Source organism: Panthera tigris, chromosome C1, assembly GCF_018350195.1.
Source record: "Panthera tigris isolate Pti1 chromosome C1, P.tigris_Pti1_mat1.1, whole genome shotgun sequence".
Lineage (NCBI taxonomy): Eukaryota > Metazoa > Chordata > Mammalia > Carnivora > Felidae > Panthera > Panthera tigris.
In genome coordinates this window covers 201215822-201323702 of record NC_056667.1, presented here as the reverse complement: position 1 = coordinate 201323702, position 107881 = coordinate 201215822, and the positions used below count along the sequence as shown (strand labels likewise).

Here is a 107881-nt window from a genome sequence, read left to right as displayed (position 1 = left end):
GTCCGACTTTGGGTCAGGTCATGATCTCACAGTTCGTGAGTTCGAGCCCCACATCAGGCTCTGTGCTGACAGCTCGGAGCCTGGAGCCTGCTTTGGACTCTGTGTCTCCCTCTCTCTCTGCCCCTCCCCTGCTAACACTATATTTCTGTCTCTCAAAAATAAATAAATATTGAAAAAAACATTAAAAAAAAAGAAAACTCAGAGGAAAGTGACCAGGCAGATGATAGGGAATGGGTGTGTTTTGGGGAGTGGTTGGGAGTGTAAGGGTAGAAAGTTTACTTGAGGAGAGGCTTCTTGGTTTTTGAACTCTTAATCCTAGCGATGGACATGACCAAAATCTAATAAATAGAGAAAAATAGCAAGTTGACAGTGAACAATCCCGACACTACTTTTGTCAAGTAATCAAAGTTACCATCACCAATAATGTATATTGACACCATGTGCCCTCTGATATGATGCACTGAGAAGGGCATATCACCTCTGTATTAGGCTTCCCTATAATACATACCTTATTTGAATCACAAGAAACAAACCCAAGATTGAGAAACAGTCTACAAAACAATTGGCAGTACTCTTTAAGAGAGTCAAGGTCATGAAAGACAAGGAAAGACTCAGAAATGCCCCAGGTAAGATCCTGGATTGCATATTAAAATAAGAAAAGGACATTAGTGGACAAACTTATGAAATTAAATAAATAAATTCTCTACTTTCATGAATGCTGTGTGTTGTTCCAAGGCTAATTTCTTAGTTTTGGTAAGTGTTCTACAGTCATGTGAGATGTTAACCTAAGGGGAGGTTGGTTGAAGGGTTTATGAGAACTCTGTACTATTTTTGTGATGCTTCTATACATCTAAAATTAACTCAAAAATTTAAACATACAAAAAAGTCTAACAAAGTCATAACATCATGGATCAGTCAAAGATGGGCTCCCTTACCATCCTTGAAGTCCCAGGGAGGCCAGCTGTACTGAGCCAGTGATCACGTTATGGCACTTGCACTTGAGAGTGAACCCTGGTCAGAAATGGATTGGAAAAGGGTTTGAGGAATTAAATAGAATGGAAGTCACAAAATAATGTGCTTCCCTTATTTAGAACATATAATAAGGCAAGCACTGTGCTAAGTTCTTTAAATCTTCTATCACACTTATACCTCACAACCTTTCAGGTAGCTGTTAGTTTTCCCTGTTTACAGATGAGCAGACTGGGTTTTGCAGAAGCAAAAGAACAAGATCATACAGCTGAGAGTTGGTGGAGTTGGGATTCAAAGCCAAACTTCTTTACTCCAGAGTTTGTTTTTAATCACTGCACTGTACTGTCTCCTCAGGGATGACCCACTGGGGTGGGGCAGAGAAGCGGGCATAGAAGGCAGGAGGAAGGGGATGGGCTGGTCAGCCAGAGCTGTCCATGGTGCTGGCCAGACAGGCATGTAGCTGGAGAGTAGGAGATGGTCTAGGGGAAGACAGGTGGGAAAGCTAACAGAGAAGGAACACTGCTCAGACTAGAAAGAAAGAGCAGTTAGATGTGGTGACAGATCCTTCACCAATGAGGAGGAACCAGAGGGGGAGACACTTCAAGTTTTGGCTTGAAATAAATAACTGTGTGTACAGTATCCAGTGAGGTAGGATTTTTCCTCAGGTCTCATTTGCAACCAGCGCTATCCAGTATAGTTATACTGGCTGTTAAAATCTGGAAATACTTTTGTACCAGTTGGGAAATAGTCACTGACTGAGTCCTCCACTGCTGTGGCTGCTTTCCCTGTCCCCTCGCCATGTTTCCCCATGACCCAACAACTAAAGGGTTAAAGCCTGGCACAATGTGAGCCATCAGGACCTGTTCAGCTCTAAGGTCAGCTGGTATCCATTCTCATATGTCGGCATCCATACCTTTCCAATTGTTAAGAATTTGAATACTATCCCTGTTTGCCCCCATTTTGCAGATGAGGAAAGTGAGCATCTGGAATATTTAATAATTTGCCTGAAATCACTCAGCTATCAAATGGTAGAGCCCAAGCTTGAACTTGAGTCTTCTGGAATTAAGCCTCATGTCCTTTTCCCTCCATCCCCCTAATGCTGACTTTTATGTCTATCTACCATTTGGTAGGGACAACAAATAGAGGGAGGAAGTTATCTAGGGAGTTTGGGTTGGCACAAAAGAATTAGAAAACCCTATGTGGGAAGTGGGGAGGGGTCCTAGGCAAAATGGAACTCTTTCATTTGAATTCTTTTGTGATATGATAGTCTTCTCCCAAGTCCCTGCCAGTTTTGTGCTCTGGCAGCTCTTTCAGGCTGGAGGTGCCATCAACCTCTTGACACATACTCCCCACCCCTAGCAGCTTCAGAGGACCATGGCACTCTAATACAGAGAGAGCTCCATGCCTGCTCATAGATCCAGCCCCCAAACTACCCCCAATGACCCTCTTAGTTACAGCTTTCTCTCACTCTTCACCCATCAGGCTGGGATTGGAAGACTTACCTCACTAATTTCAGAAGTCAGAAATTTCTGTGGGGGGGACTAACCTCCTCCTCTCCCTCCATAAGTTAAGTATATCTTGGATTCAGACCTTATTTCAGAACCAACACTGGAAGTGGAATCAGAGTTGCAGGAAAGGAAGGTGGAGAGGACTTTGCATGTGCTGGAGTTGGGCTGACTTGCCAGCTGGACAGGAAATCACCCTGGAACCTCCTTTTGTTTTTCTCCATCCCAGGGCACCAGGGCAGCCTTCTTCTGTAGAAAAAAATGAGGGAGATGTGGAGAGGAGAAAAACTTTCTGCCTCTCCAGTATGTAGCAGAGAGGCTGGGAAGTGGTAGGAGGGGAGGGTGCACAGAAAACCAAGTGGCTTAATTATACGGGCCTTCCACTTAGTGTCAGTGACCAACCTCTGTGCATGCATGCACATTTTTTTGTTGATTGCCTACCATCTGTCAAATACTTCTTACATGCCAGATCATTCAATCACTACACCAGCCTTTTGATCATTATCGCCAGGTAACAGTTGAGGAAACAGAGGCTCGGAAAGGTTATGTGACTTGTTCAAAGTCACACAGTCACAGTCAGGATTGATCTCAGCCTGACATTTCTCGGCCCAGAATCTCCTCTATTCTATTCAGCTAGGGAGGGGGTGGTGCTTAGAAAAAATATTTTTCAGTGTGCTAAAGCCAAAATTACTGAGTTTGTGCTTTATCTTTATTACCCCCAACCACAGTTTCCAAACAAAAGGATGCAAGTTTGTCTACTATCCATCCTCCTTCCTCCTTTTCACCTTCATCCTGGTCTTCATCAATTTCCTGAATCATCACTCACCCCCTGTTCAAAGTCTTGAACCAAACAACACCCACCCTGTTGTCTTTCTTGGGTCCCTGGAAGATACAGTAACCAGGACCTAGCACCCATTTTTTCCCATGGGTTCTGAGCTCCTGAAAAGTGGGACTTCCAAAGCAAACCCAGCTTCCTCTTTCCTCCTGAGACTCAATCATTTGTCACACCCCTTTCCATGTTGTTTGCCTCTTGGAGTAAAGTCTGGCTTGGATCCCTCCCTGGGAGTCCACTATGTCAGTCAAGGTCACTCTCCAGCAGAGCTCTCAGGAGGCAGCCACAGCTCCACAGAAGAGGAACCCACAGGAGCCCTACTAAGAATATCCTTTCATTATCCCAAACCCAGAATCTACCAAGGTTTGGGCACACCAGAGCTCTGGAGGGACACTCCTTCAGTGAAGAAGCATAAGGACACATGGCTCCTAGCGTGAGCTTTCCCACCTTCTTGAGGTTTTATTGCTGGGATTCCTGAGGTCACTACCAAGCCTTGCCCCCAGAGTCACTGCTCCCATTTCTTTTTGGCCTAAGAGTGGAAAAACAGGTCCCTTTCCCTGTCCTTAAGGTCCAGCTGAGTCAGGTTGACCATTTCAAAAAGTGTTTAGAGGAAAACAAAAAGGAAATCATTACAGAAACTACAAATAGCATAGAAGTGGTCATGTCCAAAGTGCAGGTTTCAGATTCTGAGAATAATGTTAAAACTGTTGAGGGGCGCCTGGGTGGCGCAGTCGGTTAAGCGTCCGACTTCAGCCAGGTCACGATCTCGCGGTCCGTGAGTTCGAGCCCCGCGTCAGGCTCTGGGCTGATGGCTCGGAGCCTGGAGCCTGTTTCCGATTCTGTGTCTCCCTCTCTCTCTGCCCCTCCCCCGTTCATGCTCTGTCTCTCTCTGTCCCAAAAATAAATTAAAAACGCTGAAAAAAAAAAAAACTGTTGAAAAACTCACTGAGTTCCACATTCCTTGATCCCAAGAAAATTCCAAATCTAATGGTGCTGACATAAGTTAATGAGCCCTGTGGCCTGCCCCTTCCCTCCAGTTCAGCCAGCTTCTGGCCATGTGATCTCCCAGGCCAACTGGGGCCACATTGTAATCTTAGTCCATTGTTTACTTTCACAAGCAAATGCCAACGTTCCCAAATGAGAATTTATTTTCTGGGTTCCCCCCCCCCCCCAGACTCACTAAAGTCTCTCCCTCTAACACCGCACCCCCCATCACTGTCCTGGATAGTGAAACATCTTTAATTGTCCATGAATGAACTTTGAGGCTTTCAGCTCACCCACCTAAGAAGTCTTCAGCAAATGAGTTCTGTGAAAAAGAAAACCGCAGGACCAAAATGGGTGTCACTTAGGCCAAGTTTCAACCTCCCCCTGAAATGTAGTTCTAACATGTAAGACAGGAACTTTCTGGTCAGCACCAATGAGGTAATATGTCATGCCACATGTGCCTTCCTCAACCCCCAAAGGAAGATGAAGTGATTTGCAATAAGACCCCTTGTCCTTCCCCATAAGGGAAGGTGATCTTGCCTGAAACAGTCCTTTTTTTTTTTTTTTTTTTTTTTTGCTAATAACATCTTGTCCCACCCTCCTGTCTTTAAAAACCTTCCATTTTGCACAACTCCTCAGAGCTCCTCTCTATTTGGTCTATGGGATGCTGCCCACTTCTTGAATCGATTAAAAAAGCCAAGTGGATCTTTAAAGTTTACTCCCGGGGCACCTGGGTGGCTCAGTTGGTTATGCGGCCGACTTCGTCTCAGGTCATGATCTCACGGTTCGTGAGTTCAAGCCCCACATCGAGCTCTGTGCTGACAGCTCAGAGCCTGGAGCCTGCTTTAATTCTGTGTCTCCTTCTCTCTCTGCCCCTCTGCCTCTGGAGCTCCGTCTCTGTCTCTGTCTCTCTCAAAAATAAATAAACATTTTAAAAATTAAAAAAAAAATAAAGTTTACTCCCTTGGCTTTTTGTTATTTAACAGACACTTTCCCCAAAGCAAATGCAGACAAATCAACAAATGGGCTTCCAAAAATCACTTTAGTACAACAATGCTTTCTTCATACATTAACTTCCAGACCCCTAGAAAAGAGTTAGCTTGGTGTTTGGGAGGAGGAAAAACCGGCAGGAAATGGATAGGACACATTCTCTCCCACTGGCAAGAAGAATCCAGTTGGAAAGCAATAGACAAATGAGAAATAACTACGGGGTGTTTTTAAGTTAATAATCGCAATCACAGACTGAAGTTCCGGTTGAGATTCTGACCCTATGTCACCATCGCGCGTCCGGAAAGAACTGGAATTGCTCCTACTCCAGGGAGGAGCCAATGGAGTTACCTCCTATGAATTTGGTCGTCGACTAAATCAGGATTGCAGGGATGTCACGACAATTGGAGACTATACATTACATGCTGCGATTGGTAGAAGCGCGGTGACTACTATGCAGGGAAAGTCAGAGAATAAAAAATAAGGTAAACATTAAAATTGGACTGCGCTTTCGCCTTCTTTGAGCCTTGACTCATTCGGCTTGCCGTCGTTGTCCTGGGATACCAAGAAACGCTGTGCCTTGAGCGTCCTGTATCTAGGGAGACGACAACATGGAGGCGGAGTGAGTTCTGAGAGTTGGTCCCAGGACCAGGGGAACAGCGCGAGCGGCCAAAGAAGGTATCTGTCCTGGAAGGCCGCCTCCTTTGGGAAGTTGTGGCCAGGGGTCCCCTCCATGTCCCTTAGAGACCCCCTGTGGGACCGAGACTGAGGCGAGATCAGCCTGGGATCTCTTAGAGAAAGGAGGAACAGCTTTAAGTATTTTGATCATTTTACCAATTTCTTTCCCACTCCACACTACACGACGACCCACCACTTTTCCCACTGATCATATTAAGATTGTTTAGGTTGGAAATGAAGCAGATAAAGGAAGCTGAGATTATATATATATATATATATATATATATATATATGGGTATATATATATATATACATACATATACATATATATATATACATATATATGTATGTATGTAGTTTATGTATATATAGTTTTTAAGTCCTCAAGTTTCAAAAATTGGATTTAAAAACAACCCCTAGCTTGGCCTGTGTCTTCACGATGATTGCAGATGTGTGTCTTTTGAAAGAGTAGCTCAAGCTAGTATGGAAGTTATGATTGTTAATTACGATTGTAATTATGATTGTAACATCGGTTTGTCTAGGGCTTTTTCAAATTCCCTATTTCATTCCAGGTTCACATCAACTTTATGAAATAAGATAATCCCCATTAGGTGAGACGACTGAGACTCAAGGAGATTGAGAAACTTGCCCATCTCAACAAAGCTGAGCAGGTGCTGGAACCCAGCTCTCCTTGCTTCAAAATCAGCGTTCACTTCCCTAAGCCCTAAGACCTGATCTGGACCAGATTTCTACCCCATTGTCTCTAATTTCTTCTGTATGTGATGATTAGAGACTTTTTTCAGAGCCCCAAGGCAGTGACTATCTATAGAATCCCCTGAGGTCACAGACATTAATGAGTCTGGCAGGACTACAAAGCCATCCAGTAGGAGAAAAGTAATGGGACTCTCCTCCCTGTCTCCCCAGCTTGCATTTCTTTGATTCCACCTGAACCGTCCTCCTTACAATTGAAGGTAAGGGTCTTGCCTGTCCATTGCCTAGCACTGGTACATAACAGGCACTCAGTAAATGTTTTGTGAGTGAATGAATGAATGAGTGAGTGAGTGAGAGAATGAGATATTCTCCTGCAGAGGTTTGGAGGTGTTGCTGGTTAGGAAAAACTGAGTCAACAGAATCTTTTGCTTTGGATGGTGGTGGGGAGAGTATGGAGAGTGTCTGATGAAATTGTATAAATGTCTAAAGGGTGACCATAACATTGTTTACTAAAGTGTAATATGTTATAATAAGGAGTTGAACCCCCACCTTGAAAAGAAGTAATTTTAGGCCAAATAAAAGACAGTTTACATTTACTCATAAATGACGTAAAGATTAAAATTCATGAGAAGGCCTTACAACACTGCTTGGCGCATAAGTTCTCAGTGAATGTCAGTAGAAGTTGTTACCATTTTTGAGATTGTTATTCAAAGAAGTGGGGAAGGACACTGTGGAGTCTGAAAAAAATATATATATATGCTCAAAAAGATATTAAATTGATGCTGTCCAATATGGGAGCCACACCTGGGTGTGTATGCTGAAGGAGGTCTGCTAAAGGAAGAGGGGATTTGGAGTTTAGGCTCCATATGTGTCTCCTAGAGCAGGGCCAAACACCCTCTGAGTATTCCGTGAAAGCTGTGGATTCTCTCCCTGGAAAAGAGCACTTCTCCAGATACATGACATTTTGCATGTGATTTGCATATAACACTCACATATATTTGCATATAATTTCCAGCTGCAGTCTATCCAGGGATCCCTCTGCTCTAGAGGTTGATTCACTTATCCTTGGATTGAGTGATTATTTCAGTGAATGCTTACTTTAAACTTGGACTACAGGTTGCACACTGATGGAGGAAACCCCAAAGACCAAGAACCATCCAGTCTCATTTACCTCTTCTTTGCCCCTCCTCACAGGAGGCAAGTCACGTTCAGAAGCAACAAGCAGAGAGCAAAATCCAGGTAAAGGTAATGCGAATGCTTTAGTCACACTCACTGGGGACTGACTGAGAAATGCCAAGTGTGGCCATGGCAGGCAGAGCTGCACGGGCCTCATCCCCAAGTCCCTTTCCTGCATGATGAATTTCTAGGCTCCTGGGCAAAGCGCTGGATCTTGTGTTCAGGCTCATTCCTCATGGTGTCACTCATACCTTGGTTCCAAAGCCGGCAAGCCGGCCCTTCTTCATGATAATGATGGCCACGGCAAGTCTACTCCATCAGCCTCTTTTTGATGTCCCTCCTGTCTCCCCTGTGGTCTTTTCCTAGCTCCAAATTGGCAAGAACTCCTGGTTTAGCCAGAGTGCTCCCCTTGGACTTGTGTTCCAGGTGTGTGATGCTCATCCAGGCAGCCCCAAGCCCCCTGACGAGGACCAGGGACAGTGGTGACTACACCATGAACTCCGGGTCCTGCCTGAGTACCAGCACCATGGCCATCCCCACCATCACTGGCAGCAGCGCGGCCCTGAGTGCCTGCAGTAGCAGCAACACCAGTGCCCACGTGAGGACATGTTCCGGGTGGGCGGGGCAGGGGCAGCAGGGCCGGGGAGAGGTGGCAGGGCAGGGGGGTAGGAATCTGCAAGGACCTGACTCTCCTGCATAGATTGGGCACCAAGCCGACTGGAGTGGCGGCTGTGGGGAATGGGAGTGTGTGTGTGAAGAACTCTAGGGAGGTGCCCATCAGAGCTGAGAGAGTAGCCAGCGGTTTTCTCTTCCCTCAGAAAGTTCTTCTGGTCCTGATCCCTAGGACCAAGTGTTTGGCCAATATGTGGATGTGGCTGACTTTTTGCAGCTCTCAGGACTGTCTCTGTGTGACATGGCAGGGGTAGGGGGCAGTTGTCCCACAGGGTGCCTATGGGGTAGGAGTGTGTTTGGTGCAGCGTGTGTCTGTGTTATGTGTGGATTCTCATGCCTCCTTAGGTGAGATGGTGCTTGCATTTGCCTTCCCGAGGACTGGGAGTCACCTCACCCCTCCACCTGTGCCATTCTGGGCCTATTTGCCCCAAATTCACTCACTGCCCTTCCCCACTCTGCTCTGTGTGGGCAGGAGATTGGAAATGGGGAGGAAGGGAGAAGCCAGGGTATTTCTTTCCCTCCATCTCTACTTTTCCGACAGTATTTCCATCAGAAGCTGCACTTCCCCATGACTCCAGCCCCCACCAGACAGGCCTCAGGGCTCTGAGAAGCCCACCACCTCCCCTAACCTAGTGTGGCAGCGACTTCCTGATGCTGCCAGCCTCTGAGTGACTTCACTATGCCTTGGCTGTGCATTAAATTCCTTGTTTCAAACACCCAAAGTGGCTTCTGTTTCCCTGACCCTGACTCATGCACCAACCAATATTTATAATAAATTGCCCTTGCCCACCCATGTCACCTTTCCCCTATGGGCGAACCAGGAAAGGAAATACTATATTGGCCATGTGACACTCTCCGTACCTACTTAAACCGAGAGTGTAAGCTCCAACAGAGAAGAGATGTATCCGTCTTGTTCGCTCTTGTCTTGGCACCTAGCATAGTGTCTGGCACATAATATGTTGTCGATAAATATTTGTCAAATGGATGAATATATCTCTACCTTAAGTAACAACATAGAAGCAATGCTTGGCCAAACATAAAATAAAATGGCCATGAGTGGAGTGTTCATAGCCATGGCTGGGGTAGGAAGAGATACTGGTTCATCTTCCCTTCTCCTTGCCTTTCCCCCTGCATCCTCCTCCACCCTCCTAGGGATCAGGTCATGAAGGATTTTCCATTATAGATGGGAAGTGTTGGCACACTGCACCTCTAGCATCATCAGGAGCTGTGCTTGGAGTGGCCCCCACATCAGGGTAGGGGGTGAGGGCTTGTTTCCCCTGCTCCATCAGCCAGTTGAGGGACAGGAAGAGGGAGTGGCGTATCCTTGTGGTCTCAAAAAGTGCCTGGGATAGACCACCCCAGCTAGGAGAGGCTTCCATAGTGAAAGGGCAGGATGGGAAGGAAGGAAAGGAAAAGGCAGTACCCGAAGGGCGTGGTATCTTTGGGTGCATGGAGGAACAGAACAGACCAGCCAAGATCGCTCAGTGCTGGATGGAATGGTCCAGGGAAGGCTTCAGGGGCAGGGTCACAGAGAATCTAGTTGAAAAAGCATTGTAGTGATTTCAGAAATGGTAATACCTCACTCCAAGGCCTGCCTGCCCCTCACCTTCTATCTCCAGACCATCCCCCAAGAGCCAGCAGTGGTGTAAGTCCTCACTTTCCAGATATGGGAAATCTTTATCTGTTCTCTGGGTATTTGAATCTTACCTGGTTAATGCATCCTTTTTCTCCCCCTTTTCCCTGCCAACTGCACAGCCTGCCAGCTTCATGGGCACCCAAATATGCATCCCAAAGAAGCAAGACAAAGTGAAGAAGAGGGTCATCTGGGGCATCGAGGTGGCTGAGGAGCTGCAATGGAAAGGCTGGGCACTGGGGAAGGAGGTTACCAAGAACCTGACTCTGAAAAATCTATCCTTGAAAATCCAGAAGATGAAGTACAGGTATCAGAATGAGGGATCAGAGACCCAGCCCCTGAGTCCTCAAGCCCCTCAAACAGTCGCTCTTTTGAAAACAAAAACAAAAACAAAAACCTTTAAAACTATCATATAAAATTAGAAAAGGGTATATAAAACATGCACAGTTTGAATAATTATTGAAAGGGGAACCCATGGGACCAAATCAATAAGAGTAATGTGTCTGAAGCTCACTTGCCATGTCGTGTCACATCCGTACTGGAACACCTTCCCTACCCATAAAGGTGACCATGATTGGACTTAGTGATAATGATTTTCTTGCTTTTCTCAAATGGATTTACCACCTACATTTCCATCCCTAAATGATATCATTTAATTTTGCCTTCTTATGAACTTGACATAAGTGGAATAATAGGGTATATATCTGTCTTTTATATATGTCTTTTATTTTTGTTCTGTTATGTTTTTAAGACTCATGTGCATGCAACTATAGTTCATCTTTTTCACTGCAGGATAATATCCCAATAGATGCTTATATTGTAGTATATTCATCCATTCTTCTGTTTTTTTAAAAAAATTTTTTTCAAACCTTCATTTATTTTTGAGAGACAGAGACAGAGCATGAGCAGGGGTGGGGGAGAGAGAGAGAGGGAGACAGAATCTGAAGCAGCCTCCAGGCTCTGAGCTGTTTGTTAGCATAGAGCCTGACGTGGGGCTCGAACTCATGAACCGCGAGACCATAACCTGAGCTGAAGTTGGATGCTCAACCAACTGAGCCACCCAGGTGCCCCTGGGTTGTATTTTTTTTTATGTTTATTTATTTATTTTTGAGAGAGAGAGCATGTGACCAGGAAAGGGACAGAGAGAGACACACGTAGAATCTGAAGCAGGCTCCAGGCTCTGAGCTGTCAGCACAGAGGCCGATTTGGGGCTGGAACCCACAAACTGTGAGATCATGACCTGAGCCCAAGTTGGATGCTCAACTGACTGAGCCGCCCAGATGCCCTCATCCGTTCTTCTGTTGAGGGATGTTTGGGTTGTTTTGGTTTGAGACTGTTGTCAACATTCATGTATAGATCTTCACTTGCAAGAGTTTTTTCTAGGGTAGATACACAGAAGTAGAATTGCTGTGATCTAGGACATGTACATGTTTGCTTTTATAGATAAGCCAAACTATTCTCCAAAATATATGTTTCTATTTATATCCATGCCAACCATGCATGAATTCCCATTCCTCCACTTTTCTTACCAACAATTGTTATTGCCAGAGTTTAAAAGTTTTGCTAATAACAGTAATTTTTTGTCGTTCTAATTTGCATGTTCCAGCTTACTGATACAGCTGAGTGTCTTTCATATGCTACCAACCATTTCATTTTTGGAATTCCTGTCAAAGTCTGCGCCTATTTTTCTATCAGATTGCCTTTTTTTTTTTTTTTTAGGTAAACTCCACCCCCAGTGTGGAGCTCGAACTTGCAACCCTGAGATCAAGAGTCACATGCTCTATGGACTGAGCCAGCCAGGCACCTCTTTTTTTTTTTTTTTTAATGTTTTTTAAAATGTTTTTTTATTTATTTTTGAGACAGAGAGAGACAGAGCATGAGCAGGAGAGGGGCAGAGAGAGAGGGAGACATAGAATCTGAAGCAGGCTCCAGGCTCTGAGCTGTCAGCACAGAGCCTGACGTGGGGCTCGAACTCATGGACTATGAGATCATGAACTGAGCCAAAGTCGAACGCTTAACCAACTGAGCCACCCAGGCGACCCCCCCTTTTTTTTTTAAGTTCTTATGGTGGCTACCAATCCTTTGTCAGGTGTTATAGATATCTTTTCCCACCTTGTGACTTGTCTCTTCCTCTTTACCATGGCATTCAAAGAATAGAATTACTTCATTTCAAAGGAATCAAAAGAATCAATCTTTTTCTTTTATGGTTTGTGCTTTTTTTGTATCTTGCTTAAGAAGTCCTTCTCTCCACCTACCTAGGTCATGAAGACAGTCTTCTATAGTATCTTCTAAAGACTATAGCTTTGCCTTTCACATTTGCCTTTTAGCTATACAGAATTAATTTTTGTGAATGGTTGTATGATAACACTTTCCCTCAAACGGCCAAGTATCTCCAAGCCATTTAGTGAAAAGTTCACACTTTCCCTGATGATCTCTTCCACCACTGATGTTTATCCTTGTTTCGTTTGTGATCTCAAAGTGAAAAATTCCAGTGTGTCACTATTTGTTTGGATGTTTCCTGTAGTTTTTTGTTTTGTTTTGGTTTTTGTTTTTTATTTTTTAAGATTTCATCAGGTTAAGGGCGTTCCCTTCTATTCCTAAGTTGCTAAGAGTTTCTCTCATAACACCTTGAAGGCTGTCTATTATTTTCCTTTATTGAAATTATCTTTTTATTTTTTCTCTCTTAATTTGTTAACCTGGTGGGTTACATTAATTGATTTTCTCTGTTAAACCAACTGTGTGTTCCTGGTGTAAGCTCACCTTTGTCATACTTGAGTATTCTTTCTAAACGTTGCTGAATTCGTTTGGTTCTCTCCTTTTGTTTTGGGATAGGCCTGTAATTTTCCATTCTTCTCTTGCCTTTGCCAGGTTTGGGTAATAAAGTTACCAACATACCAAAGTTACATCAAGTCAGATTCATAGACTATGTAGGGGAGTGTGTTGCCACATTTCATATTACTGGGAAGATAAGGCTGGGATTATTTTTTTTAATTTTTTTTTAATTTTTTTTAACATTTATTTATTTTTGAGCGGAGAGAGACAGAGCATGAACGGGGGAGGGGCAGAGAGAGAGGGAGACACAGAATCGGAAGCAGGCTCCAGGCTCTGAGCCATCAGCCCAGAGCCTGACGCGGGGCTCGAACTCACGGACCGCAAGATCGTGACCTGAGCCGAAGTCGGACACTCAACCGACTGAGCCACCCAGGCGCCCCATTTTTTTAAATTTTTTGATGTTTATTTATTTTCAAGAGAGACAGACAGAGCATGAGCAGGGGAGGGGCAGAGAGAGAGGGAGGCACAGAATTCAAAGCAGGCTCAAGGCTCTGAGCTGTCAGCACAGAGCCCAACACGGAGCTCGAACCCATGAACCGTGAGATCATGACCTGAGCCAAAGTCGGACATTCAACCTACTGAGTCACCCAAGCGTCCCAAAGGCTGGGATTTTTTTTAATCAGATGTTTGGTAGGACTTGCTGTGAAGCCATCCAGCCTAGTGTTTTCTCTGTGGGAAGATTTTTTGCTACTTATTCACTGGTTTTGATGATTTTAGGTAGGGTGGCCATAAAATTTATTGTCTAATTCTTGAGTCAGTTTTGGTAATTTATACTTCCCTAGAAATGGGCTTATTGGCTCTAAACTTTAACATTTATTGGTATAGAGTTATTGGCAGTGTCATCTTCCTATGAATAGTTTTGAAGTTTGCAATGTCTGTGGTTTTGCCCCACACTGGAACTCTCCGGCCTTGCCTAGGTCTGTTTGAAAGGCATCCTGATAGGTCTGTTCTCAGCCTTGGTTTCCCCCAGCTCGGTGCTCATGGATTTTTCTTGTTTTCTGGGCCTTGATCCCGAAGTGCTTAAGCCCTGGCTCTCTCCTGCAGGTCCCCCAAGACCAAGTTCTTCTTCACAGTCATCCCCCAGCCCATCTTGCTGAGCCCGGGCATAACCTTCACGCTCCCCATTATTTTTCGGCCTCTGGAGGAGGTAAGGTTTGCCACTTGGAGGGCACTGGCAGGGAGGGACACAGGCACGATGACCTTGGAAGAGGGAGCAGGGCAGAGCAGCAAGGAGCACCCCGCCCCCCTTGCACCTGTGCGTGTGTGCGTGCATGTGCGCATACACACACACACACACACACACACACACATCCTGCCAGCTATAGCAAAAACTCCAGCTAGTGAAGCCCTGGAGAGGCTCAGACTATAAACTCACTAAACTGAGGGGGGTTCCCAGTTGGATGTTGGGGGCTAAAATTTGTGCTACTGTATTAGCCACAAGAAAGCCCTAGATTCCTTAGCCCAAAACACTCCCCCAAATACTTTGTTCCTCACCAAAAAGGCCCCATATCTCTGAGACTAGGGCAGTGTTGAAGGACAGGCAACCGGCTTTCCTTCAAGACAAAAAGCGAGGGTCATGGCCCAGCCCACCCCTCAGTGACTGTGTTGGGGGCATGGCCAAGAGCTGGGGCGGGATGTGTGGTCCCTGAATACCATGTAGGTACCACCGATCAGTGACTGCCTGCTCCCCCCACCTCCTCCCACCCCACCTGCAGAAGGAGTACGTGGACCAGCTGTGGTTTGAGAAAGCAGAGGGGATGTTCTGTGTGGACCTGAGGGCCACCCTGCCTTGCCACAGTCTGACCTGCCCACGATCCTTGCAGTTGCCCACTTGTGCCGTGGGGGACATGACTGAGGCCTGGTTCTGCCTGGAAAATGTGGGGTAAGGGGAGCGGCTGAGGCTCCGAGGCAGGGAGTGTGAGTGTTGTGAGGAGGGTCCCAGGGAGCTGATGGGGGAAGGGGGAGGGGAAGAGACGGTGGGGCCCAGCATCACCACCTTTCTGAAGTAGGGGCAGCAGACAGAATGAGCTCAGTGACCCTGATCTACACCCCCTCCAGGGACTTGCCCACCTTCTTCACCTGGGAGTTCCCCAGCCCGTTCCAGATACTGCCCACCACGGGGCTGCTGGAGCCAGGCCAGGCCTCTTGCATCAAGGTGACCTTTCATCCCCTTATGGCCACCATCTATGAAGTTCAGGCCACATGCTGGTATGGAGAAGGCAGCAAGCAGAAAAGAAGCATCCAGCTGCAGGCCGTGGGTGAGGCCCGACTTCCCACCTGTCCCCAGAGCCCACCTGCTGCCCGTCCTGGTTCTCAAAGCCTCAGTGTGCCCCCTCCACCTCCCCTGCCGGCCTGTCCTCCACCAGTTTCCCACTCTCCCCCAGCCCTGCAGGCTCTGTCTTTGCTTTGCCTTCCTTGGTGTGGCAGACCAGTGTTTCCCTGGGCACACCTACCTTCTTCGAGGGGCTGTTCAGGTGGGGCCACAGAGGCCCCAGGTGGATTTCTTCCCAAGACTGTCTCATCTCCGTCCCAGCCAAATGTGCCCAGCTGCTGGTGAGCATAAAGCAGAAGCGACCAGAGGACCGGGATGCTGAAGGTTTCCAGAAAGTGCTGCACTTCGGCTCTGTTGCTGTGGGTTGCACTGCTGAGAGACAGATCAAGCTCTATAACCCTTCCATGGTACGCGTGGTAGGCGTCCTGTGTATAAGGGGGAGGAGGGGGCATCCCGTGTATAAGGGACTGGAGGGGGTGTCCTGTGTATAAGGGGCAGAGGGGGTGTCCTGTGTATAAGGGGGGGAGGGAACGTCCTGTGTATAAGGAGGGGGCAGACCACAGGGCTGGCTGCTCCTAAAACCCACCCCCTTTACAAAATGCCCTCTTCCTGTCCATACCTTTGGCCCCAAGCCTCGCGTGAACCACGTCTGTTGATACACACATGTGTCAACAGGTGTCAGCTGGTGTCCTCCTCCCTTCTCAGCTGGGGGTTGGGCTGGAGTATCCCTTGACCACCCCCAGAGCAACTCTAAGAGCAGCCCTAAGATTGTCCTAACCCCAGGACCACAGCCAGCCTTTATGATACCTTTGGGAAAGAAAAGAGTGTCCCCAGGCAGTCCCGGTGCAGGGCACACAGCTTGGTCTCCTCCTTCCTCCTGATGGAGGTGGCTTCATGCTCAAACTGACAAGAGGGGCATAGGCTGGACTTCAACTGCCCTCACCCCCTCAGCTGGGCACCTCGGCAAGGACAACTGCCTCACTCTGTGACCTCACCCTTCCTGCCCCCTCCTGGCCCCACAGGTGAGCGCCCCCTTCAGGATCGAAGTGGCCCCAGACATGCTGGCCAAAGATCACACCTTCTCCTGCCCCACTACCAATGGCATTGTGCCTCCGGGAGAGAAGAAATTCGTGTCGGTGTTCTTTCACCCCGAGACCTTGGACATCAGAACTATTGACTACTTGTCCATCATGCCCTCTGGCTGTGCCTCCCACACATTGCTCAAAGTCGTCGGTTTCTGTAGAGGTACTGGCAACCCTAGAATGCTGCCCGGCCTCTGGGGACCGGAGCAGCCAGCCTTTAGGGCAGAGCAGGGCTCTTTGCCAGCTTTTAAGGGTGTGACGCCTCCTTGCCCTTCAGCCTGGGTGTCTGGTGCCCCCTGGTGGGCTCCATGCGGAATCAGTTTTGGACACCTGGAGATCAGGTTCCCCCTGTCATCCCTGGTGACTTGGAGGTCAGCTCAGGTTGCTGGGGTTCTGGGCCTTTCCAGCCCAGCCTTCTGTCTCCAGGCAGCACTGCCTTCCACCAGAGGGACCCTTTCTGAGACATCCTCCAGGAGGCTGATGCCCCAGCCCCACACAGGTGGCAGGGCCTGCTCACAAGAGCCCCATCTCCTATGCCCAGGCCCTGAGGTGTCCCTGCAGCACCGCTGCGTCAACTTCGGCTGGGTCAACCTCGGGGAGACCTTGGAGCAGACCCTGTGGGTTGAGAACAAGTCAGACTGCACAGCCTACTTCCAGTTTGCCATTGACTGCCAAGAGAGTGTCTTCGACATCAGACCTGCCTTTGGGACCCTGGTGGGCAAGGCCCGCATGACCTTGCACTGTAGCTTCCAGCCCACTCACCCCACCATCTACTCTCGGCGAGTGGCCTGTCTCATCCACCACCAGGTGAGCGGTGGGGGAGGGAGGGAGGAGGGGCTCTGCTGGGAGCTGGAGGAGGCAACCTGAGGCCCAGTGATGAAGACAATGCTTGGTGATCACGGCCCTGTATTCCGGAACTTCTGCTTGGATCATCTCTCCAGGGCCTCAGCCTGGCTTTTGGAGCCAGAGCTTGGCCAGGGGCACACGAAGGCTCACTCAGAGCCAGGCAGGTATGCCAGTCTCGCCCTGACGACTGCCAGGCCCAAGGCTTTGCTGCTGCTGCTAATAGGCTGGGAAGAGAGAGGGGAGACTGGATTCACCCCTCAGAGCATGTGCGGGGCAGAGAGCCTTGAAGTGAGGACCCAACTCAGGGCCCTGGGGAAAGTCATACAAATTGTGCCCTGACCAGCTGACTCCTGGCCAAGGTGGTGAGTGGGGGCTGAAATCCAGCCTCACCCAGACACATGTCTCAGGACCCACTGTTCCTGGACCTGATTGGGACCTGCCACTCGGACAGCACCAAGCCAGCCATCCTGAGACCTCAGCACCTTGCTTGGTACCGCACACACCTGGCGCGGGGCCTGACGCTCTACCCTCCGGACATCCTGGGCACCATGCTGAGGGAGAAGAAGCTGGAGCAGGATAAGAATGGGGCCCTCCTGATTCCTACTGAGGTTTGATGGACCCTTTGGGGCTCCCCACAGACAGGCTACCCTCCCCAGGTTCATGCCCCCTTCTCTAGAAACTCTTGGGAAACCCTGTGCCCCCAGAGCCCTGTGGGTGCCATCAGTAGTTGGGGATTGTTTGTGTGGAGCCCTTGTAGCCTTTTCCAGGAAGGGGCGTGTGGATGAGGAGCAGTGGCGAGAGGAGTGGCAGTTGGGCCCCTGCTCACCTGTCTCTCCACACACAGGCCCCAGAGAACGTGTCAGCCCCACAGTATCCTCTGATCTCCCCCATGAATGAGTACTTCTTCGATGGTACCAGCGACATAGCCATCTTCCCTCCACCTGTCAGCATAGAGCCCACTGATGTGGATTTCGGTGCCTGCCCTGGGCCCAGGGACCCCAACCCTGTCCCCCTGTGCCTGATGAACCACACCAAAGGCAAGATCACAGTGGTCTGGACACGGAGGTCTGACTGCCCCTTCTGGGTGACCCCAGACACCTGTGATGTGCCCCCACTCAAGTCCATGGCCATGCGCCTGCACTTCCATCCGCCTTACCCTAACTGCCTGTACGCTGTGGAGCTGGAGGCCTTCGCTGTCTATAAGGTGTGTGCAGGGAGACGAGATGGGGGTGGGGAGGGCTGCCTCTCTTCCCTGGAACCTGAACAGCAGGGTGGGGTTGGAGGGGGAGGTGCTGCTGTGAGATCCATCCTCTCTGTGCCAAGCTCCTCCTTGGCTGGATAGTGGTCCTTACTGGTTTGCCTTCTCCCAGGCTCATGGGCTTGCCTTGGCCAAGGGGCTTCTTAGCCCATCTGATTATGTCTCACTTATATGTGGCCTCTCACTCACTCCAGAGGGAGCACCCAGCTGGGGTCAAGCCTCTTGGGAAAATTTGGCATACAAGGAGCATCTCCCTAGGGCTCGTTAGGAGGTGGTCCATCCAAAGACCCATGGGCAGGAGGAACCAGGGTCTGGGGCACTGAGTCAGGGGTGCTGGGTAATTAGGTGTGTGTCAGGGGGAGGGGCTTCTAGCACAACTTCCTTTGGCTGGGGAACTCAGACCACAGGCTGTGCCCAGCCCAGCCTCTTGGTCCCAGATGCTGGTCGCACCCTCTTCATCTCTGGTCCTGCTTTTTCCTTTCCTTGTTGGCTCTGCCCACCCTGCTGTTCTTTCCCAGAGGCCAGGTGCTGGGGCCGAGAGAAAAGTAGAGTCCCTTACCAGCTATGTGACCCTGGGCAAGTCCTTTAATGTCCCCGAGCCCTGGTCTTTTCATCTAAAAATTTGGGGCCATATCCGAACTTTTGAGAAGGACTTCCAAAGCTTAGTCTTTAATTGCCTCCATTCTAATATCTTGGCAGTGGGAAAATGCAGAGTTTTGTAGGCATAAGGCTGTGGACACCTGGCTTTGCCAAGGCTGAGCCCTCCAGATTTTTAGGCTGCTGGCTTTATAGTCTGCACTGTCTGATAGGGCAACCACCAGCCACATGTGGCTACCGAACACCTGAAGTGTGACTAGTCCAAACTGACATGTGTCGTAAGACAGGCCTTCAAAGACTTAGCACGAAAAGAGTGTGAAGTAGCTCACGCGTCACTTAGATATTGACTATATGTTGAAATGATAAGATTTTGGATCTATTAGGGTAAATAAAACATATCCCTGAAATTAATTTCCCGTGTTTCACTTTGTTAACGTGGCTGCTAGAACATGTAACATTACGTTTGCGGCTTGCATTTGTGGCTCATGTTCTATTTTGATTGGCCAGCGCTTCTCCAGGCACATTCCTGCAGGATGAATGCTGTTCTCACATCCCAGCCCCAGCCTTGTCCTTGTGCTGTTGTGGTTATTAAAGAGCATATTTGCTGAGTGCTCAGCGTGGGCCTGGCACGCTGCAGTTGGAACTGTCAGGATGGTTGTTCTCTGCACTGCCTTCCCAGGGAACCCCTCTCTCTGTGCCCAATGTGGGACTCCTGCAGTGCAGAGGAGGAGCTAGGGGACCCCACAGGGTCAGACACAGGAATTCTGAGCTTATCCTTGGGTCCGCCCCCCTGCAGGTCCTCCAGAACTACCATAACATCGAGGAGGACTGTACCGTGTGCCCCTCCTGGTGCCTGACCCTCCGCACACGAGGCCATAGCTATTTTGCTGCCTTGGAGCCCCACATCCCTCAATATTCTCTGGACGCCCCCAAGGTGAGCGTGGCCCCAGTAGCAGTGGGAGGTGGGACAGGGGAGCTCGGCTTCTGCTTTGGCCATCTCTGCACTCTGATGCCCTGAGAAACATCCCAGCACCCTCCGGGGCCATCTCAACCTCCCCCACCACTAGCCCCTGGGGCTCTGGGCATGGAGGACTGGGGCTTGGACCACTGGTCCCCTCCCTGATCCATCTGAGATACTCCCTGGGCCTCTCATGCTGAGGTTTAAAATTCTCTAGCTCTTTCATTTGTCTGTGCTTGTTTACTGAGCACCTGCTAGGGGTATGGCCACTCACACCATGAGCCCCTGCCCTTGGACATTGGGCAGGCCAGTGAGGGTCACAGAGTTGGTCCCTCAGCTTCCTGAGTCATAATTCCCAGGCCTCTCTGAAGGGCTCTTGGAGGCCCTGTATGACCTGGCCAGCCAGATGACAGATTGTTTAAAAGCACAGACCTTGGAGCCAGACGGCCAAGTTCCTTCGACACCTCTTCCCAGCTTCCCTTACCTTTGTTGCCCTTTTCATCTGTCTCCCCTACCCTCTCACACCTCATATTGTTGGAAAGGTGCTGCTTTGGGGCACTGTGCTAGGGGGTGATCCTGGCCCCCCTCCCCAGCTGCACATTTGCTCTCCAGTCCCCCGACTGACTTCACCTCCGAGGTTCAGCTCAAATCCCTCCCTGACTGCATGAGGTTCCCCTCCCTGACCCCTGTCCCTTTCCCTTGGCCAGTTCATCCCAGCAGTTTGTGGCCTTTACTGCCATCCACCAGATTTTGGGCCTGTGTCACCCCTGCACTGCCTCACATAGGTGCACTTTTGCCCCAGCTGGATGGGCCACCCTGGCCAGCAATTTCAGGCCTTGTGTTTTATGTAGCCTGGAGCTGGCCACACCCTATGTGCTTAAGAGATGTTTGGAAGCCAGGATTTCTGGGGCCTTCCCTTTCTCAAAGTGGGGTTCCCCTCAGCCACCTAGATGAGAATCATCTATAAAAGCCTATTTAAGTGTGGAGGTTCCTCAAAAAATTAAAAATAGACCTACCCTATGACCCAGCAATAGCACTGCTAGGAATTTACCCAAGGGATACAGGAGTACTGACGCATAGGGGCACTTGTACCCCAATGTTTATAGCAGCACTCTCAACAATGGCCAAATTATGGAAAGAGCCTAAATGTCCATCAACTGATGAATGAATAAAGAAATTGTGGTTTATATACACAATGGAGTACTACGTGCCAATGAGAAAGAATGAAATATGGCCCTTTGTAGCAACATGGATGGAACTGGAGAGTGTTATGCTAAGTGAAATAAGCCATACAGAGAAAGACAGATACCATATGGTTTCACTCTTATGTGGATCCTGAGAAACTTAACAGAATCTCATGGGGGAGGGGAAGGAAAAAAAAAAAAGAGGTTAGTTAGAGTGGAAGAGAACCAAAGCATAAAAGACTCTTAAAAACTGAGAACAAACTGAGGGTTGATGGGGGATGGGAGGGAGGGGAGGGTGGGTGATGGGTATTGAGGAGGGCACCTTTTGGGATGAGCACTGGGTATTGTATGGAAACCAATTTGACAATAAACTTCATATATTGAAAAGAAAGAAAGAAAGAAAGAAAAGGCTCTTTATCCCACAGTTTCTGGACCAGGATCTCTGAAAGTGAGTTCTCCAAAGGATGATTTGAGGGCATCTGGGTGGCTCAGTTACTTGAGTGTCCAGTTCTTGATTTTGGCTCAGGTCATGATCTCACAGTTCATGGGATCGAGCCCCACATCAGGCTTGGGATTCTCTCTCTTTCAAAAATAAGTAAATAAACATGAAGAAAAAAAAGTGATTTGAAGGCACCCTAAAATGAAAGACCTACTTAACTTTGAGGAGATCTCAAGCCTGTGTTTCCTGGGCCCACTTCCTACGGCCATTCTATCTCACTGTCCAGAGGTTTCTGGAGGACAGAAGCATTTTTTGGTGCCAAGCTGTGTCCCTCCATTCCCTGCTCCCAGGGTAGTGATTGGGATGTGTGGAGGTGCCTTGGATCTCCTTGGAGACAGGCCCACATAGACTTCCCTGAGTGTGTATATCGGTGGGGTAAGAGAGGCGGGTGCGTAGATCTGAGTGTGGGTCCCTCTTGTCTCGCACCCCAGCTCTTTCCTGCAGTGTCCCCCAGCGAACCCTCCTACCGCAGCCTGCTCTTGATCAACAAAGGCTCCATGCTGTTGACCTTCAACCTGGCCCCCCAAAGCAGCTCAGACATCTCCTTGCGGCCCAGTTCAGGCCTTGTGGCCCCGGGAGCCCACCAGATCTTTCTCATCTGTACCTACCCGAAGGGCAACGCTTGGAAGCAACACATTTTCTACTTGCAGTTCAACTTTTGTCCCCAGTATCTCAAGGTAAAAGGCAGAGCTAGGGGACTGGGTCCTGAGGAGCGAGCCATAGTCTGGGGCTTCCCTTTTCAAAGCCAAATTCTGGGGTTGACCTCTAAAGCTCCCCTAAAGTAGTCAGGGGGCTGCTCCTCTCCCAGGAAGTGCCATAGCAGGGAGAGGGCACCTTGGCCACATCTGTGAACACCTCTCCTAACCCCAGGGCCCAGCATATCCACCTCAAGGTGTCTGGAACAAGAAAAGGGGTGCAGATGTCCCAAAGGAATAAGTGGGGGCAATACAAGACTCATATCTGCAGATAGTAGAAGGGTGTTTGGGGCGGGGCCAGGGAAAGGGGTCAGGGTGGTGGCCCCATCTGGCCCATGGAATGGTCTGCACATCCTCTCTTGGTCTCCGAATTCTTTTTAAGAGCCATCTCCTGGGTCAGACACTGCCTACTCGGCTTTGACAGAAGCTGTCTATGCCCAGACTGGAGGAGGGCCTTTTGCTGCCCTCTCCAAGGGGGAAAAGCTGCCCACCCTGGCTTCTTGGACATTTGGGGGAGCCAGGTGAGGTCAGAGCTCTTCTCTCCCTCCTCCGGCCCCAGGAGGTAAGCATGCAGAGCCGGGAGGAGCCCCTACATCTGAAGCTGGACACCTGTAAGAGCGTGTTCTTCAAGCCCACCTGGGTGGGCTCCTCCTCCAGCAGCCTCTTCACCTTCCGCAACCCCTCGCGTCTGCCGCTGGAGTTTGAATGGAGGGTTTCCCAGCAACACCGGAAGATGCTGGCCGTCCATCCCACTAGGGGACTTATCCAGCCCAGTGAGAGCCTTGTGAGTGCCCTGCCCCACTGCTGGGGGCCCGAGGGAAGGAAATAGCTGGGATTCAAGGGAAGAGGGACCCATGCTCCTATCTACATGCTCCTCCCACCCCCAGCTAATAAACACACTGGGGGAAGTCTATGTGGACTATGGTGGGCCATCTCCAAGGACATCCAAGGTCATCCTTGCTTTCACCACCGTCTGTTACTCTTGCCTGTGAGGGGCCAGGCTTACCGTGTGCACCCTCCCATTCAATCTGTAGTCACCTCCCCTGCCTTCTAAGTAGGTGTGACAGTTACCCCCGTCATAACTCCCATTTTACAAAGAAGAATTGAGACTTAGAGCAGAAAAAGTCATTTACTAAGATTGTAAATTAGGAGGTGCAGAGCTGGAACTTGAACCAGAGTTTCAAGGGGCAAGTCCACTCTCCCTCCACGGTCCCCAAAGCCGTGAGATGGCTGGGAGGTGGTTTGGAGCAGCTGTATTTGGGGCCGAATGGGTGGGGTGTCATTAAGGCATGAAGAAGGGTACTCCTTGAGATCTGAGCAGCAGTCTGGAGGGGGACACAGGCTGGGGCCCAAACTAGCAGAGCCTCATTCCCTGGTCTAGGGCCTTATAGACCATTTGTGGGACCAAATTTGGGCCAAGGCCACCAGCACACAGTGTCTGGAAGAACCCAGGTAGTAGTGAGGTGAGAGACCACACAGGCCCTGGAGTCAGCTTTGAGAGTTCACACCCCAGCTCCCACCAAGCACTCTCACCAGCTGTGTGAGCAAGTTCCCTGCGCCTGGGTGGCTCAGTCAGTTGAGCATCTGACTCTTGATTTAAGCTCAGGTCATGATTTCAGGATCATGAGAAAGGAGCTCTGAGTCAGGCTCCGAGCTGGGCATGGTTGAGATTTTCTCCCCCTGCCTCCCTCTCCCTTTCCTTTTGCCCCTCCCCCCCTGATGTGCCAGAGTGCTTTCTGTCTCTCTCTCTCAAAAAGAAAGAAAGAAAGAAAGAAAGGAAAGGAAAGGACAGGAAGGAAGGAAGGAAAGAAGGAAGAAAATGAGGCACTAAAATAATACCACTTAGCTGGTGGGGATAAAGGATTGAGGGACTGAGGCAGATAACATAACATATGATGTGTGACAAGTGCCTGACATGGGGTAAACACTCAGAAAGGGGTACCGTAGCTTGATATTCTCAGATGCCAGGGGCCTGGGCAGGGGGTTCTGGAGAGCCCCATGCAGGGATGATCTTTCTGACCCCAGACGGTGACGTGGACCTTCAGCCCGCTGAAGGAGACCAAGTACCTGTTCCGAGTGGGGATGTGGGTCTGGGAAGCCGGTCTGCCCCCAGACACCAAGCCCCCCGCTACCACCCACTACATGCTCCGGCTGGTGGGCATGGGCATCACCAGCAGGCTCTCTGTGAGTAGGGGAACTCTGGCAGGTGGGGCTGGGAGCTGGGGCTCTGGGGGCCAGGGCATAGGTGGCGGGGTGCGGGGGGAAGGCCCCAGGGTGCCCGACTCCAAGAGGGCAGGGGATGGGAGCCCTCTGGCCCTGCCCTGCCTTGGAGATTCCCTGAAGCCAGGGGTGGGAGAGCCAGGGCTGTGGCTGGCTGACTCGGGCCCTCAGGCAAAGGAAAAGGAGCTGGATTTCGGGAACCTGCTGGTGAACAGCAAGCAGTCCAGGCTGCTGGTGCTTCTGAACGACGGCAACTGCACCCTATATTATCGCCTGTTCCTGGAGCAGTGTAGCCCTGAGGTCATGGACGACAGCCCACTTGGTACTCAGGCCTGGGCTTGGACAGACTGGGGCAAGGGAGGCAGGCAGTGAGACTGGTTAAGACTGGTTAGGGGCGCCTGGGGGGCTCAGTCAGTTGAGCATCTGACTCCTGATTTTGGCTCAGGTCATGATCCCAGGGTTGTGCATCGAGCACCCCCCCACACACACACACACATCAGGCTCCACAATGAGCAGGGAACCTGCTTAAGATTCTGTCTCTCTCCTTCTGCCCCTCCCCTGTTCGCTCTCGTGCATGCACTTGCTCTCTCAAATTTAAAAAAAAAAAAAAGGTTAACCAGATCATGGTTTGGGGGCAGGCAGAGCAGGGCTTAAAACTTGGTGTTTCTACCTTTCGATGTGTGGTATTGGGCAGTTCACTCTCTGAGCCTCAGCTTCCTCATCTGTAAAATGGGACTATTGTTGGCACCTACCTCACAGGGCTGCTGAGTGGAGCAAAGTGCTTAGCAGGTGCCCATGACATGAACACTGGTTGCCTCTGTCTGGTCTGGGAGGAGGGACTCTGCTCCCCGCTTCCCAGCTCTGGGCCTGCTCTCTAGCCGGTTCTCTGCTGGTCCGGGAGAGGGTATCTGGGAAGGAGCAGGAGGAGAGACCGGGACTCTCTGGCCTGCACTGAGGGCCTCTTCTACCCTTGACCCCACCTGGGTCATCCCTGAGCAGCTTTGCAAATGGACCGTACAGAGGGCAGAATGCCACCCCGGTCCCAGGACACCATCTGCTTGTCAGCATGTCCCAACCGCCGGTCCCAGTACTCCTGGATTATCAGCTACTCCCTCCTCTCACACAGAGGTACCTGGGCCATCTGGCAGAATCAGGGTCAGGGAGGAAAGGGGGAGGGCTGTGTGAGCAGGACTTGGGGCGGAAGGGTGCTGAGGTTCCGGACAGGGAAAGCAGAGTGAGTGTTAGCGTGCAAGGGTGTGCCTTTGGGTGAATGGCATGTATGTCTCGTGCCAACCACATGCATCTGTGTATATGTGTGCCTGTGTATGCCTGAGCCGTGAGGGGTTCAGTGTGAAGGGTTTGGAGCTGTGCCTATTTACTGTGGGATCTTAAGACAAATCCCCAACCACGTGGGGGCCTCAGCTTCCTCCTCTACAAAATGGAGCTGTTACCAGCTTGCTCCGGGGCCCACTGGGAGGAGTCTGGGGCAGCACAGAAGAGTGGCTAAGAACCTAGATCCGAGCCAGACTGCCTGGGATTGGATCCTGGTCCGAGCATTCACTAGCTGTGTAATTTAGCAAATTGTTTAACCACCCTCTGCCTCAGTTTCCGCATAGTAAAATGGGAATAATAATGGTGCACAAGCAAAAAAAAAAAAAAAAAAAAGTACTGATACATGTTACCACATCGATGAACCTTGAAAACATTAGGCCAAGCAAAAGAAGCCAGTCACAAAAAAAGCCACATATTGTATGATTCCATTGATAAGAAATGTCCAGAATAGGCAAATCTGTAGAGACAGAAAGCAGATCAGTGGTTGCCAGGGACGGGAGGAGGGGAGAATGGGGACTGACAGCTACTTGGTACCAGGTTTCTTTCTGGGGTGATGAACATGCTCTAATATGGACAGTGGTAATGGTTGCACGACTCTAATATACGAAAAATCTGAATTGTGTGTGTTTAAAGGGTTAATTTTATGGCATATAAATTACATCTCTTTTTTTTATAAATTATTTTAAGTTTATTTATGTTGAGACAGAGAAAGTATGAGCAGGGGAGGGGCAGAGAGAGAGTCCCAAGCAGGCTCTACAAGGTCAGCGCAGAAAGCCAAAATCAAGAGTCAGATGTTTAACCGACTCAGCCACCCAGGGGCCCCTAAATTATATCTCAATAAAGCTGTTAGTGAAAGTTAGTTTGAAAACAGTAATGAACGGTGCACATTAGATACAGTGATGCATGAAGAGCACTTAAGACAATGCCTGACATGGAGTGCCTGGGTGGCTCAGTGGGTGAAGCCTCCGACTTTGGCTGAGGTCATGATCTCACAGCTCGTGGGTTCGAGCCCCACGTCAGAGCCTGGAACCTGCTTCGAATTCTGTGTCTCCCTCTCTCTCTGCCCCTCCCCTGCTTGAGCTCTGTCTCTCTCAAAGATAAATAAACATTAAAAAAAAAAAAAAAGACAATGCTTGACACATAGAAAGTATCTGACAAGGCTTCACTGTTGGCTGGAAACGCCCCAGAGCCTGGGAGACACCTGCTGTTCCTGACAAGGGTCCCAGGCAGGTTGTCCTACACCCTCAGCCTGTGTGCTCTGCTCTGCCCCAGGGCAGCTGGGCGGTGAGGCCACTCCTCTCTCCCACATGTCTTCCGCCTAGATAACAAGGCTGGGGAGAAGCAGGAGCTGTGTCACGTCTTCTTGACGGCTGTGTACCCCTTACTCTCCATCCTGGACGTCTGCTCCATGGGCAGCGCTGAGGGCATCACCCGGAAGCACCTGTGGCGCCTCTTCTCCCTGGACAGGCTCAACAGTTACTTGGAGCGCGACCCTACCCCCGAGGAGCTCACCTATAAGGTGCCTACCCGGCACAGGTGAGGTGGGCGGACAGAAGGGGCAGGGCCCATCTAGGGATGTTCTTGGAGCTTTCTGACCACACTCCCAGCACCTGGCCCTGCCCATGAATACTCTCATCTCCCCCTGAATTCTTGCCCATCCCAGGAGGGGCCAGGAGAAGTCAGGGCTTGGCTCAAGGTCCGAAGCACTAGCCCACCCCTGCCCCTGAGTCCCAGATTCTCCAATTCCCACCTGCAGAAAGAGGAGTGCTGAGCTAGCCACCGCCCCACCCCCCACCCCCCGGGAGGGCCCTATACTGTTCCCACCTGTCTCTGAGTCTGTTTCTCTGTTCCACACAGCACAAGCCAGATCCCCACCGTCTTCACCCCTCTGAAGCTCGACTTCAATTTTGGAGCAGCACCGATAGAGGCCCGGCCCTCTGTGGTGCTCCTGGCCCTGAAGAACATTGGAGCAGTACCCCTGGACTGGTATGGTGGGCTTGGAGGGGGCTTCTGAAGGGCTTGGGAGACAGGTGTTGGAGGCCTTCTCTTGGTGGTGGTAGTCCTGGCTGCCTGATCTCTGTGAACAGTGGATCCCCTCATTGATGGGATGGGGAGGCCAGGGTGGGACAGAGCCTCAGTCCAGGGATGCCAGGCCTGCATGGGGGCGAGTGAAGATCTCTGGTAGGGAAGGACAGGGACAGGCTGTCGCCGAGCCAGTGTCTGGGAGGATGACGTGGCTGAGCCAAAACACCTGGGCTGCAGGAAGGCTTGAGGCTGGCCGCGGGGCAGGCTGAACTTCTCCAGGTCACATGGGCACCGGCCTGGGGCCCTGAGCCTGCCAAGCTTGGCCCTTGCTGTGCTCAACTTTCTTCCCACTGGGGGCCCGAACTTGGGTCCAGTAAACATCCTGTGTCCATGCCAAGGCTGTTTCTTGTTCTTCCCCCCTGTCTCTGCCACGCGTCTTGATTTCCTAGTAAACTTCCTTTTGATGACTTCTAACTTTTCTTGGCTAAGCGGAGGTGAGAAAGAAGTGTACCCATCTGGGTCAGGCTTGGGAGAGACAGTCAGGGGCCCAGCCTGGGAAAATATGTTGGGGGGGGGGTCCTCTGTGATCTCGGGAAACTTCCTGCCTGAGCAGAGTCTTGGGGTGTGTGGGGGCAAAGTTGGGGTGGGGTCTGCATCATCAGGGGTGCACTGGCCGTCCTTACTCTCTGGATCATGCTGCCCCTCCCTGTGGTGGGAGCAGCTGGGGAAGATGGCTCCCTAGGTGGCTCCTGTCTGAGAAGGGCCAGGACTATGAGTGGCTGAGGGTTCCTGGCCCTGGTGACTTGAGGAAGCTTGGCAGGCAGGACTGCTGGCCTGGTGGGGAAGGCCCGGGGCCCGCCTGAGCTCCAGATCTGCCATTCACTGGGCTCTTCGAGTGGCCAGAAGCCAGGCCCTACAGGAAAAGTGGCGTTAGTCTGTCCTGGCATGGCACAGGGTATTTTGGTGGGGATTATGCATGCAAGTGTGTTTGTGCAGGAGCAAGCCAGCTCATACTCTCTGTGGAGAGAGTCCAGGTTGCTGGAAACCGAGGTGGGAGGAAATCCAGGCAAGGTGCCCGCTGAGCTGGGCCCATCCGTCAGGAGATCATTTGAGGTCCAGGAAGGCAGTCCGTGCTTCTTCCAGGATTCCAAGCACAGCGGACTTTCCTTGGAAGGCTTGACTCTCCTAGGCTTTTTGTGTTGTTGTGTTTCCTTTCAGTTTCTTAGAAGGCTATTTTTGAAAATTCTAGCTGGTCTCTGCTGAGCTCATAAAGAACAGACTGAAGGTTTTATTCTTGCCAGGACCAGTGAGAAATGGGGAGTGTGGAGTTAGCCTAGAGGTGGCAGCAGGCAGGACAGGGTGAGAACCCCAAGTGGGAGGGGGAGCATCAGAAGAAATAGAAACCCCATAGCAGCCATTCTCCCTCCGGGTCATCTCCTCTGGTGCCTTTGCTCCTGGCCAGGGAGACGGAAGGCCTTAGGGACAGCAGATATGCTGGTTAACATCTTCTGTTCTCTCGTGCACTCATTAAGTCCTGGCTAAATGTTTACGGGGGGCTTCCTAGGTCCAGGCTCCAGACCTGGCCCTCAGAATCCAGGTGCCAACAATTCCAAGCCTGGCCCTCTGGGTGCCATAGGGGTCTGGGGCAGGCCAACTTTTTGATGCAGGGTGATGTGTGCTAAAGAAAGCTATAACTAAGCTAGACCTGCAGCCTAGGGAGGTGAGGCAGAGAGACTGCAAAGAACCTTCCAGACAGAGGGCCTGGAACGTACGTGGCTAAAAGGTCTCAGAGTGGCTGGAGGATTCATAGGGAGGAAGGGGCCCGGGATGTGGCTTGGGAGGCAGGCAAGGGCCAAGGCATCTTTTTTTTTTTTTTTTTTTCAACGTTTTTTTGTTTTTTGTTTTTTTTTTTTAATTTTTGGGACAGAGAGAGACAGAGCATGAACGGGGGAGGGTCAGAGAGAGAGGGAGACACAGAATCGGAAACAGGCTCCAGGCTCCGAGCCATCAGCCCAGAGCCCGACGCGGGGCTCGAACTCACGGACCGCGAGATCGTGACCTGGCTGAAGTCGGACGCTTAACCGACTGCGCCACCCAGGCGCCCCCCATGGCATCTTTTTAAGAGTTTGAACTTCTTCCTGAGGGCATTGATGGTGATGTAAGCAGGGATGGGGGACAAAGACATGATCTACGTCCATGACCTATCACTCCGGTCTGGGGTGCAGGGTGCAGGGAGAAAAAGGGACTAGCAGCTTGAGGTGGGGGAACAGGAAGGGAGACCCACACTAGAAGACTGGCAGGGAAAGGGGGGTGGGATTATTGGGATGGGAACTGGGTGCAGGCAGCGAGGGAAACGGAAGTGTCAGAACTATCGAGAGAACCCTAAAGTAGCAAGATCTCCAGTTTTGCAGCTGATCAGTATCCCCCCCCCCACTAATGAAATGACAAAAACAGTTTATTCACCTGTCAAAAATCACAAAGGTGATGGAAGAAAAGTGAGAAACTCCCCAGGTCCCATTCCACGTCCACTGTGCTGGGGTGATGAGGGGTGTGGAGTGGGCTTTCACACTCAGCGCTTGGACAACGTACACACAAACACAGTCCAGGAGTTATTATATTTCTCTTGCTTTTTTTTCACAGTAATGGCACAATACTATACATAATGATTTCTGCTCAGCATTACACCAATAACATTTTCACTCAACATGATGCCAGTAACATTCTGTTCAGCTCAATACAGATCGATGCATACAATTCTAACTCATTCTTTTTAATATATTGCATAATACTCCCCAATATGAATGGCCCTTAAGTTATTAAGCTAATCTCACACTGGATGACATTAGTTGTTCCCAGTGCCTTTTTTTTTTTGCCACTACAAAGAAAGTTGTAATAAACATCTGTGTATGCGTGCACACGCGTGCACAAGCATGCATTTATTCCTACAGGTTAGTTTCCCAGGAGGGAATTTCTGAGTCAAAGGGCATGAGCTGCTACAATTCTAGTCGGCCCTGTCAAAATCCCTACAACAAAAGTGGTAGCGGTTCCTTCCCTCCCAATGTTTGAAGGTGTCTGTTCTTTCTAAACTTACACAGCATTGAGTGGAACTGGTTTTTTTGTTTGTTTGTTTGTTTGTTTGTTTTTGTGTGTATGTGTTTGGTTTTTTAGTTTTATTCATTTATTTTGAGAGAGACAGAACGAGCAGGGAAGGGGCAGAGAGAGAGGGGTGGAGAGAGAGCATCCCAAGAAGGCTTCGTGCTGAACAACCTCAGCCTGGAGCCCAAGGGTGAGCTCAAATTCACCAAACCACGAGATCATGACCTGAGCTGAAGCCAAGAGTTGGATGCTTAACCGACTGAGCCACCCGGATGCCCCGAGTGGAACTGTTTATCATGTTTCTGATGTGAAAATATTTCAGGTTGATTCAAGGGAGTCTTGATTTGCATTTCCTCCACTCTTTGTTGAGCATTTCCCCATCTGGCTGCTCCCTGTCCGTGCCCTCCCTGTCATGGCCCAGGTTGAGCCCAGTTCTGTGCTGTGCCTTTGTGAGTGAAGGGGTCCGTCTTTTCAGATTGTAACCTGGGGACCCATTTGCCACTTGTTTTGTCAGCTAGTGAGAGTGCAATATCTACTTTACCACAATGTGAGGCATTTGGGGAGGCATCAATTCTATGCCCAGAACTGCTCCAGATTCAAGAGAGCCAGCCCTGCTGGGCCATCGGTTCTCTGTCCCTGTGCCCATGCCATCCTGGACACCCTACCTCTTAGGGGCCTCTGGTTGGTCCTGCCAGCATTTTTAGGTGCTTCAAATGGCCCTTCCTAAGAGCTGTGTCACACCAACCCCTCCAGGGTTAATGGCTAACTAACTCAAAGTTACCTACACAAAGTTACCTACACAGGCACTCCCCCTGGGCCCCTGTCACCCACAATGGAAGCCCTGACCTGACACTTTGTGTCACCAGGGACCTGCTGCTGTTCCCAAGTTTGGGGGCTATTATGAAATGAGAATCAACCGTAGCCACGTTTGCTCAGCTGTGCATGGGATGGCTTACCAAATTGGGGGAGGGAGTGGGGGAGACCTCCATCCATCCCATCTGGAGCTCAGAGGTCCCACCTCTCTGTTCTAAGAGGCTTCAGTCCTGCTCTGTACCCCTCTCTCAGGGCGTTCCTCTTTCCAAGTGACCAGCAGATTGACCTGGAGCTGTGGGCAGAGCAAGCAGAGTTTGACTGCACTGAGCTGCACCAAATGCGTGTACAGGACAACTGCATATTCTCCATCAGCCCCAAGGCTGGGAGCCTAGGTCCTGGGCAAGAGCAGATGGTGGAGTTCAAATACAGGTGCTCCTCCCATGCCAGTCCTTACACTTCTTGTCCTGGAGATCCCCCTTTCCCTTGGTTCCTGGAAGAGCTTGGCCTTGCACTCTGTGATTCCAGGGTACCCTAAGTGGCTGCTACCCTGGGAGGACCCTGCCCACCCACCTGGTGGGGAGGTTTGATTTTCCTCTTGCCCCATCACAACTCAGGGGTTTCCACATGTTCCCAGGGGCTGGCTGCCTCAAAGTCACAGGTACTTTGCTCTTCCACTTGTACCAGGGCTCAATAACTCATCCCAGATTTGTCTCCTCCCTTCCAGCCACCTGTTCATCGGCACTGATCGCCTCCCAGTGCTCTTCAAGGTGTCCTATGGCCGTGAGATCCTGGTGAGACCCTAGAGCTCCTCTTGCCCTGGACACCGGAGAGAGGAGCAGGAAACCGTGCTCCCCCCTGGGGAGCTAGGGTCCAGATCTCTCTGTTGGGTGCTTCACTTCCTCCCAGGGAAGGATGCTACTCATGGGCTTTCTATTTCCAGCTAAATTTCATAGGTGTGACAGTGAAGCTGGAGCAAAAGTACGTGCACTTCACCTCCACTAGCCACCTGTTCATCCCTGTCCCCATCGACGACACACTGCCCCCAAGGCAGGTCAGTAGTCTACATTGTCCTGGTTACCAAGAAGCCTAAGCATTGATCTCTATACATCAGCATGTATAGAGGTGACAAAGACCCTACCTTCCGGAACTCCTCACTCTACCAGGTGGGGCTACAAGTTTGAACCCTGAGATTGGGCAATTGGGAGAGAGCCAAATCGAGACGTTTCTGCTTCCTGGTGCCTAGTGCTAAGCCCTTTGCCAGACCTCGTTCCCCTGCAAAAGCAGACGGTTCTCTCCTCTAGCAGAGGATTTTTCAAACTTCTTTGACCATGAATCACATTAACGTGTTTTGGATAATAACCCAGTAAGTACATACATCACATACCAATTGAAACATAGTATCACAAATCCATATGTACCCTACTACATGCAAAGTGTTCTGATGTCTTCCGTTTTTATTTTATTGCATTCCATTTCTTACACACTGGACATGACCTGCTAAATTAGTTTCCTGACCTGCTCACTAATAGGTCTCAGCCCCAGTTTGAAAATCACTGCTCCCAAGAAGGACCTCTTTCTGTTAATCCTCAAATAAGTTTTCTAGGTGTGCAGGATGGTTTAGCGTTGGTCTGACTGTATTTCATGGACGTGAGACACACAAAAAACTTCCATGCTGTTCCGCCATCTTGGCTCCCTCTCCTTGAAGGACCTCTTTCTGGAGTGTGAAAAACAAATGTGAATCCTTGCAAAGCTATAGAATTTTCTGTCTTAATTGGAAGGAATTGAGTTCCTTTGCTCTGAAAATGTACATTGGAAGTCTCCCAGAGCAGGACATAGTGTTTTCTCAAACATGCCACAGCTGAGAAATTTCTAACCTTTTAGAAGTCCTTGTATTTCTGAGCAGAGGCCTCTGGTCATCCATCCTAGAGTCAGAGGAATGGGCTTTCTGGACCTAAGAGGGGGGCACCCCAAGCCCCAAGCTCTGTTTGATTTCCTATACCACCCTCTACTCTACTGGCTTCCTGGGAGGCAAAGACTCTTGTGCCCCCTGGAGATCTTTCCAGAGAGACTAGACCACTCCCCCATGGCCTTCAACATAGATGATGGAGAATGCTCCCAGATCTGGAGCCAGGAGACCCAATTGTGCCTTCAGCCAATCTCCACAACCATGGCCAAACTTCCTCTGTCATTCATGAGATGGTGACAGATGGTTGTCTGGACCTGCAAGAGGGCAGCGGAGATAGAAATGAACAGATTTAATTTACATTATGGAGGCAGAATCTTTGGGACTTGCTGGGGCCAGACTTGGAAAGTAGGAGAAAGGGAGGGATTGGGATGTATTGAATTCCTAGTTTGAGCATTTACTGAAAGGAGACACACTGCATATAGAAATAGGCTTTGTAGTGAAGACTTTGGTTTTTTACCAAATTGTAGATGCCTATGAGACAATGCGGGGGGAGGGGGCTTGTCTGGAAGAGGTTGGATACCAGGTCTGGAGCTCAGAGGGTGACCCAAGCAAGAAAAATAAAATCAGCATATTCAGGAGCAGTTGCTGATAAAGATGAGGGGGCAAGACCTAGATCCAAATGAACTGTTTATTCTCTCTGGCTTCCATTTTCTTAAAATGAAGGATTGGACCAGAAGATGTCTGGTTTCTTCCAGGACATTCTGTGATTCCCACACTTCGGAGTTAGCCTTGAGGAACCTTATACCTTCCTTACACTCCCTTATCTGCCTTTAAGCAGGACTGCCTCTTATGGTGGACATGAAAAGTGTTAGGTGGTCAGAAAGAGAGCCTAGAAAATTCTAAAGAGTGAAGGGTGCATGCGTGGCCAGTTCTATAAATTTTAACACTAGAGACACAAGCATTAGTGTCCCCTTATGCCTTGACAAAGGTAAATTTAGAGGGGAAAAAAGGATTACAGAGTATCCTAAAGTGTCACAGTCTGAAAATACAGTTACATACTTCTTGGGTGATCAAGCCACAAGGGAAACCCAAGGTAGTTAGGGAGCTCTGGGGCTGTAAGGGTGACATCATGGAGATCAACCTGCCCTCCTATAGCGGACACAGAATCCCAGGCTGTCTGCATTGCAGCCCTGAGCTGATGTGTGGAGACTTCACTCTTCCTGCCCCTCCCCTTACAGATTTATGAGCTGTATAACGGTGGCTCAGTGCCTGTGACATATGAGATCCAGACCAACATCCTGTCACAGGTTCAGGAAAAGAATTTTGATCACCCTATCTTCAGCTGCCTCAACCCCCAAGGGGAGATCCAGCCAGGCTCAACGGCTCAGGTCTTGTGGATCTTCTCACCGATTGAGGCCAAGACCTACACAGTGAGCAGCAGCCTGGGCTAATTGAGGGTGGATGTTGGAGTTGGCCTCTTCGGCAAGCCTTGCTCTGACCAGTCCCTTCCCCACCCTCCTAACTTCCCAGGTGGATGTGCCCATACATATCCTAGGATGGAACTCAGCCATCATCCGCTTCCAGGGAGTGGGCTATGACCCCCATGTCATGGGGGACACAGCCCCCTTCCACAACATCTCCTCTTGGGACAACAACTCCATACATTCTAGGCTGATGGTTCCTGGACAGGTAGGGGGAAGGGAGGTAGGAAGGCCTGAGGCCTAGGAGGAGCCTGAGGGCCCTGGGGTGGCCAGTGGAGGGATAGGGAAGCTAGGAAGGAAATGCGATGGAGGTGAGAGGGAGGGTTGCAGAGGTAAAGCCTGGAACCAGCCCTCCTCCAGATTTAGGAGGCAGCACTGGTTCAAAGAGAGGCTTACCCTGCCATCTAGTGCCCATAGGAGTTCCTGCTCAAGCCACTCCACCTGCTGCAGGGCCCTGCATCCTGCCCTCTTCTCTGGACATGGGGATGGGGATTCTGGAAGGGGTTGAAGGAAGCTCTCCCATTTTAGGGCTGTGAGGTGTTATCTTCATACAGAACAGTTCCTCCCCTCGACCTAGATGAATTTTGCTATAAGACATCTAGGGTCAGTAACACCATCTTTAGTTCAAACACATCTCACTGTTGGGAGGTCTGACCCATTCATTCATCCACCCATCCATCCATCTCCTTCCATTGACCCACATGCCCATTTACCCATCCATGTAACCATCCATACTTCCATGCAGCCACCCAGTCATTATCCACCCATACATCTGCCTGTTCACCCTTCCACTTTTTGGACTCTAACTGCATGAGAAGCACTATGAAGGCCCTGAGGACACAAAGAAGAACCAGGCAAAGTCCTAGCCCTGGAGGCACTCAGGCTCCAGACAGAGAAAGTGCCCCTTCCATGTGGCCTCAGTTTTTCCAGATACTCTGTTTTGTTCCCAGTGAAGAAGCCAACAGATTGAAGGATTGAAGATCCCCCAATTAATTTACAGCCATCCTTTCTCAGCCCTTCCAAGCCTATTTTAATGGTCAAAATCATAGGCTTTAGAGTGAGACTGGGTTTCTCCCAGCCTGTAAGAGATCTTTGGAAAAATTATTTATGTTTTCTAAACCTTAGCAGGACATCAGTAAAATGGGTACAATAATAATACCTATATCACAGGACCATGGTGAGGATCAGATGCATGTGAACTGCCTACCATGGTACCTGGCCTGTTGAAAGCACTCACTAACTGGTAGTGGTTGCTATGGTTATTATTCCTTCACCTTCCAAGGTGGCTGTTGTGTTGTCTCCACCAACAGAATGTCTTCCTGTCCCGGTCTCATATCTCTCTGGGAAACATTCCTGTGCAGAGCAAGTGCCGCCGCCTTCTGTTCCTCAACAACATCTCTAAGAATGAGACCATTGTCTTTGAGTGGCAGCTGAAGCCTCTAGACTTTGGGGAGGTGAGAGTCCCCTGTTTCCACAGAATCAGAGCCTCTAGCAGGGCTCCAGACCCACCCTATTCTACCTCATCCTATCCCGTCTTGTTTCATCTTACCCCATCCCACTCAACTTCCCCTCACCATCCCACCCCAGGCCACCCCACCATCCCATCCCATCCCATCCCATCCTATTCCATCCCACCCCATCCCATCCCATCTTATCCTGTCCCACCATCTCACTCCGTCCAACCTGCTCCACCCCACCTCATCCTACCCACCCCATCCCATCCCTGAAAATCTCCAGAGACCTCCCTTCCCCAAACAAACAGGTGTCTGTGAGTCCCATGAGAGGGAAGGTGGCTCCTGAAGAGACAATCCCATTTGTGGTGACCCTGCAGACCTCAGTGCATGCCAGCTTCTACAGCATAGACCTAGTGTGCAAGGTAGGACTGGCACCAGAGAGAAGCTGGGATGGCAGAGCTCCCAGTCCTCGGGTGTGGGGTGAGCTATGAGATCCCCAGACTTCCAGAGAGAGGCAGAGGCCAGCCCCTGGATGAGGGGGGCCCAAAGCACATAGACCCTCCAGACCTTGGCCTTCACTGTCCTCATCCTGGGCTACAGGTGCACCAGCAGGAGCTCCTGAATCAGTACCATAAGGAGCTACAAGAGTGGAAGATTGAGGAGGTGCGGCAGAAAGTGGAATTCACCATCACAGATAAGAAAGTAAAGGTGAGGAGGCCAGAGTGGGCCTTGAACACCACAGATCTTCTGACCGCCTTACCAGAGGGGTCAGAGGTAGTGATCTGAGGTAGTCTTACATGCAAAACTGGCCAGCCTGCCCTAGATTAGCTTTCTTTCATTAGATGAAACATAGCATCTCCCCAGGAGACTCTCTTCTGGGTACAAAAACCTGGCTGACCATTCCCTGCCTCGTGTAGCCCCAGTATTTAATGGGTGCCTGCTAAATGCTGGGACCCAGGGGAAACAAGACAGAGCTCACCCTCTGCTGGAAGACAGTGTGGTATAGTGGGTTCAGGTGCAGACTCTGGAGACAATTTGCTGAGTTTTGATGCTTGGCTTTGATGATTTCTAGCTCTGGCATCTTGGTCAAGCTATTTAATTATCTTAGTTCTCTCAACTGTAAAATGGGGATAATATGACATCTGGGATTGGCTTCAAGACAGCCCAGAGGTGGGGCCCAGATGAGACAAGATTGGCCATGAGCTACTGATTTTTGAAGGTGGGTGGTGGATAATGGAAGACTCTTTGTACATTCTCTCCACTTTCCTGTACATTCGAAAATTTCCATATTAAGAAGGTTAAAAATAAAAGTTTAAAAAATATTTTTGGATGCAAGAAAAATAGTGCCTGCTTTGCAGCATTGTTGTAAGGATTAAATGAGGTCATACAAGAAAAGTGCCTCCAACAGTGCCGGGCACCAGGTAAGCATGTGCTAAACATGGCTATTAGTATTTGTAGGAAGAGACTGATAATAAGCATGAGACTAAACATCCATCTTAGTTCTTCCTCTGGTTTCACAGCCCCCCTGTGCTAGTATTTGTGCACCTTGATCACCTCTGTCCTCACCACACTGAACCCCCAGGGAAGCACTGCTCCTCTCTGAAACTGTGGCCCAACTGTGAACGCAAATCATGTCTTGAGGGTATGGGAGAAGGGATTTCTGAATTACATCTTAATGAGGGAGGGTATTTTCTTACCACACCAAACCACAAAGCTCCAAGGCACAAGGACACGCTCCCTTGGGACAGCCTGCACATGTTTGGTGGCATGTTCTTTCTCTTTCCTTCAGTTGGGTTATCTGGTTTTCCTTGTCTGCAGGCAGACCTTCCTTAGGGAAGGTCCTGGAAAAGGGTGTGACTGGGAGTTGGGTGGGATCAAGAGGGCGGCAGATCCTGGCATTGGCTTTAGGCCCTCCATGGGTCAGCAGGAAGGGTAAGAAGAGGGGAGTCCCTCTAGGCGTCTTATATCCTAAGCACAGGTCTCTTTGCTTCCACAGAGAAGGGCATATTGTACAGCCTGTGAACCTGTGAGGAAGTACAAGGTGAGGTCCTAAACCCATCTCCTTGGGATAAATTGAAAGATCCTTCTTTGCTTCCAGAGATACCTCCAACTGCTGGCCCAGCTTCCTGAAAGGAAGGGGTCACAGCCCTATTTGGCCCTAAAGGCCTGGTTGGGAGCTAAGGACCCATCAGTGATGGGAATGGAGTCCCCAAACCCCTGTCATCCACATCTCCCCCTTTTCAAAGACGCTGCCCCCCATCAAGAATCAGCAGCCTCTCAACCGACCTGCCAGCTGGAACCTTAAGATCTCAAAGGAGGAGCCATCCTGGCTGTGTCCCCAGCTGCCCTCGCCAGGCATACTGTGCTTGGGCCTCACTGCCCGTGCACACGCCACCGACTACTTCCTGGCCAACTTCTTCTCCGACTTTCCCCGCCACTTCTTACACCGGTGAACTCTCAGGGAGGGAGGGGTCTCTGCCCCCTGGGGAACCTCACTAGGCTTCCTGCCCCACCACCTTCTTTCCCTTGCCAACTTGGAGCCTCTTCAGATCCTGTGCCGACTGAGGTTTGGGCTTGGTTCCCCAAATGCAGTAGCACTATATTTGGGCCAAAGCCAGGGCCTGCCCCAAGGTCATCTATGTTCTCATGACTGCATCACCACCACCATTGCTCATGACCCCACCCCCAGCATGGTGGCTTGCCCAGACCACTCAGAATGTCACGGCCTGTTCCAGGGAGCTGCCAAAGAGAAAATGCCCCAGGAAGGAGTTGGCAGCTTCTGAGGAAGAATCCCCTGACAAGTGGGCCCCTGTCTCCAAGCAGGAGAAGCAACTCCTGGTTGACTGTCTCACCGCCATCATCAGGTGACAACCCCTGCCCCCAGACCCTCATCACCCCCCTCATCTCTCTGCACTCATTCAGCCAACTCTGGGTTCCCCCCATGGGCCCTGAAGTCCCTTCCTTTCTTGAAAACTAGAACTTCCTTACAAGGTCCTTCCACTGGTGGCCCCAGGATAGGGCAGCTCTAATGGAGCTGGCTAGAGGAATCCTCACGGCTGGATCCTAAGTTTTGTCCTGTCCATGGCTGGTAGATAAGGCCCAAGTCAGTTCACTGTTTACCCAGGACTCCTGTCCCTTGTTTGTGTGACTCTGACCTCCTGGCTCTGTCTCTAAGAACCCACGGGGCCCAGAGGTGCCTTCCTCCAAAGAAGGGATAGAGGGGGCAACTAAGAGGTCTCCTTCCCTGCTTAGCACCCATTTGTAGACATAGTAGGCAGGCACTGCCCCTTGGGGAACACGGAAGTCAGAGACCCACAGGGGGCTGCAAGGCCTCTCAGCAAGGACCTTCTCTTCCTCCCTGCCATGCAGGGGTCTGCTAGAAGACAAGATCTTCCATGAGGCCGTGGACCAAAACCTGGTGGAGAAGATACCTTACTTCTGCCAGTTCTGGAGTGAGCAGTCAGCCAAGTTCATGGCCAAGAACAACAGCCTACACTTAGCGCCAGTCCTGTGTCCATCCTCCAGCAGCTGGGAGGAAGACAAAGGCAAGGAGCAGGAGGAGGACGAACTGAGCCTGGGGAAGAAAGAAATGGAAGAAGAGGGGGAGAAGAGCGAAGAGGAGGAGGAAGAGCTGGAGGAGGAAGAAGAGGAACAAGAGGAGCTGGAAGAGGTGAAGGAGACAGGCAAGAAGGAGCTGGAGGCAGAGGAGCTAGAGAAGGAAGAGAAGTTGCCCTGGATGGCGATTGAGCCCACACGGCAGCGCATGTCCCAGGAATCCCTGAAATGGCGGTGGCAGCAGCAGCTGAAGGTCATAGTGAAGGAGGAGCAAGAAAAGGATGAGAAGGAGGCGATCAGCCGGTGAGGAACCAGAGCCAGGCGAGGGTTTGGAGGGCAGCTGTGCACAAAAGGATCCTGGGAGGCAATGGTGTGCTGGGGCCAGCCTCTATCTGCGTGCAAGGCTCTTCCCAGCTCAGCGTGCACTCCCATCTCTCTGAGCTGAAGGCCTTCAGGGGGTATTTACAGAATGGCGATCTGAGATTTACTTTTTCCCTCCAAGACCTGGCTATTAACATTCACTAGCACATCATCTCCAGGGGGTAGTTCTAGTCTCTGAAGTCTCTTAAATGGGTTTCTAGAGGCCAGAGAGAAGCACCACCTCTTCTGGTAGGTCCTTCCCCTGGGGCTGCTCTGGGGGCAGCTTTCTGTCTTTGTTGGGATTCCTTAGGCCCCACCTGGTCCCTTCGGGACCCTCCCACCGCTGGGTGCCTTTTCCCAAGCCTGGCCCTGAGATGAGATGGGGCCTACAGTTGCCTGGGTTTGGATTTCACCACTGGCACCAGCCAGTGTAACGTTTGGCAACTTGGTCCCTTTTAAGCCCCAATTTGGGGGTCTGTAAAATTGGGACAAGGATGCCTTATAGTGTTGGAAGGGCAGGAAGTTAAATGAGAATCCACGTAGAGCACAGGGCACACAGTATACAGCACAGAGGAAGCGGAGAACGCGAGCGCTGTAGAAGGCGGTGCTGACACCCATGTCCCCGCCACTCGCAGTCTCCCGGCGTTCGCCAACCTGCAGGAGGCGCTGCTGGAGAACATGATCCAGAACATCCTGGTGGAAGCGAGCCGCGGGGAGGTGGTGCTCACCTCCCGGCCACGCGTCATCGCCCTGCCCCCGTTCAGCGTTTCCAGGTGGGGGCGCCGACTGCGCCCGAAGGGCGCGAGGGACGGCAGGGGCGGGCAGGCTCGGGCCCGAAGCCTCTCTCCAACGCCTTACTGGGGCTCTCTGCCTTCCAGGATTGTGACTCCAGACTTGCTGGCAGAGCCGCCCCTCGGGCTGCATCAAGCAGAGGTGCCCCGCCCGGTGGCGCCGCCCCCTACCAACACTCTGCAGATGTCAGCGCCTCGCCCCACGGACTTGCTGCTTTAAGGACCCCCATCTCCACCGCCCCGCCAGTAAAGCATATAGCCTTTTTTTTTTCCCCCCGTATCTGCCTTGACTTTATTTCCCCGACCTAGGAGGAATTCTCGCACGCGTTCTGGGAGGGACAGATGGTTGGAGTGGCTGAGGTGGACTGCAGCGACTCATTGCAGATTTGGATGCTGGAAAGTTGCGCCTCTCCGCTCCACAGCGCAGCTGGGCGAGAGTTCCCGCCGCTCTCTGCCGGGCGCTAGACCTGGTTTGGCCAGTGGAGGGCGCTTCGGGCGGGGCCTAGCTGGCCTTTGCCTGGTGGACAGGAAAGCGCCCGGCCTAGTCCGAGCAGCAGGTGGCCGCGCGGCGAGGTGACCACCCCTCCCCTTTCCCTGTTGCGCCTGCTCCGAGGCTGGGTCCTTCCATCGCCAGCCCTTTATCAGCATCTGCCGGGCTCCTGGGGCTCTGCTAAGAGCTGAGAAAGAAAGGAAACCAAGGCACGTCGCGGAGGGCTGTGCTAGACGCTGGGACGCGGGTGGAGGTCACAGCTAGCGGGCCACAGACCCTACTAAGCGATTCCCATCGTGAATCTGAATCACCAGCCTAGGGAGTGTCCTCGTCCCCCAGGATACCCACCTCCCCTCCCACTCCCCCTAACCTCCTCCCGGCAGCCTCTATCCTCTGCTCCTCCCACCCCCCCCCCAGAGGCAGGTGGGTGGAAAAGTGACATCTGGTGTTGTTCCAGAGGCGCCCAGGTCCCCGACACCCCCCCTCCACCCCCGCGGCCAAGGCCTCCAAAGAGCTCAGGCCCCAGAGCCCTGGCAGGGGTGGGGAGGGGGTGGGGGCGCTCCGCCTCCTCTGAGTCAATATTTGCTTGGAGCAAACGGGCGCCCGGACAGGTGTGTGTGTGTGTGTGTGTGTGTGTGTGTGTGTGTGACTAGGGGCGGGGACTGAGCAGGCCGTATAAGGGCGCGCTGAGCCCAGAATCCCGCACAAGCTCGGGGGAGTGGGCTGGGGACCAAGCCAAGCACGGCCCGGCCAGGTGAAGGGTGGCCAGGAAGGGAGGGGCGGACCAGGTGCACACCTGCGGTGGCCGCCCCGGCGGGCGACGTGTCAGCCGCAGATGCGCGCAGGTGAGGGCGGCGGCTAGCGGAGCGCTGTGTGGCACTGTGCTCTCGGAAGACCAGGACAGGAGATCACCAAGGGCCACAGCCAGGCCCCGGGCCTTCCGCTCCCGCCCCGCGACGAGCCCCTCGCACAAACCGGACCTGAGCGTTTTGTTCGTTCGGCTCGCGTGAGGCAGGGGTGGCCTCTCAGCACCTGCCCCGGGGCCGGGCCCGACCGCCACGCAGGCACCTGCCGTCGCCGCCGCCGCTGCCGCCATACGGGTCGGAGAGGCTGCGAGCCGCTCCCGGGGAAGATCCGGCTCCCATCCGGCCCCGCCCGCCCTGCCTTATCCTGCCCGCAACTCCGGGGCTGCCCGGCTCGATTCCGGGTAATATGGGCTGGCTGAGCTGGCTCCACCGGGTGGCATAGGGGGCTGTGGCCGAAACAGGAGCCCTTCTGGAGGTGGAAACCCAGCTTCTAGTCCCTCTCTGTCCCAGCGACCTCTCTGGCCTTGGGCAAGTCATTTCCCAGCCTTTCCTCGGTTTTCCTGTATGTTCAGAGGGGTTGGTCTGGCCTTGGGCAAGGGCCTCACCAGTCCCCAGATCCTGGTTTCGGGGCTTCTAGCAATAATGCTGAGCCACTTACCTGGGAAGTTGGAGGCCTTAGAGGGATTCGATCGTTAGCTGTGAGGAGGTGTGGAAAATCAGGGTGGGGGAGCTAGAACCAGATGAAGATCAAGTCTGCTCCTTCACATCTGTTTGGTGCTGACATCCTGAGGGTTCGCCCCCTGCCATCTCCCTGGCCCTTCTTTCAGTCTTCCCATGTCTGAGACAGACAGACAGACAGATGGAAAAGGACAAATGGGGCCTGGTAGCCCTTGCCAGGGGGGGTCCCCAGGCACCACAGCCAACCACCTTTCTTAAACTTCATAATCCCAAGTCTTCCTGTTATATGCAGCTGGGGGTGAGGGTGGGTCTCAGTGTCCCTCATCTTAGGTGGGAGTCCACGGGTCATTAGCCACAACCAAACCTGAGACAGCCGGCCCCTCTTCTGCAGGGAGTCAAAGTGTTAAGATCTGACATGAGGGAGGGGGGTGGAGATTGCCTTAGACCCCTGGCCTCCTGCCCCGGAGAGTCTAGAACTGAGGGTTCCACACACAGCCTGAGGTCAGTGTGAGCCCTTAGCTGAGTCTCTGTCCTTTCACTCCAGGTGTCCGTCATTCCTCCTCTCTCAAAATTGATGGTGATGCTGGTCTAGCCCCAGAGAGAGGGTCGTAGGTGGAGGGAAGCCTCCTTGGATAGCAGTAAGGAGCTACAGTTTCCCCTTAGGGTGAGGAAGCATCATGGGGTAGGAACTGTACTCCCAGACAGAGGTAGCCCCCAGTGAAAGAGGAGAGTGAGGAGTCACTGGTCCCTTCCAGCTCCATTTTGGATGCTTCTGGAGGTGCTGGCTTGTCCCCTCCACTTGTTCCCCCCCCCCGTCACCCCCACCCAACTACCCGCAGGGCCTCGGGATCTGCTGAGTCCTCTGCACAGAGAAAGGGAGGGGGAGGGGGAGGGGATGAGATGGCTCTGACAGATTCCAGGCAGTTCTGGGAGGGGGTGGACTGCAGCAGCCCCAGGGAGGGGGCATCCATGGGTCCCCATGCTGGGATATGTGCAGTCCCCACCCTGGCCCCCCGACCAGGCTTCTGTCCTGGGCCCAGCCCTCTGCTCCTTGCCTGGCACTGAATGATTTGCCTGTTAGGGGCCTGACCCGGCACTGGCACATCTTCCCTGTGTCGTTGAGGGCTTCCTCTTCCCCTCCTTAATCATGGAAGGGGGTGAAAACTCCCCACCTTTGGCTGGGATTCCAAATCTTGGGGCTGCACAATGAAGAGCTCTCCCCCTGAAATGACTGCCCCACAGTTAAGGGGGGGTGGGGTGGGAAGAATTAGGCCAGCAGCGGGCAGGCCACCGGAGGCCGTTGTGACTGAGAGCCACTGCCTTTCCCCCCCCAGGGCCTAATTTCCCTCAGAACTCCACTCCCAGTCCCCAAGACCCGCATTTCCAGACCAGGGCCAGGGAACAGGCGTCTCGTCCAGGTCCCTCCTCCCTGCCTGGCCAGGGGCGGAGACTCCAGGCGCCAGGCTGGCCTGCAGGTGCGGGGCTTGGGAGGGGGGGGGTGCTCAGCAGCTGGCGTTCGAGGGGCCCCCTTACCCCTCCCCCTTCCTGTTCCTAGCCAGAGCCTGCTTCCTGTCATCCCTGTCAGCACCCCAGGCGGGGGAGGGGACAGGTAGTGGAGGAAGCGGAAAGAGGGACTGAGCAGTGGGAGTGCGGGTGGCGGTGGGATGGGAAAAGCGTGCAGGAGAAATGTGGAAGGGAGGAGGAGAGCAGAAAACACAAGCAGGACAGAAGGATAGACAGAGGGTACAGCCCAAAGGGATGGGAGACACAGGGAAGATTTCAGGACGGGGAGGGGGGGAGCTGCAGCCCTCCCATCATCCCCCTGTGAAAGCCAGAGCTAGAGAGAGGGCAGAGACAACCGGAGAGAAACCAGAGAAAATGGACGGAGGCAGAGACACAGAGGCAACGTGACGTAACAAGAGATGCACAATTCAGAGAGATGGAGAGATTCCAAGGTGCCAGGTCAAAGGTCAGGGTATCGAGAGGTGGAAGGCACAGTGTCTGTGGAGGTAGGGGTACACCATGTGAAAACAGCTTCCAACCCCACATTGCGGGAAATTACCCCCAAGAGAGGAGAGACAAGTGGCTTCTATAGCCAGGGCTGGGGGTGGGGCTGATACCCCTCTCTTGAGAAACCCATCTTTCCCCATTAAAGGGCAAAAGATGAAGAGGGGCAAGGCTCTGGCCCTACTGGGCACTGAGCAGCAAGGGGCTTGGGTCTGACTCCGTCTCTGCCCTTTTCTGTCTTGGCCACAGCTGGAGAAACAGACAGCTGTGGCAGCTGACCGGCCCCCTGCCCACCTGCTGGTTGTGACTCAGCCTTGGAACCTCTGGACGCAGAGGGTACCCAGGGTCTATGTGAGAGTCAGGGGACCTGGGAGTGGAGGCACCAGTGGGGGGGGGAGGGGGCCTCATACCCAGGTGCTAATCCCCATCCGGCCAAGGCAGAACCAGAGCCTCACTGACCTTCTTAGAGATTAGTCCCCATGGCGACCTTGGCAACTCGCCCCCTCACTCTGGCTAAGTGTGGGGGGTGGTGTGCAGAGGCTGGGTGGGGCGGGGAGAGAGCCTTCCTGAGGCATCACAGGATCACAGCAGTCAGGGTTGGGAGGGCCCTTCCAGGGTCAGCAGTTAGTACAAAACTGGGGCCTCAAGAGAGGGAATGACCTGCCCAAGGGCACCTATAGAGCCAGAAAAGCCTCAGACCCGAAGTCAGGTCCCCAGTTCCACTCTCAAGTGTTCTTTCCAGAAGAGCAGAGGCCTGAACAAGAACAAAGGACATTAAGATACACCCCCTTGGACCCTCCCCACTCATGATCTCCTAAACTGAGATCAAGGGCAGAGCAACTTGAATGGGGTGAGGCAGGAAGGCTCTCCCTCCTGAGTACTAGGCTGGCTTCCACAAGGCCAATGTGGAAAAGGGGATGCAGATCCCAGAGCTCTGCCTGCTGCCCTGACTCCTCCCTCCAGCCCAGCCCAGCCTGCGGGTGTGGGGGGCGGGGGAAACCATGCCGCAAAGCCAGTTATAACCACAACCATAATGACAGAGCAGCTAACATTTATTGGGTGCATATGGCACGCCAGTTCTGTGCTTTACATGCACCTAAATCTTCACCACATTTTTTAAGACTATTGTCCCCATTTTACAGAGGGAAAAACTGAGAAGTAGAGTGCAGCTTATACGCAGGGGAGCTTGGATTTGAACCCAGGCTTTAGCGCAAGACTCCAGAGCACTCTTAACCCTTCAGTGTCTGTATGATCAGGGGCGGGTGACTGAGACACCTTCTCTCCTCCTCTCCGTGGCTGTGGAATGGGATACGTGCATGTGTAAGCGAAGGGCGTACTTGTACTCCAACACCCAGCACAGAGTGGCACACAGCACATTGTATTAAACGTTTGAGGAATAAGTGAGTGAACAAGTGTCTGCCCATAAATGAGTGTGATTTGGAGGGGTCTACTGAATCCTAGGAGAGTGTTCACATGTGATGCCTGCCGGATCTGTCTGCGTGCCTGCAACTGTGTGAATGCATGTATGCGCGTGCCCTCTCCCTGCCGCCCTATGTGAGCCCCATCGCTTTGCGTCTGGTGAGTGGGTGGTAGTGGGCGGGGCCTCCCAATTCCCCGGATGGTAGCCAGCTCTTCACCCTACTGAGGGGCAGAGAAGAGGGGCTCTGTTTCTAGCAGGGTAAGACAATGAGTATGTGGGTGGGGCTCCCGCCCCGACAGGACCCCCCCCCCACTCTTTTGGGGCCGGCTGTTGGACCCTGCCTGAGTTGAACTGATCTCTCACTCAGTTATCTCTGTCTCCCAGGAGACCAGATCTCACAGCCCCAGGGAAAGTGCCCTTCTGCCAGTTCCAGGCTCTAGAAGGGGGAGTGGGGGGGGGAGGGGGAGGCGAGGCAGAGGGTGGGGGAGTGGGGCTACAAAGAAGAGGCTGGTGGTGGGACCAGGGGAGGGAGGGCCCCCCAGTCACAGAATTTGCATCTTCAGTCACCAAAGCCCTGACTGATTTCCCAGTGAAATGAGGTGGGAGCAGGCCAACTTGAGGAGAGGACATTGGCCACTGGGTGCTTGCTCTAAGCTGCCCGGCCATACGGAGAAGTCAGGCTGTTCAGGGATGGATGAGGGAGATGTCCCTGGGGATTCTCAGGGCCTTTACATGGAGGGAATAGAGACCTGGGTGGGAGCCCAGGATCAGGTTAAGTGTTTCCTTGTCAGATCTGCATGCACGTCCCCTATGGTATGGGTATCTGACTGGGGTCTGAGGGCCTCACAGGTCCTTAGAACACAGGACTGAGTCTGCTGGTTTCTCTTTGGGATCTTCAGGTGCCTTGTGAGATTTTGAAGAATCGTGAGGAAGGTGACTGAAGATTTCTCTATGGGACTGAAAGTCCTCATAAGAGAGGCAGGGCTGGATAGGGTGCGGGTAGTTCTTTGAGGCTGATGAGATCCCTATGAGATCTTGAGGTCTCCTGGCAGTGTAGATCTGGGGACACCATTTTCTTTTTGTCTAACTTCCCCCTCCATGCCCAAAGGCTGAGGCTGTGGATGCAGAGGAGGTAGGGGTGAGGGTGCTGAGCTGGCAAACAAAGCCACCTGTGCATCCATCCTTCAGGAAGCTCTGAGCGCAACTGAGCTGGGAAAACAAACAGGACCAGCTGCTGGGGGGTGAGAGGGGGCTAGGAAGGGATTGGGACGGGGTGGGGGGAAGCTGGGGGGCTGGAGCTGGACCAGAGAAAGGAGAAAGGAGGCTGGGACAGGGGTCCATAGCACAGAAAAGGGACAGGGATCCCAGAGTCCCATTCCAGCACACGAGGCAGGGCCACCTGACAGCCCCTTCCCCTCAGTAGGTCATTCTTCCCTTTCTCCATGACTTTGAGGCCCAGAGCCAGGGAGGGGTCTGGGGGATGTGGGGACCCTGAGAGAGGACTAGGCAACTGCCTATCGGTGGTCTTGGTGGGTGTGCCCATTTCTGAGAGAGCCGGGCACAGACATCTACAACTAGGGGGAGCAATGAATGGGCCCTACACACCATTTTCCTGATGAGGAAACTGAGGTATGCAGGAGGGAAGAGGCTGGCTAGTGCCTCACAGCTTCTTAGAGCAGAGCCAAAAGCCGAATTTAGGACTAGAAAAGGGGCGGTGTCCTTTTTCACCCAAAGGGTCTCCACCCCCAAATCCCAGCCCGATTCCTAATTCTAATTTGGATCTCAGCTGTTATTCCTCCCCACTACTTCCCTGGCCTGTGAACACACACCCCGCGCGCGCGCGCCCCTCCTGTAGAATGTGGTTGGCCAGCTGAGAAACTGGAAACTGCCCACCTAGGTGGAGCCCCAATCTCGGGGCCGCGCCCAGGACCCCCGCCCCAGCTCCCGCAAACACACTGTCCATCTAAGAGACACCAGCGCACCTTCGAGGCTGACACCCAGCGCCAGCGTCACGGAACAGCGCAGACGCACAGCCTGACGCACTCGCCACCCGCGCGCACCGCCCTTCCGACCTCAGCCCCCGACCAACTCCCTCATCCACCTCACCCCTCTTCGCCCGCTTCCTCCGGCGAGTCCCGCCCGCGCCTCCTGGTGGCCGAATCCAAAATTTCTGATAGAGATGGAGGAAGAGGGAGGGAAAGGGAGGGAAGGAGAGATTCAGGTTCTCACCTCCCACCATGTCCAGGCAAAGTCCAAGGGCCAGGACACGAAGAATCCAGGACTGGCTCTTGCCTCCCTCGATAGTTTGTACTTCTTTATGGATTTGGGGAAAGTATACCCTATTTGTGTTTCTCCAACCACCGCCCACCAAGGGTAGGGAATCAGGGAATTGGCATGGTTCTGACCCCGTCTCCAGTCAACCCCATATGGTCGTCCTTGCTGTGACTCAAATATTACTAACTGTGCTTTACTTGTCAGTTTTAGGGCACTTTATTCTTCGCATTCACCTTCATGCACCTTATGATCCTCAACAGCTATTCCTTACCAATGAAAAGAGAGACCCAAGGGAGGCTCCAGTGGCTCCCAGAGCTTGTTCTCAGCACTCCAGAATTTGTGTGTGTGTGTGGGGGGGGGAGTTGGTGGAGTGCGCAAACCATTACCCTAGCTCTCTCACTGGGTAATTTCCTCTACTCCTCTTCCCCTCCCCCCAGACATATGGCCCAGCCTGACCACTTTGTTGCCTCACTCACTCATGTTTTATTGAGCACCTACTATGTGTCCAGCACCATGCTGGGTTTGAGGATAACAACAGGACTGACACAGCCCCTGCCTCCTTAAACAGAGCTTACACTCTAGCAAGGGAGACACTCCGTACAGCCATAAACACACATAAACAAAAGAGGAAGACAACTTTAGAGTGACAAACACTGTAAAGAAAATAGGGTGAGGGGTGCTTGGGTTACTCTGTCGGTTAAGCCTAGGGCTTCAGACGTCGGCTCAGGTCATCATCTCACGGGTTTGTGGGTTTGAGCCCCACAACAGGCTCTGTGCTGACAGCTCAGAGCCTGAAGCCTGCTTCAGATTCTGTATCTCCCTTTCTCTCTGCCCCTCTCCCATTCCTGCTCTGTCTCTCTCTGAAAATTAAATAAAACATTTTAAAAAACAGAAGAAGAAAAGAAAACAGGGTGGTATGATGAATAGTAAATGCCAGGAACAGCATCACTCAGGAGGTAATAAGGAAGCCAGCATGCCAAAGTCTTTGACTAAGACACTCCAGGCAACAGGAACAGCAAATGGAAAGGCCCTGAGGTGGAAGTGAGCTTTTGGCAGTTGGGGGAAAAGATGGACGGTCAGCATGGCTAGCCTGCCAGGAGCTGGAGGTGGCTGCATCTGGCCTATGAGTCCTTTTAGTCACAGGGGGCTGAGTGGCAAGAGGACTGGCTTTGGAGTCAAAAGGTTTAAATTCTAATCTTGCTTCGACACCGGTTTTGTGAATCTGGCCAAAGGTCGGCGCACCCCTGACCCTCAGTTCCCACATCTGTATATCCAAGCCTACCGCTCTCCACTGTTGTTGAGTCTATAAAGAAAGCACTTGGCTCATAGGAGCAACAAAATATTATTAGTTCCCTTCTCACTCACCCCTCCACTTCTGCTGGAATAGCCCCTCCATTAAGGAAAACTCACAATTTTGCCAGAAGTCTTTGTGCCTCATTGAGAGCTACGATGGTTGGGACATTCCGCGGTCAATTGTGAGGAAATGTCCTCCTTGGAGCCTCCTTTGGGTCGTCAAGCCTTTCCTCCTCCTTCTCTCCCTCCCACACTTCTCCCCCACACACAGGGCGCTGGGAATGAGGGTAAGAGCCTTGGCCCTTCACTCCCAACCAGAGCTCTCAGACCCTGGAGCTCGGTGTGGCGATTGGGAGAGTCGCGCTGAGGTTGAAATATTCTTTCTACCTACCACAGCGAGCCACTTCCTTAGCTACTATTATTTCTAAGCGCTTCGTAAATCCGCGCCCTCCCTTGGGCGGTTCACTCTCCCTGAGTTCAGCGCCGCCTCGCGGCGAGTCCTGCGGGTGAAAACTCCGGGACCGCAGAGCCGGTTCTGGGAACTCAAGCTTGGGTGGAAAGGAGCCACAACGGGCCGATCCTCCGGGGAAAAGAGGACTGAGGGGCGTGAGGGAAAGTCTCTTGCGGAAAGTCGCGTCTACCCTCCCTGCCCAGCGTGGCCCCAAAGAGAGGCCTTGACCTAGGCCTGAGGAAGAGGCGGAGTTTAGACGTTGGGAAGAACTCCCCGCGCCCTCCAGTCAAGAATTGGCGGTCTTAGCCGGGCGGCCCCAGGGTGACCTGGTATCTCCATCCCTAAGTGTCCGGGCCAGGGAGGGCGCGTTCTGCCCAGAGCTCGGGTGCGCCTTGCCTGGCTCAGGCCCCCAATAAAGAAAAAGCGGAGTCAGCCTCAGCTGTGGCGGGCGCGGGACGTGTGCCTCAGCACTTTCTATTGTAATCCCGGAGGGCTGGGGCCAGATTGGTGGCTTTGGGAAAGGCCTCGGCTCCCCAGAGGACACCAGAACTGACCGCAGCCTGCCCGCTGACTCAGCTCCCCCCACCCCAGCGGGAGGGAATGCGGGGAGGGGAAGCGAGGCCGGGTATAAAGCCCCGCACGCCCGGCCCGCGCGCAGCCTCTCCATTTTTCCGTCAGTACCGCGCTCACCCACCCGGTGAATACTCGGTGCTGGGGCAGAGTTTCTCCGGGGCGGGGGAGGGCGAGGTGAGGGAGAGCCTCTAGCGGCCCTGGTCCAGCCCCGCGTTCTTCACCCCCAACCCGGGTTGGCGAGCCTGGGCCCCGGATGGGGGCTGAGGGACGCTGAGCCTTTGGTCCCACCCTTCTCTCCTCAGCGGCATGAGCAGCGCCCCCGCGCCGGGCCCGCCGCCCGCCAGCCTCACGCTCTGGGACGAGGAGGACTTCCAGGGTCGCCGCTGCAGGCTGCTGAGCGACTGCGCAAACATCGCCGAGCGCGGAGGCCTGCGCAGGGTGCGCTCCGTCAAGGTGGAAAATGGCGCGTGAGTGATGGTACAGGCGCGGCCGGGCTGGGTTGGGGGCCGCCGGGCTCCCCTGGCCTAAGCTCCGAGCCTGGGACCTCAGCTCTCAGCCCTCCGTTCCCCAGACTGTTAGCCTTGCCTGTGACTGACCAACATGGGAAACCCCTTGGCCTCCCAGAACTCCCCCATGTGCCACAAGACAAATCATGTGAACTAAAAGGATAAAGGCGAGAGGCAACCCTTTGTGGGAGCCCCGAGAGATGGGCCTGAACCCTGAAGGGGTTCCCAGTGTAGTTATTTCCTCCCCAGAGTTTTTCTCTGCGCAGCTAGATAGTTCTGCACTTGGTGTAACAAAAGAAGCTAAATCTCTTCCTCTCCCTCCATCCTGGTCTCTGAGAGCCTGGGGCGCTTGGGAGAGCTGAGACCTCTGATTATTGCAGGTTGTTGTTATCACAGATTGCCACCGCAGGTTGGGGGGTTCCTACACCTACCTTTGCAGGCACCTAAATCCTCGAGGTAGGAACCGTTGGTAGGTGATCTTCAGACCTGGAAAATTCCTTTCATCCTGGGGAGGCTAAGCTGGAAGCCTGGATCCCTGAAACCCCAGATAGCAGCTATATACTGTCTTTAGTTTTTCTAGAGGGGCCATATTGCCATGTGCTGTGTATGTCAGGGTAAGGACTTGGGGTTGGAGAAAAATGATGGGGTTCTCAGTCTTTTCGATCACAGTAATCAAGGTGGGGACAGAGGAAGGAGTGAGCCTGGGGCAGATGCCTCCCAGCTTTCTTTGTCTTTCCCCAGTTGGGTGGCCTTTGAGTACCCTGACTTCCAGGGACAGCAGTTCATTCTGGAGAAGGGTGACTATCCTCGCTGGAGTGCCTGGAGTGGCAGTGGCGGCCACCACAGTGACCAGCTGCTCTCCTTCCGGCCAGTGCTCTGCGCAGTAAGCACAGCCTTCCCCTTCCCCTTCTGCTTCCTACCTCCTCACTCCAGACCCTGACCCCACGATGGCACCTCATAAAGGCTGTCCATCCAGTGTATGGGAATGTGTAAACACAGTTCCTAGATGAGTGGTAGTGGCATTACTTCCAGAGCCAGAAGAGTCCCTGAAAGTTGGGACAGTGGACCTCAGTCAGGTGCCCAAAAATCAGCACCACGGACAGCACCAAGCCCATGCCTGTCTTGAGCACCCATGTTCCTCACATCATGTCGTCCACATCTGTTAAAGAGTGCTTCTGCCATCACACAGTCCTGTAAGGTTGGGACGGCTGCTGTTAGCTTCATATACAGGTATGGAAATGGGGCTCAGAAGGGCAAAGTGACTTGCCCTCGGACACAAGGGTTAACGTGATGAGACTAGAACTCAATTCAGGGATCATTGTTGAGAAGAGATCAATCTCTGTGTGTATGTATGTGGGGGAAGTGTTGGCAATGAATCAAATGAATCACTGGACAGGAGGATCTCACTTCTCACTTGTGCTGACTTAGGTACCCTACTGTTGAGGCCTGGGGCTGAGAGGTAGAGGGCAAAGAGCAAATGCTGACTCAGCCTAGCTTCTATATTCCAGGAGGGGAAGGCCCTAGGACTATGGAAGCCCAGACTCAGCCAGCACTGATGCCTGGCCTGTCTGTTATGATTCTGCCATCTGGCACCCCTCAGTTGGGCCTTACCCTATGAGAGGCTGTTCCCAAGGTGCTGCACAGGGGATTGAGTAGTCAATGAGGCCCTTAGAAAAACTGCCTTGGTTCATGGGCCAAATTTCTCTCAGGATCCCTGATTTTCCTTCTGCAAAGAGGTCCAGATTACAAGATGCTCTCTAGTCCTGACCTAGAAGGGTTTCTGGGAAACCCTCAGTCTCACCATCTCAACCCAAAGCCATAGAAGGGACTAGGCGAGGGACTTCTGAGCCTCCCAGCTTCCTAGCCTGCTATGGACCTGATGGAGTGATCTTTGGGAATGCTTGTGGAGCCAAAGTGTCTGCAGAGCTTGTGTTGGGTGGCAAGGTGGGGAGAGTAGGGCTGAGAATGTACCCATTAATACCTCTTTGGAGGGCCTAACCTGACCACTCCCACCTTCCTGTGCTTCAGAATCACAGTGACAGCCGTGTGACCCTGTTTGAAGGAGATAACTTCCAGGGCTGCAAGTTTGAACTCAGTGATGACTACCCATCTCTGCCCTCCATGGGCTGGGCCAGCAAGGATGTGGGTTCTCTCAAAGTCAGCTCTGGAGCGTGAGTCCCAGGACTGGAACAGGGAAGATGGGAAGAGAATGGAGGCAATGGAGACCAGGGAGGGGGGTTGGGAAAGGTGATGGGGTGCTAAGAGACATAGTAAAGAGATGCTGAGTACTGGGGGACCGGGAGAAGTGAGATGATGGAGACAGACGGGGGGGGGCAGAGAATAGGAGAATAAGAGTCAGAGAGCCAATGTGGGGATAGAGCAAGGGATTTTTAAAAAGATGGATGAAGAGGCAATGGAGAGTGGGAATAGGGGAGAGAGATCATTGCAGGGAAAATTGAAGCAATGGCATTAGAGCTAGGGGCTGGGGCTGCGAAAGGAGGGCTGCTAATGGGGGACATTGGTGGGGGTGGGGGCAGAGCCTGCTCACCACCCCTGTGATCTCACTGGCCTAGGTGGGTGGCCTACCAGTACCCAGGCTATCGAGGCTACCAGTATGTATTGGAGCGGGACCGGCACAGTGGGGAGTTCCGAAACTACAGTGAATTTGGCACACAGGCCCACACTGGGCTGCTGCAGTCCATTCGAAGAGTCCAGCACTAAGCTCCACAGCCCTGACACCTCCCATGAGGACCCTCAATAAAGGTTCCTGAACCTGTCTGCCCCTCTTGCCTCTTTCTTGGTGTCTTGCGTTGTGATCTTCATCCTAATCCTTCTGAAGGTCCTTCCCTGTCAACCTGACTCTTCCCTCAGGCTTTGGGATTGTTGACTACGAAGCATAAACTGGCTTAGAATGTATGTGGCTAGATCCCGACAGGGCTGAGAAAACGGCTGTTAAGAACCTTGGGCATCCTGTTAAAGACAACCAGTCCCACACCTCTCCCTGATAAAGGCCAATCAGCTTGGTCCAGGTGTACCATAGCACACACATGGTGCCTTTGCCATCCTCTGGTTTGGGTTCACACAGTCCTATCACAGTGCTCATAGCTGAATTCCACCCATCTGGGCCAGGCACCAGCATGCACGGCAGGACCTACTTAACCCTATGTGGAGCTCAGTTGGATTCTTCTCTAACCCCCCAGAGTTTGTCTTCTAGCCTGGCTCCCTATCCAACTGAGTAAAGCCTGCACCCTTTTCCTAGCTTTATAGAATCTCTGTCTGATAGAGAAGCAACACTGTAAAAGGATAAATGAGTGGGAAATTCCACTGCTTCCTGGGGCCTTTGAAAGGGGAGACTTTCTCTCAGTGGAACCCCAGACCCTTTGTCTGAATAACAATCCCTTCGAGACATTGAGCTCCAACATTTACAAAGCATTTTTATGCGCCTCCTCTCAGCTGTTCCCAAGAACCCTCTTCATTCTTCCTCTCTCTCCCCTCTCTTCAGAGGGTTGGTCAGCTGCAAAGTCTACCCCACAGCCACTGACCACAATAAGCCTGGTTTCTGGAGCGGTGGCAGAAAACCATAGCCATGTTGGTGCTGAGTGTGGTAGCAGAGCCCTTGGCACCAAAGCAGTTTCTACCCAGTTCCCTCACTGGCCCAGTTAATGATACCCTTAGTCTCATAAGCAGGGCCTTCAAGGCCCTGGGGACTCCCCTCACTCTGTCATTCAGGGATGCTTGTGTTTTCAAGCCCCTAGTGGACCTATCAATGGGGAGAAGTGGCCCAGATCATCGCCCAAGCCCAGAGAAGGTAGGGAGAACAGTCAGACTTGGACCTGAGCCATTCCCAAGGGCCCAGCTGTGCAGTCAGGCATCTGCTCCTTTAGAAAGAGCCCTGGACCAGAAGTCAGAACACCTGGGACCCAATAATGTAGCATCCGTGAACCTCTATTCCCTCACCTGTAAACTGGGGCTACTGATCCCTGCCTTGTCTATCTCACAGTGTTGTGAGGATTCAAGGAGAACCCACTGAAAATGCTTGTGGTGTTATGGAAAAGCACTGGGGCAGTCAACATAGGGCCCTCATTCCCTTGCACTACCCCCCATCCCACCATCCATGGATCCTAGGGTTAAGTCGGGAGAGCATGGGACAAAATTCTAGGTAGGGTATGAATTCTGCTTTATACCCGGATGAGTTCTAGAGTCCATGGCCCCTGTTACATTTGATTCTCCTAACACCTTCCATACTTCATCCATTTCACCAACGAAGCTGGGCTGTCTGAGAGGGAGAAGGTTTGATGAAGCCATCCACTTAAATGGTGACAAAGTCAGGACTTGAACACAGGGCTCCTGACCCCAAATCCAGGCTGTTAAGGGAAGGCTGACCTGAGCTGTGGCTAAAAGCCTCAGCAGAGCCCCAAACCTCTTTGGGTCCCAGAAGAGCCTGGGGTTCCTTCCTGGTCCTACATGTCCCCTTGGGGGATGGTAATAGTAACAATAGCTAAATGTATATAGAGCCTGAGTGTTCAGCACAGGTTATATAAGCCTTGTAATTCTGTATGGTAGGTACTGTAATCCCCATTTTACAGTGGAAGGGACTAACTTCCCCAAAGCCATACAAGTAAGAAATGGGGGAATTGGAGTTGAACCCAGAACTCAGACCAACTGGCTTCAGAGCCCAGCAGTCTACCTCTCCACTTCCTGCTTTGCAATGGTAGGCAGTGGACAAAGGGAGATCTAGTATGCACCATCAGCTAAGCTGCCCTCCTTCTAGGAGGGTCTGTGGCTTCTGGGAGGAGTCAGCAAGATGGCTGTAGGGACTGCCAGCGTGAACTTGAATAGGACACTCCGATTTCTAGGTCTTAGTGTCCCCACCTGGGAGTTGAGAGAGCTAATACTTGCTTCAGGCTTTGTCAACACGAACCTTCTAGGTTTTCCTGGACCTAGGGGTCCAACTCCGCTTCCCACACTAGAAACTAAGGAGTATGGGATGCAGAGGCCAGGCTAGAACTGAGTGTTTCCACCTTTCCAACCTCCTCCCACTCTAGGCAGGTTGATGGTCAGCAGAACCCTGTGGGACTGGCACCCAGCCAGCTGGAAGGAGGATGCAGGAGAAGCTGCCTGGGACTCATCCATTGGCTGCACTCAGCCAAGGCCAAAGGGGATGAAGGAGGTCTTCTCCTTTCAGGTGCAGCCAAGACCCAAGGGCAGGGTCAGGGATGGGTGGGGGGGGGGGACACCTCTCAAACTCTTTCCAGAGCTCACCTACCCCTCTAGCACCTGAGTCTTCAGTGAGGTGGAGGCACAGAGCCTGAGCTCTTGATCCCTCACCAGTCTGGAGCTGGGATGTCTGGATAGACCCCCAACTCTGAGCATCTCTCCCTTCTGTCTCAGCCTTCTGCTGAGAGCATTATGTGGGTGAACCTCACTGCCTCCCCACTCTCTCAGCTCTGACCTCCTGCCCCTCATTTTCTATCTAGGAAAGAAATATGAAGGCATGAAGGAAAGAGATTGGGACCTCAACCCCACCCTTAGGCCCTCCCCTCCTGTGAAGCCCTGGGTTTGGTCCCCAGGGAGGATCCTAACCTCTTATCTTTGCTCCCCCCAGATTCTTCATCCACATCCTGAAGCCCCATCTCTCTTCCTTTAGGATCCTCTGGCATCCTGAGATCTCCCATTTCCCCCTGGGCTCTGCCTCCCTCACTCCTCCTTTGCTCCTTCTGACTTTTGCACCCTCCATCAGCAAAGATGAACACTCCAGCAGTTACAGCAAGTGAGGAATGAGCAGGGGCCCACCCTGCTGAGCCTCCGAAGTTGGACTTCTCAGCCATCCTCAATCAGGCACCCCTGGATCATGGATTCTGCAGGAGACTTGCCCACTCCAATCAGTGTAACCTGAAGCCCCAGGTCTCCTCATCTCTTGGGCACAAGCAGTGTCCGTTTGAACAGTAGCCACCAGGTGCTGCATGGCTGCAGCAGGGCTCTTAGTCCAGAGCCTCATCTTCAGCTAGCATCCCTCCTTAGCTAGGCTCTCTTGAGCCAGGAAGCCCCACAGAGACTCCAGGCCACTTGGGAACCACATCTGCTTTGCTAATACACAACCAGCATCTTTGGAATGGATTTCAGCTTCCACAACTCCTCCCGCCCTGGGTTGGGGGCCTTAGACAGTACACAACACTGTTTCCACCCCTTTCCTCCTGCTAGAACAAGGTACCAGTTGTTCAGAGAGAACCAGGATGAGAGTAGTTGTGAGGGTGGATAGTGGGCTGGGGTGAGGGGAAGGGGATGGATGGAAGAGCTATAGTTTGGGGAGGAAAAGGAGCCCACCACATGCCACAAATTAGGAGCAAATGAATGAGAAAAGGAGAGACATAGGAAAGAGAGAGAGAGAGAGGAAACAGGAAGGGGGATGGCATAGAAGAGACGAGATGAGGAACGAGAGACCTAGAAAGGGGGAGAAGGGGCAACCCACTTGAAGTTGTGGGGGGAGACGGCCCCGCGCTGGCCTAAAGGCCCGGGAGATCTGGAAAGGCAGGGAACAGGCCAAAGCAAGAGGGAAACAGGGAAGGAGATCGGGTCTCCAGGGAAGAGTAGAGAGCAGGCGAGGACGAGTAGGGAGAAGGCGCTGGGAGGAGGAGGGGGCGGAGATAAAGGGAGCAACTGCTGCCCGGCCGGGAGCGGAGCGACAGGCGAGAGGGAGGGAAGCGGAAATTTAAAAGTGAAGATGGAGATAACGCAGCCTGGAGACGGGAACCCGGGCGGGGGTGGGGGGAGGAAGGGGGAGGAGAGCGGAGCCGAGATGGGGGCGGGAATGGGCGGAAGGAGGGGCTGTGGCCCCGGGGGTCCGAGGTGGGCCGGGTACTCTGCCCCTTCGCTGTTTGCTGGGAGTCACGGAGGCGGAAAAGAAATGCGCTCCCGACCCCTATCAGAGCGGGAGGCCCAGGCCCATCCCCCGCGCGTCTCCCGGGTTGCGGGGCGCTGGGGGCTGCTGGGTGCGCTTGGCTGCGGCGCGGCGCGTCGGAGACTTTATTGCGATGGGGCGATAAGAGGGGCGGGGGCGGGGTCCGGGGGGCCGAGGCAGCAGCGCTTTAATTAAAACGGAAATTGCGGCCCCTGCCCGCGCGGGGGGCCGGAGGGTTCCAAGCAGCCTGGTAGCTGGGAGCATCGCTCCAGGACCCCCTCCATCCCCCGCCACACCCGGGCAGCCCCCTCCCGCCAGGCCCTGTCGGACCTGTTCCGTCTTCTTCTCCTTGTCACCCGCGGTTGCCTCCGGCGGGGATCCGTGCCCCGGAGCGCAAAGCCTGACGCTTCCCCCCTTTCTCATCCCCCCCCCCCCACCTCCCACCACCCAGTCCCTGGCGGCGATGAGACAGAGCGGCGCCTCCCAGCCCCTGCTGATCAACATGTACCTGCCAGGTACCAGGGACCAGCCGGGGGCTGGAGGCACCGGGACCTGGGGCCGGAAGTTTGGGCTAGGGCATGGGAAGGGGTTGCTGGGGTCCAAGGGAACGGGATGCGGTCCAGACACTAGGATTGCTGGGAAGACTGAGCAATCTAGGGCACTGGGGGACCTTAAAGGTAGATGGAGAGGTTTGGGGTTTTAGTGCGAGGTCTAAGGACTCCAAGTGAGCAGATTGGGAACCTGGGAGGCCGAGGGCGGGAGCTCAGGGGCTGAGAAAGCCTGGTACGGGGAGCAGAGGTCTTCGGTGTGGCCGGGGACTGACTCCGTGTGCGTTCAGCGTTGGGAGGCTGTGGTCCGCTGAGCGTCGCCCCTGCGCCCTCGTGGCTCCTCACCTCCGTGCTCCGAGAGTTCCCACCAGCCCAGCCTTCCAGGCGCCCTCCTCTCCTCTCCGATGGGCTCCGGGCGCTCCCGCTCGCCAGGCGCGCACTGCCTGCTCGGCTTTATAAGGCTCCCGCCGGCCCGTTCGGAAAGCGGATTTCCTTTTTCCTGGACGCGTTTCCTGACTTGGGCGTTATGGAGGGGCTCCGCGCGGCGCGCGCCCAGGCCAGACTCCGGGAGGAGGAGCTGGCGGCTTGAGCCCCCAGCCTTGCACCCAGGAACCAACCCCCAACACCCCCACCTTCCCGAGCCTTGGCCCGGAGCCCTTTCGGTCAAGCACAACCTCCGCCCCGGTCCTCCTGACTGTTTTTTCCCGCTGCTACAGATCCCGTCGGAGACGGTCTCTTCAAGGATGGGAAGAGCCCGGGGTGGGGGCCCCTGAGCCCGGCGGTACAGAAAGGTGAGCTGGCCCGCGGACTGGGGGCGGGGGTGAGGACAGTGGATGGAGGCCAGGGCATCCTAAAAGGACGGGCGCCACCGGCCACCCGATCGGAGGGTGGAAGCGATGTGTACTGCAGAGCTCTGGAAAGGGAGGGTGCAGGCATACTGTGGAGGCCGAGGAGAGGGGGCATGCACTTGGCTTTTGGCTCCAGCATATTCCAGGTCCCAGGGCTGGACCAGCAGACCAGGGCAGAGGGAGAGGATCCTAGCCCTTGGCCTTTTCTGCTGCAGGGCCAGGACCCAGGTGCTTGGTGTCCTTTCCCTATTGGCAGCAGGAGCACAAGGCTCAGGACCTCTGGGCATGGGGACCCCAATAATTACTCCCTGGCCACTCCAAGCCTCCTCACCACAGCACCGGGCCAGCACCTACCTGCCTCACTGGCCCAGGCTGGCGAGGCTGTGGGAGCGAAGTCTGCTAGGCTTCGTTTCCCCACCCAGTTCCGCATGTCTCTAAATTACTCTAGGTTTTGCCTTGTTGGTCTCAGAGCCTGGCTGGCCCTCCCGCAAAGCCTCCCCAAAGCCCCCCACCTCCCCCCTCCTCTCTCCTCCGCCACCTTCCTCTCCTCTCCCCTTCCCCATCTCAGTACCCTGGATCTCACCAAGTCACGGTAACCACAAAGACAAGGTTGGCAACTGCTTTACCCGAAAGGAAACGTGATTTCCAACAAGAATGGGTTTCCAAGCTTCTGATGTCGGTCTGCATCAGTGCCAGCTGCACGTTTTCACCCAAACCTTTCCTTGTTTCTGACCCTAAAGCTCCTGACCTGAAGTCAGGCAGCTACTGGCTGCGCTGGTGTGGAGGGATTGGGGTTGAAGTGAGGGTGAGTAGCAGGTCTGCGTTTAGAGCGAGGGGTTGAGAAAAGAAGAGAGGTCCCACCAGACTTGATTGGAATCAATCATCAGACTACTCGAAGGAACACTCCCCCCCCCCCTTTTCCCCTAAAAGAGAGTGCGAGGAAGTAATTGTATCAAGATTTTTCTCCCCTTGTCTGACGGAGCCTCCAAAACAAGGGAGTGGAAATTCTCGGGCAGCCCTCTGTCTCCTCGCCGGCGTATCTGGGAAACACCTACTGGCCGCTTCCAGCAAATCCTGAAATCAGGACTGGGCCGAAGAGCCCGGGAGATGGCCAAAGATAGGGAGGAGGCAGGGAGCTAAGCACGGGTGGCTTCCCAGTCTCATCTCCTCTCCTCAGAGCTGTGCGTCAAGCCCCAGAGAAGTATAACACTTCCACCTGCCAGAATCCCGCCTGTTCCGAAAATGGGGACTCAACCCGAGTAGCTGTGCTGTGCGCACTGGGCAGTTGAGAAGGGTGGGGAGCCTTCAGAGTCTGACCGTCCTGGCGCGCACTGGGGGCCACTGCCCCCATTCCTGTCTGACTGGTACCGCAAGAAAGCCAGCCTCCACCTCTTCTCCACTTTAGGCAGGGCCAGTCCGACTAACTGTACGCCTTTGGGGGCTAGGCCTTGTCTAGGGGCGGAGGTGATCCTGCCACACTCCTGCCTCTTCCCTCTGGACTTGCGGACAAGGTCCAGCCGGGACGGGGCAGTCTAACGACCTGCAAAGACTACCCTGTGCAGTTGTGTGGGCTCCTCTCTGCTGAATAGGGGCGCAGGGCCAAGGCGGCAGTAGGGGCTGCTATTCGGCCCCTGCTGGCCTGCGAGAGAGCCGCTGCTGCTCCCACGCAAAGGAGGCTGTGCTTCGCCCTGCCCTCCTCCCCAATTCTCACACACCCAGGCTCCCGCGGAGCTGTGTCCTCCTCGGTGGGAGCCGTATTTCCATTGTGCAAAAGCGCGGTAAGCGCTAAGGGCCGCTCGGCGGATCAGCCCCTCCCTGGCCAGCCGCTGCAGCTGCGCCCAGCTACCCCGCTGGCCGCGCCCGTTCCCTCCCCGACGCCGGGTCCCACCCGGCCGGGCCGGTCTCCCGCCTCACCTCTTCCCCTACCTCCTGCCTCCCCCATCCCGCCTGCGGCTGACAGCCCCGTCCCCACAGGCAGCGGGCAGATCCAGCTGTGGCAGTTTCTGCTGGAGCTACTGGCGGACCGCGCCAACGCCGGCTGCATCGCGTGGGAGGGTGGCCACGGCGAGTTCAAGCTCACGGACCCAGACGAAGTGGCTCGGCGCTGGGGCGAGCGCAAAAGCAAGCCCAACATGAACTACGACAAGCTGAGCCGCGCGCTGCGCTACTACTACGATAAGAACATCATGAGCAAGGTGCACGGCAAGCGCTACGCCTACCGCTTCGACTTCCAGGGCCTGGCCCAGGCCTGCCAGCCGCCGCCCGCGCACGCCCACGCCGCCGCCGCGGCCGCCGCCGCGGCCGCCGCCGCCCAGGACGGCGCGCTCTACAAGCTGCCAGCCGGCCTCGCCCCGCTGCCCTTCCCCGGCCTCTCCAAACTCAACCTCATGGCCGCCTCGGCCGGAGTCGCGCCCGCGGGCTTCTCCTACTGGCCCGGCCCGGGCCCCGCCGCCACCGCCGCCGCCACCGCCGCACTCTACCCCAGCCCCGGCTTGCAGCCCCCGCCCGGGCCCTTCGGCGCGGTGGCCGCCGCCTCGCACTTGGGGGGCCACTACCACTAGACGGGGCGGCCGGGTGCCGCGCGCGCCCTCTCCCAGGCGCCGCGCGGCCTCGCTGGATCCCGTCCACACCCCGGGGCAGGGGCCCGGAGCCTCCCCCCCCCACACCGTTCCTTTGATCTCAGATTTTACTTCATCGCCGCCCCCAGCCCCGACGGAAGGGACCTGAAGCCTCCTCAGTCTTCTTTTAACACTGGATTCGCCACCACCCCCAGCTGTGACAGTGGCCTGCCCCCACTTCCTTTAACCTCCTTCTTCTAGACCCCAGACCACGAAGGGGGTTCTCGGACCTCCCCGTCTTTTTCTGCCCTCCACCTGTCCTTCGGCCTGGCTCCTGAAAGCCCCCTCCATTATGACCCCTCTCTTTCGAATTCCAAACCTTTTCTCATTTTTTCTCTCCCCCACCAAGCTGCCCCACCCCAGCATGATGGAGGCCTCACACCGTCCACCTGTTCCTCCACCGCCAGGGCTTCACCGGACTTGGTGAGGGCCACTGCCCCTGTGACACATCTAGGTAGCTTCTGGGCCCCTTTCCTCCGCCCCCGCCCCCCACGCGCAGGATGGCCTGGTGTGTTTCTATTCCCTTCCCTTCTATTAAAGCTCCCGAGCTCCCTACTGTCTCCTCTCTGTGTTCTTTGCTGCACCAGAAGGTTTTTTCAGAGGGAAAGGAAATGCCTGGCTCAGGCCTGGCAGAGAAGCGTCAGGAGGAAGAGTTGGAGAGAATGAAGGCAAAGCAGGCTTGGGTGCTACCAGAGGAGAGAGAGGAGCCCCTGGAGGGTGGGCTCAGCCTAAGAGGGAGACTGACCTGCGGCAGCCCCACCCTCCACCGAGCAGAGGACCCCAACGTGCCTCACCCTCCCTTCCACCTGCCCCACCCTCCCTTCCACCTCCACCTGCTCAGTGACCCCACCCCATCTGTCTTTTTTTTTTTAATGTTTATTTATTTTTGAGAGAGAGAGCGAGAGCACGAGTGGGGAAGGGGCAGAGAGAGAGGGAGACACAGAATCCTAAGCAGGCTCCAGACTCCAAGCTGTCAGCACAGAGACCTAGGCACTGCTCCAACTAAGCAACGGGGAGATCATGACCTGAGCCCAAGTCGGAGGCTTAGCCGACTGCATCCCCCCAGGAGCCCCCCGACCTATCTTTAAAAAAAAATGTTTATTTCTGAGAGAGAGAGAGAGAGAACGAGCAGGGGAGGGGCAGAGAGACAGGGAGACAGAGGATTGGAACCAGGCTCCAAGCAGACAGCAGAGAGCTGGATGCCGGGCTGGAACTCAAAAACGGGGAGATCATGACCTGAACCAAGTCAGACGCTTAACGGACTGAGCCACTCACTCAAGCGCCCCCCACCCTGTGTAATATTTACACCATCTCAACTTTTCCTCAGTCTCTCCAGCTCATCTTCCCCACCTCCCCTCGCCTCCCCAGCCTACACTCACTTTGACTTTCACACTCACTCACAACCGCCTCCCCCCCCGCGCCCCTGTATCTCCAACGCCATCTTTCCTCTGGATCAGCCTCCTTATTTTCAGAAAGAGGGACACCCCTTCGAGCCCGCGGTCCGCTCCCGCCCCTCCCAGCGGTGGCTTGCGGCGGCACTCTCCTTCTCGCGGGTGGCGCGCGCCCTCTGCTGGTGGGATCCGGGTAAGCCTGGGCCAGGTTTTGCAGCTAAACCCAAGCTTAGCTTGGTGGAACCTCAGGTGTCTCACCCTAACCGAGAACTGGAGGACTCCGAAGCTTCCAGCCTTCCTTTGACCTTCAGAGAGGAGGGCAAAGGGGGAGCCCTAGCCCTACATCCCTAGGACGTTCTGGAAGTGGCTCAAGTGGGTCATTCTGGATGAGCCCTTTTCCTCACCACCTGGAGGCGCTCCTGAATGCTGCACCCATGGAACCATGACCCTCCTAATATTTCTGCGCCTTTTACAAAAACTGTTGGCAGGAAAACTTCCTTCGCGTTTCCTTAGATGAAAATGACACCTGGGTAGGTGCGTGAAGTGATGACCGCAGCCTTGGGCTGCACACGAAGGCCAACGTTCCCCTTCCACCTAGTCTTGGTGCTTCTATCCCAAGCTTCCGGCAGGTTGTTGGGAGAACACCCTGGGCTCCCGCCAGGAGGCTGAGACTTCCCTGTGCCCTGGGCAGGAAGGGGAAATGCAGGTGGAAGGCAGGACAGCTAAGTGCAGGGAGGGCTGGAATGCTTTCCCCCCAAAAGTGCTGATGAAATCCTCAAAGACCACCCAGGGAAAGTCTTCATTCTTTTTCATTTTATTGTCACTTGATATTTTCCTGGTTTTCCGAATAACACATACTCAGCATAGAAAATTTGAGAAATACACACATAAGGCCTTCATTAAGCATGTGTTGGATGAAGAGTGTAATGAAACATGGGGGAAAAAATCACCTACAGTCCCACTGCACAGAGGCCACTATTTTTTTTATTTTTTTAACGTTTATTTATTTTCTTGAGACAGAGAGAGAGACAGAGCATGAACAAGGGAGGGTCAGAGAGACAGGGAGACACAGAATCTGAAACAGGCTCCAGGCTCTGAGCTGTCAGCACAGAGCCCAATGCGGGGCTCAAACTCACGGATCGTGAGATCGTGACCTGAGCCGAAGTCGGGCGTTTAACCGACTGAGCCACCCAGGTGCCCCATAGAGGCCAGTATTCATAACTCTTTGACATAATCTCCTTCTTTTTGCTATGGCTTTTAGAATTTAATGGTATCCTACTGTAGTCGCCTAATATTCTGGCATAAACATGTTCCATCATCATTATGCTTCTATATACTATAAACTTCATGGGTGGAAGGTCAGGCTCATGTATTCCATGGAGCAGATGAACCAGGGGATGAGTCCCACCACCAGGGGATGAGGGCCTCAGTGACTTGGAGGGACACGCAAAAGGCCTCTTTGCAGGGGGCAGGAAGCTGGGAGGGAGAAAGAATTCATCTGAGAGCCAGACCAGGATCCAGAAAGATCTGGGCTGCTAAGAATTGTGGGCTAAATGTAACAAGGTGAAATTTTTTGGCAAGGAGTGTGAAGTCTTGCTCTTAGATCTTTATTTTATATATATATTAATGTTTATTTTCTTGAGAGACACAGAGACAGAATGTGAGTGGGTTAGGGGCAGAGACAGAGGGAAACACAGAATCCAAAGCAGGCTCCAGGTTCTGAGCTGTCAGCACAGGGCCCGCCATGGGGCTCCAACTTGCAGATCGCGAGATCAATACCTGAGCCAAAGTCGGCCGCTCAACCGACTGAGCCACACAGGCGCCCCGTTGCTCTTAGATCTTTAAATGAAAAGACAGGAGGCCAGAGTGTGAGGCATGGCAAGGAAGTGGCTCGGTAGAGCCTGTGTATAAGTTAATGGCTTCTTAGTCAACACAACATTAAACGGAAGTCTGAAGGATGAAATGCAGAAAGACCATTGTGATCTGAGGATGCATTGATGGAGCTATGGCACCCAGGATGAAGGAAATGACCCACTTGCTCTAATGATTGTGCCCCCAGCATACAGTACACAGTGTTAGAGAACACTTCCAAGAAAACATCAAATGGAGAGTATACAGAATAGTGGGCTCAGGAAGTGAAAAGAAAGAATGTTGGAGAACCAACAACAATGAGAGATGTAGTCTGGAAATCAAACTAGGGAAAGGGACATGAGAGCGTCCTCAATTACTCAAAGAGCTGCCCTGTGGCAGAGAACCTGGATGTGCGCGACAGTATTAGGACAAGTGGTAGGAAGCTACGGGAAGACAGATCCCATCAGTTTGATGTAATGAAGCACCTCTGTCAGTACTCAGCTGCTCCTTCCTTGAGGGGTCGAGGGGGAGGTGAACAAGGTAACTTCTCCAATCTTGAGACTCTTGAAGTCCTGTGAATGACTTGGTAAAGGCAGGATTTTAGGTGCCATTTGGCAGCTGAAGGGAGGTGTTGTTAGATTGGAGGATCTTCTTACCTATGAAATCACATCCTTAAAGCCCACCCTGCCCCTCTGTGTTTTCCTGCACACAGAGCCAGTTTGGGAAGCTAAGATACAGGAGTGGGAGCAAGAAAACCTGAGTTCCAGTCCCAGTCTGGCAACTAATTTGCTATGTGACCTTTGGACAATCACATCTCTTCTCTGGAATTCCATTCTATCTTATTAAATAGAGACTCAGCCAGGGATTTGCAAATTCTACTCTGTGGAACCTCAAAGGTCACCTGGGTTCCTCTCTGTTCCCCCCACCCCCCAAAAGTTGGAAAATGTCTTTCCAAGGTGATTTCTAAGATTGTGTCCAGCCCCAGCAACCCATAGATGGGTATTCTCTTCTCCAGGCCATCTTGGCACTGGCAATATCACTGCCTCCAAGATGTTTCCAAGCCTGGGTTACTATGCTCTTGGGATGACTCTACTCCCACCAGAGCCCCAAAGAAGCCACGCTCTTAACAAACTTAGCTTCCTGATGATTCAAGTCTGTCTTCATTAATGATTAACCCCTTGGTTCTTGGCCTTCCCAAGGTACTGATTCCAACATTTCTTCCCTTTCCCAATCCAGGGTCCAGCCCCTCTTGCATTCCCTGAAGTCTTGAGCCTTTTCTCAATCTCCTCATTTGTGTCACTGGTAAAAATATGACTCACTCCCCACCCCGCCCCCTACACCCTATATGATTTTGCTCTCAAGTTTATAAAACACTTCCACATCCATTCTTTTATTGGTCCCCTCAAAGATCAGGGAGGAAGACAGGGTAGGGATTGCTTCACCCACTAGAAGGATATATAAACCAAGGCCCAAGACATTAAGAGACTTTGCCAAAGTCTTGGGCTTGTTCTAAGACCTCTGTCTTCTGGTTTCTCTCTCCCAAGCCTTTTCTCAGTGCTGATAGGTTTCTCCATCATCCTGAGTGGCTTTGATCACCTTGTTTTTAGGGTCCCTCCCACTGCCTGCTTTCCCTCCCACCACCTGCCAGGATTACACAGACCTGTGTCTCCTCTAGTAATGTGTGTTCCATGTCACCAAGCTCCACTTGCAGATGGAATCAGAAGCCCGACTAGCATGCGGCATGAGGACATCTGTGTTCGTGCTGCCTGATACCTGCACGGTCAAGGAGCAACAATGCCACCTAGGGCACCGAGGCTGACAGAGCACTTGCCCATATGTTGGCTCTGTTACCAAACATAGTCATCAAAATGGGCTTCTGTGTTGTACTTTTCTTAGAGCCTTCTGCTTTTCTAGCCTTCATCTTTTTTTCAACATGTCTCTAAAATGCACTTAACTTCAGCTTGTTCCTCAACCTATGTGTAATTCATCTCAAGTAGACCTACTGATAATAAAAATGAGCCCTACCACTCACTGAACCTGACTCTGCCAGGCTCTGCCCTATGCTAATGCTTTTCATGTAGTATCCCCTTTGATCAGGCCACCGCCTTGCAGGGTGGGGATGACTATCTCCATTTTCAGATGAGGAAGCTGAAGCTTAGAGAAATCAGGTGACTGTGATCCCAGAGCTCAAGCCCTCAGCATCTCTCTCCTGGAGAGCCTCTTCCTCATGCAGATATGACCTGCTGCTGTGCCCCCTGCAGATACACTTTTGTCTACTTGTCATAGCAGAAGACTATTGGTTATGAAGGGCACATTGATGGCTTGTCTTATGAGGACCCTTATGAGTGCCCTTATGAGTGCCCTTATGAGTTAGGGCCTCTATCTGATAACAAATCAGAGACTGTTTTGTTGCCCCATTGTCTTTTGCAAGACTTCACCTTCCTGCTTATGTTCTTACAAGTTTGGAGTAGATCACGGTATGATGGGTGGGGCTGGGGGTCTGACTGCACCTTGGCTTTGGTGGCATTTCCTACCTCAGTTTTGTCAGTGTTATTTCTCCTTGACTCTCCTCTGTCTTGGGATGGTGGGTTTCATATGCAGAGGCAAGTGACCCACCATCCCATTGACTGTGACTTTCTCTCTCTGAGAATTCTCTCTATTTCCTTCTTTCCTGTCTTTGTAGACAAAGGCAACATAGTGTAATGGTTAGGATCAAGGGCTCTGGGGCTGGGCTTCCTGGTTTGGGGTGCTTGCTCTGTCCCTTGATAGCTGTGTGACCTCAAGCATGTTACTTTGCTACTTTGTGCCTCAATTACCTTATCTGCAAAATGAATATGATAATAACAGAACCTACCTGAGAGGGCTGAAAGATTAAATGATTATATAAGTACCTTGGTACATATATCAGTGTTTTCTATTAAAACAAATAAAAACCACACCAAACAAAGAAAGCACCTGCCTCTTCCCCCTGTAGTCCCAATCAGATGCCCCCATGTGTCCTGGGAGGAACTCGAGTGGCTACATCTACTTTTCTAGGCCAGTCCAGACCTTGTCCTGGACCTACCTGCTGAATTTCATCAAGAACCAGCCTCTTGACTGGTGATGGAGCCACACCGCAGGCACATGGGGTGGCCTCCCATACCCAGTGCATCCTCCATTTATTCTTGGGGTGAGACATAATCTAGAATTATAGGATCTCAGCTAATGTGATTTTGGAAATCCATCTATACTATTTGGAGACTCAGTTTTCTCTTCTAAAATGTGGACAATAGCAGGGCACCTGGGTGGCTCAGTTGGTTAAGCATCCGACTTTGGCTCAGGTCATGATCTCACGACTGGTGAGTTTGAGCCCCATGTCGGGCTCTGTGCTAACAGCTCAGAGCCTGAAGCCTGCCTCGGACTCTATGTCTCCCTCTCTCTCTGCCCTTCCCCTGCTCACACTCTGTCTCTCTGTCTCTCAAAAATAAATAAACATTAGAATATGACTCAAAATGATACTATGTGTTGCTCGCAGGCCAAAGTGTTTAGAAGTGGATGTCCCTTCTTCATACTCTCTTCTTCCCTTCCTGCCGTCTGGATTCAGATGAAGACTAGCTCCTGAAAGAAGGCAGAGCTACCATGTGGATGGATCCTGGTTCCTAAAACACCCATGGAGAGGTCATCCATTCACATGCATTAGACTATTCCTTGAAGTTTGGAAGTTTTCTTGTTACAGCAACTAATATTACCATAGCGAACATTCAAATTGCATTTAGTCTTTACAACAATCTTTTGAAATAGACATTATGATTTCTCCCACTTTATAGATGAGGAAACTGAGGCACAGAGGGGTTAATGAAATCACACAGTGAAAAAGGCCAGAGCAGAATGTGCACCCAGTCTCATTTCAGAAGCAGTGAGTTCTCTTAACCACTAAGGATGCGAAAGAGCTTTATATGCTAAAGCTTCCTAGAAATAATAATAATAAGGGTACTATTTATTGAACACTTATGTGCCAGGCACTATTTAAAAAGCTTTACATTCATTTAATCCTTACAACCCTCTGGAGTTGGTTCTAGTGTTATTCCCATTCTGTAGATGAGGAAAACTAAGGCACAAAATGTTAAAGAACTTGCTTGGGGTCACAGTGCTGCTAAATGGTAGAGACGTGATTCAAACCCTAGCAGCCCAACTCACTCCTTCCCCCACCCTTTACTATCATCTCTGATGGAGGAAGGAGCAGATTCTAAGAGGCCCAGGAAGTGGCAGGATTATATGCCTAAACCCCAGCCCAACCCCAGGACAGGTTCCAATTCCAGCACTCACCATGGATTCCAGACAAATAGAGTGAGACATAAATTACAGAAGTCTTGTGGCCAACTGTGTCCCTTACACTTATCTCAAATGACATGATAGAGTAGAAGGAGACCAAATGGACATGGATTCAAACCCAACCCTTGCCTACTTCCTATAGAATTGAGAAGGCTACTTTCTCTGAGCCTCGGTGATCTCATCTGTAGAATGGAGATACTGATTATACCCACCTTGTTGGTTTGCTGCAAGGGCAGAGACTGTGCCTAAAGAATCTAGCACAGGGAGCTGTTTCATAAGTGTCATCCCCCCAGCATCAACCAGCTCAGAACAGAGACCTGCCCTGTGAGCTCAGTCTTCCACCAGTCTAATCCTCCAACGGTAGCCCAAGTCTCCTTTCATGAGTCAGGAGCTCCTTCCTTAATTTCCATGAGATTAGGGGAGGAAGAAGTAGTTAAAAGGAGGCTGGGAGGCCAGACCCTGAGCATGAGCATCAGGTTCATTTTTTCTGAAAGAGGAGGACAAGTTGCTTAGCAACACAGCAGGAAGTTGTCAGGGAGGCTTCAGGCAGTGCTGTCCTTTTTTTTATTTTGCAGTATGGAGACATCTGAGGGAACACTAGATTGGGAAATGAATGGGACAAGTGGGAAACGGTCTGAGGTCGGATGGCAATCTCTGGGCCTCATCCTAGTTTCCTATAATCACCTTTCCAATACTCCTACCCTTTTCCCTTTTGGCACACAGAGGCAGAAAGACAAGTTCTGGGTCCATCTTGCACACATCTGTGCAATGACCATATCAGCAACCATGTATCTAAAGCTCAGGACCACCTTATATGTGTACTTCACTTTACAGTTTACAAAGCACACCCACAGACATAGTTTCACCTAATATTTACAACAGTTTCTTTAATTCCTATATGACAGACAGGGGAGAAAAGTCTCAAGGTCCCAGTGAGGAAATAGCAGGGCCCAGGTTTGCTGCAAATCTCAGCATATTTCCACTTCATGTTGAAGCATGGATGTTTATACAAGCATCTACACACACATGTGTGCACACAATTCCATATGCTCACAGTCTGAAGGTGCTTCATGCCTAGTGTCCCCTGTGCACCTATCCCCATCCCTGTTCAAAAAGAAGGTGCAATATGGAGGCAGGGTTCAGCTGTTCTTCCTTGCTGACCCCAACCAGCCTGGGGCCAGGGGATCCCTGGAGTATGGAGTTTCAAGAGGGACCTGGCCTGCTGGCCCAAAGGCCTCAACTCAAGAATGTTGCTGGACTGGGCCTGGCTGGCACAAGTGTCTACATACCAGCAGCTGAAGCAAATCCCCTGGCTGGCATTCCATAGAGATGCACGTGGGTCCCACTGGACCCTTGCCTGCAGCAAGGAGTAAACACATGTCACCCAGGTTATAGATAGCTCATGGGAGGTCCAGGTCTCCAGAGCTCCCCACTGCCTCAGGGGCCAGCAGAGTTCATCAGAGCAGCTCCAGGCTCCTTTCTGGATTCTGTCTTGGTCCCTTATTCCATCTGTCAATATTTATTAATAGTGCTGACTACCTTAGCAATGGTTGTACCGCAACAACAGTAATATCGTCATTCCTGTTACAGCCATTTGAAAGACACAAATTCAGATAGACATCTGAAGTCTTTGTTTCCATCTGATGGTTGAGAAAACTGAAGTTCAGAGAAGTTGAATGACTGATCTAGATCACTAGCTAGTTAATGGTAGAATAGGGACTCAAATCACTGACTTCTGGTATTTTTCTCTGTACATCGCCTCATTCTACCTTCAAATATCTGGGTAGAGGCGGGGAGGAGGAGTTGCAAGGGAATATTCAGCCACTCCATCCTTTATCCCCAAATTGCGCATGCCCAGTACCCTGTAAGTCAACATGCCTCAGAAAAGGCAATTTGAATAATTATTTTGATAAAGGTTTTATCCACTTCCAAAAAATTAGTTGAGAAGACTTACTGTATAGCAATATACACAAAACAGAATATTCAGTTTCAAAAGACAAATAAAAAAAAGCAGTTGGTGAACTATGAGAGGCATTCCCATAAATCAAGGACAAGGTCAATATATCTGTTTTATCCCTTCTAACCTTGTGATCACTGCCATCAGTGAACATTCTATCATCACTTGTCAGCCTTTGGGCTAAGATCAAGTGTAGTGAACATTCTATTAAAGGTCCTAGTCAATGCAATAAGATAAGAAAAGATACATGCTATATGCAAATATTGGAAAGGAAGATATTAAAATGTCCTTGTTTGCAGACAGAACAGCTTCAGACCTAGAAAATCCAACAGACCCAACTGGAACACAATTAGAATTAATGAAACTAGTGTATCCAGTCACATACAAAGATTAACATACAAAAACTTATGGTTATCCTATAACTCTATAAAAATAAGGAAAAGAATTGGGAATAACAGATTTACAACAGCAATAAAAATATGCTCCTAGATAAACCTAATGAAAACCATGGAAACCTCTAAATGAAGAAAATGACAAATCTTCACTAACGAACAAAAAAGAAGACCTGAATAAATGGAACACTTAGCATGATGCTGGGTAGAATGACTCAATATCAGAAAATGTCAAATCTGTCCAAATTGGTCTATAAAAGTAATATAAGCTTGGTTCTAAAGTTCTTCTGGACTATGCTTAAGAGTAGCCTAGACAATGTTAGCCAAATAACAATAAGCTTACTGCAAAGCTGCAGTTATTGAAGGTGTGATTTGGCACAAAAATAGTTAAGTAAACCAGTGGAACTGAGTAGAGCCTTGAAACAGACCCATGCATATGTGGAAATTTCATAAAAGATAAAGATCACATTCACTGTAGGGAAAGGAAGACTGTTGAAAAGTTGGCACAACTTGTTATTCATTTGGGAAAATATAGTTATATCTCTACTTCTCATTACACACAAAAATAAATTCCAAAACAGATTAAAGAATGAAATCTTTCTTTCAACAATGAATAGTTGTATACTTATTGGCAACCAAAGACAAACATGGAAACTGTCACTATTTCACATTTCTTGAGACCCTACTAAATGCCAGGTACTGTGCTAGTTCTCATTGTTTAAAGCAAGAATGTGGGGGCACCTGGGTGGCTCAGTTGGTTAAGCAACCAACTCTTTTTTTTTTTTTAATGTTTATTCATTTTTGAGAGACAGAGTGTGAGCTGGTGAGCGGCAGAGGGAGAGGGAGACACAGAACCAGACGCAGGCTCCAGGCTCTGAGCTGTTAGCACAGAGCCCAATGCAGGGCTCCAATCCACAAACCATGAGATCATGATCTGAGCTGTAGTCGGAAGGATGCTAAACTGAGCTACCCAGGCACCCCAAGCAACCAACTCTTGATCTCAGTTCAGGTCATGATCTCAGGGTCGTGAATTCAAGCCCCATGTTGGAATCTACGCTGGGTATGAAGCCTACTTAAAAAAATAAGATAAACTGGGGTGCCTGGATGGCTCAGTCAGTTAAGCGTCAGACTTCGGATTAGGTTATGATCTCGCGGTCTGTGAGTTCGAGCCCCGTGTCGGGCTCTGTGCTGACAGCTCAGAGCCTGGAACCCGTTTCAGATTCTGTGTCTCCCTCTCTCTTTGACCCTCCCCTGTTCATGCTCTGTCTCTCTGTCTCAAAAATAAATAAACGTTAAAAAATAAGATAAATTTTAAAAGAAAGGATATCAGTGAGTTAATGTGAAGCAAAAAATTTCCCCTATGTTTATTATTTGAATAAGGGATAATGGACCTTCTATGGCAGTTATGCCAAAGATAGAAGAGTATTCTTTAAGTGGTCTTTTAAAAGATACTTATTTATTTTTGAGAGAGAGAGAGAGAGAGAAAGCAGGGGAGAGGAAGAGAGAGGGAGACAATCTGAAGCAGGCTCTGCGCTGTCAGCACAAAGCCTGATGTGGGGCTTGAGTGAGATCATGACCTGAGCCGAAATCATGACTCAACTGACTGAGTCACCCAGGAGCCCCTAAATGGTCTTCAATGGATCCTTGCAAGAATGTTTATGTGTATGTCCATGCTCTGTGTTCATGTATGAAACATGTGCTGCATGTGTACACACACGTTTGCTGTGTTAGATAGGTATCTGACTTACTTGTCCAGCAAAGGACATTCTTAAATTCTTGGGATTTGGAAAGAGCTTGAGGAAAAGGGAGTGAAGAGACTTTGGAGATGAGTGGGGGTGGGGGGGACTGGGCCAGCCAGACACTACTCAGCCTCAATTTTCCTTTCTTCCTTCTTTCCTTCTTTTCTTCCTTCCTTCCAGCCTTCCTTCCTTCCTTCCTTCCTTCCTTCCCTGTCTCTCTTTTTCTTTCATAATGATTTTCCTTCTTTTTAAGGCAATAATAATAATATTCATTGTAACAAACTAGAAACTCAGAAAAACACTAAGAAGAGAGTAAAACTGATCATTTAAAATTCCACTACTTAGGGAAAGCAATCGTTAATATTTTAGTAAACATCTTAAAAGTCTCTGTTGCTGCACACACACACACACACACACAGAATTATTCAGTATATACCCGTTGACTGCCTACTGTGTGCCCAAGCACTATGCTAGGTGCAGGGAATCTAGCAATGAACAAGACAGACCTTTTATTGAGACGATACAAGATAAATAAGCAACAAAAATTTATCAGGGGTGACAAACGCTGTGAAGAAAATAAATCAAGGGTATGTGAAGTAAGGTGACTGTGGGGCAGGCTGAGATGCATTAATCAGGAAGAGGTGGCCATTAAGCCAAGATCTGAATGACATTAAGAGGACAGCTATTTAAAGATTAGTCTCTCTTTCCCACACAAATAGGACTGGACCACATTATATTGTTTTTAACCAGATATTTTCACTTTATCATGGTCATTTTTCATGTCAATGAATATAGATTGATGTATCATTTTAATGGTTCATAATATCCCAATAAATACTGATTTATCACAATATACTTAATCTCCTACTGTTACATCCAATTTATAATTATTATAAACAATATTAGGATAAGCATCCTTGTGTCAGGTCCTTTCCCACTTATTTCCTTAGGGCAAATTTCTGGAAATGTGAAGCTGGGTCAAAGAACATGCTGCCCTTTACATTTTTTTTTTTTTTTAAGTAGGCTGTATGCCCAGCACAGAAGACCTGAGCTGGGATCAAGAGTTGACTTTTAACCAACCGAGCCACTCAGTCACCTCTGCCTTTCACATTTTGATCCCTAGCCACATAGCTCTCCAAAGAGACTGAACTAACATGTGTGTGTGTGTGTGTGTGTATATATATATATATATATATATATATATATATATATATAAAACAATACAAGAAAGTGCATATCTCTTCATGTTTTTATCATGGTTGGCATTTTCCATTTTAAGAATCTCTGTCAGTATAAGACATGCAATCTCCCATTACTGTTTTAATCTGAATTTCATGGTCAACAGTGAAGTCTCTTTTAATGTATTTATTGATTATTTATATTTTTTGTGTAAATGACCTCTTTAAAGTTTTAACTAATTTTCTACTGAAAATATATTTTGCTACAAATATGTTCTCTCAGCTTTTCACTTGCCTTTCAATCTTATTTGTGGTTGTTCTTTTAATTTCTCTATTTCTCTAACATTCAAAATCTAAAATGGAGTCAGATGAATTAATCTTTTCCTTCAATGTCTATGCCTAAAAAGATGTTCTGTACCCAACTCATATGCAATAGTAAAAATACTAATAAATATTCTTCATTTTCTCAAGTTTTTTTATTTTTTTTTTAATTTTTTTTTCAACTTTTTTTATTTATTTTTGGGACAGAGAGAGACAGAGCATGAACGGGGGAGGGGCAGAGAGAGGGAGACACAGAATCGGAAACAGGCTCCAGGCTCTGAGCCATCAGCCCAGATGCCTGACGCGGGGCTCGAACTCACAGACCGCGAGATCGTGACCTGGCTGAAGTCGGACGCTTAACCGACTGCGCCACCCAGGCGCCCCTTCTCAAGTTTTTTTAAATTATAATTGGACTATTGCCGTATATTAACTACTACTTTCTAATTATGCAAACAATATGCTAGTACATTTTTATTGTAAAAATTAAACTCCATAGATAAGGTGAATGTCTTTGGACAAAATCAATCCCACTTCTTCCAAGAAGTCATTTATTAAGAGTGATGTATATTTTTCTCAAGCTTCTATTATACACATACACATACACACACAAATTAAGGTTTAGTTTTGTTTTGCTTTTGCATAAATTATATTATACTGTATACATTGTTATGCAATTTTTAATGATACTACATGGTTTGTACATCTTTCATCAGTACATACAGTCCAATCTATTCTTTTTAACTGAATACTGTAGTATTCGGTAATATGGCTGTATCAAAATTTGTTTAACCCCTAACTCACTGGTGAATATTTAGGTTGTTTCTAATTTATCTCTCTCCAAACAATAACACAATAAAAATATGTTTGTCATGTCTCTTTGTACACATATTCAAGTATTTCTCTAGGGTCAGTACTAGAAATCAGAATTCCTAACTAAAAGTTATGTGCATTTAAATTTTTAGTAGGTACTTTTAAGCTGTCTCCTCTTCTAAGGATTTTATAGCTTTTTTCTTTACATTAAAAAATCAATTTGGAATTTATTTGGGGATAAAGAATGAGGAAGGACTGGCCTTTTTTCTTAATATAGACGACTACCCAGTTATACAAAACCATATGCTGACTAATCCATCTTTTCCCAGTGGAGTTGAAATGATGCCTGTATCATATATTACATTCCCATGTATGCCAGGGTTTAGCTTTGGGTTATCTATTTTGTTCTGTTGTCTATTCCTATGTCAGTACCATATATTTTAACTACCTTAGCTCTTTAATACATTTAAATATCTGACAGGGCAAGCCCTCCATCATTACTCTTCTTTCTTATGCTTTCTTGATATTCTGTGTTTTTCTGGGATTACATGTAATTTTCTTAAGGAGTTAAATGTAGAAAGATTATAATGGAATACCTCTTTCCCTATTTATATTGTTTATCATCACCTTCCTTTTAGATAGTCATATATAAAAATGCTTCCTTTTAGGTAGTCATATATAAAAATGCACACAGAGAAACTTTATGATTTATGGACTTGAAGCTAAATATCAGTCACAGGAGACTATGACCAAGAGGTGTAAAGAAATGGAAGTGGAGTAATCTTAAGAGAGGGGGTAACTGCTGTGGGCAATATATCCAAGTAGAAAGAGACCTTAGGAGAAGCTAATTACTAAAGAAATAGCGGGGAAAACTGAGGGGGGGGGGACTATGAAAGCCTAAGTTAGATTGGGAAAATGTTAATGCAGGAATTAAGAGGTTAAACTGAAGACACAAGGAAGAAACAAAAAATAGGGGTGGAGGTTGCTGGAGTGAAAAGTTAACTATCCAGCCAGCAAGTGCAACAGAAAGACTGCCTCTAAATCTCAATGTATTAAACTAAGGTCAGCTAATGTATTGAATCCTGAGACTATCCCCTACAATTTATCTATCTTGCACCCAATCTTTCATCATTGAACTAGAACAATTTTTCTACCCATTTACACACGTAGTCTGGGGCTATAGGTGACCTTCCTGTAGGGTGTTTAGCAAGGTTCTGAGAAGGAAGGTAATGGTCTTAATAAAGGTCCTTAAACTGTTAACACCTGCTGTCTTGAGGCCACTTACAGCAAATGTTGTCTATCATGTATAAAGGGGTCAGGAGTGCCACTTAAAGTGGGACATGTGAAGATGGTCAGCCCTCCATACCTGGCTGTCAGCTGTCTTTCCTCATGGGGGTGTGGCTAGAAGGGCTGCTGTGGCAGCCTCTGTCGTAGAAATCTTCCAGAGACGCCCATCTGGGTGCCTGAGGCAGGGTATCCATGGGTAGAGGCCACAGGATGTCCCCTTGGATATTGCCAGATGCTCCGGTTGCTGGGCACTCTGTCTGGCCGGCAAAGCAGTTACCATGACAACCAAAACCCCCGCCCCCACGTCTGCAGTTTTTTGTTTTGTTTTGTTTTGTTTTGTTTTGTTTTGTTTTGCATTTCTCCTTTCCCATTAAGTACCAAGGTATTCCAGGGACAGGCAAGCATATCTCTCAGGACAGAATGTACTCTGCTCCAGGAAGAGGGGCAAGTAAGTGGGCAGTGGAGATGTGTACATGTCATGACTGAAGGAGCCTTCATCAGTGTAAATGCCTATGTATCTCCTTTCTGGGTTAAAATGTATGCTTTGGGTTGTATATCAAAGCAACAAATGGCCAGATCACTGTTTATCCACACATTTGCTTTCCTGCTCCCCTCCCCTCTCTGCTGCTCCTCTTGTGCTGGGAGAGTCACCCCGGTCCTTTGCCAAGGGAAGTGCTGAGTCATGGCTCCATCTGGGTTTTTGTCTTCTACCCTCCATCTCCATTCTTTCCTTAGTCCACCCCTCACACAGGCTGGGCTTTTTCTAGAATTCTGAGCCCTCTTCAGCACTTCTCTCCTCAGCCTGGACTCACTGTCGTGAGGTTCGTTTCTGAGCAGAAAAAGAAGGCACTTGACACTGTTTCTGCACCTTCTCCCTTCTCACCTTGCCTTCTCAGAAGACTGAACCTTTCCCCCATGTGACCACCCCTCCCAGAGAAAACAGGAGTCTGACCAGGTTTGACCCAGGAGGCTAATTCTTCCGTGTATTCATGCTGATCCTCCTCCAGTCGCTTACCCCCTAATCGGATTATGGCAGTGTCTCATGCCTCGGGGGCATGGCAAGGAAAGTGAGATTTAATTTGACACCACGCATTGAGGCTTTTTTTCTCATTCTAAGTCTCCAAGTGCCAGACCACAGGTTCCTGGACGGGTGTGTGTGTGTGTGTGTGTGTGTGCAGTAAAGGGAGGGTGCTGTTTCTATGGGTTCAGGAGCAGTACAGAGAGCAGAATGTTTGGGAGTCTCGGTAGACTATCGTCTCTCTTTCCCACCCACTTTATACTCTTCTAACGCAGAAGTTCCAACCAAGTAGTCTTGCTAACTAGTTCCAAATAAGGCAGACTAGGATGGTTTCCTCCGCTAGAGTGGGGAGAGTGGAAAGTGGCCCCGCCCGCTTAGTCTGGTTGCTATGGCGACAGCCGCGGGGTGACCCGAGTGCTCCTCCCTCCCTCCTCCCAAACCCGGAGAGATGACGGCACCGCGCTGACTGCGCCAAATTCCAGCCAATGGGCGGCTGCTCCCGCCTTCCCTTCCGCCTGCTCTCCCTTTTCTCCCCCCCCCCCCCCCGGGAATTCGATTCACAAATCTGGACTGGGGATTTCCGGCTCCAGGCCGGGTGCAAGGGCGCTGGGCCGAGGTCGAGGGAGAGTCGTGCTCTGTCCTCTTAGGAGGGTAAATGGAAGCCGGCATCCTAGGTTATCCTGCCAGACTCCTGCAACTCGCCACCAGAAGAGATCACAACCTACTCCCCAAATTATCCGGAAAATCTAGTTGAAGCTGAGCCTGTAACTCCTCCTGCCCCTACAAGCCCCCACCCTGCCCAAGCGCGCCGGTCAGCACCACGGACAGCGAACCCGGGCCTAGTCTTTTCAGGCCTCGCGGGGTTCTGACTTCAGCTGCTTGATGTCTGGGCGACTACTAGGGTCAGAGACGCCAGCGCTCTACTGGAGCCAGGCCTCCTCGGGCCAATGAAACTGAATGGGGCGCTTAGCCACGTGGCTAAGAAGGCAATGGAACAGGAATCTCAGGCTAAAGAGCTTACTTCTGTTCTTTCAACCCCAAAGAATGGCTCCTGTCTCCCAGGCTGCCTGTGTCCTACCTAGCCTCCCTGGGGATAAGGGGCCAGGTTTGAACCTTAAGCAGGGATGGACTTCCCAAGGCTGTCCTGGGTGGGCGTGTGACTGAAACGGCCTTGAAACAACCTAGCATGTTGGAAGAAGGGTGTGGAGCTGAGTGTGACAGTCAGGCCCCACCTGAGAGTGGTGAGCACAGACTTAGGCCTGACTGGACTCTAGACAGTATATATAGTGGGGAGAGGTGGAGGAAGAGAAAAGCAGCAATCATAACTAGCTAGTTCTGCTTCAGTGGACTACTTTGTAAAGGGAACCACTTTTGCTGTCCTCATCACGTAATCCCTAAATAGCCTATGCATTCATGAAGAGCTAGATGAGACAGGATGGAGGTGGAGTGGGTGAGGGGATTCAGCTTTATCACCAGGCCTCAACCTTTGGCTACTTTACTCTCTGTAAAACGGAAGCCAATGCGGGGGGCGAGGGGACAGAAAGAGTAGCACTTCTCAGGTACCCACCTTCCCCACGAGGCCCGTGGGGGTCCTCCTGCCGTGCCTGTGACAGTTTCACTCCTGCTCCCGCTCCCTCCCTCCTGGGGCCCAAAGAAAGGCCGGCGCAAAACCATCTGCAGGCGCTTCCAGCGCTTTATAGTTCTTTCCGGGACAGACGGACAGACAGACAGTGCAGCCCGCGCCGTCGGCCCGCATCATTGGCACCTTGGACACGGCACCAGGCCCAACCCAGTCCCTGGTACCCTCCCGGGAGGATTCCGGTCCGGCCTCAAATCAGCACCTCAGACAGCTCCCAGCCCAACACCCATCCCTCCCCCCTCCCTCTGGAAACAACCAAATAAATTAAAAGGTGGGGGGAACAAAAACACCTAAGGATAAGGAAGAGGAGGTGCCCCTCCCCCAGTGTAAGAAGAGTTTCTGTCTCCTCCCATCCTTCCGCTGAGGCGCCGCCGCCGCCAGGGTGGCCTCCTAGGTTGATTTTGCTCCCAAACCTCAGCCTCTTGAAGCCGGCATCTCCCCCACCCCCCAACTCCCGGCATGCAACACGTTGGAAAAGGTAGGAAGAGGAGGTGGGGGTGGGGCGAAGGACCATCCAGGTGGTTGTCTGGGCTCCTAGGGCTGCAGTTTCTCGCCGCACCTCAGTCAGTTCAAATCAAGAATTAATAGTCCCTTTGGTCTGGGAAGAGGGATATGAGGGCTCAGTCGGGGGAAGAAATGCAAGCTGACATAGGTGGGGGTGGGGGGGGGGAGCAGACAGGAGGGAAGATGGTGACACATGCCAGAAGGGAGGAAAAAAAGAGAACAAGAAGGGGAGCTGGGGACACAGGTGCAGAAAGAGAAACGGGAGCAACGAGAGATAGCCAGGTGGGGGGTAAGATGGAGACGGAAATACACACCCAAGTTACCGAAAATGGAAAGGCAGAGAGGGAGATGGGAAGGCGGACCGGAGGATGAAGGTAGAGGAAGAAGGCCGGGAAATGGTCAAGACCAAGGGACATGGACTTAGAGACGCACACAGAAAGGAAGGAGGAGATCCAGGTAGAATTGAAGACATGGGGCACAGGCAGACAGAAAGGGTGAGGTTGGGGGTTCCCCCTCCCACGCGCATCCCCCACCCTATGCCTAGCATATTCAGAGCCGCGGCCTCTGGCGTCCTGGCCTCCACCTTCCCCTGCGGGACAGGGGCGGCTCCTCCTCCGGCCGCGGCGCGGAGCGGCGATAACAGCGGCGGCGGCTTGATGGTCCCGGGGGCTCCGAGTGCGTGTCAGGGGCTGGGATGGGGGTGGGGGGCGGGCGCGGCCCTGGGAATCCCTTAGCGGTCCAGGTTCATAGTCCAGTGCTTGGCTCCGGTCGCGCAGCTGTCCCTGGCGGCCGAGGAGGAGGAGGGGGCCGCGGGCGCGCCCCCGCTGGGTGGACCCCCGGCGCCGGCGGCGGCCTCGCCCTCGTTCTTGAGGTCTTGAAAGACCTGCGTGAAGAAGTGGGGGTCGGCGTTGAGCCGCAGCATCTGGGGGCTGAGCCGCTGGATGAGGCGCAGGCAGCGTTGCCAGAAGCGCTCCTTGTCGGGCTCCACGAGGAAGGGCTTGAGCGGGTATGAGATCTCGTTGCCCATGTAGGAGTAGGCGAGGTAGAGGCAGGTGAGGAAGGCGGCCTGCAGCTCGGCGGCCGACGCCAGCTCATCCCCGCGCAACGACTCGCGGCACAGCAGGTACACGAACACCAGGTTGGCGGGCGTAATGAAGGCCTGGTCTTGCCAGCCCTGCAGCAGCAGCGAGCGGTCCACTCCGCGGAACCAGCCCACCAGCTCGCCCGGGCTCAGCTCCTTGAGGCGGTAGCAGCGTCGGCACACGAAATCGCCCAGGCAGCGCAGCAGCTCGCCGGTGGACGCCTGCACGATGACCCGCCGCGGCGAGCCGCCAGGCACCGGCGGCGCCGCCTGCGGGGCTGGGGGTGGCGGCGGTGGAGGCTTGCCCCCACCGGAACCCGGCGGCGGGGCGGCCCCGCTGCCCCCCGACGGCGGCTCGCAGGTGGCAGCGGCCGCGGGCACGGTGGGCACCGGCACCGCCAGTGGCTTGGTGGCGCCGCCGCCGTCGGGGGGATCCCGACCCTTGCGGAGAAGGTTCTCGCGGTTGCGTTGCTGGACCAGGGGGTCAGGGCCCGTGGATGCCGGCTTGGGCGTCACCTTCTTGCTGCCTTTCTTCTTCTTGGCAGATGCGGCCACCAGGCGCTTCCAGGTCAGCGCCGAGATGAGCACTGACGGCCGCTTGAGCCGGCTCTCGCCTTTGCCGCCCTTGCCTGCTGGCGGCGCCCCGTAGCCCCCCAGCGCCTCGTCCCCCGCGGGCGGCGCTTTCTTCTTCTCTTCGGGCAGCCCGCCGGGCCTCCGGCCCTTGGCCGAAGAGGCGGGGGATAGAGACAGCACCGTGCCCATCCTGCAGAGCGGGGCCGGCGCCCGGGCCCCGGCGGGAACCGCGGGCGGCGCCGCTGTCGCCGCCGCCGCTACTGCAGCCCCCGGAGACCCGGCGGTTGGGGGCCTAGCCCCGGCCCGGGCGCGGGAACGGGCAGGGGAAGGTGGTTGCTTGGCTGCTCCGCGGCGGTTGCTCGGGGTCTGAGCTGCGCCAGCTGCAGCGTCAGCCCCACCCCTTGGGCCCGGTCTTTAGCAGCGCCGCGCCCCGCCTCACGCAGCCAATCCTCGCCCGAATTGCCCTTGTGACCGGCAGCTCCTCTGACCAATAGAACTCGCATGCCTATCTCAAGTCCCGCCCCGCCCCCTACCCTCTGTCTCTGGTCCTTTCCCTTCACCAGAAAGGGGAAAGGAGGAGGAGGTGGCCCTGGTTCCAAGGGCCTCCTCAGGGTCAGAGCTGGGGAGAGGGGACTGGCTGCTCTCCCCCGCCCCAAGTCCTAAGGCCCTGGGTCAGCTTGTTTTAATGCATTGGATCGTGGTAGCAGAGAAGCAGTGGGAAGAGACTCTCCCCGCTGTTGATTATGTGTTGGGGGCGGGGGGGCAGGGTGGGCAGTGAGTACCTTCATTAAGGCGCCCGGGCACCTGCTGGGTCGAACTGCTCTGGCTTCCCCAATCTGGCCATAGGTAGATTATCTCTTCGCTGTCCTCCCCTGCCTTTGTCCCATGAAGCCACCACCGGGGAGGTTGTGGAGGAGTGCAGCAGGTGCATTCTTGGTCTGCCTGTGATGGGGTGCTGGCAGGGCCCCGACCTTCCAGCAGGTCACAATCCCCTCCTTGGGGGCCTTTGCTCTGGGGATGGCAAGACCCTCAGATATATATTCCCGAGTCTGCTGTTTGCTGGCCTGAGTGTCTGCAGCTGAGTCTGTGGGGAGAGGCCCTAGGCTTTGGTCCCTGGGTGGCTCCTCTTGTGCTCTTCTCCCTCACCAACACACCCTGATCCCACATTTGGGTGGGTGATGAATGATTGGTTCCTGGGGGAAATGCTAGAAATTGGATGGATTGGTCTCCTCGGGCTCAGACAGCAGACAGCGCCTCCTGTGTAGAGGGGAGGCCCAAGCCCAAGGGGTTTGGCCCAACCTTCAGCCCAGCCCTGGGTCCAGGTTGAGATGGGTTTTCGTTGTTAAATTCTTCCTGCCATTCATGTCCGAGCTGTCCCCACTCTCAGCTGCAAGATATTAGGCTAGGTCCTGCCCATTGCTCTCTGGGTCTCTCTGTTTCCTCCTCAGCACCCATAAGGCCTTGCCCTCTGGGCCTTACCTGCACATCCAGGCTGGTTCTGGGTCTGTTCTGTCTGCTTTATGGGACAGTGTCCACTCTTCTCCAGGCTTGCTCCCTGTGGCTTCCCAACACAGAAGTCTTAAGTGGGCCTTGGAGGTAGGTATGATGGGGAGAGAAGCCCTTGCTTAGGTATTCAGCAAAATCCTCAGAATTATCCCTGGAATCACCTCCATGTTCTTCATAGACCACCAAAATGACTTCCAGGGACTACCGCTGTCAGGGTTTGTGTGTATGAGTATGTGTGAATGTGGTTTGTTCCACATAGGCTGTTCCAGAATCCCCTTGGGCTGCAGTTTCTGCCACCAGAGGCACTGGCTTTTCTCTGCTCTCCCACAGCCCCTGCTCACTCACACCTTCCTGGAGGCCTATGGTGTGGCTGTCTTATTTCCCTGTCTCTTTACCACCATATGCACACAGGCTTGTACCCCCTTCCTGACTCAGCACCCAGTGAGCACTTTCTCAGCAGAGTCTCTCCTGCTCCCTTACATCTGATCATTATACTTTTGCAGCCCAGATGACCTACCCAACCTCTTCTTCTCCCCCTAGTTGCAAAAAAGCGTTCCCTCTTTTCAGCTTCTATAATTGGTCCCACTTCCTCCTATAAGGGCTTCTGAGTCAGCCTTTATCTGGCACCCAAGGAACAGTAGGCTCACCAGTAGTTAAGGACAGGTCCCACTGAGACTGAGTTGCCCTAGCAGAAACACGTGGATCTGAGCGGCACGTGGATCCACCCAGTTCTGCTCCCGGGAGTCCCTCATTGACGCAAGGCCTATTACTGGTGTCACGTAGGACAAGATCTTCTATGCAGCACCCACAGATGTTGCCATCATGGTACCTCCACTCCAGGCCCGGTTGTGACTTCCTATTGTCCTCTGGGTCAGAATCAAGAATTTTCTTCCCTGCTTCAGGGTCCCCAAAACAGATGCTTTAAAAGGTCTTACTCCCTTTCTCATTTTTCACCTTGTCCTGCCTCAGACCCTCTCTCTGGCTCACACACTTTCCACTCTCCTCCTTTGGCTATCCCTCTTGAATCTCTGAGCAACTACCCCTGGGCCAGAACCCTCCCTCAAACTACTACCTCGCCTTCTTCTGACAAACTCTTGAAAATCCACCTCTTTCAAGAAGCCTTTTTGGACTGATCGGAAGGGACCTAATGCTCTTCCTGAGGTCGATCTTTCTAAACTCTTTCCCCAACAGCAACTGCTACATAACAACTTGGTTAATTAAAGGCTGAGCTCTGAGTCCTGAATCAAAGATACGCAAAATGAATATGGATGAAAAAGTTTTTAAGTTTATTTATCTTGAGAGAGAGAGAGAGAGAGAGCAGGGGAGGGGCAGAGAGAGAGGGAGAGAGAGGATCCCAAGCAGGCTCTGGGCTCCCGATGCAGAGCCTGACAGAGAGCTCAATCTCACAACTCAGAGATCAGGACCTGAACCAAAACCAAGAGTCAGATGCTTAACTAACTGAGCCACTCAGGAGTCCCTATGGATGGAATTTTTAAAGGACAAGGAGACAAAATAATCAAAACAGATCCTAAAACAACAGCATTTCTGTTATTAAAAAAAAAACAACAACATTGGGATGCCTCGGTGGCTCAGTCAGTTAACCGTCTGACTCTTGATTTCAGCTCAGGTCCTGATCTTATGGTCATGAGTTTGAGCCCAGAGTCCAGCTCACTGACAGCTCAGAGCCTGGCTGGGATTCCCTCTCTTGCCCTCTCTCTCTCTGCCCCTCCCCACTCTCTCGCTCTCACTCTATCTCAAACTAAATAAATCAACTTAAAAACAAACATTTATGGAGGAGAGAAGGAGATTATGTCTCTACAGGGTGGAGGCCAAGGGGAATAGGTATAGCTAAAATAGAAAAACTTCAGGGAGAAGATGGGCTTTACAGAAGGGTGGTGACTTTCCCACCGCATCTGCAAGTGTACTTTTCTAGTTGGGTTATGTTTAGGGTCTATATTCTGTGATTGATTCAATTATCTGTATTAGTATCTGTATGTCACGTCTCCTCTGTCCATTTCTCATGGATGTGGGTGCTCCTCTGGGACAGTGCTGGCTGTATTAGACTCCCAGAGATGAGAACCCCGCCTCCCCCAGACCAGGCTCCTTGTCTGTCTCCATCACTCTGTAGATTTCCTAGAACAGTGCCCTGTCCAGATAAATGGTTATTCCTGCAGGCTCTTTAAGGCAAGAACTGCAGACCTCAAAACAAGAATTGGAGGGCTTAGACCAGGGTATTAGCCTGTGTAGGAACACAGCCTTATTGATGAGGATTACCACCAATTTCACCTGAGAGATGAGCCCTTCACTGACCCCCACCCCCGGGAAGATGAGCCCCATCTTTAAGGGAACATTTCCAGGCAATACTGCTCAGACTCTTCTACCCTTTTATCTCCTTTTCTGAGAGGCCATAGTCCAGGAGGCAGGAGGTAGTTCTGGTCATTCAGCTCTCTGGACCTCCTTTCCTTCATATTAAAATGCAGGGATTCTATATATCTTACTTTTATTATTGGACAAAAAAATGAATATTAATGAAAGGAGATAACATCTTGGGGATTGGACTTAAAAATGATTCCTAAATCCTCTTCCAATTCTACAATTCTGACTCTAAATAAAACTCATCCTCTGAATCTGTTTCATTTTCTAGCTCCAGCACTGTCTGGTTCTCCCTAGTCTGTTTCTGCCTGACGGGCTCAGTCTTTGTGTGCACAGCATCCATGTGAGGCCTGCTTTTCTGCAGTTCAGCCCCGGAGATGAAGGGGAGGTGCTCAGGCTCACAGGTCTCCCTCCCCAGATCCCTCCAAACTTTAGTGGGGGCCCCTGAAAGGTTCTGAGACAAAGGGCAGGATGCCAAGGTAGTCCAGGGTCTCCCCAGTGAACATTAAGCCTGGAGGCCCCAGGACCTAAGGTCATTGCAACCTATGTCTCCAGGGGGCCCTTACAGAGAGGCTGATGGCAATAAAGTTTCTTAAAACAGCCAGGGTGGAGACTCAGCCTGGGCATCTGAATGCCTGGATCCTGCTGCCTCTGACTCCTTCACCGATCCAGTGTCCCCACCAGGGTCTCACCTCCTGAGGTGTGCAAAGGGGAAGGATATGCACCCTCCCAGCCCTCCTTCCCTCTCCTGAAGCTCTTAGTCCAGGAGAGCTCGTGTGGGGAGGAGTAAGGTCCGGGGAGGCAGCCGAGGGAGAAGACTTCCCCAGGCAACAGTGGGGAGTGGGAAAGGGGATGAGCAGAGAGGAAAGATGAACCTGACAAAGGAGGTGCTGCCAGCTGTCAGGAGGAAGACCCCACCTTCTCACCTCCTTCCCATTCCAGCAGGCCCCTTGTTAGGATCTAACTGAGGAGGCCCAAAACAGGTGTTTTAGAACAGAGAATAGGGTTGGAAAGCACAGCTGAGGAAGTAGTGCCCTGGGGCAGGGAGAGAAGGGACTGATGTCTAGATACTGGAGGCCCAAGATTGGGGTCAGGGGAGGATGTGGGTGAGCTGGGAGCTCCTTTTCCTTGCCATAAGCTCTTCTTCCTTCTTTCATAAAAGAAGGTCTCCCTTCCAGGTTACTGATGCCAGCCCTCCTCATCCTCTCACCCTCACCCCTCAATCTTCTCTCCCTAGCTCCCTGGCCCCTGCCTTCACCTCCTTTGTTGCCCCCTGAGCACAGCTCTGTGGGCCCAATCCTTCCAGCTCCCTCCAGCTTTCTTTGTCAGCTCACCTTGTCCTGCCTCCACCAAGCCCTTTTCCCCCTCCTCCCTTTCATACCCACCCCAAGCATCACCCCCCACTCTATCTCCTCCCTGCCCCTGCTGGCACCCAGCATAGCACTCCAGATGTAGGAGCAGATCAAGAAGGGCGGGGGTGGTGGCTGTTGCTTTTCTGGGATATTCTTAGCCTGTCTGGGGGCTGGAGCTGGAATCAGTGTTTCCATCTCAACCAGGCAGGTGGCTGCAAGGAAGCTGCTGCTGTGGCTGGGTCTTCATCTAGTTCCATGTCCCTTTCCCTGTCCTTCTATGTCTCAAGTCCACTCTGCGAACACAAGACCTCTGTGCCCTGGGGTAGGTGCTTCTGTCTGCCCTGGCCTAGCCCCAGTGAGGTCTGAAAACTCTGCTCTTGGAGACTCTTGGGGGAAAAGAGGGCCTTTGGGAACTCCAGATCAGATGTTCCCTTCATCTCTCTGCCCCAAGGTGTGCTTTCTTCTGCCCCAACAACCCCTGCTTGGTACTTGGTCCCTAGACTCTAGTCATGACCATGAAAGCCCTTGTTATCTCAAAACACAGGAAGCATCCAGAGGCCCTGAAGTTCTAGGAGCTGTCTCTTGAGTGAGTCAGAGCCTGGGGTCCAGGTCTCCTTTGGGATTGAATAAGGGGCTCACTGGCCAGATTCCTTTGTTAACAGACAGAGGGACCAGGGAGAGATCTGACTTGTTCATAAATAGCACAGAATATATTTGTCACCTTAAAAGAGACAGTGTAGGGATTCCTATGTGGGTTCTAGAGTCATAAAGGTCTGGATTCAAATACAGCCTCTCCACTTATGAGCTGGGAGACTTGGGACAATTTCTTAATTCTTTCGAAGTCTATAAAAGTAGACCATCACAGGGTTGTTGTAAGATTTTATTGAATCTCACAATGCTTGTATACTACACGGGCATGGTGGTTGGTGTTCATAAAATGTGAATTATTACAAATTACATTGCCACCATTATTTTTACAGAGCAGGAGAGGTTTACTTGAGTTGTACCATGACCACGTTTTGTTTTGTTTTTTTCCTCATTAGAACATTCTTCATTGAGGCCAAGGCAGTATCATCATTTCTTTGGTTTGGTTTTTGACATCCAAGTTTACAGCTGTCCTTTCTTTTTGGCTATTGTGCAGCTACTGCGACTCAGACTGTCCCTGGGGGCTTGTTTGATTTGATTCTTGAGGTAATGAAGACCTGACAGCATATCAGTTCCCCTTCTCTGGTCCAATGCAGGCCTTGCTAATTTTGTGAACCTCTATACACCTGCTATGTTCCAGGCACCATACTGACCCCATAGTTTGACTGTGGCTTTGAGAAAATGTCCTGAAAAATTATAAAATCCAGGGGCATCTGGGTGGTTCAGTCAGTTGAGCATTGGTCTTTGGCTCAGGTCATGATCTCATGGTTTGTGACTTGGAACCCTGCTTCGGGCTTGCTGCTGTCAGCATGGAGCCCACTTTGGATCGATCCCCTGTCCCCCTCTTTCTGCCCCTCCCCCACTCATGCTCTTTGTCTTTATCAAAAATAAATAAATATTAAAAAAATATAAAATCCATATTAGCAAATACTACTTGAGAAACTATAACCTACAAGGTTATAGTATAACCAACTGGGCTGGGTGCTGGGAACAGGAAAAAGTGTGAGTTTGGGTTTCGGCCTTCAAAGAACATACAACAGAGATGATAGAGACGTGAGCATTAATAATAGTGGTAATTGATCAGTGTCCTATGATCAGTTACAGAGGATGGGATTGGATGATTTGGCTAATCCCGCCCATCTCCCTCCACCTTCCACCGTTGCAGCTAATCCAGCTTGTCCTGAATCCTCAAGGTTAAGCAACTACTGGCAGGGAGTTAAAATCAATTTTTAAGTAAGGTCCAGCTCCTCTGCCTTGTCTTGGGTCTCTCCAATCCATGGCCTTCCCTGTCTGACTCTAAGCTGTGATGATGGTATACACCTTTTCCAAGGCAGAGCCAGGCCTCAGCAACTCCCTGGTCGCAGTGACACATTATTGCCCTCGGAGCAGGAGAGTTAATGAGTTACTGTGTGTGTGAAGAGCTCCTATGGGCCTGCTACCTGGTCCAACATCTTAGGAGCCACTTCTATTTATCTCCTGTTTGTTCAGCATTAGGGGCAGGTGGGGGGTGGGCTTTGAAATAGGTTCATTAATTTATACTTTCATCTCCTTGATCTCAAAATATAAAGATAATCCTTTATTTTCACCTCCTCTGAGTAAAAAGGCAATTCTAATGTTATAAGCTTGAGCCCCATATATACTCACTTGTGATTTTTAGTGGGGAGCAGAGTAAGAAGGTTGTCCACTAGATTAATTAGTAGTTCCTAAACTACTCTACTCAGCAGAACCACCTCGGGGAACTTTGTGAAAATACTATTTCTGGACTCTGCTTCAGATCTGTGGAATCATAATTTCTTCAGGGGGGCTTAAGGTGGCATCACTATCAGAAATTATTATGAGGGAAAAGAAAATGCCGGGAGACGACTAGATCCCACCTGTTCTTTCTGTTTTGCTCCCTATGGTTGCTGCTGGCCAAGCATCCTCTGATAAAAAAAACAGAAACAACAACAACAAAAGACCTTATTTGCCTTTGGGAAACCTGCTTCTTCCACACTCCTAATCCATGTGGTTTGCCTGCCTAGATCCAAGATAGACTCAAGCAGTAGGTGTCCTGGTCACAATGGATCAGGCACGGGCTGGGGACTAAAACCAGTCCAATGAGACTCAATTCTTGGAGCTTTTCTAGAACTACTGGGAATGAGGTGCTTTTATCCCCCTAAGCTGGTGGGAGGAAAGCCTTGAGGAGCCGGTGACTCTCTGGCCCCCATATGGAGAGAGGTCATCTGAACTAATACACAGGAAAATAGAGTCAACAGATGGAGGGAGACATTCCTGATGTAATTTTAGCTGCTGTATCCAGCTGGGCTTGATGCAGGTCTATGACCCATAAATGCCCCTCCTCCCCACTTTTTTCCTAATCTTAAGGTAATTTGAGTTGCAAATCTAATATCTGCCAGCTAAAAAAATCCTGCCTAACAAGCTTCCTTCTGGAAATGCGTTGGTAACATCAGAGAAATACATGTTTAGTCTTAATGGCTGAGGAGGGTAGTCTCTCACATCCAGCTGCCAGTGAAAGGCTGAATCTGGAAGAGGTACTGTTGACCCAACGTGGATTCTGACCCCAATGCCTATTTCCTGCTACAGTCCTCGGACCTCCCTGTCCAAAGCAGAGCTGGTGATTGGAACTCTTCATCATGGCCCTTCCTCAGAGTAAAAGCCCTGGGACAGGAAAGCCCTTTCCCTACAGCCCACACGACTGTCAAATCTTCTTTCTGGACTGCTGCCAGGTTGCATTCCTTAGGTATCAATTTTCTGCTGAAATAAGAAATTTGATGCTTCACCCTCCATCGTGGTTCTGAATCAAGTTTGCCTCCAACCAGTGTAAGAGGCAGCTGTGGTCACATAGAACCATTTGTTATCATCAGGGCCATTAGCACAGTGTCTCTGGAGGGCCAGGGAAGGGGTGGGCTTGAGCTTTAAGCTGCCCCAGGATTCTTGGCCAGAACTCCAGAACTTTGTCTGTCCTGCCTCTGGGGAGCTCTCTCAGGGGAGGGGCTGGGGCTCCAGTCAAACCAAAATTTTCAGTTACTGTATGATTCACGTCTGTCTTTTTAAAAAATTTTTATTTATTTATTTCAAGAGAGAGAGAGCGTGTGCTAGAGAAAGGGGCAGAGAAAGAGGAAGAGAGAGAATCCCAAGCAGGCTCAGTGCAGAGCCCGACTCGAGACTTGAACTCATGAACCATGAGATAGATCATCACCTGAGCCCAAGAGTCACCTGCTTAACTGACTGAGCCACCCAGGCATCCCTGTCTTTTTTTTTTTAACTCCAAGGTTTTTTACTTTCAAATTGTGGATTATTCTTTAATGGGACAATATTTTCCTATCCCACTCTGTGGTCCAAAAGCACAATCTTGATGGTGATTCTATGAGACTTGGGCATTCATTCATAATTCATCTCTCCATTCATTCATTTATTCATTCGCTCAACACAAATTTGAGTACGCAAAATTTTTCTTCTTCTTCTTCTTCTTCTTCTTCTTCTTCTTCTTCTTCTTTTGGTTAAATTAAATCCAACTTGTAGCATGATCCTATTGGGTGGAAGGAAATTCAGTCTTAGTTGTCATGGGGACTCCATCCTACTCCCAAAGTTTATAAACCTTTCCAGAAAACAAAAGGTGTCTAGCACAGTCCTTTGGGGGAACACATTGTCCAAGCCCAAAGAGCATCTCAAAGTCTGTCATTTGTACCATTTCTAGGCTATGACTGAGGGTCAGAAATCTTTAAAATTATGTGATAAGTGACACACAAAAAGTATAAAAAATAGGGAGGACTGGGTGGCTCCGTCGGTTAAGCGCTGGACTCCCGTCATGATCTCACGGTTCATGAATTCAAGCCCCATGTGGGGCTCTGTGCTGACAGCATGGAGCCTGCTTTGGATTCTCCGTCTCCCTCTCTCTCTGCCCCTCCCCCACTCACACACACACACACTCTCTCTCTCTCTCAAAAATAAACATTTAAAAGAAATTGTAAGCAAAAAAAAATTTTTTTTAGATATAAAAGATAAAATAACATATCTACCCCCTAGTTCAAATAAAGTATTGCCTACACAGTTTAATCCCCTTATCTTCTCCTTCCCAATAGCCTCTTCCCTATCACCAACCACTCAAGAGAATAAACAACATTCTAAATTTGGTGTTTACCCTTTCCATATATTTTATTCTCTTACTACATGTGCAGGTCCTTGATTAAGCAAATGTGTGTGTGTTATTACTACATAACATTTAGCACAAACTTACACATTTAGAGGCTTAAAACAACATCTATTTATTAGCTTACTTCTGTAGGATAGAAGTCCAGGCGGGCTTGGCTTGGTTTTCTACATACAATTTTATAAGGACTGAAATCAAGGGCGGTTTTCTTATCTGGAGTCTCTGGGCAAGAGTCCGCTTCAAGGCTGATTTAGGTTGTCAGCGGTACTTAGTAGTTACAGGACTGAAGTCCTCATTTCTCTGTGGGCTGTTAGCCCGAGGCTGTTCTGAGCTCCTGGAGGCTGCCCACAATCGTGCATCGAATCCTTACCACACCTGGAATGTCTCTTATTTCCACTTCCTTGACCAGCTGGAGAAAACTTCCTGCTTCTGAAGGGTTCGTATGATTAGGTTAGTTCACCCAGATAATCCCCCTATTTTAAAGTCAACTGATTAGTAACTTCAGTTGCATCTGCAAAAAATCCCCTGTGCCATATAACATAGTGTATAATGTACTTACTCATGGGAGTAATGTGGAGAAGGAGGAACATGGAGGCATCTTCGAATCCTATATATCTATATATCTATGTATTTTTCTATCTCTTGAAGGTCAGTTGTCGATATTTTAACATTATATAAGTGAAACCATACTATATTAATCTGAAACTTGCTTTTTTTTTTTTTTGCTTTATGTTAAGTTTGTAAGATTTATCCTTGTCGATGTTGGCCTTTGCCACTGCATAACATTTCACTGCATGAGTAAATTTTATTTATTCTCCTCGTGACTGCTTTTTAGGTTGTTTTCAATTGTTTATGATTACGAACAATGTTGTTATATTTTACATGTCTCTGGTGTACATGTGCAGTCATTTCTCTAGGAATATACCCAGTAGTGAAATTGCTGGGGTATTGAGCATGCACATTTTCAACTTTGCTAGACATTATTAAATTGTTCTTTTAAGTAGTTGTAATTACTCACACCACCCCCCACCAGCAAGGTATGCAAGTTCCTGTAGCTCCACATTCTCATCAACTTGTGATATTGGCAGATTATGTGCAATAACTCATTGTGGTAATATATGAACTTTAGATATTCAACAAATACATATTTATGAAGTGGCACTACCTGCCAGGCAGTGAACAAATTAGACAAGATCTTTATCCCATAGAATTGCATCCCATGGAAAAGGCAAATACACACACACACATACAGCTCAGTTGAGATCTCCACTTGGATGTATAGCATCTTGATGCGTCAAAAACCAGCTCCTGATACCCTCTCCCAAGCTACTCCTGCTGTCACCCGTATCTCTGTTAACAGCCTTTCTAGTCTACTAATTGCTTAGGGCAAAAGTTTTGGGATTATCCTTGATTCCTCTTTTTATTTCATGCCCATATGTAATCCCCTAGCAAATCTTAATAGTTCTGTCTTCAAAATATCCAGAATTCCACTTCTCACAATCCCTCTGTCTCCACTTTGGCCCAAGCCACTATCATCTCTTGTTTGGTTTATCGCAACAGACTCCTAACTGGTCTTCCTACTTCTTCCTTCCCTACAGTTTGTTCTCAAAATGACAGCTACGGTGCTCCTGTTAAATGGAGGCCAGATCATGTTACTCCTCTGCTTAAAACCCTCTAATAATGGCTCCCTGCTTGTTCAGAGTAAAAGCCAAAGTCCTTGCTATGACCTACAAGGGCCTATGTTAAAGATGGCCACAAATTCCTTGCCACTCCTCTCATCGAGAGGTGTATTGGTGCCCACCACCACCCCTTGAATCTAGGTGGGCTCCATTACTACTCTATTAGAACATGGCAGAAAGTGCCACTATACCCATTTCAGGGGCCAGACCTTAAAAGACTGGCAACTTCTATTTCCTGTCTCTCAAAACATTTGCTCTTGGCACTTTGAGCCACTATGCAGGAAATCCAACTACTCTGCTGGAGACACCACATGGAAAAACCCTGAGACTACAGAGAGAGGAAAAGGGGTCCAGCTTCCAGTCATCCCCACCAAGGCACCAGACATGACAGTGGAAACATTTTGGGACCCTATGGACTGACGCATCTGCTAGCTGAACACTGCTGAGTGACCTCAGTTGATACCACATGGAACAGAAAAATCACCCAACTGAGTCCTGTCCAAATTCCTGACCTATAAGTTGTGAGATGTTTAAAAAATGGTTGCTGTTTTAAGCAAATTATTTGAGATTTCTTATGCAGAAACAGATAACCAAAAGAGCCTAACTAACCTTGCCCCTACCCATGATCTCTATGACCTCATCTGCTACCTTTCACCTCCTTTACTCCTGTCTAGTTCTAGCTGCCTCCTTGCAGTTCTTCAAATCTTCCAGAAAAGGCCTCTGCCCAGGACGTTTGCATGTGCTGCTCCCAATGTTAATTCTTCCGTATACACTTAAATAAAGCTGGATCAAACTGTAACTACTGTTTTGTATGTTTTGTTTGTAATAGATAATACTCACCTTCTTATTAGAGTAAATATCTCACCAAAACACTTTTTTTTTTAAATTTTTTTTAACGTTTTATTTATTTTTGAGACACAGAGAGAGATAGGGTGTGAGCAGGGGAGAGGCAGAGAGAGAGCAAGACACAGAATCCAAAGCAGGCTCCAGGCTCTGAGCTATCAGCACAGAGCCCGATGTGGGGCTCGAACTCACAAACCGAGGTATCATGACCTGAGCCAAAGTCGGATGCCCAACCAACTGAGCCACCCAGGCGCCCCTCACCAAAACACTTTTAATGGATGCACAGTGTTTGATTATGCAGGTATTTGTTTTACCAATGTTTCTTTTATTAAAATTTTCTAATACAGAAAAAATGAAAGAATGCTACAGTGAAAATCCACATATTTGCCATCTACTGTCTATAATTACCCTTTTACTATATTTGCTTTATCACATATTAATCCTCTGTCCAACTTATTTTGTTAAATACACTTCAAAATAAGTAAGGCCAAGGCTTTTTGCTAGCTTTGTTCATTACAGTATTCCCAGCACCTAGAATAGTGCATGGCAAACAGTAGGCATTCTATAAATATTTGGATCAATAAACTCAGGAAAACTACAAGAATTAACATACCTCAGTAAACCATCCAGTTATACAGACATAATGAGAGTCTCCAGTTAGATGTCACCCTCTCCAGGAAACCTTCCTTGAATGAGCCCTATCCCCTGTCAAGCTAGGCTGAGGATCCTTCCCTGTGCTCCTATAACATCTGGGACACAGAGTGCTCACCTTGTTGCATTTAAAGTATTATAATCATTTTGTACATCTATTTCCTCTACAGATGGTGAGCTTCTTGAAGGCAAGAACCACTTCTAATTTGCCTTTGTGCCCCAATGCCTAGTACAATGCCTTGCCTAGGAAATCATAAAATGGCCAGTACATATTGAATACTTACATTGGGGCATCTACTATTACATGTGTTACATGTATCATGCACTTTATATGTATCATGTTACTTAACTGGGTCAATAACCCTATGAGGTAGATAATGCTTTCATCATTCACATTTTACAGAGAGAGAAATTGGGGAACAGAAAGTTTATTTGTCTGAAGTCAACAGCTAGTCATAAAATCGGGATTTGAACCCAGGCCATCTGGTTCTGGTGCTTGTCTTTATAACATTCTGCTGCCTCCTACACAGAGGTAGCTCCCCTGTAAAACTTATTAAATGTAAGCCACAGGGGTTCTCACTTGGCCAGACCCTTCCAAAGTCCTGGGAGAGGCCCAATCATGTAGTCAGAGTTATATACCTTTTCTAACCCAAATTGGTTAAGACTGCTGTCTTGTGGCGCCTGGGTGGCTCAGTTGGTTAATCGTCCAACTTCGGCTCAAGTTATGATCTAGCGGTTTGTGGGTTCGAACCCCGCATGGGGCTCTGTGCTGACAGTTTGGAGCCTGGAGCCTGCTTCAGATTCTGTGTCTCCCCATCTCTCTACCCCTCCCCCGCTCCTGCTCTCTCTCTCAAAAATAAACATTAAAAATTAAAAAAGACTACTGTTTCTTTCCACTCCAACTTCGCTTCTATGTTCTCTTATGCAGAAGGTATTGAAACTCTATGTTGGTTTGTGGGATCAAGCTAAATTTGGGACTCAGTGGCTCTGTTAGTTTCTTAGAACCGCTTTAAGAAATTACCACAAACTTGCTGACTTAAAACAACAGATATTTCTCTTCTAGAGTTCAGAGTCCAGGTGTTGGCAGGTTTGATTCCTTCTGCAGACTCAGAGGGAGCATCCATTCCATGCCTCTTTCCTGGCTTCCAGTAGTTGCTGGCAATACTTGGCATTCCTTGGTTTGTAGACACTTCACTTTAATCTCTGCCTCTGTCTTCACATCAACTTCTCCTCTGGCTCTGAAGTCTCCCTCTACCATTCTCTTGTAAGGACACCTGTTACTGGATTAGGGGCCCATTCAAAATCCAGGATGATCTCATCTCAAGACCCTTAACTTAATTACAACCACAAAGACCCTTTTACTAAGTAAAGTCACATTTACAGGTCTTGGAGGTTTGGATATGGACAAATCGTTTGGTGGGGGAATACTGTTCAACCTATGCTGAACTATAGTTGTGTAATCTAAAGGCATCTCTCTGTATAGTTCATTATTAACTCATTCTGGTGTGAGACTGTCTTCCAGAACGATGATCAGTGCCCATTCACTATGCCAACAAATGCATAGGTCAGATCAGAGCTTACGTTGCAAAAAGGACATGTCCTATAGTACCTAGCACCAGAAGTGTGTAAGGAAGACAAACAAGGTTTGAAATGTGGGGACCCAGAAGTTTGCCTGTGGAAGATTCTTCCAATCAGGTGTGTAAAACTATAAATGGAGAATTCAGTTCTCAGACACCAAAATGGAACTTCCCTCTTGTCAGGAATGTATTTGACTATGTCCTGAAATCATATGGCTCATATATGAAAGAAACGTGGTAGCAGTTTTTCCAAATCAGACAACAATCTTAAAAACTGACGTGACAGTATCAGTTTTGAAGCCAGAGCCAATTCTTTAAAGCTATGAATAATAAAAAAATTATTTTAATCACCCATTCTAGAGGAAAGACTACATTCTTTCCAGTCTTTCTTAGACACTGATACTATAAAATTGTTGTCATGTAAACATGTGATCAGAGTATCCAATCAAGAAATGTAGAACAAAAATATTATAGGATATTAAAATATTGTTAATTTTTCTAGATTTTGTGATATTTGTGTCAGCTTTTTAGAATTCATAATTTGTTATGATTTTATTCTAAATATTCACTTTCCTGCCTAATATCATACTCATAATTTTATAATCTTTTTCTTAAGAAGGACTCCAAGATTATATAACCTTTAGGCCCCACCAAAATCTATCCTTGCCCCTTTAAATAAGATAATGGCATTTTCACTCCTAGGTTGATACCCAAGAAATGCACATATGTTCATGATAAGACATATATTAAGCTTAGCAGGGATACTGAAATGGCCTTATACTGGAAACTACCCTAATGCCCATTATATTAGTTATCTCTTGCTGCATTAAAAAAAATCACTCTAAAACTTAGTGGCTTAAAATGATAAACATTTATTAGCTCCCAGCCTCTTAGATCAGGAATTTGGGAGTGGCTTAGCTGGATGGTCCTGATTAAGGAAGGGTCTCTTCTGAGGTTACAATGAAGGTTGCAAAGAGGGAAATGCAGTCATTTGGAGACTTGAATAGGGCTGGAAGACCCACAGCCAAGCTCATTTAATGTGGCTGTTGGCAGGAGGCCTCAGTTCTTTGGGGGGTTGGTCTGAGGCCACACTGTAGGGGTGGGTGGGGAAAGGGGACACACGCATCTATCTGTTCTGGCCCTTACCTTGATTTTCCTCCTCAGCGATTTCTATTTACTGTGCATTGAGCCTTACTTGCTTATCTTCAATATTTGTAATTTTCCTTCTTTGAATCCTTTTTCTCTTTAAATTTCATTTCAATATTTAATGTTTTCTTCCTTTTCACCTTCTCTTAAGGTATTATCTGCTTTGTTAATTCACTCAAGCATTTTTCCAATGCAGCCTTTCCTTCTGAAATTACTTTTTTCTTTCATTTCTAATTCTTTTCTGAGTCCTGTCACCTCATCTTAGAGTGTCTCTAACTTTGATTTAGGTTGCCCTTTTATGTCTTGTATTATTTTTAACGTCTTTTATTTCCTTTCTAAATAGCTATGGTTACAGTTTTTATCTGCTCTGTGGGCATGTCTTCCTGGCATGCTTTCTTTGCCTGTAGGTAGTATTGTGGTTCTGCTTCTTATTTTCTTATAACTGTAATTGATTTGGGCCCAATACTTTTGTTGCTTATTTCTATGTGAAATTAATTTTCCTGAGCTTTTAGGGAAGTGGGGGTCAGAACAGCTCTTCTAACTTCACAGAGTTCCCCTTCCTGTTATTTTCATGTAGTAATAAAGAATATGGGGAATGCCCAGATGGCTTGGGTGCCTAGGCGGCTCAGTCGGTTAAACGTCCCAACTTGTGATTTCGGCTCAGATCATGATCTTATGGTTCGTGGGTTCAAGTCCTGCATTGGGCTCTGTGCTGACAGCTCAGAGCCTGGAGACTGCTTCAGATTCTGTGTCTCCCTCTCTCTCTGCCCCTCCCCCATTCGCGCTCTCTCTCTGCCTTTCAAAAATGAATAAATGTTTAAAAAAAAAATTTTTTTTAAATAAAGCATAGGAAGCATACTTTCTAAGATTTCTTGGCTCTCCTACCCTCCACATTTTTGTCTGATCCTTATCTTTTTATTTTATTTTAAGGAAAAAAAGAGAGTGCACAAGCTGGGAAGGGCAGAGAGAATCCCAAGCAGGCTCCACAATGTGAGTGCAGAGACCAACACGGGACTCAATCCCATGAGATTCCATGACTGTGACGTCATGATCTGAACCAAAATCAAGAGTTGGACGTTTAACCGACTGAGCCACCTAGGTGCCCCTTTATTTTTATTATATCTATCCTGCTCAGTGTTGCTTCTTCCCCCAGCAGTTTCTTCTTAATGTGGGATCTTATCCTGGCAGAGAGCCCTGATGACCAGTCTTGAGAGTTCACAAGGGCTAGAGTGCCCCAATTATTTCAGACCTTGGCTCAAGCTGCTTGTACTCACCAACTAATAATTAAGCAAAAACCCTCCCAATTTCTGCTGCTTTCTCAATTTGACCCATGAACACCTAGTGCTTATTTTGGTGTCCTCCTCTTCTCAGTTCCATCAGAAGCCCACGACTTTCCTCTGCTTTCTTTTGCATATATGCCAATTCCATGAAGGTCTTATTGCCTTGTCTACACCCACTTGTATTTTGGGCTTCATGAGGATATCTTGCTACCTAATTTTGTTGTATATCTTATCGTTGTGTTTTTAGTTTTACTATCTAATTGTTCTGTTTGGGCTTTTGTTGTTGTTTTGTTTCTTTTTGTTTTGGTGGGTTTTTTGGTAGAGATTTAGAGTAAAACACTATGCCTCTGCTACAGCTATCTTCACAGAATTTCAGTTGTCAATATCTTCTTGTGAATGGTGGTTGAGCATATTATTCACGTTGTACAAATTTATTGAACTGTACCCTTCATATTTGTGTACTTACCTGTACATGTATTATATATCCATAGAAAGTCTACCCCTGTACTAGGGTTCTCCAGAGAAACAAATCTAATAGGATATGTGTGTATGCATATATACATAGTATGTGTATATAAATATGTATATATACATATGATATACATACACATACATAGAAACAGAGGGAGAGGGGAGAGATTGATCTTAAGGAACTGCTCATTTATCTTAAAGAAGAGTGATTATGAAGACTGGCAAGTCCAAAGTCTCCAGGGTAGACCAGCAGGCTGGAGACCTAGAGAAGAGCTGATATTACAGTTGCAGTCTGAAGGCTACCTTAAAATTAACCATACACCCCTTAAAAAGAATCTCAATATGAATTTATAGATGAGACTAAGAGAAGCTAAGTAACTTGCCCAAGATTGCAGCTACAGAAGAGTGGATTCAGAACTTAGCTCTCCCTGAGGCCAGAGTCCATGGTATTTTCCACTATACCAGGAAAAAGGTATTCCAATGGGGTCTAGTCCCATCTTCTCTAATACTTTGCAAATCCAAGATACTATCCTCCTCCATAAGGAGCTGCAATGGCTTCTGAATGTTCTGTTTTTGCTTTCCACGCAGCAGTCAGAGTGATTATTTCAAGATGGAAATCTGATTCCATCATCTAGAACACTTCAATGGTGTGTTACTGTCTTAGTCCATTTGGGTTGCTGTAATAAAAATACTATTGACTAGTGGCTTAAACAACAAACATGTTATTTCTCACAGTTCTGGAGGTCGAAAAGTCCAAGATCAAGGTGCTGACAGATTCAGTGTCTGGTGAGAGCCCATTTCCTTATTCATAGAGGACCAAGTCTTCTCACTGTGTCTTCACATCATGGAAAGGGTGAGAGCTCACTAGAGTCTCTTTTGTAAGGGCACCAATCCTATTCCTGAGGGCTCTACCCTCATGACCTAATCACTTCCCAAAGGCCCTACCTCCTGATACCATTAGGAGTTAGGATTTCAACATATGAATTTTGGGGAAACAAAAAAAATCCAACCATAACAATCTAAGAATATAGGTAAAACTTCTATATAAAGACCAAAAAGCTGTAAACAAGTTAGAAGTTCATCAGTTTGTCAGATATACTCTAACAGTCCAGGGCTAGTATGGCTACACCATGGTGATGGGGATACAGTTTTCCTCTATCTTGTTGCTTTGCTGTCCTCAGCATATGGTTTCCATCTCATGGTCTAGGATAGCTCCCCCAGTCCTGACCATCATGTCCATAGAGAAGAAAATAGGAGGAAATGGAGGCCTGCCCTTCTGCTCACAACCCATTGGTTAGATGTGGTCACATGGGCAAACCTATATGCAAAGAAATCTGGGAGATGATCTTCAACTGGATAGGCATGTACCAAGCCAAAATTCTGGGGTTCAAATATTAAAGAAATAGAGGGAAAATGGACATTGGGGGACAACTAGGACTTTATGTCATGTATGGTTTTCCATCAATCTTATAATTACATGTCTCTTGGCTTTGCCTTGCCAGGCTATAGTCTCACCTCCCAGCACACCCCCGTCATTCTCCCTCCAACCACAATGACCTTCTAGTTTTTGAGTGTTCTGCGCACCCCCCCCCCCCACACACACACACCATCACCACCCTGGGCCTTTGCAGGAACTGCTCCTTCTGCCTGGACTGCCCTTCTCCCACATTGCCTAGTTAACCCCCACCCATTCTTCAGATGTTAGCTCAAATGTCACTTCCTCAGGCAGGCCTTCCCTGATCTCACTCTAACATAGGTACCCACTCTTACCTACCATGAACCCTTCCTCTATACTACTCAGCTGAGTTGTAATTGTGCACCTATTTGATATAAGTAGTATTCAACTAATTGCCACCCCGTTCTCTAGACTATAAATCAGTGAAGGCAAGGCCATTTCAATTTTGCTCACCATTGTATCCTCAGCACCTGGCAGGATACAGGGGAAAAAATATTTTTCTTGGAAAAAAAAAAAAGGACAGGTAAGTTACTGTGAGTTCTTAAAATTGTCTGAATGATACTGACAGGACAATTTCAGTTCTCAGACCACATGGCTTGATCTAGAGACTTATCACCTCTTCAGTCACACCAGCAAGTCTGGATTATCTGGATCCTCCTGTGGGTAGAGAATGGGTTGTTCAAATTCCAGGTCATAGGTTTGATTCTAGCATCCCATGTGTTGCCATCTTGCCCCTCTGACTGCAAATAGATTCTACTAGGCTTTTAACTGTTTTGCTTTGATCAGGTTATATTAAAAAAGTAAACAGACAGGTTGAATCCTGCCAGATTGCATCCCTGTGCAGAAACCCCTACAGCTTTATCATGGGAATGACTGCCTGCTCTGAGGTCCAGAGTTCAGAATACCCAGAGGGAAGAAGCGCCTGGGAGTTCCCACTGAAGTTAAAGTGAAGTAAACTGCAGAATTTCTGCGTATCACAGATTTAACTCCCTCTTCCACATTATTCCAGGTCTAAACACAAAGACGTCTACAGACCTCAGAATTATGTGTCTGAATACTTTTGGCTACAAGTCACATTAGGTGTCTGAATGCTTGTAGCGTAAATTTGGCTGGCTTAAACTGTAAAGGGTTTCTCATCAAATATCACAAGAAGTCTGGAGGCAGGGAAGTCCAGGGTTCTTTATTCATTGGAACACTCCACAGAGGACTTGAATTCTTTCCATCCCCATTACATAAGAGTGGTTCTGCCCCTTTGTTGTTTTCATTTGACTATCATTCCAAACAGTACATAAACAGCTACCTTATTAGTTTTTAAAGAATGAATAGTATCTCATTTTAAAGAGATATCATAATTTAACCAACCCCCTCTTGATGAACATTTGTTTCCAGTCTTTTGATATTACCATGATGTGACACATATTTGTGCATAAGTTATTTCATGTGTGAGTGAATGCGTCTGAAGATAAATTCCTAGAAGTGAAATTGCTGGGTCACAAGATATATGCAGCGTTTGTAATTTTGATATATGTTGCCAATCTGCCTTCCAAACAGGCTGTGCCAATTTATATCCCTTCGCCTAATGTGCACAGCAGGGCTTTAAGTCTTTCTGACACCATAACTTAGAGTGGAAAAACCATGGTAGATGTCTGAATGGTTTCTGGGTAGAGAAACAGTAGGAGGGTTGCTTATCAACTCAGTCATTTTAACTGGTAGCAACATAAGCCTTGATCCTCCTTTCTAAAAATCGTTAATCCCTGTGGACGCCCCCACCCCACCATTGTGTGTCTAGGCCTAAGTGTCCTTGCATAGTCCATATTTTAGAACTTAGCCCTGTAACTTGCCTGTTCTATCCACAAATGACTCCTCTCTAGTTGTCTTTTCTCCCCATCTCCACCTGGCCACGTCCTAGCCTTCTCCTCCATTAAACATTATCTGACACCTCCAGGCAGAATTAGTCACTCTACTCCGCTCCTACAGAATTTTGTTCACACCTCAGGCATAGCATGAATCACCTATAACATAATTATTCACTTACCTGTCTGTCTCCCACTATGCTCCTCAAGGATAGAAACTTCACCTTCATCTTTCAACCAGCGCCCTCACACGTGGTGCCTGGCACATAAGTGGCTCACAGTAAAGGTTTGCGGAAATGAAATGAGGCAAGGACACAGACGTGTAGTACCTGGTCACAAATGTAACAGTATTTATCATTTTCTTTTGCTGATCGTGGTGATGAGAGGGTAAAAATATGGATGTTTCTGAATATTTTTATGTTTCTGGACTTCCTCCTTATTCTGGAATCTGTTCTGTTCTCTGCTCAGTGGCTAGAACAGTGCTTGGGAGAAAAGGCCTTTCGTAAATAAATTGTGAAGGAACGGATATCTCTGATCAGAAAGAACGTCTACGGTGCAGCTGAGACTTTTTTTTTGCTGTTTAATGTGGCCAGAAGTTTGCTGTTTAATGTGGAAGACTTTCTAAGTCTTTCCAAAAGCCTCAAGCTTGGCCCCTCATGTGTATTTAGGGTTGTGTATCTGGGTTTTCACATCGTTAATGCATGTAAAAGGGCTTAAAAACAGTGTTGGGTAATTAGTACACAATCAGTAAGAGTTGACTATGGTTCTTATTATCCTCACTACCCCAAGCATGCTCTCATCAGTTCACCCCCTGTGCTGGTCCCTTCATCTCTCTCCCAGCAGATAATGTGGACTCAATCCCTGGAAAATATTCCATTGAAAGCACAGGCTTCATGTCACCAGCTCTGTGACCTTGAACCAGTTAATGTCCCAGAGGCTCGGTTTCTTCATTTGGACAATAGGCATTATATTAATGTCTACCTCTCAGGTTGTTATGAAGATGAAACGAGACAATCATGGACCCTGCCTCACTCCATGCAGGCTTGGAGTAAGTGCTCAACTGTCTTCATCATCCTCGTCCCCGTCCTCAGTATTGTGGGCCTTTCATCTCTTCTTTCTGGAGGGACTCATTCCCACAGCTCTTCTGGTTGACTGGAAACCTTTAGCTGGTTCTGGAGTTGGGAGCATCACCAGAAGGCTTGTTTTGACCATGTGTGGATGAAGTTCCTGCTCTTCCCTCAATGCCCGCCTGTCTGAATATTTCTATTTCATTCCCATAAAAATATTTTGTTCGGACCCTTTCCTAAGAGCTGGTAGTAGGCTGTAGGAACTTCAAATCAGAAGAATAAAGTTGCCCACTCTCTGTGACCATATCCCTGCCCATGGGCAATATTTGGCTGACACTACTAGGTGCCCCAATTTTGTCCTAATTTTCATAGATTCACTTGTACCTTTGCCCTGTAAACTTCTTCTGTGGACCTTTATCTAAGGCAGCAACTAGGCACTCTCCTTACTGGTCCAACTTTGTGCATGTAACTCAGTTTTATGAAACAAAACAATATATGGGAGAGGAATACAGAGGTGTTACAAATTATAAGGATAATTGTAGATACTAGAAGATAACTAACATAGAAGACTGGTAAAGGTTGTCTCTATGGAAGGGGGAGGGGGAGATAATTGCAGAAGAGTCCACAGGGAGCATATGAGACCCTCATAATATTCTGTTTCTTAACTTGAGTTAGTGGGTACATGGAAGTTCATTGGGCTATTAATCTTTAAACTATACATATTCATGTAATACACTTAAGTGTGCATGATGCATTTCCTAATTTTTTTGATAAAGAAAAACATTGTAAAGGAGAAAGGAAGAAAGAAAGAAAAAAGGAAGGAAAGAAGGAAGGATGGAGGGAGGGAGGGAGGAAACTGGATCTGTTAATAGGAAAGAACATGTCAATGTCAAATTCCCATTTTTGGCTAACATCATTCAGCATCTAAGAGGATATTCTCAACAATTACTTAGTGAGTCTGTTTATTTAATTTATGAGCTATACATTAATTCATGCTCAAAAATCAAACATTTCTAAGCTTCTTTCCTCAGAGTATCTTCCAGACCAAAATTATCGATATCATGGTCTTAGGGGATAGAATTTCCTCTGGAATCTTCACCTTCTTGTAGTTGCTCCTACAACCACACATCACAGCAGAATAGAATCACTCTTTAGTTCTCTTGTTAAAATAAACTCTTCTCCCCCTCCCCCTGCCTCCCCCCCCCCTTAACTATCACCTTCAATGTTCCCATCTCAAACAAAAGATACTCTTGCTGACAAGTAATACAAAATATCACTCTCTCAATACCAGGGTTGTTAATTTTTAATTGTTTTCAACTATATCTGTCAAACGCCTTGCTGAAACAAATTATTATCCCCCCTGAACTGGCCATGGGGTAGAACGCATGGTATGTCCATAGCCCCCAGTTTCTGAAATATGCATCTCCATCCTGGGGTGCCTGGGTGGCTCAGTCGGTTAAGCATCCAACTCTTCATTTCGGCTCAGGTCATGATCTCATGGTTAGTGGGTTCGAGCCCCACATTTGCCTCTGCCCTGGCAGCTTGAAGCCTGCCTGGGATTCTGTCTCTCTCCCTCTCCCCTGGTCATTCTCTCTCTCTCTCAAAATGAATAAACATAAAAAAATAGATTCCCATCCTCTCACCACTCTATGACCTTGTCCTCCACTCCACACAAACATAGCTATTAGATCACGATTGGGCACCTACCTTATAGACAGACAATCTAGAGGCTGGCTAGTGGCCTATGCATAGTTGTTAAATAAACAAATGAATGGATGACTATGATGTAGTCTGGCACAAGAGCTTTGCCCAAGAGAATCAACCATGTCTGAACTGAATCAATCAGATTCACTCTCCTGTGGAGCTGAAATTGAGATGCAGCAGTTGAAGCTGATGACAGGTTGAGAAACTGAACACACAAAGAGATAACCGGTCACAGAGGTTTTGAAGCCACCGGGAAGCAGAAGACATGAGTAAGCAAAACCAAGAACGAACAAACAATATTCAGAGAAGAGTTTGAAGAGTTTGGCTGCCAGCAGGAGGAGTAGGAGAATCAAAAAACCAAACCACACTAAACCAAACCAAGCTGAGTTTCCATAATGGCAAGAAACTGAAGCCCTTCTGATGTTGAAGGCATTACAATTATAACCCAGTCACAAATTTTACTTAGGGTCCTAAGTCATCTTGTAGTTCTCAAATTATGTCCTAGGCTGTACAAGGATGAGCTGTTCTTGGGGCACCTGGGTGGCTCAGTTGGTTAAGCAACTGACTTCGGCTCAGGTCATGATCTTGCAATCCATGAGTCTGAGCCCCTCATTGGACTCTGTGCTGACAGCTCACAGCCTGGAGTCTGCTTTGGATTCTGTGTCTCCCTCTCTTGGCCCTTCCCTTGCTTGTTCTGTTTCTCTCTCTCAAAAATAAAACATTTGAAAAAAATTTTAAAAAGGATGAGCTGTTCTTGGTTTCTTATGAAATATATGTTCATTGATCTTCCTGCCATATGTAATTTTAGAATAAAATGTCATTGGGGCTCCTAGGTGGCTCAGTTGGTTAAGCATCAGACTCGATTTTGGTTCAGGTCATTATCTTACAGTTCATGAGATGGAGACCCACGTTGGGCTCTGTGCTGACAGCTCAGAACCTGCTTGGGATTCTCTCTCCCCTTCTCTCTCTGCCATGCTCCCTCTCTCTCTCTCAAAAATAAACTTTAAAAATAAATTTACATATATGTATATGTGTGTGTGTGTGTGTGTGTGTGTGTGTGTGTACATATATCACTCTATTCTCTTCTTGCTTGCATTTGCACGGTTTCCATGCTTGCATGAAAAAGTTGGATGTAATTCTTATCTTTGCTTCTCTATAAGTAAGGGGTTTGTCTGTTCTGGTTTCTTTCAGGATTTTTTCTTTATCTTTGAATTTCTGTAGTTGGAATAAAATATACTTAAATGTGGTTTTCTTTGTTATTCA

At 50.0% G+C, this 107881-nt stretch overlaps 4 protein-coding genes and 1 long non-coding RNA gene across 7 annotated transcripts; 4 read left to right on the top strand and 1 right to left on the bottom strand.

Annotated features, from left to right (window-relative positions):
* Window positions 1–5858: 5858 nt before the first annotated feature.
* Window positions 5859–41675, top strand: CFAP65 (cilia and flagella associated protein 65). 3 transcript variants are annotated; one of them, XM_042995352.1, is made up of 36 exons: window positions 5860–5955; window positions 6528–6626; window positions 6880–6926; window positions 7861–7911; window positions 8269–8440; window positions 10270–10454; window positions 14024–14126; window positions 14695–14861; window positions 15038–15237; window positions 15513–15658; window positions 16274–16496; window positions 16875–17140; window positions 17587–17787; window positions 18024–18383; window positions 19831–19968; window positions 22107–22352; window positions 22930–23154; window positions 24396–24554; window positions 24762–24912; window positions 25590–25718; window positions 27245–27458; window positions 27780–27908; window positions 32109–32285; window positions 32581–32647; window positions 32797–32907; window positions 35001–35192; window positions 35293–35451; window positions 36554–36697; window positions 37006–37119; window positions 37298–37405; window positions 38694–38738; window positions 38944–39146; window positions 39433–39561; window positions 40067–40555; window positions 41248–41385; window positions 41491–41675. In XM_042995352.1, the coding sequence occupies exons 5-36, from the start codon at window positions 8276–8278 to the stop codon at window positions 41621–41623; spliced, it is 5616 nt and encodes a 1871-aa protein (XP_042851286.1). In that variant the 5' UTR covers window positions 5860–5955; window positions 6528–6626; window positions 6880–6926; window positions 7861–7911; window positions 8269–8275; the 3' UTR covers window positions 41624–41675. The 3 variants fall into 3 exon arrangements, with proteins under 3 accessions (XP_042851287.1, XP_042851286.1, XP_042851288.1); XM_042995354.1 differs by having other exon boundaries at window positions 8209–8440; XM_042995353.1 differs by lacking the exon at window positions 6528–6626 and having other exon boundaries at window positions 5859–5955.
* A 1573-nt stretch (window positions 41676–43248) lies between these two features.
* Window positions 43249–45712, top strand: LOC122241455. Its single transcript, XR_006221603.1, has 3 exons — window positions 43249–44041; window positions 44712–44852; window positions 45634–45712. It is a non-coding gene; the product is annotated as an uncharacterized LOC122241455 (long non-coding RNA).
* Window positions 45713–51056: 5344 nt separating this feature from the next.
* On the top strand, window positions 51057–54622 carry CRYBA2 (crystallin beta A2). Its single transcript, XM_007086148.2, has 5 exons — window positions 51057–51151; window positions 51698–51862; window positions 52643–52784; window positions 53930–54072; window positions 54475–54622. Exons 2-5 carry the CDS (start codon window positions 51702–51704, stop codon window positions 54620–54622), a joined length of 594 nt encoding a protein of 197 aa, XP_007086210.1. The 5' UTR covers window positions 51057–51151; window positions 51698–51701.
* Window positions 54623–59140: 4518 nt separating this feature from the next.
* Window positions 59141–62756, top strand: FEV (FEV transcription factor, ETS family member). Its single transcript, XM_042997611.1, has 3 exons — window positions 59141–59314; window positions 60064–60138; window positions 62170–62756. Exons 1-3 carry the CDS (start codon window positions 59263–59265, stop codon window positions 62754–62756), a joined length of 714 nt encoding a protein of 237 aa, XP_042853545.1. The 5' UTR covers window positions 59141–59262.
* A 17980-nt stretch (window positions 62757–80736) lies between these two features.
* On the bottom strand, window positions 80737–83204 carry CDK5R2 (cyclin dependent kinase 5 regulatory subunit 2). Its single transcript, XM_007086217.3, has one exon. It carries the CDS (start codon window positions 83052–83054, stop codon window positions 81942–81944), a length of 1113 nt encoding a protein of 370 aa, XP_007086279.2. The 5' UTR covers window positions 83055–83204; the 3' UTR covers window positions 80737–81941.
* Between the last annotated feature and the right edge of the window lie 24677 nt (window positions 83205–107881).

What these genes read in the sequence shown, in the direction of transcription:
- CFAP65 (XM_042995353.1), top strand. Translation starts at nt 8,276, where the DNA reads ATGCTCATCCAGGCAGCCCCAAGCCCCCTGACGAGGACCAGGGACAGT. An exon ending in CTCCCTCCTCTCACACAGAG is followed by an intron (nt 25,719 to 27,244) that starts GTACCTGGGCCA and finishes TCTTCCGCCTAG; the next exon opens with ATAACAAGGCTGGGGAGAAG. An exon ending in CCCCGCCACTTCTTACACCG is followed by an intron (nt 39,147 to 39,432) that starts GTGAACTCTCAG and finishes GGCCTGTTCCAG; the next exon opens with GGAGCTGCCAAAGAGAAAAT.
- CRYBA2 (XM_007086148.2), top strand. Translation starts at nt 51,702, where the DNA reads ATGAGCAGCGCCCCCGCGCCGGGCCCGCCGCCCGCCAGCCTCACGCTC. An exon ending in GTCAAGGTGGAAAATGGCGC is followed by an intron (nt 51,863 to 52,642) that starts GTGAGTGATGGT and finishes GTCTTTCCCCAG; the next exon opens with TTGGGTGGCCTTTGAGTACC. An exon ending in CTCAAAGTCAGCTCTGGAGC is followed by an intron (nt 54,073 to 54,474) that starts GTGAGTCCCAGG and finishes TCACTGGCCTAG; the next exon opens with GTGGGTGGCCTACCAGTACC.
- FEV (XM_042997611.1), top strand. Translation starts at nt 59,263, where the DNA reads ATGAGACAGAGCGGCGCCTCCCAGCCCCTGCTGATCAACATGTACCTG. An exon ending in GATCAACATGTACCTGCCAG is followed by an intron (nt 59,315 to 60,063) that starts GTACCAGGGACC and finishes CCGCTGCTACAG; the next exon opens with ATCCCGTCGGAGACGGTCTC. An exon ending in GAGCCCGGCGGTACAGAAAG is followed by an intron (nt 60,139 to 62,169) that starts GTGAGCTGGCCC and finishes CCGTCCCCACAG; the next exon opens with GCAGCGGGCAGATCCAGCTG.
- CDK5R2 (XM_007086217.3), bottom strand. Translation starts at nt 83,054, where the DNA reads ATGGGCACGGTGCTGTCTCTATCCCCCGCCTCTTCGGCCAAGGGCCGG.